Source organism: Haliotis rubra, unplaced genomic scaffold (assembly GCF_003918875.1).
Source record: "Haliotis rubra isolate DU_JTF1 unplaced genomic scaffold, ASM391887v1 Scf59, whole genome shotgun sequence".
NCBI lineage: Eukaryota > Metazoa > Mollusca > Gastropoda > Lepetellida > Haliotidae > Haliotis > Haliotis rubra.
The window spans coordinates 2,417,867-2,562,045 of NW_025767290.1; the positions used below are offsets into that span (position 1 = coordinate 2,417,867).

Below are 144,179 nucleotides of genomic sequence, written 5' to 3' on the forward strand. Positions count from 1 at the left end.
CAAGAAATGCCATTTTTTCAAACGGAAAGTCTCTTATGTTGGTCATATTGTGTCTGAGAGAGGAGTAGAACCTGATCCTGGGAAAGTTGAGGCTATTCGAATTGGCCGACACCATCATCGCCTGAGGAGGTAAGACGCTTCCTTGGTTTCGCAGGTTACTACCGTCGGTTTGTTCAATAATTTCTCTCAGATTTCCAGACCATTGTGTGATGTTCTTCCAAATCCCATTCCAAAGAAGAGACGAAAGAATTCTGCTAATACGGTATGGAAATGGGACACGGCACAAGAGCACGCATTTCAAGAATTGAAGCACAGATTAACATCACCTCCAATCCTTGGTTTCTGTGATTTTTCTTTGCCGTTTGAATTGCATATTGATGCTAGCACAAAAGGTCTCAGTGCTGTTCTTTATCAGTTTCAGGATGGAGAGAAACGGGTCATTAGTTACGCTAGTCGTGGTCTCAAGAAATCAGAACAACATTATTCTGCTCATAAGTTGGAGTTTTTGTGTCTCAAATGGTCAATAAGTGAAAAGTTTCATGATTACCTTTATGGGCACAACTTTGTGGTTTTCACAGATAACAACCCGTTATCCTATGTTTTGACAAGTGCTAAACTTGATGCGACTGGTCATAGGTGGCTTGCAACACTTGCAGTTTATGATTTCAGCATTAGGTATCGCCCTGGCAAGGCCAATGGGGATGCGGATGCATTATCGAGGGTTCCAGGACAGGTGGAAGAGTTGGGACAAGTTCACACAGAACGGATTTCGACAGAATCTGTACAGGCAATTTGTGGGATTGTGGATGCTCGGCCTTATGTTGAGTGTCTAAGCTCTTCAAATGTTGTCATTGACACATTGTGTGTTTCTGGTTCCAGTTTAAGTGATATGACCAAGCGGGACTGGCGGAAAGCACAGTCTGAGGATTGGGTTCTCCAATGGGTTATCAAACAGGTTCGGTCTGGTTCTAAACCAAAGGTGCAGAAGTTTCATGGTTCTTTGAGGAGATTGCTTTCTGTAAGACTTTTGATCACCTTCATTTGATTGACGGAGTGTTGTATAGGAAATGTGAGAAAGATGGAAAACCAATCAACCAACTTGTTCTACCAGCTTTGTATATCGGAGAAGTCTTTGGAGTATTTGCATAATGACATGGGGCATCTTGGTAGAAATCGCACTTTATCTCTTTTACAGGACAGGTTTTACTGGCCAGGCATGGTAAGGGATGTGCAGGATTGGATTGGTGGTTGTCCCAGGTGTTTGGCGCCGAAAAAACTCCTACTGGTTCTAAAACATCGCTGGTTAGTATACAGACTACACAGCCATTGGAGTTGGTTTGTTTGGATTTTCTGAGTCTTGAATCATCAAAAGGTGGTTTTCAGCATATTTTGGTCATTACGACCATTTCACGAAAGCATGCACAGGCCGCGCCGACGCCGAGAAATATGACAGCAAAACAACAGCTGAAGCTCTTTTCAATCAGTTCATTGTGCATTATGGCATTCCAGCCCGTATCCATAGCCACCAAGGAGCTTAATTTTGAGAGCAAGATCATTCGGGAATTGTGTTCTCTCACAGGTATGAACAAATCCCACACCACACCGTATCACCCCATGGGTAATGGTCTCACTGAACGCTTCAATCGCACTTTGTTGAATATGCTGGGTACCTTGCAACCGCCTCAAAAGTCTGATTGGAAATCTCATGTCAATCCACTCGCTCATGCATACAATTGCACACGCCATGAAACTACAGGTTATTCTCCACATTTTCTAATGTTTGGTCACCATCCTCATTTGCCAATAGATTTAAGCGCTCGGTTAGAAACTGGTGACAAACAGTGTTCGTTGTCAAAGTATGTTGAATCTTTGAGAGGTCGCTTGAAGGAATCTTATGAGTTAGCCGCCTAGTTCAACAAAGAAAGCTCAGGAGCCAAAAGCTTAAATTATGATGAAAAAGCTCGTTTAGCCACTCTTCATGTTGGAGATAGGGTTTTGGTTCGTGCTCTTGCCTTTGAGGGTAAACATAAGATCTCTGATAAATGGGAACAACAGGTGTATGTGGTGATTGATCAACCTAATGTTGGAATTCCAGTATTTCGGGTGCAACGGGAGGATGGAGTTGGTAGGGAAAGATGTCTTCACAGGAATCATCTGCTACCCATAGGGTTTCTTCCGTGTTTAGAGGAAAAGGTTGCACCAGTTCCAAAGCCAAGAACACGAACTTCGTTGCCACAGCATGCTCCTGAAGAGGTTCAAGAGGTTTCTGTTGAGGATGTAATTGATGGAGTTGTCGATGAGGTAGATGAGGTTGGTTCTGATGAGGTTGGTTCTGATGATGAGATTGTGGTTACAATGGACCCTCCGCGGTGTTGTATCACCTACTTTAGAGGATATCATAGATATTAGAACCAGTGATGCTGAATCAGCAACAACCGAGTCCTCAATGACAGATGATTCCTCTGCTCAGGAGGTTCAGGCAGAGCAGTTGCCTCGTCGTTCTGGTAGAATACGACGCCAACCAGATTGGTTAACATCAGGTCAGTTTATTTCAAGCAAAGTGTTTCAACGCCACAATGGCTTGAAAAAGCAATTGTTCTGTGTGATTTAGCACAATCTGATTTCTTTCAAACTGTTCCTTCTGAGGTCAAACAAACAATCTTGTCTGTAATAAAGATTGATGGAAATGACGAGGACGCCATTTTTCCCTGGGGAGGAAGTGTGTAACAAGTACAAAACAAGTGTGTAACAAATACAAGTATCTAACAAGTACAAAATATACAAATATTAAAATGTTCTGGAAAAGCAATCTATTTTAATATGTCTTGTCTTATGTTCCTGTTTGGAATCAATTAATAACACCTTAAATAATAATACAATTGTCAGTGAAAAGGTTTACATTTTCACAAGTCCATGATTTATTTATAGTCACCACTGGGTCATGGGTCAAAAGTAGTTCCTATGCAAATTAGCCAAGTCTTAATGAGGTCAGGTCTGCTGTCTTGTCCTTGGCTTTTATTGGCTGAAGATGTGCAGCATCTTGATTGGATGTTGAATTTAGTTGCATTTGGAAAGTGTGAAGTTTGTTCACTTGCTGTCTTTCTCCCAACCTGGCAAGGTGGTTTGAATGTCATGGGTGGTGGCCTGTGACTTTGGTGAATTACAGGTTAGTTACATTTGGTTTTATATAAAAGGAATAAACTACAAAAATATGTTTAATTGTTGAAAGGTTAACTCAGTATTTATTGTAACTGAATTTATGCATTTGGTGGAGGTATATTTTGACCTATGGTTAGAAATTGTTGGTGTCAATAATTTCACTTACAATTGATTCAGATTAATGTTTGAGTCCAAACAGTTTGTATGCGTTTACTTTGTTGGTGAGAATTAGCATTTCCATGCTAATTAAAACATACATATTTTAGGTTCTCCGTGTTTTGTTGGTGCCTCACAACATGTGGCCAGTTTGAAGCAAGTTGTCCCATAGATGGTAAGACACGTTGATGTTTCATTGTTTTGAAGATGCCAAAGGTGTTCCATAATTCCTAAGGATCTTAATATGAACCTGAACCATTAATTTTGTGATGTCAATTGGTTTTGAGTTATTTTTATATGTTCAATGGTAGAGCTGTGATTGTTAATTATCTGAACAATGTGCAATGAAATGAATGAATGTGATAAAATAGGTATTTTGATGGAGTGTTATATATTCATATACATTGTTTCAGACTTGTATTATTATATACAAACTACAGTAATAAAAAAGGAACTTGCAGCCTCAACGGAGTTGTGTCGTTGTAAAAGAGCCATCCCCGTTACATTTACATATGCAAATTACGTAAATATATTCATCGCTCTTGAAAAAGTCATTTATTTCATTGGAATGTCATGTCTAATCGTAGAAATATTAAAGCATTCATCTTTTCAGTAAGTTCTAGAACATTTTGAAACTAGAATGACCCCGACTGCCATTACATCTAGCATGAATCAAAACTTACTTTGTCAAGAGTAATCCTGCGACAACTATAAGGTCATTTGCATATTTTCCGTGCTAAAAATATAACAGGAAGTGACGTATTATGCAACTTCACTCTACACACAGCAGCAACTTGTATGGTACGTTTTAAGGCGGATAAACAATATTGTGTAACGTTATTGTTACCTTGTATCCAAATGAATAGAAGTTTCAGATGTTTGGGTTAAAAACATGATGTTATTACTAATGTGAATGAAATTCCTAAATATTTTTTAATGATCAAACTATTTAGATTCGTTACTTGTCTTAGTAAACGTTTCACAGTGTCATCTGCTTGTACAGCGTGCCATAGTAAGAAAATAGCAATACCGCGATAATAGAGAGTTGCTTCAATTTCCGGGTCAAACGAGACAATCGGAATTGCCGCAATGGTATTAAACGAGTTGCGACTATGTGTCACATTATTTGTGACAGAAATGAAGATTAAACATCAGTCAACTGAAAATATATATAACATGCTAAATGTCAGTAGCCGTTTATAATCCCGATGGCGACAACATTAACTACCGCGATAATAGAGGGTCCCATGATATTATTTGATATTCAGTATTTCCCTGTCATGAATTCTTTACAACATTTCTGTAGCCATATTACATTTTCTGGTTATATTGTGAGAAAACCAATACTTCTAGGGTATATTTTGGATTTTACACACAAAAAAAAAACAAAAAGGAAAAAAAACAGCTGTGCATTAAACAATGTCTCATTGACAACCAGTGGCAAATCATGCGTTTAGATGTTATATCATAAGTAAATATTGTCGATATTTGATATATTATTATAATTTTCATAATTATTAAGTCACTAAATCTAGACCCAAATTTATGAATGTATTTTTTCGCAGTTCAATATTTTCATAAAACATGTGTAGGTATTTCCGTGGTTGAAATATCACATTCTCAGTTCATAAATCAAGACCGTTAAAATGTAGAAAAATATATGCTATCGTCCACGTAATCGTTTCCTTCGAAGATTTCTTGGAATGTTTTTCATGAAAATTCGGCAAAGTGCGATTGAGGGAGGTATGTATTGTGTGCAGGGACCAGTATCACTCTCTATTTGCGCAGTATGCTATGCGCACTAGCAGACAACTGTAGATAGGAGTCGAGTTTAAGAAATTCGCACCTCCACCGTTGAAGAGTGCGATCTTAGCTAAGATCGCGATCTTAAATCCATGCGGTCTTACAATCGCGCTAAGATCGGCTTTGTGCAAGTGGATTAGGGCAATTGTATGGTGATTGTTAAGTTGATTGTAGGGGCCTAAGATTGATTGTAACTAAGATTGCTCTGTGCAAGTGGGCCCAGTTCTAAATACATGTAGGTAGGCTTATGTTGGTGAAACAGTAATAGTATGGATGAGTGAGGTTTTGGAGCCTGGGCCCACTTGCACAGAACGATCTTAGGGCTACAATTATTGTAAATCCTTAAGATCGCGATCTTAGGCTTCGGTTACAATCGCCATCTACTTGCACAAAGCAATTGTAGGCTAAGATTATTGTAAGTTACAATCGAAACTTACAATTGGTCCGGACCAATTGTAAGGAGCTAAGATCATTTTAGAAATGGCATTCAAATTAGTGTCTGTTTCACGCAAATAATCAGCTTTACGTTTGGAGATTGCATTTATATTGCATGAAACTGTGTGGTTCAGCCTCGACATTTCAACAACACGGAGAATGCACAACTGATTTAACGTCGGGTACATTTTTATTTACTGTAGTGAAACACATAACTATCGAAGTCGACATCACATAGTACTATTCCCACCGATTCAATGTTGGAATAAGTGTGAAACAACATACCTTCTTGATAATGATCAAGGAAAGGATAATAATTAATGGTGTCCGCAAGTATGACATTAACAATGGCGTGACCTTTTCATTAACTCAAGAGCAGATAATTTTACTTTATAATGCTAAGATGGGAGTGGTTTCCCTTGGCATATGCCGTTGCCGTACAGTCAACATACTGATATCTCTTTTCGGTCATGGAGTGATTTTGTCTTAGTTTATCATTAAAGTAATCTACAATTAGATACAAGTTAACGTGCAAAATCAAGTTTCTTTCTCATCCATAAATCTAAATTTGATTATGCAATTTAAATATATACAAGTAGTCATCAAATAGGGATATACACATGATGGGGTATTAAAATTTCTGTTTCAAAAAGAATTTCACTTTAAGAAAAATATTAATCAACTAATAGGGTTAAATAATTAATATACTGTGAATAACGTATTTAATAACTACTCTCTTGAAATATTATTTAATGCACGATTTCCCTGCTAAGCATTCTTTACAACACTTCTGTAGCCATTGTTTTATTGTATTTTATTCTAGGTTATATTTAGGATTTTCCCCTCCCCCTCCCCCAACAGCTGCGTGATTAAACAACGTCTCATTGACAACCATTGGCAAATCATACATTTAGGTGTTATATCATAAGGAAATACTGTTTATATTTGTTATTTTAAGTTCCATAATTAAGTCACTAAATCTAGATCCAAATTTATTCATGTATTTTCAGTATTTCAGTATTTTCATAAAACATGGGTAGGTATTTCTGTGGTTGCAATATCACATTCTCAGTTCATAAATCAAGACAGTTAGAATGTAGAAAAATATATGCTATCGTCCACGTAATCGGTTCCTTCTAAGATTTCTGGGACTTTTTCATGAAAATTATGCAAGGTGCGATTGAGGGAGGTATGTATTGTGTGCTGGGACCAGTATCACTTTTTATTTGCGCAGCCTGCTATGCTCACTTTCAGACAACTGTAGACGGGAGTCGAGTTTAAGAAATTCGTACCACCACCGTTGAAGAGTTCGATCTTAACTAAGATCGCGATCTTAAATCCATGCGGTCTTACAATCGCGCTAAGATCGGCTTTGTGCAAGTGGATTAGGGCAATTGTATGGTGATTGTTAAGTTGATTGTAGGGGCCTAAGATTGATTGTAACTAAGATTGCTCTGTGCAAGTGGGCCCTGGTCTAAATACATGTAGGTAGGCTTATGTTGGTGAAACAGTAATAGTATGGATGAGTGAGGTTTTGGAGCCTGGTCTAAATATATAAGCTATTGAGAGGTAGTGTGGTGGGGATTTGTTCTGAAAGTTCTAAATTTTATGGATTAGGTTTGAGTTTTGCAGGAAGGTGGCTATGGCGTGGAAGATAGTTGACGGGTTGAGGGGGATTTAAGAGTAGATGTATATTATTGTGATATTTAGGTGGTATACTGCTGTGTAGTTGTGTGATGTTTGTTTGTTGCAGGTGGCAGTGTGTAAATATGTGTTCAATTGTTTCTGGTTGTTTGCATTGTGTACATAGTCCATCTGGGTGTCTGTTTTGTTTGTATAATGCGTGGTTTAAGTTTGTTATGCCCGTGATTAGTCTAGTGATAAGTGTGTCCATGTGTTTATTATTTGAGTAGGTGAGGGTTTTGGTGATGGGTTTGGTTATGATGGCCTTAACCCAGGTGGATTTGTTTGTATTGAAGTTGTGTTGGTAGTTTTGGTTTAGTATGTGAGATTTGATGAGTTGTTTGATTTCTGTTTTGGATGTGTGGAATTGTATGGCTGGAGAGTTTTGTGTGGTGGCTAGTTTGGCTGCTATGTCTGCTGTATTATTTCCTTTGTTGTGAGTGTGAGCTGGTATCCACATTAATGTTATGTTTTTATTTAATTGTTGTAATGAGTGGATCTGTATAATTATGTTGTGTATTAGGTCGTTACTTGATTTTGAGTGCTTGTGTTGGAGTTGTTTGACGGCGCTGAGGGAATCTGTGAGTATTAAGAGGTTGGGGTGGGGCATAGTGGGGATGAGGTGTAGTGCAGTTAGGATGGCTGTTAATTCTGCTGTGTTAATGTTTGTGTGGTTTGTATAGTGGAGGTTTGTTGTTAAGGGGGGTGTTTGTTGTACATGGATGCCTATGCCTGTGCGACTGTTTATACCGATTGAAGCGTCTGTATATATTCGGGTGTGGTTGGGGTAATTTAGGTTGATGTGGGTTTGGATGAGGTTTGTTTTGGTTTGAATGTCAGTGTTTTTAGGGAGATTTTGAAGTGTTTCTGCTAGGGTAGTATCTGTAGAGGGTGGAGGTTTGTCATGAATGTAGCTTGTTATGGGAGGTGTGTGCTGGATGGTGTTTAGGTGTTGTGAGTGTAGCAGACTGTTGAGGTGAGTGAGTAGGGGGGCTTTGTTTGGGTTGTTTTAAAAATTTTTAATAGTGGATTTTTTAGTGTTGGTGTATTTAGTTGAGATGAGTTTGTATATTGGGTTGTGTTGGGCCCCAGCCCAGTAATTGAGTGCAGTTTGGTTTATTCGTGTTTTGATTGAAGGGATGCCTGTGAGTAGGAGAAGAGTGTTGTGGGAGGTGCCAGTCCTAGTGCCTAGGGCTTGCTTAAGGGCTTTGTACTGGATGGAGTTAAGGTTGGATGGGGAGAGGGAGTGGAGGACCGGAGCAGCGTAGTCCAGTCTAGACTGTATAAGAGTTTTGTATATATTAATAAGTGTTTGTTTGTCGGCTCCCCAGTTTGTTCCACTGATAGCACGCATGAGGTTTAAATCTTTTTGACATGAGTTGACCAGATTATTAATATGGGGTGTCCATGTCATGTGTTGGTCAAAGGTTACACCTAGAAATTTTGCCTCCTTTTCGAACTTGATTTCCTGGTTATTAAGATGGAGTTTGGGTGAATAATTTTGCATTCTTTGCTTTTTCAATAAGATGCCCACGGGTTTTTTGACGTTAATGTGGAACCCCCATTTATGGGCCCAGTTTTGGATGTGATTTAGCATTCTTTGGATTTTAATTGTGGCTTGGTTTACTGAAGTGGATGATGTCCAAAAAGAAATGTCATCAGCGAATTTTGCAGTAGAAATTTCTGGCCACTTGTCCGGGAATATGTCGTTGATCATGAAGTTGAATAGTGTTGGGGATATGATGCTCCCCTGGGGGGTTCCATTTTCTAGTGGAAAAGGATCCGAGACCGTGTATGGCATTTTCCTGTAATTTTTTAATAAGGCCGTTATGCCAAATCATGTCGAAAGCTTTGCTAAAATCGATGAAAATGGCCAGCGTGTATTGTTTTTGTGCTTGGGCTACCTTTATATCATGCTCCAAATGTAAAATGTGATCTAAAGTTTGCCTATTTGGAGTGAAGCCACTCTGGTCCTGTTTGATTAAGCTATGGGTTTGGATTTGATGTTTTAGTCTATTATTAACTATAGACTCAAGTGTTTTACATAAATGTGAGGTAAGTGATATAGGGCGAAATGAATCTGGGGAGTTGATGGGTTTCCCTGGCTTTAGGATTGGCACCACCTTAGCTGTTTTCCAAGAAGATGGTATGTTTCCTGTGGTCCAGATTTGGTTAAATAGTGTAAGTGTTAAGTTGAGCAAGTTTGAAGGTAATTTGTTAAGTATAGTGTATGTGATGTTATCTGGACCAGGGGCTGAGGCTGTTTTTTTATGTTTAAGAGCTGCCTTGAGTTCGTGTATATTAATGTTTTTGTTTATGGGTAGGTGTGAGTGGGGTGGTTCAGGTGATGGTCTAGAAGCCAGACCCCCCAAATGGTGAAAATGTGGTGCAGTTCTGGCGACCAAACGGGATGTGATTTTCCACAATCAGGAATGATTTAGCTTTGATTTAAAGCCGGTTGTCATCAGCTACTGTGCGTGACTACCGTACAGAGGCCCTTTTAAGGTGCAACATGTCATGTCAGTTATGGCAATATTTTAACCGATAACTGGGTGGTTTAATTTAATAACTTTGATTTGGAGTGACCGATTTTCATCAAAATTGTAGTTTTGGAATGCTCAGATCATGATTGAAAATTGTGGACAATAATATTACATATATGTTCATCGCAAAAATATTTTGGTAAGGTCAAAGGTCAATTTTAATAGAAAGGGCATTTGATGAGAAAATATGAGTTGAACTTTACAAATCAAAGGTAATTGTTTCCAACATAATGTTTTTCTAATTCAGCTATATCATTTGAAGATCATATATACCTTTGGTTTGCACTGTATGCATGAAAAAAACATTACAAGGAAACAAAAGTTGGTACTTTGTATCTAGATCAGCAAAATATAATATAATGTCTGTTCAACAGTAAAAGCTCCATGCTTTAGATAGCAAATATGTCGATGATACTGTCGGACTATCTCTAAAATCACACAACATAACAGAAAGCTCTTAAATGTAAAATTCTATTATTCCAGATGTCTTTCTTTGCTCATCAAAGAATGATGAGTCAGCCATGTCATCTTAACTCAAGCAACATTTCCTTCATATCAATTCGTGTCTATTGTTCCTAATAGTCATAGTGTATTCCTAGTTGACATGGTAGCCAATGTCAACAATGTCAAGATCACGGGAACATGTTTCAAGTCCACATCCACATGCCGAAGTACACAACAGGTTCAACCTCTTTGACACCTTCCTGTACATTGATTTTTACATGCACAGTTATGAAGTTAAAGAAGGTCCACGGAAACCATTTAGTCTTAACTTATTTGCAACTTTATCAATTTTACAAATTTAAGGTAATTTTACCAAAATTATGTTTTTATAATTCAGCTATATCATTTGAAGATCATACATATCTTTGGTTGGCACTGCATGCATGAAACACAACAATTCAACTGATGTCAGAAGGAGATATGTTTTGATAAGTGTCAATATTGTTTATATATGTGTCACTTCACGCTCCAGCTGCAATGACATGCCGTGAAACCCTTACAGTTGATGGATAATAGTATGACATCCTAATGAAAGGTTTACAAGTGACATTATGGTGTTCCATTTTTTCTGTTTACAATGTGAAATATTACGACTTTGGTTTTCTTTATTTATTTTACACCAGCAAAAGATATGACACACTGATCAGAAAGGCGTTATGGTATCTTACCACCAAATGTACACACCCGTCATATACCTCTGAAATACACAGTATTCCCAATGCATTCCTTTTGATTGTAATATAGGTGATGTAATTTCCGACTCTTTTCTAAGTTTACTTGGGTTCGAAAAATGAATATTTCTTTAGGTGGAAAAACATTTGTAAATTTGCAAGTTTTCATGGCTTAAAACCTTGTGCATCATTCCGGATATCAAGGGTATATATTTGAACACATTATATATGCTCATGTTACCAGTACTAAAACAAAATGGTCACAGAAAATCTGGGTTCAAATTGTGTTATTCACATTGAGGTTTGATAGTTGTTTAGGCTTTGCAATATGTTATTACCCTCTCCTGGTTTATTGGGAGTTCACTGACAACAACATTACAGTTTGCAACATGTTTCGCATCCATGCATTATACAGCGCTGTTCTTGATTAATGATTCATGCATTCAATCAAAAACAAAACATCTGTAAAAATACTTGTGATCGAAACCTGCTTAAAGCTGCATTAGTCACAGGTACTTTCACACAGTGTTGTTTTACTTTTCAAAGTTCTTTTAGGTAAGCTTTTTTTCAAATGCATTGATTTAGTATTTCAAGCAACGCTGCAGGTTATCTGGATGTCTGGACGTATCAACGCATTAACGCCTTGAACATATACCTCCCATCTTTCCTCTATCTCCACTACCCCATGGATAATTGAAGAAAATAATCATCCTGATTAAGAGATCGCACAAGCAGTCGTACATACAATGTACTTGGATTAACCTTTCCATATTCCATACAATATCAAACAAATATTCATTATCATGAATACACAACGTTTCTAGGCTACTAAGAAGCAGCCTAGAAACGTTGTGTTGTAAATAATAAAGAAGTTGTAAATCCATACCACACGTTGTTATGTTATCTTCCAACTTCTAAATGCCCATCAAGCATCCACATGTTGATCAGTTTACAGTGCAAACATTATGAAAATTTACCCATGAATAAATATAGTGATTACGATGTAGTTGTGTGGCATTTCACCAATCAGGACACACACACACACACACACACACACACACACACACACACACACTGACGTAACCAGGAAAAACTGGGAGCTGATGGTACAAACAAAAAGTAGGTGTCTTCATTCGATACTCACTGTATTAGTGAGAAAATAATCGATTAATCCTGCTTAGGTGGATTTCATCTTGAATAGCCCCAGCCCATACAAATACCATTATACCAAGCGGAAGCCTCTGCAAATAGGAAATTTTGATAGCAATATATAACTCCGTATATACTGAATTAGCCCCAGTGAGTTCGGAGACTCAGAACTAGGCTGGCTTCATTTTGGACTATTGCATTACAGAAGGGGCTGGGCCGAAAGTTTGGAGAATGAGACAGACTACTGGCATGTGTAAGGTACCAGCGATACAGAGCGAATGTGGCTCTTACAAGGAGGGAAACGCATTTAAAAACCTTAATCCTGGTAATATTAGCATTCGGAAACTAAATATATAGATCTGGGCAAGCATTTGAAACACACTCTGCTGATCACAGCTGTTGGAACAATGCAGTTGACTACAGCCGACTTGGTAATGTTCATCTGGGTGAGGTCTGTCAATATGTTAGAGCTGACGTTGTACTGTAACGTGCGTCAGCTGATGAATATAGTGATTGACGTGAGCCAATTCCATGATACGATAACTATTGTCAGTTCATTCACTCTCTGCTTGAAGGACAACGTAGTCATGCGACATATGGAAATCAGGAAAGGAACGACAGTTGGTCTTTTAGTATCCATCTAGACGAGGTCATTCAATACTGTCAATATGTATAGACGATTCAAGGTTTTCCGCGCAAAATATAATTCTAAAGCGTCTGTCAACGTATATACCAACTTCTGTGCGTTATTAATTAAATGCAGCTTGACAACTGTCTCTCTGAGGTACGACTTATGCAGAGACCAGAAAAGATATTGGCGACATACATTCTGTTGTCAGTAATAGCATTTGGAATGATCTACAATAGATATCATGAGACTGACTATGCATTTATTCATTAACCATTCTCACAGGTTCACAAATATGTTGGGCCAAAATTACTGTTCAGCAACCCATGTTGTAAGAGCAAACTAATATGATCGGGTGGTCGTTCTCACTTACTTGTTTGATGCATGCCATCGTATCCCACTTGTGAAGATCGATGCTCATAGTGTCAGGACCATGCTATGTGTAACTCTTTTGTGTATATCATTACATATTACTAAAACCAAGGTATGCATATTTTTATGAACGTTACAGTAGAAGCAAGATGTTTATATGAATATTGTCTAGGAATTTCTTTTTGAGTTGTCCACAAAACTAGGCACTTAATGTTTTGTATTTAAAGCAGTACGTTTCTCCCGTAATAGATCTTCATCAAATATTCCTCTGTTCCTCTGTTATAAGGTTGCAAATAAGTTAGGACTAAATCGTTTCCGTGGACCTTCTTCAACATATCTGTGCATATAAACGCCAATGTACAGGAAGGAGTAGCTGCAAGAGGTTGAACCTGTTGTGTGCTTCGGCATGTGGATGTGGACATGAAACATGTTCCCGTGATCTTGACAGTGTTGACATTGACTAACATGTCAACTGGGAATACACTATGACTATTAAGAACAATAAATACGAATTGATATGAAGGTAATGTTGCTTGTGTTATGATGGCATGACTGTGTGTAAGATACCAAAACGCCTTTCTGATGAGTGTGTCATATCTTTTACAATGTATCAATGATTGCTGGTGTGAAATAAAGAAAGAAAACCAAAGTCGTAATATTTCACATTGTAAACAGAAAAAATGGAACACCATAATGTCAATTGTAAACCTTCCATTAGGATGTCATATTATTATCCATCAGCTTTAAGGGTTTCACGGCATGTCAGTGCAATACTGACACTTATCTCCTTCTGACATCAGCTGAATTGTTGTTTCTGCTAGAATGTCAATAAACGCAAATTTGTATGATAGTTCAACAGTATCTTCGACATATTTAGTATTGTTGATACTTTGTAAAGCATGGAGCTGAAATTATCTTATGTTTTGCTGATCTAAATACAAAGTACCAACCTTTATTTCCTTGTAATGGTTTTTCATGAATACAACGCCAACCAAAGGTTTATATGATCTTCAAATGATATAGCTGAATCAAAAACATATAATTTTGGAAAAACTACCTTTAATTTGTAAAGTTCAACTCACATTTTCTCTTCAAATGCCCTTTCTATTAAAACTGACCTTTGACCTTACCAAAATATTTGTAATATTATTGTCCACAATTGTAAATCATGGTCTGATCATTCAAAAACTATTTTTGTTATGAAAATCGTTCAAACCAAACCAGAGTTATTAAATTAAACCACCCAGTTATCGGTTAAAAATTGCCATAACTGACATGACATGTTGCACCTTAAAAGGGCCTCTGTACCTTAGTCACGCACGGTAGCTGATGACAACCGGCTTTAAATCAAAGCCAAATCATTCCTGATTGTGAAAGATCACATTCCATTCCCTCGCCAGAACTGCATCACATTTTCACCATTTGGGGAGTCTGGCTTCTAGACCATGAGTGGGGTGGATGGTTTTTTAATGATGTTTTGGAAATTTGCTGTGTAGTTGGTGGAGCTACTAGTGTTCGAAAAGTGGGCAGCAACTGTATTAGCTTTTTCTTTATTTGTGGGGAGGTTCGGAAGGTTTGGTTGAATTATAGATTTGGAATTTCCCTGAATAGCTTTAAATTTTTTCCACATTTTTCTGGAGTTGTGTTGGTTTAGCCTCAGGGTCGAGCAAAATTTTCTCCAATGTTCCTTTTTTGCTGCCTTGATTAGTTGTTTTGTGTTGTTTCTGAGTTTTTTGGCCAAATGTAATTTCGAACGGTCCCTCTTTGATTTATTGAGGGCCTTTTTTCGTGCCTTTCTGGCATTGATAACGTCTGGGCTCCACCATGGGACTGTTTTCTGTGCTTGGGTGGTCCGAAAGGTGGGTATGCATGTATTTGTTGTATCAATGATGGTGTTGGTAAGCTGTGTGTTCAAGGTTTCTGTGTCAGTGTTAATAATGTTGGATGGGTCTACTTGTTTGCATAGTTTAGTGATTTATTCCAGTCTGCTTTGTGTACATTGTATTTGATTTCTGTGCTGGGGGTGGGGGTAGTGTTAGGATTTGTTTGTGGTTCTGGTGCAAGTAGTGTAGATATGGTAATTTTGATGGGGCAGTGGTGGGTGGGTGGGTGGGTGCGTGCGCGTGCGCGCGCGGCGCGGCGCGTCGCGCGCGTCGCGTTAACATTTGATGTCACTTTGGCAATTTTCAGCCATATCGTCACTCGATCAAGTTATAGATTAATACTGACTGACTGACTGAGTTTGGTTTTACGCCGCTTTTAGCAATAATCCAGCAACATCACGGCGGGGGACACCAGAAATGGGCTTCACACATTGTGCCCATGTGGGGATTCGAACCCGGGTCTTCGGCGTGACGAGCGAACGCTCTAACCTGTAGGCTACCCCACCGCCCCTATAGATTAATAAGAAGGAAGGGAAAATATTAATAAAAATTAAAAGAAAATCATAAAAACCTGTCAACGAAGGACAGTAAAACAACTAGATTATCACAGATAGAAATTGAAAACTAGTAACCAGTACTTACATAGTTTTGACAAAATAGAACTTTATGAAACAATGCATAAAGATAGTTCGCTCGTTCTCATGCTTTGCTTCTGAAGGCGATTAAAAACGTAGGGAGATTGCTGTATATATTCATCACTGAATTTCTGACCGTCTCACAAGGAATTATAACGCGTTGGCGAACCGTGTATTTTCCAATGTTTCACTGTCTACACGTAGCAAAACTATCAATATGGGATTTGTGTATATTTTACCGGAACATCCCCCATTACACAGCATCAACGCACAAGGCTTTATGTAGAGTGTAGGGATTCACATTGTTAACTGGTTGTAGCGAGGAATTTCTTGTTGACGACGAGTCTGATGTTGTCCTACTTCAGCTCGGTGGCATGTATGCGACTGACAACTTTCGTGAATCGCAAGACCGTGAAATAAATCGATTTGCTGTGTCTGTTGGACTTGTGAGTGTGAGGTATTCACATTGTTAACGGCCGTATTTCAGGGGATTTAACTGGAGCGTTCATATGTATTACTCATTACGGTACAAGTCTAATAGATTATACCATTGTATCTTCTAGTCTGTTTCAGTATATATCTGGTCGTAAGTCCCCAAACATTCAAGGTAAATTAAAAGTTTTCACTTTTTTAATCGTAGAATATGTGTGATTTTAATATATGGCTAGATTTGTCTATATTGCTAGATTTTGTAAATAATTACCCAAAGAACAGTGTCATACATTCCCCAATCAATGCGTGCACTGACAATGGTAAGTATGGTTTACTTACCAATATATCCAACTCCAAAACTCAGACAATTACCTGTTTCACAATATGCCGTGATTACAATGAATGTCTTCCGTTTGGATCAATAAACTGCCGTTTAACATGAACGTTGGGGTATACCCTCCTCCGAGAAAACACTTCATCAGTTGAATGAAATGTGGCATGAAAACATGTTAGGTTGATGATATGGTGTCGTCTCAGGACTCGATTTTCCACTAGTCTCAGGACACCGACCTGCGGTTTCCTTTGAAGGTTAGGTTCTGATTAGGCTTAATTAGCGTTGCGGATAATCTACTCTAGATGTTTTGATAAGGTGAACTCGTCGCACATATCACTTCCAATTGATTGAAAAGTTTACAATAACACTTAGCAGAGTGCCAATATTGAACACTGTTCATATCTTTGGTATAAATATCTATGGAATGGCCAAAGGATTCACATTCGATTTCGAAATGGCAAATGCACAGCTCGATCAGAGATTCATCCCAACAGCTCGCGGCAGTCGTTACTTGGTTGTTGGCGGGTTCATGTACAGAGTCAGCAAAGAAAACGAGACTGGATATCATGGATATGTACTGCAAAAGACTGATGAAGACCGCTGCCGACAACTTCGGAGACTACATGGCCAACTTCTGGGTGGAGGGAGATCTGCACATGACGCAATGGAACCACCACAACACAGATGGGCCAAGAACATACAACCACCTAGAAGGGTGGCATTCACGCCTGAAGAAATACGTCGGCAAGGCTCATCCAAACATTTTCGAGATTGTGTCGTTGCAGTCACGAGAACAGACCAACACCGAAAACAAGCTGGTCCAGTATGCGGCTGGCCAGAAGCGTCCGTCCAAGAAGAGGAAATACAGGGATTTGGAGCGACGACTGGATGACATTTGTCCCCAGCTTGAACAAGGAACACTGTCCGTGAGGCAGTTTGCTGATTCTGCATCCCACCTATTGCATTTAGGTTAAAATCTGTGAAAAAATGTATGCTATAGGAATTTACGATGTATTTATTAAAAATTAAATCTGTAATCTGTTGTCATCTTCTCATTAGGTGCGCTCTCATCCGCATAATCCGGATTACCCTCCTCTAACAACTCTTTAAACCTGCATTGTCCTCGTAATTCATTATTAATTGGCCAAATGAAACTAGTCTCAGGACGTCGACCTTTATATTGGTGGAGTCTACTAATGCCTACAGTGAATAATGCCTACAGTGTTAAATAAACAACTTTACGCACCAGTGCTGCTGATTGCACCTGCCTTCAACCTTTCAATAAAGTGGCATTGTCCTATTTCAAAGTGCACTAATGCCTACAGTATATAGAAAACAGTAACTTTCTATGTTGAGAGACATTTTATTTGGTCATTCATATACATATGTACATTCATATACATATCTTTCACATTGTTGTCATATTTTTATTCATATCTTTCACATAGTAGTTTGTTTTGAGATAAATAAATTTACATAAATAAACATAATCATTTATTTGGATTAAAATGTAATTAAAACTTAATTTGATTCATGATTATATATACATATATACATCTTTCACACAGTCAACTACCACATTCATTAATAAAGTCATTGTGGTAACCAAAAGTAATTTACATGTATACACACAGTTTCACACATTCATCAACATAGTCATTTGGTTTTCAAGCTAGCTTGATCAAATATCCTGCAGCAGTCAGGAATTCCAGGGGTGTCTTGATACCAGATGTCAGCTGGGCCTTCAGACGAGTGAGTCTCTGGTCAATTTCTGTGTACGTCCTCTTGCGGGGTGGGGACGAGCCATGAGCCATCTGCACCAGCTTATTTCTCTCCGCTTTCTCCAGCTTCTGCAGAACCTTCACAAGAGCGAAAATCTTCGGGTGGGCTCTCTGGACGGTCTTGTTGAGATGCGAATGCCAACCCTCGAGATGATTGTTCGTCCTGGGGCGCTGGTGTCGTGGTGATTCCATAGTCCGGCTCGAACCGTGCATGGTCGTCTACCCAGGTGCTGGTGATGTAGTCCTGGAACTCATCCTTCTGTCCAATGGCAGGGGCGTCGTCCATGACCTCTATCCAGGCATTTTGTACCATGGCCACTGGGAGGAGGGGGAGTGCTGCTGCTCGTCTGACCCATCTGTGGACCTCAGGATCCTGCTGGTAGGCTTCGCTGAAGCCGAGGTTCTGTACTTTCCTCCAGAGAGCCTGGCTGTAGTGGAAATAGCATCCACGGACGTCGCAGTTGGGGAAGACGGTCTCAACAGCGTTGATGGCAGCGATTTCGAAATCCGTCTGGATGACATCAGGCTGAAGGGGCGATCCCGTTGTCTGCTGGATCTTGTCATTCAGGAGACGTAGCAGGCGTTCATAGGTGCGGCGTTGACGATTCGGCAGTAGACAGAAGACCAACTGGGTCATCTTCCCTCCGACTAGGCCATGGATGACGTACAGCTGATCCCAGAGAGGAGGACAGGAGTAGAAGGTGCCGTCCATGTAGAGGGTGTCCACTTCTTGCAGGAGGGTAAGGCGGTCACTTGTGGCGAAGCAGAGAATCTTGTCATCATCACCGTCATCAATGCAGAGGAAGGGCAGTCCATCTGTAGTCTCCTTGAAGAAGTCGGGTAGATTCACCTCGCTGAGCGTCTGGGGAAGTGGCGGCATCATCTTCCGTCTCTGCTTGTAGAGTCCACTCTTCATAGAATGGAACGACTTGACTGTTGCTGCTTCACCTCGGTCAAGTCGGGAAATCTCCTCATCGTAGATCACCTGAACTGGCGTCGTCTCAGTCTGTACCCGCTGCCTCAGGGAACTGGCAATCTTCAGGGCTACCTGGTCTTCTTGTGGGTGGTTGTGTGGGGTCTGATTCCGAACAAACTGTCCGACTGTCGTACACTTGCCAAAGCAGCCACCTTGAACACACTTCCAGTGTACACACGTCTGTCGCCTGTTGTTGAGTCTGTAGCGGTATCCCTCCAAGAGTACCTGCTGTCCTCCTTTCTGTGATGTGAAGTATTCGACTTTCTTGGGATTTGCCATGAATTGCAATGAAGATTTGTATCGCAAGCATTTTAAAGCAATACATTTCCTTCTCCCTTTAATAATCTCTCATTTAATTACTCTATTCTTCAATTTTAAAGCAATACATTTCCTTCTCCCTTTAATAATCTCTCTATTAATTACTTTACTCTTCAATTTCCTTCTCGTGTGAGAACTAAATGCTTATGGAATTATCAAAACATAAGCTAGCTAACGATTTAATACTCTTGATCTTACTCTTTACTCTCCTTGCTGGCCTCCCCTAATCCCTTTGTAGGCAATAGTGCACACTAAGTGGAACAATCTACTTGTGTGCAGGTAAGCGTATCGCTGTCACTGCAAACGTTGTAGCTATTATTCCCTGTAGGCATTATTCACTGTAGGCATTATATTACCTTTATATTTCACTCAACCGTTTGGTCGAAAGGTCGGCTTTATGAGCCTGAACCGATGATATGTTGATGTGCTTTGTGCACTGGTGCATGCAAATGTTTTCGTGTGGATGTTATACAACTAAATTCACATGCACAACTGAACGAGAATTTGATCGAAACCTGTTTTAAATATAATATATTGTACTTGATTGCACTGTGACAAGAAGTTGTAGTTATAAAACATTATTCGTAACATATTTATGTTTGTCCCTGCATTACCCCTGTAGCACGTTATATCTCAGTAAACTACAGATCTTGTACTTTTGTTGGTTTGAGTCCCATCCGCGATGCGAACCCACACTCCTTGAGTCAGGCATCTAATCGCCAGCACACCAAGTCAACCATCTAACCCACTTTGCCACGGCAGGTTCCACAAAAATGGAAGTTGGGCAATTGGTAGTCTAGACCACGACCAAAAACTATGAATACACAATACTATTTACAAAGTGGTCAAATGTATATTTGGGATAATACTTTCTTTGTGTACGTATTGTTACTTATGTGCCCTCTCAAGTGTACAATAATTATGTATGTTCAACCCCGTATACAGCCACTAGCATCTCGGTTGCTAATTTAATCTACCGTTAATAAAATATAACTATCTATATACAGAACATATTAATCAAATTTGTGCACCAATCCAATTTTTTTTAAAAACAAGAATTACAAACGAACTCACGTTAACGGGCGTGGTGGGCAGCTGTCTGAGGTGTCAGGATAGTGATCCAGCGAACTTGAGATGCGGGATCGAGCTCACCTGTGACTGGGTGTAAAAACCTTGGAGTCAACTTTTTGTGCAGACTCTTTCGGTGTTGTACAGTACACAAGCCTTTGCACTTAAAAGAATCCACGAATCCGTTGGTAAATGACCAGATTGTGGCGACATGAATACGTACAAACACCTAGTTGCGGGTACAGCAACGTGCAGTAAACATGGACAAAGTACTGTGACAATGTGTCCCAGTCCAACCAGCTGTGAATGGGTACTTTGTAAGGATGGGAAAGCTACATTAACTCGGTGCGCCTAGTGGCTGCAAGAATTGTATGCTCAAGGGACTCACGCTATGATGCAACCGATCTGTTCTCCCGCGTAAACGCTCATCTGATAGTGAACTACCTGAGAGAAGTTGATCTGTATCATAAATTGTAACTGTGTAATGTGACTAGCAAATTGCCTGCCTTTAAATTTAGTGCTATGCCTTTTTCTGTCTTTAAATGACAATGTAATGAATATGTTTCTGCAATAACACTCAGGGGATTTGAGATTGGGATTTGAGATTGGCAATACGATGCGCCGTTTTAAATTGACATTCAATGATCGAGGGGAAAAAGCGCCTTTGATCAGCCGAGCTGGATATCGGCGCAATAATAATAATAATAAAGAGATCCTTTTATGGATTTTACACTGAAACATTTATTTAATATGATGGAAAACTCAACACAGTCAAGCAGGACATGCTTGACCGTGATTTATTCTGATGTGCTCCTTGACTATTAACCTCGTCAGTGACTGTTTCTTGAAACTAAAGCAGAGCATCAGACCAGATGCAAACTTTGATTACCATAAAGTCATGCTTGTAAGTGGTCACTGACAATGGACCTTGAGTTGTCTGTCAAGCATGCAATTTGTTGTCCTGTGTGAAGACTTGTTTCAGATACTGGAGTTCGGAGGTAAGATGTTGCTTGGCGGAGCAGAAGCATCATGACCCCTCCAAACCCGAGTAAAGGAGCATCCGACCTCAGTATTAAAACTTGATTCCACACCAGCCCTATCAGATCACATCCAAGACAATTCCGACAACAGGATCCAGTGGACAGAGCCTAAACCCTAACAGCCAACCTCAAAATCTTAAGCTCTGGACACTCCAAGAAGCTATCTACATCAAAAGACTCAAGCCATCAAACGACCGTGACAAAAGTTATTCCATACTTCATGCATACTACCAACTCATGAAAGACCCTCATGATCGATAATACCGCCAATACATGTCAAGCTGATTTACGCCTTATTTCCAAGCGTATGATAAACAAATTGCTGGTAATTGGATGTAGTCCCTTCCAATCCTGTTTGTCGTGAGATTATGGTCTCACAATTCTATCTTTGCCCCCGATACCTGACCTTATCAGCTAAAAATCCTTTTACCACTGGTCATATTCAACAGGAAGTCCTTCTTACTACTTACCTTGTGTGTGTCTCTTGCGATGAGGTTTTCACCATCAAGCATATTCTGCTTGACTGTGTGGACTTATCGTCTGCAAGGGACTCACGCTATGATGCAACCGATCTGTTCTCCCGCGTAAACGCTCATCTGATAGCGAACTACCTGAGGGAAGTTGATCTGTATCATAAATTGTAACTGTGTAATGTGACTAACAAATTGCCTGCCTTTAAATTTAGTGCTATGCCTTTTTCTGTCTTTAAATGACAATGTAATGAATATGTTTCTGCAATAACACTCATTTTGACTCTGTACCTACCATGTTTATTAAAGCAGACTTGTTCTCGTCACCATATGGCTGGAATAATGCCGATGTGACGTAAAGCCCAACTCAATATCAACTTACCTTGTGATTCTTTCGATTTGTAAGTCCACACCAAAACACAATTTATGCCATTCTTGAAAGATTTTTAACAGTTGGTTAAGATGGTCTCGACGTAGAGACTGTCAACAAGAGAAGTCCCCCCCCCCTAAAAAATACCCAACCCTACACGGGAAACGAATGGTATTTAACTTTAATAGTGATATAAAAAACCCATCATTGTTTCTATTATAGAAAGTAAAACGTTTGTTACACATTTATGTGTAATGTAACATGGTGAGGTCCATCTAACAAATTTAAATTCATACTATTCACACTTTCCTAAGAATCAAGTCATTGATTCAACAGAAAAATGTGATATGGGTTCTAATTTAGTTTTATATATCTAAGCTTATTGTAAGCATGGATCCTAGGTTTCAGTATGTCATTGCATCTTGTGGATCACATACTTGCTACTGACAGGTGTTGTGTACTTGTCAATGACTCCTTCCATGATTTGAATAATGGTTGATTGGCGCCATGAAAACCATTTTTATGGTTACTCATGTATCAAGTGCATAAGGTTAGATTAAAGTGGCTGTTTGGCTAAAGAGAGGTTACCATATCATTATTTATCTAGTTTAAAGGGATACAATTTCAAATTATATATCTATGTTTAAGTAAATTTGGGAATTTGATCCTTAGCAAAGTGTGAGAAGTATAGTTTCAATTGTTATCTGAATTCTTGACATAGTGCAAGTCTAATGCTGAATAAATCCATACGTGAGATGTAGCGTGAAAGGCACGTCAAACTATGCGTTAAGAGCACCTAATGTTCATAGCTTGTGTATGATGAGTAACCGTGAAGGTCCGGGTTAGGATTGGTCTTCAGTAACTCATGCTTGCCGTAAGAGGCGACTAACGGGATCGGGTGGTCAGGCTCGCTGACTTGGTTGACACATGTCATCGTTTCCCAATTGCGTAGATCGATGCTCATGCTGTTGATCACTGGACTTTCTTGTCCATACTATTTACAGACCATATAGCTGGGATATTACTGAGTGCAAGATAAAACTAAACTCACTCACTCACTTAAGTTTCATTGCTGAAGGATTGACATTAGACAACTGTTCGTTGTACAAATCTTTGTTTTACAACTGATAAATAATCCTCCCTATGTCACTGAATACATTTAATCTACAATACAATTCTTAACACCTGGAGGTCCTAACCTCTTCATTAGGGGTGTCGCGATACGCGAATGTATCGATACATCGATACATTTTTACTGACGATACGATACGCGATACATGCTTGCGTGTATCGATTCCTATTTTAAAACTTTATCGATTCAAATTTTTATGCTATATCCATCTCCGTCAAAGTCTTGATAGTAAAATTATACCAGATGGCTCCGATAAATAGATGTAGCTAGCTTTACTTAAAAAAATAAGTTGGAAACTAACAGCTTTTGTGATTGGCTAGACTATTTTGATGGACTAATCAGCGAGCGCGTACGTTGCCGGTAAGGTAATGCTATGAAAAGGCGCGATAATTATGTATCGCGATACGTATCGTATCGTGACCTTAAAATCGCGATACGTATCGTATCGTGAGATTGGTGTATCGTGACACCCCTACTCTTCATACCCCACAGAATACAGTCACAAGAAGCTTACACCAGTATTCCATTGTACTGTCTGTGGAATAAGAGCGGCTAACGGCATGTGTGTAACCTATGTGTCACATGATGTCAAATAAGTGGCATATATAGTATTCATGGACATAAGATGGTGTTTTTTTATGTTTGCAGCTCGAAAGTAAAGTTCAGCTTTAAAATGTTGAGTAAACACGAGAACACATGTAGGTTTTTTTTCTTATTCAGTAATATATATGACAAATGCTAAATCATTTCATCACTGTACAACCACTTGACACCCTACTTGAGATATTCAGTGACCATCAGTCCTCAACTGCTTACTATTTCCTGTCTTTAATTTCGGTCAGACACTTCTCTCCCTACATAACGGAAGCTGATCATTTGTGACTATACATTCAACATTATCAACAGCCATTCCATGTACACATGATTACAGTCTGACCTTGACTGGTCAACTTGAACCGGCTAACTTTGAGAGCACAGGAAGCCACACACAGGAAGCTGAACACATCAACCCTGCCAGGTCCGCACCAACTGTCACCTACTTGAATTTATTACCCACGTGGTCAACGTATGGGTAGTTGCATACTAATCTCGTACGTCACACGAGTGTCGTATCGCGTTGACCTGTGTCGTAACGACTTGACCTGAGATTCTAACGATTTGATTTGATAACCGATGACCTCTCAATTAGGTCACATTCTGACGTAACTATTTTTTCATTCATAACAAACACGTGAGTCCATTCATTCTACAACTTAAATGCATTGTGGGGAATGTAAACATCGCGAACGTTGCCGTGTCGCTGTTTAATTGTGAGTCCAACTGAGACATTATACCCGTCGAAAAACGTAAACGCAATGTTTCCACCAGTGATGTTTGCCGAATGAAGCAACTGGAAACCAAGAAGCGGGATGCTACGGAGTAGTTTACTGTAGGAGGCTGTACGAGGCGATGACAACTGACATGCATCGTGACGTCGGTTACCAAGGCAGTGACGTCATTACAGTGACGTCATGCAAATATTGTACTACAGTGCAAAACTCTTCCGCAACCTCTTTATGAAACCGGTTTCGGTTTGAAACCAAAATATTAACAAAAATACGCTCTTTTCTGAATTTAATGCATGTAAGACGTGGGTAATAAATAAAATACCACACTCGGTCTCATTACATACGATTTATACGAAACTCGTGACCTTCCTATGTTATCTGACCTCGCTTTCGCTCGGTCAGATACCATAGGAAGGACACTCGTTTGGTCAGTCGAAGTAAACTTAGCCTCAGTATTATTCGTTACCCTACTATACTGAGAGGAGTGTAACGAATAGTACTGAGACTAAGTTTACTTAGACTGCTCGTTTCGTATAATGCGTATGTAATGAGACCTCGTGTAGTATTCTCTATATATCTGTACACGCATAAGCATAAGTGATACAAATGACAGCATTAAATACTTAACATGGTTGTGAGTTTTAATGGCTGGATGAAGGTGTTTTTAACAAACATAACACCTTACACTATTTCATCCAATCACAGCTGTCACATGTCTCTTCAGTTACGGCCCGGCTCAGCGAGCAGGCGATTCTGCTGTTAGTGCACAGACAGCTCCCCATTCACGCAATAATCATATACGGGCAGACATGGCGCATGAATTTTAACAGCTACAACCGACTTGATTTAACAAAATGCGCTCTGATCTAAGTTTTGACCTAATAAATAGCTACATTCCCCCTCCTAGTGTGATATTAAATCTACGTTGAATCTAGATTTTGTTGTGTGAACACTCGAGTCGGCAAATTCATAAAATAATTGAAAATTAATCACAGACCACTAAGGTGAACCTGAAGGCCATACACACCTGGGCCGGAAAGGGGACTCCCGAAGGAGGGTGGTGTTCTACAATCGATTAGGTCACACAAAGGTCACACCTATGTGTGATTAAAAAAGAGAATGGCGGATATTCTGCTAAAAACACACACAGGGTAAAACGCTAACTGTAAATGCCGTTCGTGAGCTGGTGCTGGGCATTGAATGTTCCTGTCACAAACCAGAACAAGGATTACAAGAACAATTTATTTAAACCCCTCTATGTATATACCCTCATATTTGTCACAACAATCGCACCGCACTCGCACACACACACACCTATTTCATGACAAATATATTTTGATGCTTCCTTTTTAATAACTTATATAACTAACACAATTTTAGTTAATCATTAAGACGCAATTTCAGTTCACTGTCTGCAGCGGTCTCCAATTCACCAGCCCAGTGCAATAATCGTCGTGATAGCACAGCACTTCAGTAAAGCGACAGTCCATCATTTCCCCCTTTGACCACTCAGTTCATCCAATTGACCACCACCGTCATCTCAGTCCATCCGACTGGAGACCTCTACTGCACGTGTGGTCCCTGCAATCACCTGTGTGACCCCACCTAGCAGCAGCGGAGTGACTACAACACAAGTATATTCATATACTTTCTAAAATGTTCTTGAATTACATACTATAAAACTTTGTTCGGCATTACTAACGTTTTATTCACGTTAAAGTGGTGATATCCAGGTTTCTCTTATACAATAACAAACATGAGTGTTTCTGAACGTTAACTAGAAAGTGATTTTGTTCGTAAAAACAGATGTCTCCCCCTTCCCAAACATTCACAGTTTGGGACCTCAAACAATTCATTTGATTCCTTCAATTTCAAAATCTCTAAGTATGAAAATACGAATTATTGATAGTATGTAATAATGTTTGTTTAAGTCTTAAGTATACAACATTTGGTGAAGATGGGTGAAGTGGTTTTAGAGTTATGGTCCGAACACAAACCCTACCTTTCAAAAAGGCCAAGTCCAAATTTGTTGCCATTGAAACAGAAAAAATAAAATAAAATTGTAAGTTAAAACCCCCAAAAGGCACATAGAGATCTACATGATATGGAGGGGCAGTATAGCAAATTTGGTCAAATATTTTCCGAATTATGCTCCGGAAACGAACTTTAGTAGGTAATAAGTAATCAGCCATACACATACAATAGCATTCCTGAACCAAACAATAGCATTCCTGAACCAAACAATAGCATTCCAGAACCAAACAAAAGAAATTCCTACAGGCTCATCCTTAAAGAATGTAGGTTCATTACATTATAAATGACATTCCATAGGTTCAGTTGTTACAACAAAAGAAATTCCTACAGGCTCAGCCTTAAAGAATGTAGGTTCATTACATTATGAATGACATTCCATAGGTTCAGTTGTTACAACAAAAGAAATTTCTACAGGCTCAAAAGAAATTCCTTAAGGATCGCAAGACATTCCTTAAGGAGCGTAGAGCAGCACAAAAGACATTCCTTAAGGAACGTAGGAGTAACCATAGGGGTGAAAAGACATTCCTACAGCTACCACCCAGGTATATACAGGTGCGCTAACTCACATTCCATAGATACGGCATTTGTCAGTACACGTTCCTACTATTCAAATATCAAATTCTTATAGTTTTTCCTTGTTTTATGTAAAATATGCAATACAAGTTGTGTTACACTCCATTTAATCATGATCAATTCAAAATCAGTTTTACATGCGGTGATGAAAACTCCAGTTGGTTTTACATTTACATAAGAGATAATACAAACAATAGAAGCCACATAAAGTGAAGGTGTGAGTGTGGGTAAAGTATCTTTAGCATACACTCCCAAGACATGTCTCTGTAAGACTGAATCACACTGTATGGCACACTGCAATTCTGAGGGTTTCATGTTGATGATTACTTGATATACACGTTCCTTGCCTTATCAATTTCTATGATAGAGTTTCTTCACTCATGATGACACAACTCAAAGTTTTGGTGAGAGCAGATTTGAATTCAATTTAAAGTATCACATTTCCCGATTTCACCAGATTGAGATATTCAGTTCCTACTTCATCCTTTAAATCTATGTTTGACTGGTTTGTGTAAACTATAAGCACTTTCTTCATCAATTTGATGTAAGGAACTTTATATGGAATGACACTTATGTATCTCAATATATTTGTCACTACTTCAAATACTGTACACCTTCTTGTTTCAGTTGTCAATGATGCTATTGATGTATGTGGAACAAAAAAACATGGAAATGATGTTTTGTTGGGTATAAGAAAAATATACAAATGCAAATATCATTTTCAAAAATATCCTGCATAGTGAGAAAGTAGAATAATACTAAACTGAAGTAAGTAATTACTGGCATTTCACTCTTGACTGCTGACGGATAAGACGTCCTTTTTCAACATGAGGAGAGCTTCCGGGGATATATTTGGCCCTACACCCATGTTCACAAAGTTTGGCAAGAGCAAGTCAACAAAAACACGTCAGAGAAAAGCAATGGGATCGCTGAAAAGACAGGTTACATCTAACATGAAAAAAAGAAGGGCAACTGTGAAGGGCAAAAAGAAGACTGCACTGAAAATACAACCTGTGTCCAATATCATTATGAAACGGACTAAAGCTGCCTTGAAACGTAACATGGCTCAAAGGTATAAAAGAATGCTTCAGACTCTCTAATCACCCACTTGTGTTACATCAGTATGGAGCTTACTACCACCTGTCCAGACTGTGACAAGAGATTTACGCGAAAAGATAATTTACAAAGACATCAGAAGCAGATGCATATGCATGGATCAATTCAAGAGTTACATCCTCCTCTTCCTCAGGATAAACATCTTCCTTCTCCTCCTCCTCAGCATAAACAACTTCCTCCTCCTCCTCCTCCTCCTCCTCCTCCTCAGGATAAACAACTTTCTCCGCCTCAGGATAAACAACTTCCTCCTACTCCTCCTCAGGAGGAGCACAAGAAGCATGAACGATTCAAATTTCTGATTCCCTCCAATGGCATCATCGTTGGACCCAGTGGATGTGGAAAGTCGGTGTTTGTCTTCAACCTATTAAGACATGGATTCATTCAACCTCTACCTGACTGTATAGTCTGGTGTTATACCGTGTGGCAACCTCTTTATGATAGCATTCTTCAAACTTTACCCCAAGTACGTTTTGTGAAAGGAATACCTTACAATATGGAAGATGAAAACTACTTTGATGCCCACAACCAGAACATGATGGTGTTGGATGATTTTCTGTCTGAAGCAAAGAACGATAAGCGGATTTCCCGTCTGTTTACTCAAACCTCCCACCACAAAAATGTTATTATCTTTTTGCTATTGCAAAACCTCTTCCCAAGAGGTAAGGAATCTCGTGACATTGCTCTAAATTCACATTATGTAACACTTTTCAATTCACCAGTGGACAGACAGCAGGTGAAGTTATTTGCCAGAAGGATATTTCCTGACAACATTAGTAGATTTATGACTCTTTATGAAAAGGCTGTTGAAACACCTTATGGACACCTCACAGTGGATCTCAAACCTAGTACAAGTGAAAAGAATAGACTCCATGTCAATCTCTTGAAAACCAACCTCAATACATCTGATCAACAGAGTGGTTTGCAACAAAAACAGGTAAAAAAGGTTTCTCCAGTTTTAGACGTTCAGACAGCTTCCGACATTTGTGCTGATCACACATCCAAAGAAAGATCTCTTAGCTTTGACAACGACACTGAAGCAGCATCCATCTCGAGTGACGACACAGGACCTTTCACCATGGCCACTGCATGTACCGACTGTGGCGTATTGATAGACAATATGCATGATCTACAGCAACATATCAAAACATGGTGTCCAGCAAACACCAGTTTGAAATCCAAGAGGAAACGTCTTAGATATGATAGTGACGACAACAGTGAAGGCGATGAACAACTTCCTGTACAGAAAGGAGGAGGTTCTGCTGGAAAACAATGTCGTCGGAAGCCTTCAAGCACTGACATGGAGGAGTGGCAAAATGTGGGTTTACAACGCATCTGGAATCGTGTGTACAACATCAACCATGACGTGATGAAACTCAAAAGGAAAAAGTACAGAAAACAGGGTCGAACAGAAGATTGGATTGACAGAAAAATGAAACAGATATGGGGAAATGAATTGGCCAATAGCCTTAACAATGTCATAGAGTTCACTCAATACTTTAAACAGGCACCTCTATTTCAACCCAACCTAGACAGCCTGAGTGATATGGACCCTGGCACTGATCAATCTATCATCAAAAACAAGATAACCCGTTTCATGAAAACTATCATGAAACACATTCTGACTCGTATAGATATGCCCGAAGTAGAAAGTGACAGTGAATCTGTCATGGCTGCCGATGACGATACTGATGATGATGATGAGGATCAGCAAGAATAAAATCCTTGTCTTGCGTTACAACCCTTCAGTCGAGATTTTATCGTCCCATAATAATGACACAGAAGAATCTGTCACCAAGCCGACATAAAGGAAGGAAGAGATGTGGACTTATCCACATATTAAAAACACAACCTGCCAAGAAGACAAAACAGTTTTCTCGAAATGACACCAACAGCTCCCTATCAAAGAAACACTTGGTCCTTTACATCAGGAGAGCAGCCAAGTTGGGACCCCCAGGACACAAACATCTTTCTGTGGCATAAATGCCGCTAAACAATAGTCTTCTCTGTTTTATACTTGCTGTATCTGAGTTGTTTCATGTTTCATGTTAAGACTAAAACACAATACAAGCTTTAAAATCATTGAACCAAAAGATTGCTTTTTTTCTTGTGAATAATTCCTTGAATCCTACACTTGTGCAGAATGACACCTTATGTTGTTAATAAAAGGTCTGTTACAATGTTTGTTTCGTTGCTTTTTAATTCATGTTTCTATGGTGTCATACACATTGTAAATATGTTTCAGCAATCCTATTGTTCAAAACAATATGATCTTGAACAGGCTGTTCCAGCAACATCACCGCGGGGGAAACCAGAAATGGGATTCATACATTGTACCCATGTGGGGATTCGAACCCGGGTCTTTGGCGTGACGAGCCAACGCTTTAACCACTAGGCTACCCCACCGCCCCCCGGACCCCCGAATAAATATATATATTGCTGACGCCAGTGTAATTGTCTTTTCACAAGACCGCCCCCGCTCTGGATCGGGTGATCAAGTAGTAGCATAACATGTGAAAATTGTGTTTAAAGACCGAATGTTCAGTGAAACTGAAAAGACGAACACTGAAATTATTACAAAAAAAAAACCAAACAAGAAAGCATCTCTTACATGACAACAGCGGAGTGTGTATGCAAACACTCTTTTGTTCGACTTTATGTAAGTTTTATTTATTTATTTGCTTTACTTTGAGTAATATGTTTTAAACGCGAGGACAGAGTTTGCCGCCACACTTACGGGTGTTGAACTTTATTTATTTATTTATTTATGCAGTACAATTCCATGACATAGAGCATGAACCAGAATATTCTTGTTAGACAAGTGATACATTTCTGCATGTATGATTAAAAACGATAATTAACTTACCTTCATGGAAAATATCGGTTCGTTCGTTGGATCTCTCGCTCTGCATCTCCTCTAATAATCTTTGTCCAAATTCCGTTGACTTCACAATGCGTAAAATAAAATATTTTGTCTTCTACAGTTAATCTTATTCTTAATACATGTATACCCTGGTGGAGGTCTCCCTCAAACAGAGCGGGACACTCGTCGTCAGGACAAAGAGTAAATTGGAGAAATGACTCACTTATTGTGTTTGAAATTGGTTTCAATGATAAATAAAAATCATTGTGGACTTCCAAAAAGTAAATCAGTGCCTCCTTTAAACCAATTTTATCAAAATCGCACAGTTTAAATTCTTGTGAAGACTTATCCAAAAACATATAGTCAAATTTGTCTCCGTCTGACTTAACCTTATAAAACTCAGCCAATGGTAAATGGAGTGTAGTAGATGCAGAATGAAGTTTACATCTACACTTCGCTTATTTATCAAGGAACAAAACTGGTAAAACGCAATTTCGCAGCAAACCATATATGAATCATTTCAATAAAAATTTACAAGTCGTGCTAACTGCTTTATTGCAATTTCAAAATATATTTACTGATGACATACACCCATCATATGTTTTCAAAAAACATCACTAGTCATAGATAAATAAATGTAAAAAATTTTCGTCCGTCACGTTTTTAGTTGTGATATTTAAAAATCGTGATATGCTATTTTTTAACCTGCTTTGAAAAAGTTTAACCAGTCATGTTTTATTGATAAAAATCGTGATATACTGCTATTGATACTGTTAGTCAACCTCGAACATCAAATAGAGGCATCAACTGAAATAAATTTAGTCATTATTTACGCAACAACCAGACTTGAACAACTTGTGAGTATATTTAGCACAAGGCAAAGTTGAACGAACTATATCATATACGTTATGAAAGCATGTGATGACAGCATGAGGTGTGAATGCACCTGGCTGTGTTAAATAAGCAAGAGTAGGAGTGTAAAACAAACTGAATGATTAAAGCTGAATTTACCTCACTGTTGTAATAAACAAGTCTAAGTATGAGTATGCAAGACGAAACGTCCTACATTATGACTTGAATTCGACTCACTGTCCGAGTAGTGTACTTTGTGTTTGAATTTTATGCACTACTCGGGAGGGAGATTATAATATTGTGTATGAAACGCGAAGCGAGATAGGCGACCTACATTTTATCGTTTTGTAAACATGGTGTTTGAGCGTATACGGGAGAGTTTGCCGCATGTGGTGAATAAGTGCGATTAACCCTTTCACGGCATCGTTACATGACTCTTATACGCATGTAAAACTGATTTTGAATTGATCATGATTAAATGGAGTGTAACACAACTTGTATTGCATATTTTACATAAAAGAATGGAATCTTTTCAATTTAGTATAGAAGGAATGTGTATTGTGTAAATGTGGCACTTATGGAATGTAAGTTAGTGTACCTGTACACAGCTGAGTGCATCTGTGTGCATTCCTTTGCCCTGCACTATGCTCCATAGGAATTTCTTTTGATCCTTAAAGAATTTCTTTTGAGCCTGTAGGAATTTCTTTTGTTGTAACAACTGAACCTATGGAATGTCATTCATAATGTAATGAACCTACATTCTTTAAGGCTGAGCCTGTAGGAATTTCTTTTGTTTGGTTCAGGACTGCTATTGTTTGGTTCAGGAATGCTATTGTTTGGTTCAGGAATGCTATTGTTTGGTTCAGGAATGCTATTGTATGTGTATGGCTGATTACTTATTACCTACTAACTTTACCTTTCAAAAAGGGTGAATGAGTTAAGATTTTGATATTTCAGCCATATCTTGACTAAAAGCAAGTTATAATTTCATAATAAATATAGGTAAATTCTAAAACCCTGTCAACGAAGGACAGTAAAATAACTACTTTATCACAGATTTCAATTTAAAGCTAGTAATGAACTCTAAAATACAATATAAAAAACAATACAATATAAAAAACAGGCTATAGATTGCCCACATCTGAAGGTAGATCACCATACTAGGGACCATGGGAACTTACAATACATTTGCTTCCTGCATGGACTTTAGCTGGATTTATACCATCCCTTCAGCTATTAGCAATTTCAGAGCCACAAATTTAAATATAGTTTCTACAGAAGGGTATGCAATTAGTTTTTGACTTTGACTCCACAAAAAAGTGATCCACCGATTGAATCATTTAAAAACCTTGGATAAACTGTTGATCTTGATACTAAATAAGGTGACAGACAAAATACTGTCTAGTGGGACTCCCTGATCCTGAGTGTAATGGTCAGACAGGGTTGAACCTACTCGGACTTGAATTGACTGTCTGTTAAAAACTGTGAGATAAAAAGAGGTGAACGACCCCTCAAACCGAAGTCAAGAAAATCCTTCAAAATGCCATGCTTCCAGGTGGTATTGTATGCTTTCTCGAGATCAAAGAATGGTACTACAATTTTGTCTACTTAAAAACAGTATCCCACTTCTTCTGCATGAGATCACGAATGGTACGATCGAATGATAGCTTTGTAATCAGAGTAAGGAATGAGAAGTGGTGTCACAGATTTGTGTCACAGCTCAGTATATAACTCAATTAAACTGATTAAAAGTGGATGTTTGCAAGAGAGATTATTTATAGCCTGAAGGCAAGAAAGAGAGTCTGAAAATATTATTTATAGTTTATATTTAGGATGATGTTTAATATATTTAAGCGCTGTTAATATGGCATTTGCTTCTGCTGTGAAAATAAAACTATCGCCTGGTAGGATTCTAAACGTACCAAATGATCAATCGTACGATTTTCCTGAAACCGCATGGAATATTTGTTATAAGGTTATTTGTTTCAAGATACCTATAATCTATTGTTAACCACTCGTTTCATGGTTTTACAGACACAACTCGAGAGATTGGTAATTAGACTGGTCAGTATGATGCCGGCCAGGTTTTGGAATAGGGATTCCAGTGGCAATACGCCACGAAGTTGGGAAATTCCCTGAAGTCCATATTGTATCAAAAATATTTAGAAGTGTTTCCAAACATGATTCGGGTAAATGCTTCAAGAGCTGATAATGTATGTTATCAGCTCTTGTTGCTGTACCTTGAGCTTGCTCAAGGGTGGTATGTAGCTCATGTAACGAAAAAGATTCGTTACAGTCCTCACCATTGTGCGAGTTGAAATTAATTCATTTCTTCTCCGGTTGTTTGTGGTATTTCTGAAACTCAGGGACATAACTGGATGGTGACGAATGCTTGGCGGGGGTTTCACCATGTTTATTCGCAATGTCAGCTTTACCAGTCATGTTCTCATCATCCTTCGGATGGTGAACAGCAGATTTGGAACCTTTGTCCTTTATTCTTTGAACCATGCTCCACACCTTTGAAATCGGTGTCCGGGAATTTATCTTGGAAACATAGTTTCTCCAAGACTGACGCTTATTTTGTTTGAACGCACGTCGAGCCTTGGCATTTAAAATGTTAACTTTATCTAACTTGTGAACTATAGGATGTGGTCGAAAATATGTTTCAGCTTTCTTCCTTCACTTTCTGGCCTGTTTACATTCATTGTTAAACCATGGTTTAAATAAAACAGCTATTCAGTTCTAGAGTGTTCTATGTCACTAACTAATTGAAAGGCTCGATTTTGTCACGTGACATGGAGATAGGACACTTCGCACCTAAGACCTTATCTAGATGTCACATGGAAATGGTGAGTATTATAAGGGCTCCTTGCCTCTAGGCAGGATACCTATTGTAATCGTTCGGATTATTATTATTATTATTTATTAATCCGCCTATTTTTGTACCAAACATAACTCCTAAACCAATGCTCCGAATCGCTTACAAAAAATCACACAGATGCGCACCGAGGTGTAGATATTCCCCTTAAACATTTCTAGGCTCTGGCCCAATAGCAAAGGGGAGATAAATCAAAATTAATTCCAAAATTTCAACGTTTGACAGCAAATATCTTAAGAACTTATTGTTCCAACACTTCCAAATTTCTTGTACAGATGCACAATCGAATTCCCAACAATTCTGCCTGGACGGGTCAAGTCGGTGAAACGTACCGTTTGGCAGTTATTTTTGTTTTCAGTTTTTGGCCATGTTTTTCAGCACTTTTCTGAGTAGTTTGCTCCCAAAATGTGTAGTATGGTAGATGCTGTCCTGGTGATTCCAGGCCCTTAGATCTCGCCACCATTGTATAGACAACTTTTGAATCCCAGTTAACTTCCCGGCCCCACGTGACACAATAGTGTCACTATGGCCCGCGATCTCGCACTTTCCTGATCATGTGACATGTCGTGTTGATAGGATACCATTAAGATTACTCGACAAGGTAAGTGTTAAATATTTGGCTTGGGCGGCAACATTGTGCCGTACGGTATGACTAATAATTCCTCTCTAACGAAACCTCTCCCTGGCCCATCTCTCAAGTAGTACAAGTTTGGCTCGTCGGCTTTGATGTCTACTTTATCTATGTTGTAAGTTTTGACTGACCATATCGGATCAGTGGCTCGTTTCCAAGTGTCCCCTTCGTGTTCCCCGGGCTGGTAGAGGTACCTCACGAGGGCCCTATCGGGTATCTGTTTCTCCTTCCCACGCGATGGTGCAGCCGACTCAGCTACCACTGATTTCAGTTTGATAGCGTCGGCTGGTTTCTTGCCGGTGAGCCGAGTGGTTTCGTGGTTGATAGCTGACACCACTTGAGGTAGCTGCGCTACCCATTCCGTCGATCGTTTTCCCGGGTTGGCCATCTCTCTCGCATACTGGTGCCCGAATAAGCGCTCGGCCAAAGTCCGATTGAATCTCTCAACTATGGCTTGACTGCAATGAGCCCCGGCAGCGCCACGCCTGACCTATACGCCGTGCTTGTCTAGCAGTTGTGACACGGCACCCATGAACTGTAGCTCCGTGGGCCGCGTCAGCGGACTGCGTTTATACATGCGTTCGAATCCGCGGGCTACCTGGGCCGAGTCTTTCGCGGTTACGGGTTCGGCTTCTTTGTAGCGGCTGGCCACGTCCACGACGGTTAGGGCATACTTGTACATCAGGGATGTTGCCCCGAGTTAACCTTTTAAACTGCCGCGGTGAAAATGACTCGGTTCTACCATCGTTGTATTTTATCATTATTTTATCATTACATGTATTATTTTTTGCTCTTACGTAAACATTTTCCTGCAACATGTTTAGACATGTATATTAGTATTTTGGGAGTTTCATACCCTGAGACTACAACCCTTTTGGTGGTTGATGAATCTACTGGAGTCTTTTTTCCTCCTAAGAATATAAAGGGAGCTAACTCTTACATCTCAACTCAACTTGCAAGAGAGTGAGTGAGTGGGTTTATTTTCACGCTGCTTTTAGCAATATTCCAGCAATATCATGGCGGGGACAACAGAAATGGGCTTCACATATTGTACCCATGTGGGTATTCAAACCTGGGTCTTTGGTGTGACAAGAGTAGTATATACAATGATTGTCCGAGATCAAGTCCAACAAAAGCCTCTGTAAAGCTTTATTTCACAAATAAAGCTTTCGTCAGGCCCTTAGATCTCGCCACCATTGTATAGACAACTTTTGAATCCCAGTTAACTTCCCGTCCCCACGTGACACAATAGTGTCACTATGGCCCGCGATCTAGCACTTTCCTGATCATGTGACATGTCGTGTTCATAGGATTACTCGACAAGGTAAGTGTTAAATATTTTGCTTGGGCGGCAACATTGTGCCATACGGTATGACTAATAATTCCTCTCTAACGAAACCTCTCCCTGGCCCATCTCTCAAGTAGTACAAGTTTGGCTCATCGGCTTTGATGTCTACTTTATCTATGTTGTAAGTTTTGACTGACCATATCGGATCGGTGGCTCGTTTCCGAGTGTCCCCTTCGTGTTCCCCCGGGCTGGTAGAGGTACCTCACGAGGGCACTATCGGGTATCTGTTTCTCCTTCCCACGCGATGGTGCAGCCGACTCAGCTACCACTGATTTCAGTTTGATAGCGTCGGCTGGTTTCTTGCCGGTGAGCCGAAAGTGGTTTCGGTGGTGGTTGATAGCTGACACCACTTGAGGTAGCGCGCTACCCATTCCGCCAAAGTCCGATTGATCGTTTTCCGGTTGGCCATCTCTCTCGCATACTGGTGCCCGAATAACTGCGCCTGCGCCAAAGTCCGATTGAATCTCTCTCAACTATGGCTTGACTGCGATGAGCGCCCCGGCGGTTAGGGCATACTTTACACGCCTGACCTATACCGCCGTGCTTGTCTAGCAGTTGTGACACGGCACCCATGAACTCCATCTCAACTCAACTTGCAAGAGAGTGAGTGAGTGGGTTTATTTTCACGCTGCTTTTAGCAATATTCCAGCAATATCATGGCGGGGACAACAGAAATGGGCTTCACATATTGTACCCATGTGGGTATTCAAACCTGGGTCTTTGGTGTGACAAGAGTAGTATATACAATGATTGTCCGAGATCAAGTCCAACAAAGCTCTGTAAAGCTTTATTTCACAAATAAAGCTTCGGCCAGGCCCTTAGATCTCGCCACCATTGTATAGACAACTTTGAATCCAGTTAACTTCCGTCCCCACGTGACACAATAGTGTCACTATGGCCCTTGATCTAGCACTTTCTGATCATGTGACATGTCGTGTTCATAGGATTACTCGACAAGGTAAGTGTTAAATATTTTGCTTAGGCGGCAACATTGTGCCATACGGTATGACTAATAATTCCTCTCTAACTTGAAACCTCTCCCTGGCCCATCTCTCAAGTAGTACAAGTTTGGCTCATCGGCTTTGATGTCTACTTTATCTATGTTGTAAGTTTTGACTGACCATATCGGATCGGTGGCTCGTTTCCAGTGTCCCCTTCGTGTTCCCCGGCTGGTAGAGGTACCTCACGAGGGCACTATCGGTATCTGTTTCTCCTTCCCACGCTGATGGTGCAGCCGATTTCAGCTACCACTGATTTCAGTTTGATAGCGTCGGCTGGTTTCTTGCCGGTGAGCCGAGTGGTTTCGTGGTTGATAGCTGACACCACTTGAGGTAGCCGCGCTACCCATTCCGTCGATCGTTTTCCCGGGTTGGCCATCTCTCTCGCATACTGGTGCCCGAATAAGCGCTCGGCCAAAGTCCGATTGAATCTCTCAACTATGGCTTGACTGCGATGAGCCCCGGCAGCGCCACGCCTGACCTATACGCCGTGCTTGTCTAGCAGTTGTGACACGGCACCCATGAACTCCCGCCCGGGTCGTCAGTCCGTATATCCTGTGCCCGTCGCTTCTAAGCGTGTTCATTTGATGCCTGAAGGTGCGGGTCTTGAACAGGGCTTCCTTGAATCTGGCGTGTTTGATGTGTTGTTTAACCACGTACTTCTTAACACCCTTCGCCTTTCGGATCTCACCATTGTCGGCCTTCAGGGTGGAGTACATCTTGGGCCTTAAGCCTATGTACTCTGCTATGGGCTTGCCAGCACACTCGTCCTTCATCTTACCGAGGACCTTTTTATTTACCGTGCTGTGTATGGCATGGTCCTTGGGGTAGTCGCTGGTGTCATACAAATCGAGGCGTTTCTTCATGTCCTCGTAAACGTCCTCGCTTCGAATCTCCATCAGCAGGGAATCAGTGTCCGTGTACAGCACTTCGCACCTGTCGCCATACTGTTTCTTCAGTTCGTTGTAGTAAAAGTCGTACATCAGGTGTTTGGATAAATCGAGGATGCTCATCCCCACGTAAACAGGCCAGTTGAATTTGATGTGGCTTTTCTTCATGTGTAGGGCCACCAGGTCGTCGGTGAATATCTTGCTCCGGTTGAATGCCGGGCTGGCTATCAGTTTCCTCAGCTTGTCTTCCTCATTCGACCGAACCAGCTTCATGGTCACGCATTTCCTCAGGTTCTCAATTGTCTTACCGAACACCGAGTTGTTCATGAGTTTGTAGAGGTTTTTCTCAAAGTCACTGGTGGCCAGCTTTCGCAGGTCCGTGTTCATTCTGATGTAGGGCTCCATCCAGGGGCTGTGGTTGAACACAAGCACCCCTGTGTATTTTGGTCAGCCTCATGTCCAACGACAGGTACAGCTGTAGGTTGCGATAGTGCACGATGTACTTGGTCTTATTCATTAAGTTGGGCACGAGTTTTTCAACATCTTAACCCTCAAACGTTCGGGGGCCAGGGGGTAGCTGTTGTGTGATGTGTGCAATGCCTTGGGGTATTCCAAGTCCACTTCGAGGATATAGCCTTTTTTCGAATCCAGCACGATGCTCATAACATCGATCTCGGGTGATACCCATTCGAACCCCCCTGTGGGTAGATACTGGCTCATGGCCCAACCGTACAGGTTGTTGGCATCGAGGTAGAGGATGTGATTGGTTGGCTTGTTCGAGTCGTAGCCCTTCACGTATTGATTATTGGCTTTTGCGTAGCGTTTGGTAGCCATGGAGATCCCACCTCACAAGCCTTTCTCAATGAACAGGTGCATGTCGTAATCGGTGAGCAATTCCAGCTTAACTCCGTTTTTCTTCAGCAAGGCATCCCAAGATAGACCTGGGCTGGTGTAGTACCATGCGGGGTCGAGTTGATACTGCTTAAAACATGTCCTCCTAAACGTCTCGAACACGTCAGCTAGCAGGAGTACGTCTGTTCTCAAGTACACGTCGTGGTAGTCACCCAGGTTCTTACAGCCCAGTTTATTCCATACGCGTGCAAGTAATCGTCTTGGGTGATTGTCGAGTCGGTCTGGTTGCTGTAAAATCGGTTGATGGGGGGTAGTCGGGTCTTGGCGAACTTGGCCCAGCCATCCATGTACTCATAGGGGTACACGCCCTTCCTCATCAGCAGGGGTCGAGTCTCGGCATCGGTGTATCGATCAGTGATGGGGAAGGTATCGTTGGCCTTGACCAGACAGTCAAGTGACGACAGGAGGAACTGAACCGAGTCGATGAACCTCAGGCCATTCAAGCTGAAGGAGATGTATCTCTCCATGTTGTTGGGGATGCACGTCAGGTTGCCGTCGACTTTCGCGATGGCCTGCATGATCAAGTGAGAGTCTTACCCTCTCAAGTTGTGGAAGACCACGGGGATGTTTATTGTCTTGGGGTTGATTCTGAGCTTGAAGTTGCACGCGTTGTGAGTGGCGCCTCTATACTTACCGGTGACATGGCAGTGATCTCTCACCGCGCCATTCAGCCGGTTATCACCGCCGTTCAGCGGTTTATCATACACATGACAGTGAGTGCTGCAGCCGTGAGCTAGCCGGTCGGCTTGAGTCATACGCATGGGAGCGACTGTGTATAGTGCATTCCTAATACTTTTCTCTTCCTCCTGCAAACACTTTAGAAACTTTTCAGCCGCGTCGAGACCCCTGTACACTACGGGAGCTTTCGTTTCCCCATCACATCGGACGACCACATATCCAAACCCACAGGCCTCGTGCTCCTGTGTTTTTTGTGTGTTGGGGGTACCCCCAGCAGCCTCAACGGGTTTGACCAAGGCTTCGAAGTCGGCGTAGATGATGTAAGGTACAGGCATCTGGTTCTTGTGGTTGTCGAATTTTAGTATATTGTCGCCTTCCTTGGGCATGTCGACTCGTATGGCCGTCTGCCCCACACCTTGGCAATCCTCCCGGTGGGATTCCAGCAGGGTGGGTTGGCTGAAACCGTGCAGGCATCGTACGCAAAAGTGTTTTTTCCCCAACGTGTTTCGACTGGTCATGCAACAGCCTGCTGAGGTGTTTTATCCACGTGTAGTGATACTTATCACCTCGGTGGATGATGAATATATTGATCACGTGGCGACCCTACATTGGACTGACCCTGTGCACGACCGTTGTGTTGCCTTTGTGCCCTAAGACGTTTATGGCTATGTCATTCTGTTTTTCTATTTTAGTGATCTGAGATATGGGGGTGGGTTCGGTTATACCATCCCAGTTGAGCCCATCATCTTGGGGATAACTAGAAGGCCTGTTCGAATTAGTGTCAGCTGGAAACAAGGCTGACCTGATAGCTAACCTCATGCAATCGTCTCCTCTATTCTTGATGTTGACTATGGCCTGTTTTGCTTTGTAGTAGGGGGGCAAGTCTAGGTATGACCCCCCTCTGAATGGCACGTAGTTAGCTATGTCTAGATAGACATTATCGATTTTATCCACGACCCACCCGGAACCCATGTGTGTGTAGCATTCTAGGTATTCTTGTATCTGCTGAAAACTGATATCGATTGACTCGTCTATAGTCTCGGTATGAGTCACGACTTCTTGTTTACCTCGGAAGTAAGGCTGAACGTACTCAATGACCCCAGTGGGGGTTCCCCCCTGCTGTTTATCGAGTGACATTTTCACTGTGATTTGAAACTTTATACTTCCCAAATTGTTTAGTTCCTCATTGACTTTATCAGCGACTAGAGGCTTGATGTCGGCGATGTCTATGTTCTTATCAACATGCATGCGCCAGCCTCTCAGATATTTACCTACAGCGTGCTCAGTGCGCACGAACTGTAGATCAATAGCTTTATTCTGACGTAATAGTTCGACTAGCTGGGGTTTACTCATACGGGAATAACCAACTAACCCCAGCCCGCGGGCTTCCTGTTTGAGTTGTTTCACAGTGTGGGGCTTTACTACGGGGTCGTGAAATAATGCGGCTAACCCGGCTTTCCCCAGGCGGGAATAACCCGTCAACCCCAACTCTTTCGCTCGGAGTTTTAGTTGTTTTACCGTGGGAAGGGCTTGTATGTTGAGTAATCTCAACAACGCTGGTTTCTTCATTCGGGAGTAACCCACTACACCTCGTTCTCTCGCAATCTGCTTGAGCTCTCGGACAGTAGTCATTGTTATACCAAGGTGTATACAATCTCTAATTGGGACGCCAACAAGGGAGGTAACTCCTCTCACCATGAATCTAGTCCCCCACCCAGCGCTATATTTAGAATAACAGTATCGATTCTGGGCTCAGGATAGCTTTCCTGTTTTATTATTTCCAGAACGTCGGGGATACACGTATATATATTAGCTGATTCAGACAATACTTGTTCTCTGAATACATCCAGCTTTGTAGTAACAATCATTTGAAAGTTGATGTGTCCCAATTCGTTTATTTCCTCTTCGAGTTTGCTAATGACAAGAGGTCTGATGTTGTCAATACTACATTTACCCGGAAACATCAACCAGCTTCTCAGGCCAAAAGCCGGGGATGGAATTCGTATGAACGCAGGCATTATTATACCTAGGTGTACACAGGCTCTAATTGGGTAATCATTAAAAAATTACACCTCCATACTAAGGAGGCGTCTACATTCGTTTATGTAGTCTTTTTTCTTCTCTTAGATAAGCTGGTGCCTGACTACGTTTGCCCCGTGGGCTTTACATAAACAGTAGTGACATTTTACTCCAATACCACACACGGAACACATGCAGTTCGCAAAACATCGCCTATGAAAACAGCAGTACCCCTCCATCCTACATTTGATACCACAGGTATCGGTCTTCCCCCTAAGTATGTACTGGCATCGGTACGGGGCAGGTCGAGAGAAGAGGAAATTAATCCCGGAACCATCATGGCGATCGTAGCCATGCTATATATAGTTACATTTACTTCAAAATATTTTCCGGTAGGATCCCTTGTTTTATGAGGATGTCCGTGGTGGCCATCGCCATACCCAGGTTCACTATGAGCATGCCCATATCCTGCAGGTTGAAATCTAGCTTGATAGTGGGTTGTTTAAGCACCATTTTGGTCAACCGAGCGTACCCTACGGCTAGACTGGAGACCACGGTGGCATCGAACGTTTTACCCTCAGACATTATGTATATGATATATATATTTATAACATGATATGTGGGTTGACCTCTAATTGTGGGGGAGGGACCCCCTCCCGGGATGGTTGTTTATTATATAACAATAATGAGAGAGCCGCGGCAGCAGTTGCGCCTGCAATCCACAGGAGTGGAGTGTAGTTACTCTTATGTTGGCTAGACCACCTTTTTCTACCGGCGGCGACTCTCTTAGGGTTCTTCTTCCTGGTGACTGTAGGATTCTCCTCCGGGGGATGGAAACCCTCCCGGGGTGGATTCTCCTCCGGGGGATGGAAACCCCCCTTGGGGGTCTCCCCCAGTTTGGGTTCCCCCAACATTGGGGTTTCCTCTATTGGGGCCGGAGTCACTTCTTGATCCATCTTGTATACCATTACTATTATTTTTTCCCTCCTTAAATTGGCAATGCTTTGCTGTGATAATCGCCGCCGTCACCGGGGCTAAAAACATACCATATTTGTGGTACAGCATGCAGCCGATAGAGCTCAAGGCGTGTTCAATAAACGGGTCTTTCTCAAGGTCCTCCCACAGGTAAAGGCGACGTTCCTGGGGAATGGGAAGGAAGTACGACGCAATACCAGTGTAGATCTGGGTCATAGCCGATCCTATAGTCTTTGTCATCTCAGCCCCGAGTCTAGCCTTGTATCTCGCGTACAGCTTATCGATTTCTTCGGCTGACATTTTGTGAATTTTATCGGGAGTGTAGTCCCCAAAGTATTGTTTGGCTTTACCACCGACTGCCAGCGCCACCAGTCTCTCAAGTCTTGTCATCGCCCTCCCGTTTATCCCCCTCCACCAACAGTTGTTCTAGCAGTTCATCACACTCCATCTTATAATGTAATAAGCAAGTTTTAGTTTTAATAATATAATACCCGATACAGACGTGTCCCCGGGTCGACTCTGTGTACGTCCAGGTCCGTCATCACCCAAGATTTTTCTGTGTACGTTCTATTCATGTGCAAAGTAGGGCACATGATAACGATGTTATCGAACACATCCTGGTAGTACCCCTCCAGCATATCCAACACGAAAACGGTCTTCCCACAGCCCGTCTGCCCTCACACTATGGCGCAGTGCGGGTCGCGGGGTAGATCAATAGATGGCTTGCTGCCATTAGTAGATGGCTTGCACGAATCTCCCATTCTCTATATTAAGTTGCGCGTCCATAATCACTTACAGATATAATTTCAACTTGCCCGCGGGTTGAGCCTTCTTGGTAATCTGGATTGTTATCCCCTCGCTGCCGTTGTCGATGCGGCGACCGCTGCCATGCAATTTATCATCATCTGTGGATCGCATGTCCAACCATAGCGCGTACTTGGTGGTCAGGTATTCACCGATCTGCACGGAGGATAGGTCCAGGTCCTTGAGGACGTGTTGGTGCCGGGTCGGTAGCTTCGTTATCTCGTCCCACTGCTGGTGTGCCCTCATACCGGCACTGAACAGCTGGTTTGGCACGCCCTCGATGGTCACTTCCACCTTTTCAATTGCGGGGTTGAAAAACTTCTCGCTGTCCCTTCGGAACGGCTCGTAATCCTCCACGGGGACGATCAGGATACCTTTCATCGATCACGCCGGCACGTTTAGGTTGATGTTCCACAGCGTGTCGCTCTTATCCCGCACGGCCGCTCTATGCCTCAGCATGCGGTATGCCACCTTCCCCGAGTACTGGCTTCGAACCTGCCTCGCCAGCTCCGGGCTAGTGACCATGTCAAACTCCAGAGAGATGTTGTCGATGGTGTAACTGGCCTCATCACCGTTCGGCGTACGCACTACTTTGCTGTAGTCGTTAAACGTGAACTCGTATTCAATCCTATCACCCAGCGCTGCCTGGTAAAATGGCGTGTCTCCCGTGAGCAACTCGAAGTTGAGCGGCACGCAGAACCTGTTCCCGTACGCTTGGGCGATGGCCTTGTCTAGCTGGTCTTGCGTGAAGCTGTACCCCACGCGCAACCGAGTCGATTTGCTGATGCCTTGGTACACGTCATTGACGAGTTCTCCCTCGCTTTTGCAGAGGTCCCCGTAGCAGTGAAACACGTGCCTGGTACAATGAGGTCATTCTCCCCCTGGTTTGGGAACCTAACCAGCAGCGTTTGGTTCTGGTCTATCTTGCTGGGATTGTTGGTGATGGTCACCGACTGGCGCACGGCTCTGACGCCTAGAGGCTCTCTTGATCTTCTGAAAGGATCTAGTTTCCTACCATACATTGTTATATAGATAAAATATAAAAGTTTAATATAAATAATGGCTGAAGGCGGCTATGAGGACATCCCGATGGATGATATGGGTGCTGATGGGGATTACGATGACACCACATTCACGAACAACCCCTTAAGTGCTGAACTTGTACAGCCGGCTGTCGACGATTATTACGACAAAGTTGAAAAGAGAGACAACATCAAGCCGTTGGTACGAGACTATGCCAAGTTTACCATCGATAAGAAGGGCACGCTGCGATTGAAGGCTCACCCGGGGGTCGATATCATGAAAAAAGACGGGAAAGGACCGTATGCTTTGTCAACACTCACCAGTCGCCCTGGTGGGAGTCAACTGATCCGTTATGAACTAGGCTTCATAGATTACGGTGGCGCACGGCCTAAGCTTCCCCAGAAGGTCGTCCAAGATCTGCAAGCAGCCAGGGTCGAACTCAGCGGTGAAGGTGATATGCCCCAAAGTGCTAAAGAAACATCAGACAGTATCGAAAAATCATTGGCTGCGTACCATGACAAACCCTTGCCTGGGTTCGAATATCCTGTTCGAGAACTGCGAGGCCTAGACGAAGCCTTGAAACGTGTACGCGGAGAACTCGCGAACAACATGGGGAAACTGAACGACCACGATAAGCACATCGCTCTCGAGAAAAGAAAACTCAACGAAACGGACGACGAGGATATGAAACGCCGTATCGAAAAACGATTGCGCAACTTGCAAGATGAGAGACGGACTTGGTTGGAATCTGCTTCCTCGAACCGGGAACAGCTTCGATCCAAGATCAGCCGCGTGCGGGAAACCATCGATCGAGTCCTAAATGAAGACACCAGGTTGGCCAACAGGATCCGAATCCTCTTCCAAGAGCAAGGGATTACTATCGCCAGCATTCTGACTGCATTGGGCTTCATCATATCAACCCTGGTCATGTCGCTGACGCCTGCCGGCGGCCTCGGGGGTGATGGTACACCAAGTTGGGGTACACCCACTGGTGACGTCAGAGACTGGATAAAAAAACATCTGAAATCCCTCGGGGAGGCCCTGGTTAAACTCGCTGGTAAGGCCGCCGCTGCCCTGCCTGGCATCCTGGGTAGCATTGCCTCGTGGCTGCTCAGCACGCTGGCTAAAACCGTCACGTGGCTCGGTCAAAACCTGTGGGCAGCTATTGTCGCCGTGGTGGGTCTGGTGTACGTAGCGGCTAAGGAATTTTTAATCAAATGAGACCCAACCCGGCCGCGACCCCGCCAACCACCAGCGCTGTTTTACGATCGATGTGTTCCTTGTTTTCAGCCACCCGGTGTGGTGGCAGGGGCTGTGGTGGTGTGGGTTGAACCCGGGGCTTCGGGGGTGGTACGACTATACCCGTTTTTACCTGTGGGAGGTGGGACGTGACTCACGTTGATGCCTGCATTGACACCCAACTTCTGGTCAGCCGTGTCTATGACTATTTCGTTGTTGTAACCCACCACTTTTTTTACTCTCAGTTGCATATCGCTCGGAGCCATGTACAATCCCACGTCGAAGACGTAGTCGACTTTCGACCAGGAGTATTCCAACACGTCTTGGTAGCGTCGGATAGCACTCGGTAGATCAACTGGAGCATTGATAGCATCCTCGACGTTGGACACAAACTGTTTCTGCGCGTCTAAAGCAGTACCCATACCGATTGCTGGAACGCGTTAGCGTCTGCGCACCTAACAGCGCCCACACATACGTTCGAATCGAGTCGTTCAAGCGTTCGGTGCCGGCACGAGTGAACCCTTTCGACGTGGGAAGCATGAACATTTTCCAATCGTCCGCGGGCCCCTGCTCGAACCTCCAGACTCGGTAATCCTTGCTGGTGTCGAAAGCCATGTAACGGTCATCCCACTCGTTTGTTGTGATATGATACGACTTGTACCCCCATTTTTTCACCAGCAGTTTGCTGGCTTCCATGATGTGCATATTGTGAGCGATGGGGATACCCAACCCATGGTTCGGGCCCGGCAAACGCCAATCCGTCTTCGGGTCTAGCTTGAATTCATTGCAAACGCGTTCTAGGCTCGTCAATCGTACTGGTTGTTTACTGCGTCTCATACTTTGTCCTGTGGGAGCGGAGCGCAGATCTCTTTGAGGATACGCCTGACCTGGTAGTACACGTGAAACGTGAACACAGACTGACTCAGCGGTCCCCGCCGAGTGTCGGTTAATGTCAAGCCACATCCCGTTGTAGAGCACCACACGGCGAAGTTGAGTTGGTTCTGCCAGAACTGCATCGGGTTGTTGAACCAAGCGTGGACTACCTTAACGTTAGTCACCGAAAACCTATACCTGGCAAATACATCTATAAACTGGGCGCCGAAATACAGCCCATCAGCGACCACGATCTTCATATGTGGGAAATCTATATCCAGTTTAGGGTAAAACACTCCTGTGGATGATTCTCCTGGCTTGTACATTTTTAAAGTATTATATAATGAGTATATATACTCTAACATGTACGTAACACTTCCAGGAATAACGAGCGGTGAGGCCGTTCAGCTGATGCACGCGATCGATAACACGTCGGGCCAACTCGAAGTCGCACTCTGCGATATCACCTACCTACCGCGATGGACTAACATCAACGCCAACAACAACAAGCTGTTCGTCAGTGGCTCCCGCAACCAGATAACTGACGGCTACTACAGCGTGTGCTCGCTAAGCGACGAGGTCTTCAAACCCTTGGGAGCCGAACTCAAGATGAACGACTTTTAAACGGAACAGTGGTGTTAATCAACAAACGAATAAACCCCTTGAGGCTCGGTCGACTATTGGCGAGGACACTCGGGGTGTTGCCGGACGAGATAAAACCAACAACAACCGTCACAGGCACGAAGTTACCCGACCTAGTACCGTACCGAGAGCTGTGCATTCATCTCGGTCAGTTGAGCACAACGGACAACATTCAAGCTCGTCACCCTTCCACGATACTGAGAGCCGTACCGGTGAAAACGGAGAAATACGACGATGGTAGAACCGAGTCGTTTTCACAGCGGCAGTATAAAAGGTTAACTCGGGGCAACATCCCTGATGTACAAGTATGCCCTAACCGTCGTGGACGTGGCCAGCCGCTACAAAGAAGCCGAACCCTTAACCACGAAAGACTCGGCCCAGGTAGCCCACGGATTGGAAAGCATGTACAAACGCAGTCCGCTGATGCGGCCCACAGAGCTGCAAGTCGACCCCGGGCCGGAGTTCATGGGTGCCGTGTCACAACTGCTAGACAAGCACGGCATCCAGGTCAGGCGTGGCGCTGCCGGGGCTCATCGCAGTCAAGCCATAGTTGAGAGATTCAATCGGACTTTGGCCGAGCGCTTATTTGGGCACCAGTATGCGAGAGAGATGGCCAACCCGGGAAAACGATCGACGGAATGGGTAGCGCGGCTACCTTAAGTGGTGTCAGCTATCAACCACGAAACCACTCGGCTCACCGGCAAGAAACCAGCCGACGCTATCAAACTGAAATCAGTGGTAGCTGAGTTGGCTGCATCATCGCGTGGGAAGGAGAAACAGATACCCGATAGGGCCCTCGTGAGGTACCTCTACCAGCCGGAGGAACACGAAGGGGACACTCGGAAATGAGCCACTGATCCGATATGGTCAGTCAAAACTTACAACATAGATAAAATAGACATCAAAGCCGACGAGCCAAACTTGTACTACTTGAGAGATGGGCCAGGGAGAGGTTTCGTTAGAGAGGAATTATTAGTCATACCGTACGGCACAATGTTGCCGCCCAAGCAAAATATTTAACACTTACCTTGTCGAGTAATCTAAATGGTATCCTATGAACACGACATGTCACATGATCAGGAAAGTGCTAGATCGCGGCCATAGTGACACTATTGTGTCACGTGGGGCCGGGAAGTTAACTGGGATTCAAAAGTAGTCTATACAATGGTGGCGAGATCTAAGGGCCCCACAAAAGCTTTATTTGTGAAATAAAGCTTTACAGAGGCTTTTGTTGGACTTGATCTCGGACAATCATTGTATATACTACTACAAGCGAACGCTTTCACCACTAGGCTACCCCACGGCCCAAGTTGCAAGAAGACAGGCATTGAATGTGATGATCATTGGTGAGTGAGTTCAGTTTTACGCCGCTTTTAGCAATATTCCAGCAATATCATGGTTGGGGACACCAGAAATGGGCATCACACATTGTACCCATGTGGGGATTCGAACATGAGAACGTTTTAACCACTAGGCTACCCCAGCGCCCAGTGATAATCATTACCAGTTTGGTAGTCAAGCCTTTCTAGCAAGCTGGATTCCAGTTACTGAGAGGTGAAATATACCATCACTGTCTTTATTGCTATAGCCACTGCTCTTATTATATCACCTTTGATGTAGTACTCCCACACAATTCTGTATTGCCATAGGGATCCATTTGTATTGATTTGTGAACTTTGTTAATTTTAGAATACAATTGTTTCCTCACATAGTTTTGGTTGTTTCTAGGTTTCACAGCTAATTCTTTCATGGACAGATTCCCAGTTAACTTTTTAGTTTCAACTTTGGACTCCACACTTAACACTATTTGTACTGGTCCAAATGTTTTCCAGTTTACAAGCCTGCATCCAGTTTAACATGGACACCCCACTCAGGCAGAATTAGCCCGTGAAGATCCAGGATAGAACTTCTCTTCAGTAACCCATGCTTGTGGTAAGAGGTAACGGATCGGGTGGTCAGGCTCGCTGAATTAGTTGACACATGTCATCGGTTCCCAAATGTGCAGATTGATGCTCATGCTGTTGATCACTGGATTGTCTCGTCCAGACTCGATTATTTATAGACCGACGCCATATAGCTGGAATATTGCTGAGTGCAGCATAACACTAAACTCACTCACTCACTCACTCACACAGAATTAGGTTGGTTGGTTTGTTGTTTAAGGCTGCCATAATCCAGCTGTATGGCAGCGGTCTGTAAATAATCCAACCTGGACCAGACACTCCAGTGATCAACATCATGAGCACAGAATTAGGTATGGTTTCTCATCTTCAACCTTCAGTTCTGGGGCTTGATCCAATGTACCATGCTGGTAGTCTTGCGAAATGAGTGACTTATTTTTCAAAATCAGGAAAAAGAACCTTCAATATTAACACAACATTTGGTTTATTTACACAACCCACCCCATAATATTATTGACAATATCATAAACAAACGTTTATATAACAACCCCTTGTAATAGGCAGAAGCAGCAAGCCAACCGAGGTCAAGTAATTTGTATCTCGCATAAACATTCTAGACACACAAGTATATGATGTTAAACATTCTAGACACACAAGTATATGATGTTAAACATTCTAGACACACAAGTATATGATGTTAACCTCATCATGACATTGTATCCTGGAACCAGATCATTGTGAGGTGATTATAAACTTTGCACGAAGCTTTACATTACCAAAATCTGAATAGATGTCATTTAAATATTTATAAATCCTCTGACAACACAGATTTTACTTTATGATGAAAATATATCAACAGTGTATAAGAAATTCTTGCGCAAAGACTGTAAGGCATTTTGGCAAACAACCCTTTATAACAAATGTTATTTGGAATTACAATTTCTTAGTGACGTACAAATGCTAAAGTACTGTCGGAAATAGAAAAAAACCTGTTTTTAGGCTGTTACTCTGTATCCCTAAAATTGACAAATTAACGAATAGCATATATCGAAATAACCCACATTGGCCTAACTGGGCATTCAGTGGGATGCGTAAAATTATATCCAGAAAAGCATGTTTACTCATGAAATCTGGCAAAACTTAGCAAAAAATACGAATAGCTGCTCAAAACAATAGATCGGACTATATAGTCTGTTTGCAGTGAAAACGTACCGATGAATTTCACTTTAAACAAGAAAGTAAATCGAATAAAGTGAAATTAAGATTGCGAATCCTCATAACGTTACCTTGCCAATTGAACATTCAAATCTCAGAATTTTATTAAACTTAGGATAAAAGTTGTTTAACAAACGATCATCGTTTCAAATCGTTATTATTGGTTTGTATTACTTAGACTGACAAAATGCTTAGCATGCAGAACACAGGTAGAAAATATATTGTGTGAAATGTAGATGTATTTGCGTGAAATACGCAGGTTTTTGCGTTAACGCGAACACTGGGATACACAAAGTATGTGAACTAGACTACCAGTTGTGAGACTTCCATTTGTGGAAGTATCGGTGACAGAGTGGGTTAGATCGCTGACTTTGTGTGCTGGCAAGTTGGTCCCTTACTCTGAGTATGTGGGATGGAATCCTGGATACGACTCCATCGCCAAAAGGACTGGAATATATACTTTATTGAGAAAGTGTAATCCCAGATATTACATTTGTTACATGTGACACTTTTTAAAAGGCATCATGTTTTCGAAAGACCCTTTGTATTGAGCTATTCATTGTAAATCAACAATATTAAAATTACAAGTTCAGGCTGAAAATATTAGGTTCTGGCTGGCATAACAATATAACCTTGCCTGACCTCATCGACAGGGTATGAAATTGAATTAAAACTCAACTTCAGTATTAGGGTCTAACAGTATCACAGTCTCAGACATTCATTCATACACTTGCATCACTTTGTCCCACTCTCCCTTGGGCCACACCCCCGTTGTCCTTCACATTGGCAGGGCTCTTCATCCAGTCCCACTGCTTCACGGGGGAGTTCCAGTTCTGGCCGTAGTTGGCCGTCACGTAGGGCAAAGTGGGGCAGGGGACGCGAACACGCAGACCGAGAAACTCTGTCCAGCACACATCAAACTTGGGGAAAAAATACCTGAAACAAAACATTCTTTTGTCATTTCATTGATTCCTGCTCCTTGACAACTCAGAAATGACAGTTTATGTAGGGGATTTCAGCCATGGGTTTGTCGAAGTGTATTGTTGGTGTGAAAGTCATTTTTTCAACTGTAGTATCATCAAAGATGTCATTCATAGATGTAAATGTACAAACATATACAAACCCAAACACAGACCACAAAATCATTTTACTTTATTTATTCCATTCACTTCCATCCACCCCCAAATATTTTTAACATAAATCCATGACAACAGGCTTCACACATTGAACTCATGTGGGGAATCGAACCCAGACCTTTAGCGTGACAAGTGAATGCTTTAACCAGTAGACTACCCCATCGCCCCTACTTCTGTCAAGACTTACTTACAAACTCATTAATGCTTTAAGTAGTCATGTAATCCCAGATAGGATAACATATGTGACAATACACTTCCTGCTACCTACAACAAGTCACCTGCAGCCCCTAGACGCTGGGATTATCCAGTCACCTGCAGCTCCTAGACGCTGGGATTATCCAGTCATTCAAGGCTCATTACAGGAGACATCAGCTCAGTCATCTTGTTGATTGCACAGGTCCTCTAACTGTCCTACCTGGTTATAATGCCACCCTGGATATAATGCCATATTTTCTCCTGGTAAAACGGTGGCATTATAACCAGGGTATACTGTATATTTCTGTCAAGACTTACTTATATATCTGTCAAGACTTACTTATATTTTTGTCAAGACTTACTTATATTTCTGTCAAGACTTACTTATATATGTCAAGACTTACTTATATTTCTGTCAAGGCTTACTTGTATTTCTGTCAAGACTTACTTATATTTCTGTCAAGACTTACTTATATTTCTGTCAAGACCTACTTATATTTCTGTCAAGACTTACTTATATTTCTGTCAAGACTTACTTATATTTCTGTCAAGACTTACTTATATTTTCTGTCAAGACTTACTTATATTTCTGTCAAGACTTACTTATATTTCTGGCCAGTCAAGACATCTGTCCCACCATTCCACATGTACTTAGCTTCCTCATAGAAGAAGAACAGATCGATCTTGATGTCTCCAGCTTTGAAAGACAGCTCATAGCTGTCAGATTCCTGAAGTGCACAGAGTCAAATATCAATACTTTTTCTGGCAGTGTAGGTATATGCCGATAGGTAACTGCAGTTTATAACAATATCATGTATTGACATAAGTATGTGTTTAGGTGGTAAAAAAACCTAAAACATACAAGCCATCCAAAACAGGAAGCACGAGTCTAACAGACTGAAGGAGGGGAATTTTATTACTCTTCACAAGGCCTGGTTGGAAGTACATACAAATCTCTCCCATAAACTGACTGACTGACTTAGTTTTGGTTTTACGCCACTTTTAGCAATATTCCAGCAACATCCGGCGAGGGACATCAGAAATGGGCTTCTCACATTGTGCCCATGTGGGGATTCGAACCCGGTCTTCGGCGTGACGAGCCAACGCTTTAACCATTAGGCTACCCCACCGCCCCTCTCCCATATACAAATATTTTAGTTGAATATTATTTGTAAAAACTGACATGGCCAATTTTAGGCCAATGCTTTCTTCTCTTGCACCAAAGGACTGTTAATATCTTGCACCCATTCCTGTTGTTTTAAAGGTGCATTTGTGATCAAGCACAAACTACCTTACTGACCACAACTGACCGATTTGGAGCAAAACCTACAGATACATGTACCTTCACCCATGCTAACTGGCTCAAACAATATCTCAATATTTCAGACCAGACAATAAAGTGGGTGGTTGGTTGTTTAATGCTGCAATCAGCAATATTCCAGCAATATGGCAGTGGTCTGTAAATATTCAAGTCTGAACCAGACAATCCAGTGATCAACACATTGAGCATTGATCTACACAATTGGGATACAAAGATATGACTGTGTCACCCAAGTCAGCAAGCCTGACCACCTGACCCCTTAGTTGACTCTTACGACAAGCATGGGTTGCTGAAGATCAATTCTAACCCGGATCTTCACGGGTAGACAATACAGTGATTGAGATCATGAGCATCAATCCGGGATATGATGATGATGTGCATCATGGTGAGCCTGATCACATGATCACGGAAGTCACCTCTTATGATAAGCATGGGCTGCTGAAGACCAATTTTAAATATTCTAAATAACCATAATAACTATAATCTGTTTGCAGTGAAAACGTACCGATGAATGTCAATTTAAACAAAAAAGTAAATCGAATAAGATGAAATTAAGATTGTGAATCCTCATAATTTTACCTTGCCAAGTGACCATTTAAATCTCAGAATTTTATTCAACTTAGGATAAAAGTTGTTTAACAAACGATTATAGTTTCAAATCGCTATTATTGGTTTGTATTATAAGGGTGTATGCACATTAAATGAAACACCGAGAACAAGTATGGTTGGTCTAAGTTAACGCTCATCACGCACGTGCATTTGTTTCACTGTTCCATCTACTGTGCTCACCCCCTTGTAACACAAACCAATAATAGCGATTTGAATGTATGATCGTTTGTTAAACAACTTTTGTCCTACAATGAATAACATTCTGAGATTTAAATGTTCAGTTGGCAAGGCAAATTTATGAGGATTCGCAGTCTTAATTTCACTTTATTTGATTTACTTTTTTTGTTTAAAGTGAAATTCATCGGTACGTTTTCACTGCAAACAGACTATGGAAGAATCTTCCTGTGTTCTCATTGTTAGACAGCAACCAGGAAAAGGGTCTAAAGGTCAAAGAGATAGAAACCCATTACAGAGTTGCGTCCCTTACTTATGTCAGGATCTGCTGCGTTTGAATCTTGATTTGGCTCTGAATATGATTCTTCAGCATTGTTTAACATACCCCCGGGTTACCAAGACAAACATTATTAATTGAACACCACTCTGAACAGTATATAAGTTACTTCCAGGCCAAGGAAGCCACAGTTCGTTTGTTGTTTAATGCCGCACTCAGCAATATTCCAGCGGTCTGTAAAAAATCGAGTCTGGACCAGACAATCCAGTGATCACCAGTATGAACATCGATCTGCGCAATTTGGATACGATAACATGTATTCAACCAAGTCAGCGAGCCTAACCACCTGATCCCTCGATAACGATAACATTAAACTCCTCTTACGACAAGCATGGGCCACTGAAGACCAATTCTAACCCGGATCTTCACGGGACACTACCCCATGTAGCATACACTGGTACAGTTTGCATAGACAAACCTGGGCCATCTTTACCGTGTCACATCAAATGATGAAATCCATGATCTGATTATTTTAAACTGACAATAACCATAATGCTTGGGGATTTTAGGGCATCGTTAAGTCACCTTTGCTGGGGTCACAGTCAGTAGACTGTCTCACATATGCAAGGGATGGTAGGCCCTCTCGTATAACAGAGATGGTATACACCTCACATACACACTATGTCTCTGACTGCTCACCTTTCCAAAGACATGTTTCAGAGAAAACCCTCTTCCTTCAAAAGCCGTCACAATATCCTCTTGGTAGTTCTTGATCCACACTCCAAAGTCTATGTCCTTACTATAGGTGATTATTCCACACTGTCGGTACCAGCCTGCAAAGTGTCAGAGCGTCAGTGAATTTTCAAGACGAAACATGTTTTGTGAGTGAGGATGATATTTTTACGTCACCATGGTCAGTATTCAAGTTTGCCCTAAAGTCTTAATGAAGAATCAAGTCCAGAAGGCCAGGGGTGGAAATAACCCATTGCCCGACGTCCCAGTCCAGTGTTTTTTTCTGTCGGGCAAGCAAATTTGTATATCACACTGTACCGGTGTCCAGTTGACTTTCCAATGTTAATTATGTTGTTTATTTAAAATATCAACAAGAAAATCGGCCGGTATAGTGGAAAAATTATCAGGGCAAGTGATTTTACATGTGCCACTGTTCCGGAGTACACTAGCAATGTTAAAAATATTTCCACCCCTGAAGGCCTGAGAGATACCCACTTAGTGAGTGAGTGAGTTAAGTTTAACGCAGCACTCAGCAATATTTCAGCTATATGGCGGTGGTCAAGGATTAAAAACCATGAACATCAGATCCAGAGAATACCAAGGGATGCAACTCTGTTTAGCAAACTGTAGTGCCTTTGCCAGATCAATATCATATAACTAGTACTATAAGTGATTATTCCACACTGTCAGTACCAGCCTGCAAAGTGTCAAAGCGTCAGTGAATTTACAAGATGAAACATGTTTTGTGAGTGAGGATGATATTTGTATCAGTTCCAACACTGTTGGAGCCTCTTGCCATGATTTCTGATTGTCCTCCTGAGAGGATATGTAAGTCCACAAACATTCAAAGTACATTGAAACTCTCCGCTGTTTATAATCGTAGAATATGTGTGTTTTTAAATGTATGGCTAGATTTGTCTACGCTGCTAACGGCTGAGGGGATGGTGTAAATCCAGCTAGGGTCCATGCAGGAAGCAAATGTACTGTAAGTCCCCATGGTCCCTAGTATGGTGATCTACCTTCAGTCGTTGGCAATCAATAGCCTGTTTTTAATTTTATATTGTATTGTCATTTATAGTTCCAATATGTTAGATTTAATTGCTAGTTTTAAATGGATATATGTGATACACTAGTAGTTTTACTGTTCTTCGTCAACAGGTTTTTTAATTTCTACCTTTAGTGATCTTTAGTATAATTATAAAATGTTCTCGTCACGATATGGCTGAAATATTGCCGATGTGCTGATAAATCTTAACTCACTCACTCACTCACTCATGATTTCCGACTTCATTAGCAACTGGTCAATAATCAATAAAATTGTTCCAACATAATCATATTGTCATAAATGTTATTTGTTTACTGCAAACAAATTTTTTGTTGTGGCAAAAATAATGTGCGCACTACTTTGTGTAGTTTTTTACTGTTGTAACCAAGGTAACAACAACTCACCAAGACATGTGCCACTGCTGAGCCAGAACTCTACACCAAGGTCATCAAGAATTTCTTTTCCTCGGGACAAGAGTTGTCTCCCTTTTCGCAGGAACTGTTTGGCATCTTCACTACTGTCCTGGGGATATTTACTGAGGAATGTGTGAGCTCTGTAATAGTCACACTCAATAAACTTGGCGTGTGGAATCTGTGCCAGGAACTCTTTGATTGTGTGTGGGAAGTGGAGCCATATACCATCAACCCTGTTGCCATGAACAGGGAATCTGAAAGAGAGAGTGAGTGAGTGAGTGAGTTTAGTTTTACGCCGCTTTTAGCAAATATTCAAGCAATAACACAGCGGAGACACCAGAAATGGGCTTCACAAAATGTACCAATGTGGGGAATCGAACCTGGGTGTTCGGCGTGATGAGCTAACGCTTTAATCACTAGGCTACCCCATTGTCCTGAATCTGAAAGAGGCAACCAGTCGATAGATTTTAAGCTTCATAATTTATTATTACAGATTTACACTTAACTGAAGATGAAAAAGTGAAGTGACATGAAGTTTAACATCTCATTCTACATATTTTAGCTGACTGGATTTGTGTTTTGTTTTTTTTTCCGTTTGTTGTTCAATGCCACACTCCGCAGACAATCCAGTGATCAACAGCATCGATCTATGCAACTGGGATATGATGACATGTGTCAACCAAGTCAGCGAGCATGACTACTCGATCTTGTTAGTCGTCATTTATGACAAGCGTGCTGAAGACCAGTTCTAATCCGGATCTTCACAGGTTATGGGATTCATAAAGTGACATGCATGCATGTGTGGCTGATTATACTAGCCCAGTATAATGCCAGTTTTTATTGTGTTAGCCCATTGATATACTATACCACAGTTTAACATGGATATCCCACTCAGACACAGCATACAAACTCCAAGCAGACAGTCTTAGTTTTATTCCCTTAATGCCAAGCCCAAAGATGAGGAGCAAGTGCAATTCTTTTATCTTTTATTGATCTAAGAAACAATTTACCTGGACCAACTGCCCATGAGACAGACACACACTGCCCACAGACACGGGCTAAACATCGAGCTGTAACAGTTTGTTTGTGTCAAGTTCTACGTATGTCTCTCTTAATATGCTGAATCAGCTTCTGTGTAGCCTTGATCTCTACCAAACCACTGTCAGTATTTGTATATATTGTAAACCCTAAATACTCCACACATTGAGAAGGATCTAAAACACTTTTGTCATAACTGACCTTTATACCCAAACCTTCAAGAGTATGCAACAATAAGTCTTTATGATCTGAAATTTGCCTACTATCTGACATAAGTATAAAATCATCTACATAAATAACAACTCTAAGGCCAACAGAGCGAAGATACTTGACTACAGGCCTGAGGAATTTGGAGAAATAATATGGGCTACAACTTAACCCAAATGGTAAAACATCTAAAACTCTTCCATCCCATCTAAAAGCCAAATAGTCACGGTCATCAGGGTGAACAGGGACATGATGAAAACCATTTTTTAACGTCAAGAATAACCATGTAATCTTTTGGTTTAATAACATCTGCAAGGTCTCTGATATCTTCATTTCTAAAAGTTGAAACACTACAAAAAGAATTAAGATACCTCAACTTATGTATAAGTCTAAGTTTACCGTTTTTCTTTGGCACACAACCAATAGCACTGACACAAAGTCAGTGTTAGTACCTGGTTCAATAGCTCCACTGGCGAGCAAGTCTTTTACCTCGCAATCAATAAATGAACACTCTTTTACTGACAAGGTAGGATTATTAAAGTCAAATTTAGATGGAATGTTCAGAAAAGGTATGCTTATTCCATCACGGATCCAGTCAATAACAGTGCTTGGAGAATCAATCTGTTCCCATGCTGAAAACGATGTAAACAGTTCACCATGCCAAGGGAGGTAACTCTAACGACTATAACTAGTTGCCTCTTTCGTTATTAATATTATGCTGGCCACTCGAGTTGTGAGATCGAGTCTCGGGAAAGGAACGACTCGAAAATTGTGAATAAATATCATGACCACCACGACCTCTAGCGAATCTGCGTCGGTGTTGAAGGTTATTGTGATGTCTATTCTGCTGTCCAGTAATAGCGGCGATTGAAGCTGCACTCCTCAACGATTCCAAAGCACTTGGCGAAAAGTCCCTAGTATTGTTCTGTTAGGTGCGAAAAAAATCTGGATGTGCTGGGATCGAACTGTCCTTGTACTAGTAAGGCAGCATGCTCATCTTGAAGAGAACACATATGAGCCTTAAGAATACTAAACAGCGAAGCAATCTGGTCAAGACTCGGTGTTCTGCCCTCATCAAAAGAAGCTAATAGCTTGAGTGACATCTCCACATACCGGGCCGAACGGGTTAGCGTGTTGAAGTGGGCTTTGTCGTTAGAGCGCTCACCTTGTCTGGATTCGTTGAGTCGAAGTTCTGGAGGTAGTCTGATCCTCTTAAGGCTGTCCCTTATAGCTTGAAACTGGCCTTGCAAGTCCTGATCCACGAAGTCACCATCAGACGACTGAGCAGATCGATGCCAGTCACTAGTAACTGTAGTATTAGGCCTAACATCCGTCAAGCCACCATTAACGCGTGGGTCACACTCCGGCACTGAAATTGATGGGCCGCAAGCATTGAAATTCTGATCAAACCGGCGTTCCAGGTCTTCCTGACGCTGGAGAAATCTCCTCAACTGAGCTGAAATATCTTCTAAGTGAAATGAGCTTCCCTTTTCTTCACACATGCTCAATTTAGCAACGTTCAAACACACGGTTCAAACATTTGTCTGCTCGTGGGGAGTACACTGAGCAAGACTGAAGGTAGCGACCCCTGTCGCTACAAAGTCACATGACTGGTCACATGATTACACTTGATACGACACAGACATGGCTTAAACCACCAACCTTACATTCTCACACAGACAACTATCACTCCACAACGGAGGCTCAGTAATGGAATTCTTGAATAGATTGCAATGCAAAGATTAAACTGTGCCAGGAACATGAAAAGTTCTAAAACCATTCTCATTCAAATCTTCCAACCCCAAGAGAAAAAAGCTTGAGATGCCGGGGTCTAACTGCCGCCCACTCGGTCTAGTCCTGAAGCCAACTAATATTTGCAAATACCCTTCTCAGAAAAGTCACTGAAAACGATGTATTCAGACCTTAACGTGTGATTTGTATCAGATTTTTATGTTTGTTCTTCATATGAAGCCTGTTTGGCATGAGAGTTATCAGTTTTGTCGTGAGAGCTGGACACGAGTAATAAAAGCGTGAGAGTTGGCAGGTATGTCTCATTAAGAGCCCATCTATTTACTTAGATGGTTAACCATTCACCAAGTCCACCACAGACAAGTCAGGAGAACACAAACAAACTGCCCAATTACCCTCCATCATCACCCTGCATGTAATCATGGTGTGGATCACCACTCAAGCACTAGTGGACGTTTACCTGTCATATCCTCCAGCACTCTTTCCAAATGTTAATCTTTGGCTGTCAAGAAGGAGAGCATTGGTCTTATTTGAGAGATTCAGGTGGCTATGCCATAAGAAGTTGTCTGCCCTTTTGTAGAACACCACCAGGTGAATCAGCGGTCGAATTCTACCTGACGGGTGGATGAGGTAATGTGTTGGAATGCTGGGTACCGTTAATCTCTCCAAGGACAGTAGACGGGGGTCAGGAGAGGTCACCTCAATTAGGTCAAGGTCATGGTCACGGAGTTCTCGCAAAAGGGAACCCTACAATGAAAGTTGATTGAGTTGGATATATCGAAACGCAATGTATAAATGGATTTTAAAGATTAGGTTTTCAGGTTCTTTTGTAAACTTATTTGTCAGACCATTTAACAAATTCATCATGAAGGACAGTCATACCCTTCTCTCCCATTCATCCCCAAAGCGTCCCGAGTGAGATGACATCTCCGGCTGAGCAAAGATGGACGCAGAGAAGCTGAGACTCCGACTCACTGACAGTCAACAGGGATCTGAGCACCTCCGGCTCGATGACGAATATTGGAACATCTCTGTGGTGGCACCTGCTGGTGAATGTGTTGACCAGGTCCTGTTTAAATTAAACAAAACTTAATGCAAACATTTGTTCACCACAAACTATGTATGAAATTTAAGACCAAATGCATATGATATAAGGTTGTCACTAGTGTTGGGAATTGGTTGAAATCTCACAATTGATGATTGGTTTGATACCAACGACCAATCATTGAAAAAAATTGGTTAGCGTCATTTTTTTAGATTTTCCTATTAAGGTTGTAGTTGTATAAGGAAAAAACATTTGGTTCTCTGTTGTTTTTTTGTTTTATTTAGAAACTGCAAAATTACATTTGCAAATTTCACATCCAGTGGAAAATGATTCAGTTCCAGTGTAACATAAACTTCCCAGGTCCTTCAAGAAATATTCAGTCATGACTTTTCAGAAAGTGAAGTGAGTTTTCTAAGAATTAAACACGTTTTCCGGCCCTGACAATGTCCTAGATATGTTCCATCATCAAGTATTTCAAACTCTATTACAGCGGTTCCAAAATCGTTTGTGTTCGATTATGAGAAAATGTGATCGATTGCTTGGTCGTTTGGCCACTGCGACCAATCTTCGATTATTTCAATTAATCGGAACACCACTAGTTGTCACTATGTTTTGTGTGATCTAATCTCCTGCTGGAAGCAGATGACTATGTTGTGCAAACAATAATACAAAAAGAATGCACAATGTTTTTAATTGGGATTTTAGAAGCTGTTTTATCATGGATCTTACTCTCTTTTTTTCTGGCAATAATTTACTTTTTTACTAAACTTGCATTGGTTTAGTATGTATATTGATATATAATTTTCAAAAACAAAAAGACATGTACACTTTATTTATGCCACCCCCTACTTCCCTGTCCTTCATACTGTTATCGTGCTGCCATTATGTCATATGCCACACCCCACTTCCCTGTCCTTCATACTGTTATTGTGCTGCCATTGTGTCATATGCCGCACTCCACTTCCCTGTCCTTTATACTGTTATTGTGCTGCCATTGTGTCATATGCCACACCCACTTCCCTGTCCTTCATACTGTTATTGTGCTGCCATTGTGTCATATGCCACACCCCACTTCCCTGTCCTTCATACTGTTATTGTGCTGCCATTGTGTCATATGCCACACTCCACTTCCCTGTCCTTCATACTGTTACTGTGCTGCCATTGTGTCATATGCCACTCCACTTCCCTGTCCTTCATACTGTTATTGTGCTGCCATTGTGTCATATGCCACACCCCACTTCCCTGTCCTTCATACTGTTATTGTGCTGCCATTGTGTCATATGCCACACTTCCCTTCCACTTCCCTGTCCTTCATACTGTTATTGTGCTGCCATTGTGTCATATGCCACACCCCACTTCCCTGTCCTTCATACTGTTATTGTGCTGCCATTGTGTCATATGCCACACCCACTTCCCTGTCCTTCATACTGTTATTGTGCTGCCATTGTGTCATATGCCACACCCCACTTCCCTTGTCCTTCATACTGTTATTGTGCTTGTCATATGCCACCTCAACTTCCTTGTCCTTCCATTGTGCTGCCACTGTGGACAAATTTTGCTGACTTACTCTTTCACTCAATGTCCCTGTCCTTAGTCATGACAAAGGTATTCATTTAGACCTGCTCATAGGTCGATATTCCATCCCAAATAGACAGCAAGTGTCAGAACGTAGTACCATGGTAACTCTCAATATTATCTTGATTATAGTTGTAACTAATAACGTGGCTTTGCAGATGTGACTTGTATTCCACTGACAACAATAAACAATGACCAACTGACCACCAGTGAAAGGGGACAGAAATTAGAAAAGGAAAAATAAAATGCACCTCATTTAGAATCCAAGATAAATCAGTACAAACATCACAGTGGGCTTACCAGTATTGCTGCAGACTGTATGCCAGAGTACCTTCCATTCTTCCCTGTTGATCCCTGGATGATAAACAGACATACCATGCGTACAGACACTGAGACAGGATGTTACCATGGTAAAACATTTACTGATTTTTATCAATATCACATTTTGATACAAATTCTAAAAAATAATGTACAAAAGTACTGGTTGATTGAAATTGATATTTATTAAGATCACCAAGATTAAGATAGGCTTTACACACATTTAGTCCATGTGTGGAATCAGACCCAGTCTTCAGCGCAACAAGCAAACCAAACCAGTGTTTTAGCAACTAGGTTGACTTACCACGCTGTAGATGCTTTTAAAGCTGAAATATTGCAGGAAGATGAAAACAAGGGAAAGCAACAGCAGAGATTTGATAAATGTTGATTTTCGCATCACATGGTATCAGCTCTTGCGATCATATCTGGAGAGAGAAAAGACATGTATCATTACAATGTGGTATCTATAATCATAAAACACACAGTTTAAGTATGTTATGAAAGACCACATCTAAAAACAATGATCTATTACCACAAAAATGTGGAAGACCTGGCACGTGTCGAGATCTAATAACTTGCGAATAAGTAAACATCGATATCAGGGTACACTTCAAGCTTCTTGGAGGCTGACATCTTGTAGGCCCGGGCTGAATTTTGTACTTTTAAATTGAATTTTTAAATTACTCGCGTATAATATGACGTTATATATACTTTTATAAGGAAAACATGTATTATCATTGGGTTATGTATAGAGTCCATAATAAAATGTCCCTTATTTCATAAACCGGTAAATGTCCATTTGCCGCGGAATTATTGACAGCGCCACCTAGGACGCAACGTGTACTTGCCGGAATGAAAACATATGTGTTAGAAATGTCAGCGAGATGACAGAGACGCTCCAGGCTGAAATGATTACATAACATTTAGGAAGTTCATCGATCAAGTTGGGGGATCTAGTCAAAATGAAGGAGGTTCACAAGGCCAGTGTGTATTATGACGCTGCCAAAATTGTGGTAGTGTGCATTTTATGGTATTTGTGCAGCACCACTGACAATATTATTGGAAAAATAATATTATCAGAATTCCCGTATCCTATGACAATCACTATGGTGCAACTAGCAACTGCCGCTATTCTCCTAGGACCAATCATCTCAACAATGGATGTACCAAGTGTGACAGAAATATCAAGACGTTATTACTTCACAATGATTTTGCCACTGGCCATGGGCAAATTTCTGTCATCAGTGTCTTCATATGTCAGTATATGGAAAAGTTCAGTATCTTATGCACATACAGGTAAATATGATGACTGCATCTTCATCATTAAGCACCCAAAACATATTCCCATATTCCATAGAATTCCAGTGGATGGTCTGTCTGCCAACATGATGAAAAATGTTTATCCGTTACCAGCTGAGAGACTTAATGGGGTCATGCAGTTTAGACGTGACTGTAGGACCCCATTGGACTCGCAGCTAAACCTTTATATTTATGAATGTTTCGTGTTTTGAGCACCACACTTAACAGCTTTTGACTTGTATTTTCGGTCTGTAAATAATCATGTCTTGATAAGATATTCCAGTGGTCGATGTCATGAGCACCGACAGAATGTTTGGAATGTTTATATGATGAGGTGAATTTACTAAGTCAGCAAGCCTGTGGACTAAGAAAGTAAGATATTTTATGGATGACAACTTCTTTTTTATATATGATGCGACGTTTTGGTGTAGATTCCTATACCGTTGTCAAGCAAGAGTGAAGTATTACAGCACAGAACAGACTTATACGTCAACAAGGATTAAGTGAAAACAACATGTAGGTATGCATCAAGGGGATTAACAACAATAACAATGGATGGTGGTCATAAACATGATAATGCGGTGATAATAGAAGGAAGCCAGTTGTCAATGAAGCAGAACAAAATATACATAGATCATTAGATGATAAGATTAATTGGTTGGGGTGCTCTGCTCAGTTGTTTTTATAAGTATGCAGATGGGATGAAACCGAAACCGAAATGTCGTGATCATATAGAATAAAAAGTTGTCATCCATAACGTATCTTACTTTCTCATTACATACCAACTTCTAAAATGCCAATCAAACAGGTCAAGCCTGTGCACCCAATCTATTATATGAATGTGATCGGCCAATGATCAGTTATCAAGTTATCCTTTTTGCAAGCATATCAGTTTTAAGTGCAGGTTATTGTATGCATGCACATAAAGTGGTGATGTCATTTATACTCTTTTGGAAGCATTGTTGTCTGTGCTTTTAAAGTTTAATGTAAAAAATACAGACTAAGAGTAGCTTTAGGTAGATTATAGTGTGTTTATAAAATCAAGTGATTTACTTGCTGGGCCTAAGTAAGTGTTTGGTCTGTCTATTTTTGTCAATGTCACTGTTAGTTTTAGCATGTTTAAAATGTGTGTTTTTTTCTCTCTCTTTTATGTTACAATTTTGAAACATTCAGTTATCAAATGTGGATATATAAAATTCAATACAAGCAGTAAAATATGAATATCAGTCCCGATTTTGACTTAAACTATTTTTTTGAAGATAAGCATGTTTCTTATACTGTAGAATGAATGCTTCTGGATGAACATAAAGTGACAGCATAAACATGATAAAGTTAACAATTCAGATTTTATCATGCATGTTTTACTTAACATTCCATAGAAGCAAGTGTGGTGTTAACTCCATTGAGACATGGAGGATATTGGGTAAAGTTAGGTGGACAGTTGCTGATTAACACTAAAATCTGACTACATTTCTCTGACAGATTTCATGGAGTAGATCATTGTGATTTCAGTCACTGGATTGTCTAGACCAGACTTGATAATTCCCTGACAAAGCTGGAATATTGCTGCTGCATAAAATGACATTCAGTAACTAAAATTGTTGCCTAAGACCTGGGTTCGATTCCCCACATGGGTACAATGTGTGAAGCAGATTTCTGGTATCTCCCACCGTGATATTGCTGGAATATTGCTAAAAGCGGCGAAAAATCAAACTCACTCACTCACTCACTCACTCACTCTCACATTGCTTATACTTATGAATCAAATCTTAACAAAGACCTGAAGAAATCCAATGACAGATTGTGTCAAAACAACCTTTCATCTTTAAATCAGAGTGTCACATACCAGATACGTAAAGAAGCGATCGAAATGTTCTTTTCCCAGAGAAACTCCGAAAACCCCCGAAAACCCCATTTCAACAAACCTGTCATCTTGCTTCTTCCACATCACATCTTTTTTCTTCCACAAGCATCACAGAACAAGCACTAGTCTATCTCACAGTCCCTGAACCACATTAATTTCCCTACTGCCAAGCCCTCTCTGCTAAAGCCCTAAATAAAGCAAGTCTAGATTTCCTCAGGTTCAGGAATCTCTGGTCTCCCTAGGGCTCCTTTTCAATATAAATGGGCTTGTTTGTTACTATCATATATTCAGAGACTAAGCCTTAGTCTAGGAGACTGAGGGAGTCCCAATTGCCAGTTACCATGGTTACAGGGTGTGAAACTCATTCCATAAAAATTCTCCATCTCTTGCTCCAGTCATGTCAGTGGGATAACACTTGAAATGGAAGAGACTTTTAAAAACCACTGGGAAGTCCTGTCATTCAGTATCAGCCTTCTTTTTCTTTTCTTTTGTTCATCTTTCAAATTTTTGAATTAATATTTTTCAAAGCATAGTCTGGGATATGTCACCAGTTTGAAACTTGTATCGTAAACCCCCAGAAAGCTGCTCTGTGTATTCGTTCTGATTGGCTCAAGTTCTTTGTCATTTCATTGGTTGGTCAAAGATCCCAGGTTGTGACGCTATGTGACTAATGAGATCTCCTGATAACTTTGATTATTTGCTCCGATCTGATTTTTAAGTGGTTCATGTTTATCTGATTCTTATATCTTCTCATATTCAGCTACTGTCCTTGGTTTGTTTGTTGTTTAATGCTGTAGCTTAGCAACATTCCAGCTATATGAAAAATGAACAACGTTTTTGTAAACTTTTAAATCACTAAAATATAGTAGTGTTGAATGTGATGCTCTGAATACTTTATTTACAAAACTGAAGAGAAACTGCAGCATGGCATGTTGACAAGAAATCCCATTCGGTCGAACGAGGGACCACATTGTGTAGAATTGCAAGCCTGACACTGAGGTTTGAAGCTTACTACAATAGGGGGTTTATGCACTACATCCCGATATCAAATTTTCAAGATTAGACTCATAGTGACGAAAAACAATGATGTACCAAAGCCTATTCGTCTCCCCTTGCCGCCATCTTTGACGATTTGTATGCCGTTTCGGGATGCTATGACTGCCGTGTTGGGATGCTATGAATGCTGTTTTGTACGCTCGGCGACCGTTCTTGCGCGCTCTAGTAGCTGATACGCGAGTTTTGTTTCCATTTCAAAAGATTCGTCTTCCATTACAGATTTATTGTTTCGGTTTTAGAGGATATTGTTGCAGTTTTGGTGATTTTTGGTGATTTTTGTTCTGTTTTGGTGTATATGAGTTCAGTTTTGATGATTTGTTCACCATTTGTATGGTAGGCCTGACTGTCCTTGGTAAACTGTCCAGGTGAACCATGTGAATATATTGGCCACCACCCATAATCTCTTGTTCCCACTGTTTTACTTGTGGTGTGAGAGTGATGTCAAACACACCAGGCAGAATGATGTATTAGGGAAGTACCTGCTAAGTACCAACAGCTGTGGCCATGTGCCCAGTGTGTATGCTTCTTCCTCAGTTCATTACAGTTAGACATGGCAGCTGTTCACCGAGTCTATTATATTCTGTTATTTAGTCATTAGCCTGGGACTTTACAATAATATGCTATTAATCAAAATAGCCTGTTCTCATGATATTGATAGTTTGAGAGTTTGAAGTCAGTTATATTTGCACATTTTTAATTTTCATGAAAATAAGATCTTTTATCATGTGTGTACTCTGCTGCTGCTTCTCTGCATGACGAGGGGCTGCGGGGTAGCCTAGTGGTTAAAGCGTTCACTCGCCACGCTCAAGACCCAGGTTCTATTGTCCACATGGGTACACTGTGTGAAACCCGTTTCCAGTGTCCCCTGTGGTGATATTGCTACGATATTGCTAAAGCAAAAGCGGCGTAAAACCAAACTCACTAACTCTGCGTGACGATCAGAAAACGCATCATGTCAACGGGACGTCAGGTCATGTCAAGGTCTGACCCACATCTTCATGGGGTCACGGTTTAAATGAACTAATGAGTGGCAAAATTTTATATATTTTTAACTTTTTGTAAGACCTATTCTAAACATTTGTGTACCATTCAATAGATGTCATTCAGATATAACCATTATATGCAATATAAGCATTACAAATATGTTTTATTTCATCAAGTTTTATTTCATCATGGATTTTCTTTTGCCTGATTTTGAGACAATACTATGTTGTAAGTAGGGATGGCTCAATAAGAAATTTGGAAAAATTGTTGATGGGAAGAATTATTATTGATTATCGATATGAAATCTGTGTCATTGATGATATCGTACATACACTATTGTGATGAAATATAGTGCTTATTCACTGACACAATACACAAAGCTGCATCTTTATTACCGGACTGCACCTAATTTATGTTTATGTTTTTTTCCTAATCCATATATAAGATATGTCACCACTCACCAGAGATGTGAAATTATGCCTTCAAATATGATTTCTTTGAGACTTTATTGGCATTTTTGGCAAAGTTACTTCTCTGATATTTATCGATAATCAATCGATATTTAGTAAACAATTATCACTCTTTTATATCTCTGGCAACACATTTTGCGGGGGGTATTAAAATGGACTCCATCCGTCCGTCCGTCCATGCACATTTGCTTTTCCGGAGCAGAACAAAAAATCGTTCAATATTTCTTCACCAAACTTGGCACATAGATAGGTCTGGTGGTGAACTGGTGCCTTTTGGTAGTTTTGGATTTCTGAATAAGATATTTTTTGCGTTTCCATGGCAACAGCTTTAACTCAGACTGAATTTGGTGGGAGTGCTCCTTTCTGGAGCAGAACTTAAAATCCTTTCAATACTCTTCTTCCACTTAGCTATGTACACGCCAAAACATTTGACATAATAATCATATCTAGTAAACATATTCATGAAGTGATCAACAGCATGAGCATCGGTCTACACAATTGGGATACGATGACACGTGTCAACCAAGTCAGCGAACCTGACCACCCGATCCCGTTAGTCGCCTCTTATGACAAGCATGGGTTGCTGAAGACCAATTTTATCCCGGATCTTCACGGGCCTGAATAAGACAATAAGCCATGTCAGGACATCAAGGACTTGTCATTGAAATCTGGATGTTGAATATGTGTTAGGAATATGTAGATGCTGATGCTGATCATCACAGCTGTGGCAACATTGGAATAACAACAACAAGGTTGGATCAAGTAGGATTGTACTTGCAGTTACTGAGAGAACTACAGTATTTGTCTTGTGGACCTTGGTTATAAAATGGTGATTCCATGCAAGAAAATGAGGGTCCCAGAGAAGTGGAAAAATTGAACCTGGCACTGTTGCAAGTGGTGTTTGATTGCATACTTTCAGATATTTTTGGTTGAAATAGTTACATGGACCCTAACAGAAACGTACCTTTGTATTGTAGGTTTTTAATCATTATGTATAGAAATTAATTTCAAATGGTACCAAAGTTTAAAAAGTATAGGTATTTATTTCGCTAAACATGCAAATATATGTTCCTGAATCACCAAGTGTCTGTTGTGAATCTGTATCCATATTAAATAGAGGATTCACATCTAGCTAAGCTCTGTAGATGTATATAAATTGTCTTAATTACTATCCAGACATATGCATGGTATATATACAGTCAAATCCCGATGAGTCGAATCGCTGGGGACCAAGTAATAAATTCGACTTATCGATGTATTCGAGACATAGGTATGTCTATGAGGGTAGAAAAAAAGATGATCCAGTCCTAATTCCTCCGCCTAAGCATTTGTTTATCTAATGATTTCCCTATCACTAATAGGGGCACCTTATCAGTTCCAGTCTGATTAGCACAGACAGTGATTTCCGTAAAATCACTAATCTGCCTTTTGAACTCACCCATCAATGACGGAAAGGTGTGAGCCGCGCTGGTTTGTTAATTGGATCAGTTTGCTACACCAATCAACTTCTCATTGACTGACTTCGGCTTATGTATACAAGATTGCTGTTGTTTGAATCTCATGGGACCAAATTTCCTTCTCGAGTCATCGTGTGTATTTATGAGACGAATTCGTGTAACCGGAAATCAAATGATGACAACTATAACAGGGAATGGTCGGGACCGACAGGTACTTCGAGTTATGCATAATATTCGAGACAGTGGCATTCGACTCATCGGGATTTGACTGAATATCAGTTTCAGATGGGTTTTTTCATTCAGAAGTTGTCAGTGATAGATCAATATTAATTTGTGAAGTATCAAGACAAGCTGTCACTTGAATGAATAGTCGGAATATCAACATGATCAATATGAAAATGAATATGATGATTGGCAGATGCAATAAAAAGCCTTGCATTGCACAGCTTGTGAAGTAACCTGGAAAAAAAAATAAAGGAACACTTGTGCTTTCATGTGATCCCTTATTTTTTTCCCTCAGTATTTCATCAGCTCGATATTTTCAGTCATATTTGTTGATGTATTTTTAAACCAGTTTCTGATGTACTTATCATTTGCATATTATTCTGATTATTTAAAGGTGCTGCACATTGAGAATGACAAGGTTTGCTTGTGGTTTTGTAGCAATACTGACAGAGTATAATTATCATCTCAAAAATAGTTATGACAGTATTATTCTCAGTGTGCTTCATGGTTCTTAGTCTGCTTGTCAAATACTGCAGTATTCCTGGACAACATTGTATGACTCTTTCTTGTAGCAAAAATAGGTTGTTTGTGACAGAAAGATGGGGAGTATCATACAGTTAACATGGCAGTGTATTGTACAGTTAACATGGGGAGTATCATACAGTTAACATGGCAGTGTATTGTACAGTTAACATGGGGAGTATCATACAGTTAACATGGCAGTGTATTGTATAGTTAACATGGGGAGTATCATACAGTTAACATGGCAGTGTATCGTATAGTTAACATGGGGAGTATCATACAGTTAACATGGCAGTGTATTGTACAGTTAACATGGGGAGTATCATACAGTTAACATGGCAGTGTATCGTATAGTTAACATGGGGAGTATCATACAGTTAACATGGCAGTGTATTGTACAGTTAACATGGGGAGTATCATACAGTTAACATGGCGGTGTATCTTACAGTTAACATGGGGAGTGTATCATACAGTTAACATGGCAGTGTATTGTACAGTTAACATGGGGGAGTATCATACAGTTAACATGGCAGTAACATGGGGTGTATGACAGTTAACATGGGAGAGTATCATACAGTTAACATGGCAGTGTATTGTACAGTTAACATGGGAGTATCATACAGTTAACATGGCAGTGTATCATATAGTTAACATGGGGAGTATCATGACAGTTAACATGGGGAGTATCATACAGTTAACATGGGGAGTATCATACAGTTAGCATCGAGTATTTTCAGTTAACATGGGGAGTATCATACAGTTAGCATGGGAGTGTTATACAGTTAATATGGGGAGTATCATACCATTAATGTGGAGTGTACCGTACAGTTTACTGAGTTAACATGCGTAGTGTCATACCGTTAATGTGGAGTGTATCGTACAGTTAACATGGAGAGCATATCATACAGTTGACTTGGTTGGCGTATCCTACGGTTAACATGGAGAGTGTCTTATGCAGTTAGCATGGGGAGTATCATACAGTTAACTTGGGGAGTATCATACAGTTAGCATGGGGAGTATCATACAGTTAACTTGGGGAGTATCATACAGTTAGCATGGGGAGTATCATACAGTTAGCATGGGGAGTATCATACAGTTAACATGGGGAGTATCATACAGTTAACTTGGGGAGTATCATACAGTTAGCATGGGGAGTATCATACAGTTAACTTGGGGAGTATCATACAGTTAGCATGGGAGTATCATACAGTTAACATGGGGAGTATCATACAGTTAAGCATGGGGAGTATCATACAGTTAGCATGGGGAGTATCATACAGTTAACATGGGGAGTATCATACAGTTAACATGGGGGTATGGGGAGTATCATACAGTTAACATGGGGAGTATCAGTTACAGTTATACAGTTAGCATGGGGAGTATCATACAGTTAACATGGGGAGTATCATACAGTTAACATGGGAGAGTATCATACAGTTAGCATGGGGAGTATCATACAGTTAGCATGAGGGAGTATCATACAGTTAGCATGGGGGGAGTATCATACAGTTAGCATGGGGAGTATCATACAGTTAACATGGGAGTATCATACAGTTAACATGGGGAGTATCATACAGTTAGTTATGGGGAGTATCATACAGTTAACATGGGGAGGGGAGTATCATACAGTTAACATGGGGAGTATCATACAGTTAGCATGGGGAGTATCATACAGTTAACATGGGGAGTATCATACAGTTAACATGGGGAGTATCATCAGTTAACATTTAGCATGGGAGTATCATACAGTTAACATGGGGAGTATATCATACAGTTAGCATGGGGAGTATCATACAGTTAACTTGGGGAGTATCATACAGTTAGCATGGGGAGTATCATACATTTAACTTGGGGAGTATCATACAGTTAGCATGGGGAGTATCATACAGTTAGCATGGGGAGTATCATACAGTTAGCATGGGGAGTATCATACAGTTAGCATGGGGAGTATCATACAGTTAGCATGGGGAGTATCATACAGTTAACTTGGGGAGTATCATACAGTTAACTTGGGGAGAATCATACAGTTAACTTGGTGAGTATCATACAGTTAACTTGGGGAACACGACCTTCAGTAAACATTACCTTTGTAATGGTTCAGGTTTTCATGGTGAGCCAATTTTATACCTCTATTCTTGAAGAGCTGACATTGCCGATACAGAGAATCCTTAGTCATCCCCATTGTGCGTTCAGGTCATGGTCACAGGGAGATTACTTAGTGCTTTACTCTATCTATTAACATTTGATAACATGTCTCCGATCTAACCCACTCAGCCTCCACATCTTTGTTTGCTGGTTATCAGGTAGCTGACTCTAAAGGTTTGGGTTCGAATCCTGGATAGGACTCAACCCAACCAAAGTATTTGTGTCTGTATGTTAATGAGAAAGTGTAATCCCAAATATAACATGTTACAGCTAACCACTTTCTAAATGTCATTGTGTACTCATATATGAATATATGTATGATAAGGAACTATGTACAGCTTGCATTACAGCAATGTTGTTATTTGAGTTGATAACCCCAGACATACATTAACAGGCAATAATGAGATTGGTAATCATGGTAATACAGGATGAATAGATGTTTGTTGTCACCTTGCCTTGTTTCCAGAGTCAATATTCTGGTAGTCAGTACCTTGTATGTCAGACAGGGTAATGTCATTCATCCTCTTTCTGTTGAAAACCCCCTTTGGATTCCAGGTTTTAATAGGTCCATGGCTACTTGTACTTACTGAAAGAGACGCGACATAGTGAACAGCTGGTCAGCCTTGTGATGTTGTAATACTATCAATCACTGGTTTGTCTGGCCCAGACTTGAATGTTTGCAAGCAACCATGATGGACCTGAGTGTGGCATTAAACAATGCATATATCTGTTACTTGAACCACTGAGTGATGTACAGATGGTTTGGTTGATAGTGATGATAATCATGGTTACCTCCCCTTGCTGTTTCAGTTAAAGCTACACTTCCAATGTTCACTGTGATATTATCAAGACTTATTCTGGGGGAAACACAGACAATGCTTGTAAGTATTTAACACAACCTCAACATATATCACTTTATCATGATGAATTTATTGCATCTAACTTTTATAAATATTTTCAATAGCTAGAATCAAAACTTACAAACATTTTTAAAATAATTGTCGAAAATAATGGACGTCACTACGCAGCCTCTATTCCTTCTCACCCAACCTCAATGAACTTCTACTTTACCTCACCCAACCTCAACATCTTCTCACCCAACCTCAACCTCGCCCAACCTCAACACCTCACTCAACCTCAACCTCACCCAACCTCAACACCTTCTCTCCCCCAACCTCAACACCTTCTCACCCAACCTCAACCTCACCCAACCTCAACACCTCACCTTCACCAATTGAGAAATGATGTGGATGCACTATTTGGATTGACCGATATGACAGAACAATGTATCAATGTATCATGAGTGAGGCTATTCAAGAGACATGTGAGCCAATAATTGTGTTACCCAACTGAAAATGGTATTTTATCTTGGGATACTGCATGCTACTTTGATATTTGGGCAAGGCATCTTCTTGTTCAATTTTATGTTCAGTAATAACAAATCCCACCTGGCATAAACAAACATGGATACTTAATTCGGGATTATGTTCTATTGATAAGAATCTGGGCCCCGTTTCTACAAAGCGATCATAGCGATAAGATGATCGTAACTCCCATACTTTAACATAGACTTACGACTGTCGTAGCGCTACAATCGCTTTGAGGAACGGGCCCCAGGACTTTTCTTGCCATTCTAAAGTGTTTGATTGACTGAGTGATTTGGTGTCCCCCGCCATGATATCGCTGGAATATTGCTAAAAGCAGCAACTCACTCACTCACTCTAATGTAAATAGTGGACCAACCTATACTATCTCATTAATGATGATGTTTTGACTTTGTTGATGACTTGTATGTCTGGTCCCTCTCATCTGTTCCCAGTTTTTGTCGTTAAATCAGAACAGCGCTATGAACATACTAAGCCCTCGTGTAACCATCTAATCCCTACACCACAAGCACGTCATTTCAGGGACATTTTGAAAGGAGAAGAATATAATCTACTTTTAAACACATGTCAATACTTGAAGTGGGGGTGTTACCATGGTAACCAAATTGTGATCTGTTCATGGATGGTTACTGATATATTTATGGTTTTTAAATCATTTTTAGCAGTTGTTGCTAACAATGAGATTATGCCTATCTGTTTCTGGTATTGATTTAGTCCTGTAATTTAAGCTACCATAAACTGTCTATATATTCAGTCTCATTGCAGCTGTTGCCAAGTCAACAGGATGTGATTTTACTTCGTCATGGTGATTTTATTTCATGAATTGGCAATGAAATATAAAATATTGTGTCACCTATTTCCTGTTTTTTGAAGGGGTGTCATTTTAAGTTGGTAAAGTGTAAATTATATTAGATAACTGTAGCTATTCTAACTTGTAGCTGACATAACTCACTTTTTGAAAATACTTGATGAAAACGTCATGCATTTTGTGACGATTTATTGAATACTTCCGTTCATGACAGGCTAATGATGATATCTGAACTCAATTACAAAATGAAAGTAAAGTATTTGGTAGAAGTATTTGGTAGGTACATTCCATTAAGCAAAGAAACATGATAACAGAGATATGGATTTCTTCAGAATTATATTATTACTAGCTTCTTGAAATATATAATCAATGTGATGGTTGAGCTAATCTTCTTGTTTACTGAAACTGTTTGTATATGTAAGAAATGCTTAGACAAAAGATGTGACTACTGTTGAAATAACCATTAAACAGTGAAGTTATGCTAATTAAGAAGTAATGTAATAATTTTGAAACTAACACTTATACCGAACACAGCGGCAGCATATCAAGTTTACAACACACTGATTTAAGTACACACAGCTTGTAGCTAGGTGTTGGTTCTTAGTCGCTAAACACACAGCCCAGATCAGTGTGCCGCCTCACAGACAGCATATCAAGTTTACAACACACTGATTTAAGTACACACAGCTCGTAGCTAGGTATTGGTTCTCAGTCGCTAAACACACAGCCCAGATCAGTGTGCCGCCTCACAGACAGCATATCAAGTTTACAACACACTGATTTAAGTACACACAGCTTGTAGCTAGGTGTTGGTTCTTAGTCGCTAAACACACAGCCCAGATCAGTGTGCCGCCTCACAGACAGCATATCAAGTTTACAACACACTGATTTAAGTACACACAGCTCGTAGCTAGGTATTGGTTCTCAGTCGCTAAACACACAGCCCAGATCAGTGTGCCGCCTCACAGACAGCATATCAAGTTTACAACACACTGATTTAAGTACACACAGCTCGTAGCTAGGTATTGGTTCTCAGTCGCTAAACACACAGCCCAGATCAATGTGCCGCCTCACAGACAGCATATCAAGTTTACAACACACTGATTTAAGTACACACAGCTTGTAACTAGGTGCTGGTTCTCAGTCGCTAAACACACAGCCCAGATCAATGTGTCTCCTCACAGACAGCAATAAAAGCTGGTAATCAATGAAGATTCAAAGTCATTTTAAGAATGCTTCAGTGACTTTGTCCTTTATGTGAAAAGACTGTGGTTTGTAGTAGCAATTGAAACTGCATGTTTGTAGGAGGCCTTGACTACTGTTCAATTCAGTATTCAGAGGTGCTTCCCTTAGGCATGGCAGAAAGCTATGAATGTCGGTCCATGCCCTGCTTTGCCAAGATTTTGTTTCTGGACTTTGTTTTATCAGTTCCATATCTGTGTTTACCGTTTCACCACCCTACCCCACCCAGCCACGCCCAGCCACTCCACACTCCACACTCCACACCCACACCACACACCACATCACACCGCACTCAAACCCACAACACCACACAACACAACACACACCACACACACTCCACACTGCACCCCACCACACCCCACCACACCACACCACACCACTCATACCACAACAAACCCACACCACTCACACCACACAGGGCTCGATTTAGTGCTTTGTTACTTGCACTGGTGCAACACAATATTACAAAGTGCAACCTAGTTATTAGTCTTACTAGCACCAGGTGCAAGTTAATTGTTGAGAAATAAATCAGCAATAAGTCTAACATTACATGAGCAGTGTACATCTGTCAGCTCATTTTTCTTCTAAACTTTGAATAAGTCAATAGCATATTTCTTTCTTTACATATTGCAAAAATGCGCACAATTTGGCTGGGGCACCTGGGTTTTTATCTCAGGTTGCACCTGGTGCGAGTAGGTTAACATCTCTTAAATCGTTCCCTGCCACGTCACACTCACACACAACAACACCACATCACACCACACTCACACACAGCACTCACACAACAAACTCACACACCACACTCACACACCACCCTCACACAACCACCCCACTCACACACCACATCACACCACACTCACATCACACCCAACCACACACACACCACACCAACACAACCACACCACACTCACACAACCACACCACACTCACACACCACACTCACACAACCACACCACACTCGCACACCACACCACACACACACCACACTCACATACCACCCCACACTCACACAACCACACACACACACCACACTCACACCACACCACACTCACACTGCACTCACATCACACCCCACCACACACCACACACACACCACACCACACCACACTCACACACCACACCACAATCACACATCACACCACAAACACACTCACCCGCTCTCACACCCGTACCCACACCGTGCTCCTTCACCCACACCCGCACCCACACCCACTCCCGCTCCCTCAGTCATACCCATTCCCCCAACCACAATGCACCCGCTCCTTCACCCTCACCTTCACCCACACCCACACCCACACTCACACCCTCACCCACACTCAAACCCACACACCCACACCCACACCCTCACCCACACTCAAACCCACACACACACACATACACACCCTCACCCACACCCACACTGCACCCGCTTCCACACCCTCAACCACACCGCACCCGTTCCCTCACCCACACCCACACTCTCAACCACACCGCACCCGTTCCCTCACCCGTTCCCTCACCCCTCCCACTCCCACTCCCTCACTGCACCCACAACCACAACCATTCCCACACCTTCCAGTCAGCTAAAACGGCATAAAACTTAACTCACTCACAACTCCACAGATCCCACACTGCCTCACATCGTCCAACACTACCCATCACAACCATCCAATGAGAGACTAAAATTTCTGTCATCTTTATTGCAGGTATATTTATCCCTGCTTCCAATCATGGGCGGCGTTGTCATAGCAACAGTCACAGAGCTGGCTTTTGATTATATTGGGCTCGGAAGCGCCTTATTTGCAACACTCTGCTTCTCATTGCAAACAATTTTTTCCAAAATGGTAAGTACAGAATGGTCTATGTTAACAATTACAGAAAAATGATTACTGAAAAAAGACTTCCTGTGATAGCCATTAGTTGTGCTTTCTTATATGTCATTGTCAAGGAGTCCAGATTTGGATCCTGAATTAGGGTGTGTCATGCAAAAAAGTCACTGTAATTTAGTGTAAATGAGGGGAGATAGGGGTGCAGGGAGGGGTATGTCACCCAAATGTATCTCAGCTCTATCAGGAAGTCATGAAACTGTTTTTTTCAAATACAATAGAATGTTAATTTGAACAGTATTTAGAGACCAGGTTTTTGTTGTTGGGGCTAGTTCATGAATACATTTTACATAACATACAGACCCTAGACAATTACCAAAATCCTCCCATTTATAATAAATGGATAGCTTGTTATGCTTGATATTTATATGAACATTTAATGTGTCAGTGGGAGGTGGAAATGCTGCATAGCATGATGTCACGGAAATATCATTCAGATGTACCATGACCTCATAAAAAAAATGTACGTTTGCTCGTCATGGCAAAGACCTGGGTTCGATTCCAAACATGGGTACAATGTGTGAAGCCCATTTCTGGTGTCCCCCGCCATGATATTGCTGGAATATTGCTAAAAGCGGCATAAAACCATACTCACTCACTCAAAAATGTAAACTGTGATTCTATGTCATTTGATTGGCTAACCAATCTATTTATGTTTCCGTAAACCCAAAAAACAATAGGCCATGTCCCCCCAACAGACAACTGTTTTATGATTGGTTGATAAGAACCTGGGTTAATAGGAACCCATACTTGCTAGAGGCGACTAATGGACTTCAGAGGTCAGACTTGTTGACATAGGTCATCGTATCCCAATTTCATTCATTTCAGGATGTCAATCAAAGGATTGTCTGGTCCAGACTTGATTATTAACCGAATATAGTTACATATGTATTTAACTGGAATATTGCAGAGTACGGCATTAAACAACAAGAATTTGGTTTAAATACTGTAGTAGTTTACGCTTCATTTTTCTATCCAATAAGATATTGGAGTTGGCAAACATGAACAACTTTAAACAAGATAAATCATTACTGATTTTGATTTGGTGCTAACGGCTCAAGCCTAAATGTTATGAACCGTTGCCCGGTTGAGCATATTGAGTGCTTGTGTGTCTCTGTGTGTAGTGTTTGAAGGATACCGGTCTTCATCACATGCGTCTTCTCGTTGTCATCACCCGCATCTCAACCGTCTGCTTCCTCCCTCTCTGGGTGCTCTTTGACCTGCGCAGGATCTTACATGATGAACAATTTGTAAGTATTTAAGGCCCTTCTTTTTTCTTGTGGCCGATAAGGTAACATTTCCAGTGAACAGTACAGTCAAATATTCAAGTGCCACAAATATCACATCATATGTTGGAAATAGCCCACACAAATGGTACTCTTAACTTTCCATTCAGGAGAACATGCATGATGCACATTGAGTATGATCATATATCTCTGCCTTAGTTCTAATGTCTAGTGATGTCTAGCAGTCTTTGGTTAACTGGCTTGGAGATCCGAAGTTTGAGATTTAAGTGTGCTTTTTGTCTATTCCAGTTCAATAGCAACAGCAAGTTGTACATGATAACGATGTTGATGTTGTCTATTCCAGTTAAACAGCAACAACAAGTTGTACATGATAACGATGTTGATGTTGTCTATTCCAGTTAAACAGCAACAACAAGTTGTACATGATAACGATGTTGATGTTGTCTATTCCAGTTAAACAGCAACAACAAGTTGTACATGATAACGATGTTGATGTTGTCTATTCCAGTTAAACAGCAACAACAAGTTGTACATGATAACGATGTTGATGTTGTCTATTCCAGTTAAACAGCAACAACAAGTTGTACCTGATAACGATGTTGATGTTCGACGGACTCTGCAACATGGGCCACAACATCTTCGCCTTCACCCTCCTCTCCATGGTGACGTCACTCAGCTATGCTGTCGCCAATGCCACCAAAAGAATATTTATCATAAGTGGATCATTAATGGTGTTGAAAAATCCAGTCACCCCAACAAATATATTAGGAATGCTTGTGGCAATATTCGGGGTGTTGTCTTATAATAAGGTGGGTATGCATGTTAACTAGGACTTGTTTATAACATGGAAAATTCTTAGTCTTCAATGTTTTCCAAGTAAATGTGAATAAATTATTTTGTTTTTGAAGATACACTTCTCCTTTTGAAAACAGGGGGATATAGCGATAGTCTTGTCTGTCTCAGGGTATATTTCCTAAAGCACTGAATATTTCTTATGGAAATTTGCTGTAAAGATGCCTTGTGGTGAATTGGTGCCTTTTGATGCTTTGGTATTTTTGCTAGTTTAATTATATTTTTTCCCTTGAAGACAAGTTGGGCTTAAAATGAGGAGCATAACTCCAAAACCATTGGCTTTTTCTTTATATAACTAGCTAGAAAGATTAACCTTATGGTAAACCGGTGCCTTTTGATGACTTAGGTTATTGAAATAAACTGAACAGCAATACATTGTATGTTTTTTCACTGCACTGAGGTATCCAATCCCCATTTGTAAATTGTATCTTGTCAGGGGAGATGACGTATCATCATGTGATAAAAACCAATTTCATCAATGGTTACGTTTTCAAAATTATTTTTGTTGTTGTTATTTTAACTCTTGTCAATTATGGGTCCATTTCTCTTCACAAACTGGGTTTGGTGCTCACAAGAAATCACATACTATGTTCAGATGCAGAGTTAGATCCCTTGTAATGACAGGATCAGCTTATGAAGGTCAGATTCCAAGTGTCCCGAAACTGATCCCACTCGACAGTGTGATAATAGTGTCTTCGTGTTTCACTAATGTTTGATAGGGACCATGGCTGTAAATACACTTTTAATATAAAATGTGAAATATTTTTGTATGTGATTTGGTTTTGGTGTTTATCATCTTCACACAACACAATATCACTTGGTATTTCTTTATAATATTTGACTCTTGAAATTAACGCTCAGTATGACTGTAAGCTTATTTTCATTCTGTAAATTAATTATGGTCAAAAATAGAGGTAATCATCAAGTGTTATTAAGGGCTTCCAGAACTGAAGTAAGGAATGTCCTGTAGGACCATTACACCTCAGATTATGACTATCTGTTAAGACATTTTTGTTTGCATATATTAGATACTAAACTATATTTCTATATAATGAAGTTTTGTAAATTTATTTTGTAAGTAAAGGTTGACATGCTATTTGATTTGTGCTGCCTTCATTGCTCATGTCAGGATGATAGTCCTTTCAAACCAGCTGACGCCACACATGCAACTTGATTGAGTGAATGATATGAAAAACCGCATTGAATTAAGCAGCTAATTACATAAAACCATAAGAAATGCAACATTTTGTGAATTCCAGCCTCCTTTATGGCTCACATTTTGGTGAACTGCCATAAATCCCATCTATCAATTACATGGTTTATCATGATCTCAAATTATCTGCCCTTTGTTTTCAGTCTTCTCCCAGTTTCTGGTTTTCCTCCCACACTGGTCTGAGATGACATGCAATAACTAAAGTCTGATCTGACAGCGTTGGGGGTGGTGGGGCAGCGTAGTGGTTAAAGCATTCGCTTCTCATGCCTTAGACCCGGGTTCGAATCCCCACATGGGTACAATATGTGAATCCCATTTCTGGTGTCCCCCCGCCGTGATATTGCTGGAATATTGCTAAAAGCAGCATAAAAATATACTCACTCACTCACCCGAACAGCTTGGAACCCATTCCAGTGTCTCAGTTTTCTTGTTGTCTTTCAGGCGAAGTACGACCAGAACCAGGCCATCAAGAGAGCACAAACCTTGCCCTATGTCCGCAGTGAACCAGATTTCCTCAAGCACAACACCGGACTTCCACACTCCAAGAGTGACGTCAACCTTTATAACAGTCAAACACAACAAAATGGCCACATCTTGTTACGAGAATGGCACAACAATGATCACGTGACTATCATACCTATAGCTGAAAAGACGCCAGAAAAAGAGAACTATTCCCTGCGACCGACAAAGTCAGCAACAACACAAGCTCACGCTCGAGTGGTACATCATGTTTGATAGGGACCATGGCTGTAAATACACTTTTAATATAAAATGTGAAATATTTTTGTATGTGATTTGGTTTTGGTGTTTATCATCTTCACACAACACAATATCACTTGGTATTTCTTTATAATATTTGACTCTTGAAATTAACGCTCAGTATGACTGTAAGCTTATTTTCATTCTGTAAATTAATTATGGTCAAAAATAGAGGTAATCATCAAGTGTTATTAAGGGCTTCCAGAACTGAAGTAAGGGATGTCCTGTAGGACCATTACACCTCAGATTATGACTATCTGTTCAGACATTTTTGTTTGCAGATGAGATACTAAACTATATTTCTATATAATGAAGTTTTGTAAATTTATTTTGTAAGTAAGGGTTGATTTGTGCTGCCTTCATTGCTCATGTCAGGATGATAGTCCTGTCACACCAGCTGGCACCACACATGCAACTTGATTGAGTGAATGATATGAAAAACCGCATTGATTTAAGCCGCTAATTACATAAAAACATAAGATATGCAACACTTTTTGTGAATTCCAGCCTCCTTTATGGCTCACATTTTGGTGAACTGCCATAAATCCCATCTATCAATTACATGGTTCTCATGATCTCAAATTATCTGCCCTTGGTTCTCATTAGCCAACAAATTTGCTTCACTACTCAGTCTAAAGGAACAGTAACAATTCGAATTAGAAAGCAGCTTCACTGTTGGGTTGTCAGCACCATTGCACCTGTTCCGTTGAATACAACAGTTATATAGATAAAATATTGACTTATTAATTATCTCTATTTACTGATCATGTGTTGATAATTTACTCATCTAGAAAACACGACAGCATCAGGTACTAAGATTAACGTCTTCAATCATTCAAGACAGTTTATATGCTACAAGCTTGTACACCAGACTGTCTAGACCACCACATAGATTCTTAGTGAAAGTAGTGAGTGACTGAGTGAGGTTAGTTTTACTTCGCTTTTACCAATATTCCAGCAATATTTCGGCAGGAGACACCAGAAAGAGCTTCACACATAGTACCCACATGAGGAACTGAACCCAGATCTTCTGAGTGACGATCGAAAGCTTTAACCATACCCCACCGTCCCTTCATGAAAGTACTTCAGGCTTCCTGCATCTCACAATGAGTTTTATGAACAGTAAATTGGACAGGACATTATACATCAGCCTTGATTCTGTTCATTTAGGTACAAATACAGCAGAGTGGAGAAATTGTAGAAACAAAATTCTATAACATTTCAGAATGTTAGATTTAGTTTGCATAAACAGTGCAGGAAAATCAAAACTACCCAAAGATATCAATCTACAGAATGTATTTGAAAACACAACAGAGTAGATAATTGTTTTAAAGAGTAGTGTACTGTACTGAGTACGCAGGTGATATTTTCGATCTAGACTTGGGTACTCTATGTATTTGTGTGCTACGTAAGACCGATTTGTGTTCACATCGCTGCAACACCCAAGACACAGCACAACTAGATCAGACAGAAATTAACATCACACATTTACTAACCTGAATACTGATGTTGAAATGGTAGAATTATCCTATAAATGGCCACACACCTTCCAGCCTTAAAGATGCCTTTCACACCAGTGAAACTGACCTGGGCCCCATTTCACAAAGCGATCGTAGTGCTAAGATGATCGTAGCGCAAAGATGATCGTAGCGCTAAGTTGATCATAGCGCTAAGGCTAAGATGATCGTAGCGCTAAGATGATCGTAGCGCTTAGATGATCGTAGCGCAAAGATGATTGTAGCGCTAAGTTGATCATAGCGCTAAGGCTAAGATGATCGTAGTGCTAAGATGATCATAACTCCCATATTTTAACATAGACTTACGAGAGTCGGGGCTATGATCACTTTGTGAAACGGGCCCCTGGACTAGCAAACTTACGATAATTCCTAGCCCAGAACTCAAGCCTCAGTTTGGGAAATATTTCCTTATTTACACATTGCAGTAATATTTACACAATCACAAACCAATACACAACGTGCAACACATATCTTGTCACAATGAGTATCAGTAGAAATGTTTAAGGATGATGTACTTATCCTGTAGGGTGTCCACTGATATAGTTGACATGTTTTTCCTCAAATGAATATTTCTAAAATGTAAGTGATATAATCTCACTGGAACAATAAATGTGTTTGTTTTATTGTATGAGGTGCACTCACTTACTAACCGCTGCTAAATCCTCACTTTTCTGTAGAAACATTCACTGTTATCTGTTTCACGACAAGTATAATTATTTGTGTCCAATTTTATTAATATTGCAACAACATAGGGATATGATGTTTATCTACAAGAAAACACCATGATATCAATGTCTGAGTGTACTATTTCTTTTGCCAATCACTGTGGGTAGCCTAATGGTTAAAGTGTTCACTTGTCGCACTGAAGTCAAGGGTTTGATTCTCACACATGGGTACAATGTGTGAAGCCCATCGTAACTTGATTATTTACATACCTCACACATCATGTCCCTTTGCTCAAATTTAACATACATTGTTCCTTGTAACCTGTTAGCATCTCATTTCACTGAAAATTGATTTAAAGGATATTTATATATTTAATAAAATACTTACATATATTTGATAATTTGACTTTTACTCAATCTCGGCAACGCCCATACATTAGTATACAGGGACCAACCATTTGATATTTTGGAAGGGGTTGGAGAACCTTTATCCTGACTCATTCTTTGATAGGGCAGTTGAATTTGAAATAGGTACCTTTACTTTGGATATCTGATTTTAACTAGCTGAATTAATTTGTGATGTCTTGTTTGGGCATAAACAGTTTTTCAAATATGATTTTATGGAATGTCTGTGGATGATATTGCGGTCCTCTGAAACAACAAAGACAGGGTTCATTCCTGATTCACCCTGATTATGTTACTAGGTTTCAGATCTCCATAACAGTGCTTGTGGTAGATGTCTAAGGTCTTTATTACTCTGGAGTTTCCTCCCACATCAAGCAGGCCCACTGTAATATAATTGAAATACTGTTCAAAACACCAACTCACTCGGACACTCCCAACAAAGATTTTAGGGTAAATAAAACTGCCTATTCTTGACTTCTGATAACACAACTTGGAACGTGTGCAGAAATCATCACGAAAATGTCTGCAGTGTCCAAGTGGTTGATATTCATTTCATTTAAAAGAATTTCAATTGTATTTTTATGGAACTGAAATTTGAAAGTAATGAAAGCAGGGTCCAGTATTTGCTTGATCCTAACTAGCAGGACTAAATGTGTTTTTCGATATTCAATACATGTTAATAATAATCATATACATTCTGAAGTGATATATAGCATGGACTTTGGGAATTTTACATAAATAGATATATTACTAGTGATTCTGTGACTTTTGATTGGCTTTCAAGTCATGATCTTAAGGATTACTGATATTTGAGTAGGTGGGGCATAAATTGTATTAGAGAGCTATTCCATATCCCTGATTATGTATTGTGTTTAATATTTTTATGTAATATCAAATAATCAGTCTATATTTAAACTGTGCACACATGTTTTTATGTTGATGACTCTATACATGCAAAAATATTGAAGTCAGTTTTTGAGGATTATGTAATGTTTACCACTTCAAAGTTTACTGATGTCTGGATTTGCTGAATTCCTAGCACAGCCGTCTTGGGCATTATAATTTGCTGTGCAGAGTTACATCCCTTTTCGTGCAGCATCCCTGGTGATGTTTCTGGGTATGTCAGCATGACAAGTTGGTCCTGGGTTTCAGGAAAGTGGAAGATTCGTGAGACCTGTATCACTCCAGGCATGTCTGTGATATAACTTGAATACCATACCATACTCAAAGCAGCATTAAACTCACTTACTCAGTCACTGCCAAGTCAGTGTGGTTTACTAGATTTGGTTACCATGGTTATGTTACATGATTAGGCTGCTCTCAGAATTTTCTATTATTTTACCACGAAATAGTGTTTTGCTTCATTCTGTTACCATGGTTACTCTTACTTAGTGAGGATGTTCTCGGAATTGTCCAATTTTACCAGGAAATAGTGTTTTGCTTGATTCTGTTTCCGTGGTTACTCTTACTTGATTGGGTTGATTTTAGCATTCTCCTTTACTTTACCAGGCCACAGAAAGGAAACTTTATACTTGTTAATAACAATAACAACATCTACATGTTATTGGTCTACTCCCAGACAACACACCCAGCAACTTGTAGATAATTTGAACATGTGAAAAAATCCATTCTCTGTTGGGGGTTTTCAATTTTAACCAGCTTGATATTACTGTAAAATTTCAAGGAAGTATGGAATGAGCTGACACCAAGACTATGGTATAGTAGAGGTGTTAAGGGAATAATGAAGATGATGAATAGAAGCAGTGTTCCTACTCCAGGGCATCATCTCCTTGAACTGATGTACTGAAACATTCATGAAATGTAAAATGTGTTTGATATGCTGACTCATCTCAATCCAATATATACTGTTCAAAAGAAGTTAAAGACCAGATGTTTTTATGTGATACAGTGAAACTGTCATGATGTGTGGGCATGATACAGTGAAACTGTCATGCTGTGTGGGCATGATACAGTGAAACTGTCATGATGTGTGGGCATGATACAGTGAAACTGTCATGCTGTGTGGGCATTATAACAGACAGCCTTCCAATTGTGGTGTTCTTTAACTGTTTTGAGGAGTATATTAAGTTAGCAAAATAAACCTTGTGATTCCTAATGTATACTATATTGTTGATCATGAAACATGTTTATCAAACATAGGAAGTTATTTTTACATATGTGTACATACTATGTCAGAATATAAAACGTTCTTCACATATCATAATGGATTTTGTTTTCTGTGTTTGACTTCATAGTGTTTGCCATTTCCATTAGATTTTTATCATATTTTGGTTTAACACCATCCTTTACATTATCCTTCTATATGACAGTTGTCAATGAGTAATTAGATCTGGACCAGACAGTCCAGTGATTGGGGTGATGAACATGGATCTGGGCGAATGACGTGGTGCAAGACCACCTCTTCTGATGTCAAACATAGGTTACCCAATACCAGGTCGAAGGTGGTTTAGAGAATCTAAGACCACCTCTTCTGATGTCAAACATGGGTTACCCAATACCAGGTCGAAAGTGGTTTAGAGAATTTACGACCACCTCTTCTGATGTCAAACATGGGTTACCCAGGTCGAAGGTGGTTTAGTGAATCTAAGACCACCTCTTCTGATGTCAAACATGGGTTACCCAATACCAGGTTGAAAGTGGTTTAGAGAATCTAAGACCACCTTTTCTGATGTCAAACATGGGTTACCCAATACCAGGTCGAAAGTGGTTTAGAGAATCTACCACCACCTCTTCTGATGTCAAACATGGGTTACCCAGGTTGAAGGTGGTTTAGAGAATTTAAGACCACCTCTTCTGATATCAAACATGGGTTACCCAATACCAGGTCGAAAGTGGTTTAGAGAATCTAAGACCACCTCTTCTGATGTCCAACATGGGTTACCCAATACCAGGTCGAAGGTGGTTTAGAGAATCTAAGACCACCTTTTCTGATGTCCAACATGGGTTACCCAATACCAGGTCGAAAGTGGTTTAGAGAATCTAAGACCACCTTTTCTGATGTCAAACATGGGTTACCCAATACCAGGTCGAAAGTGGTTTAGAGAATCTACCACCACCTCTTCTGATGTCAAACATGGGTTACCCAGGTTGAAGGTGGTTTAGAGAATTTAAGACCACCTCTTCTGATATCAAACATGGGTTACCCAATACCAGGTCGAAGGTGGTTTAGAGAATCTAAGACCACCTCTTCTGATGTCCAACATGGGTTACCCAATACCAGGTCGAAGGTGGTTTAGAGAATCTAAGACCACCTTTTCTGATGTCCAACATGGGTTACCCAATACCAGGTCGAAAGTGGTTTAGAGAATCTAAGACCACCTTTTCTGATGTCAAACATGGGTTACCCAATACCAGGTCGAAGGTGGTTTAGAGAATCTACGACCACCTCTTCTGATGTCAAACATGGGTTACCCAATACCAGGTCGAAGGTGGTTTAGAGAATCTAAGACCACCTTTTCTGATGTCAAACATGGGTTACCCAATACCAGGTCGAAAGTGGTTTAGAGAATCTAAGAATAGTTTTGCTTCTCTTTTCACAGAAGTAAAATGTCTTTTAGCTGATGATGGGACACCCTAAATGATATGTTCGCCTCAAACTGTACCCTAAACCCAGAGCCCCTATATGATATCGTCGCCCCTAAATGAACCCTAACACTGGGTGCAAACAGATTCCATAGTTACACCATATGATGACCCGGCTCTAAGGACTGTTTTAGTATTCACAGATTTGTCAATGATTCCACTACTATTGTAAAAATGTAAAACTGTCATTTTTATCAAATGTTTGTCACTACCGCTCAACTTTAGAATAAAAAATTAAGATTCTAGAATCTGGTACCGACTTTGCCATCAAAACTGTCTATTTTACATAACAGCTTCTGTTTTCATTTACTTTATCTGATAAACTGTTGACATTAAGGGGAAGTAACTCGGAACATAACCGGGTACCTTGCCTTGCCTCTGATTTCCGCACTTTGGAACTAGAACTGTATTTATTTTTTATCTTAAAAAATCCATAAACCAACTTTCAAAAAAGTGCAAGTCTAGACTCGTGAACGAGATGGTGAATAGATGGTAAAAATGGCAGTCGAGGTTGGCACTGACACTGTATTAAACCAGCCAGTAACAAGCCGACTTGGTCAGCGTTGCATCAGCTTGAGACTAGATGTACCGATCGAACCAAGGATAGAAAAACTTCACTGCCGTGTCAAATGTTCGTTCAGTTAGCCGTTCTCTAATTGCTTACCAGGTTATTTAAGTGTTGAGGGTGATAAGTGCAGACTCACGTGCTAGTACATAGATGAAAAGCCACAGGTAGAGCGTTTGTAATTAGTAAAGCAGGTCCCAGGTAAGGTGATTCCACTGGCAGCTACGCCGCACCTCTGTGCTATACCGCTGTCGAGAGCTGATTAATCCGGCACTAGGGTTGCCTGCCGAAATCATTACCGTATATACTTTCACTAAAAGGAATGTAACTATGCTTCCTGGGAAGTGGTGTGAATTATATATTGTTGAAAATGACACAAGATTTGATCGTTTGTCTCATCAAGGTTTTTTAATTATAAATTCATGGAGCCAGTGACAAGAACTGAAAGGGTTATTGCGCAGTATCGGGTGTGATTGTCATTTGAAAACAACGTGATTGAGTAGCGTGCTCCGAACCAACACGCAAACATCACATGTCATTCGAAAAACCTCAACCTTAAAGTCGCGGAGATGTCTTCATGAATATGTGTTGAAAGAAGCTTTGTTCAATTTCAGGATATATATATTTTCACTACATTTTATATAAAGCGCAATTGGGGCGGTGGGGTAGCCTAGTGGTTAAAGCGTTGGCTCGTTACGCCTAAGACCCGGGTTCGAATCCCCACATGGGTACAATGTGTGAAGCCCATTTCTGGTGTCCCCCGCCGTGATGTTGTTGGAATATTGCTAAAAGCGGCGTAAAACCAAACTCAGTCAGTCAGTATAAAGCGCAATTACTTTGCCGTAGGAATATATCATTTTGTAGAAGTGAGGAAAACAAACACCATTTTACCATTCACAATGCATCTATGTAAGATTTAACTACCTTCCAAGTAAAGTTCTTGTTCTTAGTGTTATTCAACGAAGACATTCTCCAGGACATGATTGTGGTAGATTCTCTCCAGTAGGTGTCGGATGTGTTCTATGGTGGAAATGGTGAGGGTTGCGGTGTCTTCAACAACTTTTCTCAGTATCTCCCACTACTGTTTTATCGAACAAATTAGTTATATAAAAAGTTAACTGAACTGCGTTTCGCCACTCCTGTCTTTTCGTGCGTTTCCACGCGAAAGACCTGATTTTAATGACTTTGAGATCCATCTCTACTTCATTTCTCACTTCGAATTCCCTTCTTCGACTGACTTGGAACGATGTCAGACAGCCAGATTTTCAGTGAATCTGAACTGAAGACCTGCCTCGAAGATGGCACAATAAACTTTCCAGCTCCTGAGTCATTGCCGAATGATAACCGTGACATACCATTCTTCCCATTCGGGGATGATGTATTTGCCCTCAGAATCTACATGATTAAGCCATATTCAATCAGGGCACTCACCAAGGAGCAACCGATCTTCAACTATCGTATCTCTCGTGGAAGAAGAGTAGTTGAAAATGCGTTTGGCATTTTGGCTCAGCGATTTCAAGTTCTACTTTCAACGATGCAGCTGATGCCTAATTCAGTCCAGGATGTGATTGAAGCATGCATTTGTCTTCACAATACAATGCGCAACCGATATCCAACGCTACAGAATGCTGCACTTGACACTGAAGACGATAACCACAACCTCATACCTGGAGAATGGAGACAACAAGAAAATATGCACGATATTGCACAAGTAGTTGGACCAAACCGAGACACATGAGCAGGACAACTGTTGCGAGAGTAGAGTATCTGAAGTTGTACTTCAACAATGCAGCTGGATCAGTTCCATGGCAGGACCGTATGATTTGAAGTGTTGTGTATGGAACTGAATTGCTATGCGGATGGAATTGTTTGATGATGTTCATATTGCTATCATTACTCTACATTAGTCTTATGAGTTCATTATGGATATCTGGATTTCCAAATAAAATATCAATATGTGCATATTGTGTGTCTTCAATTTTGTTCATATCTTAAAAAAAACATTGTCAGCAGTAACATTTTCCTGTTGACCAATGTTTTCGGTAATGTTTTTAGGCCTTTCGTCTAGTAGCATACCTTCTTGGAGGCATGGTGAGACGTCTGATCGCAAGCTCGACAGTTCTCAAATACCATGGAAATCGGCAGTACAAGACCTATTTATATGTAATCTGGAAAGGCAGAGGGCAGGCAGAGTAAACGCAGAGCAAACGCCGTGGTTGTTATGTGGCGTCGTTTCGCCGACCGTTGTGCCTTCACTCTGCGACCTCGGCGATGGCTCTGCCTTCGCTCTGCCTTCCCTCTGCGTCATGTTGTCAATCCACAATGACGGCGACCCCTCTGCGCTTGTTTTGAACCTGTTCAATACAGTCGCCACCACAGTGGCGTTCTGAGCCGTTCTTCTTTCTGCCTTCATGGCGATTACACTGCCTTCTCTCTGCGTTCGTCGTGCCTCCTTTGAGTGTTCAGTGGCGTTCTGAATTGTTTTAGAACGCAGAGAGAAGGCAGAGCGGTCGCCGTCCTGTATAAATGGGGCTTAAGTTTAAGGTGCCACATATAGACGAGATAGGTGGACACCCTAACCGTACCAGTAATTGCAGTGAGATGGTGTTACGTCATTTGAGCTAATATAGACGAAATATTGATGGTTTTGCAGGATAGACAATGCACTCACTATGCTGAACAATACCTTATATACTCGTGGAAAAGAGGGAACACATGAAAGTACAAGTGTTCCTTTATTTTTTTTCAGGTTTCCTCACAAGCTTTGTATTACGGGTTAGAATATTGATCTTCAGTAACCCATGATTGTGGTAAGAGGCGACTAACGGGATCGGGTGGTCAGGCTCGCTGACTTGGTTGACACATGTCATCGGTTCCCAGTTGCGCAGATCGATGCTCATGCTGTTGATCACTGGATTGTCTGGTCCACAGAGAGAGAGAGAGAGAGAGAGAGAGAGAGAATTATCTTCAAAGTTCATTAATGTTAACAATATTAGTTTCAATATTCAGGTCGATATCCCTCAGGTCTTTTAGCATAAGCAGACTTTCATACGCTACGAAACCCTACTTCAATGTATTACGTGACTGGAAGTCCATGTTTGAAAGAGCCAGTTTAATGTTTTCAGGAAACAATATTCATCGATACCTCCAATACCCACATAAATACTACAGTCTAACCGTGTAGTGCAGGGGTATTGATTTCTCCTGACATCACTGTTGAAGGAATAATCCGCTTACTGGCGGGTTTTCCTTAATACAATCACCGATAATTGTATGACCCGTTTCCGTCTCCAATACATGCCATGTAGGGTGTTTACAGTGTGTTTGATTTCATTTGAGACCGATGAATTGCTGACTATCACAAAACCTAATTATTGCAACAAAACCAAATTTTGCACAGTCACATGAAATCGACAGACCAACTCTGATGATTTGTCTCATAATTTTTGGACACCCGAATAAAAAAGTTGTTTAACAAACGATCATTAATTTGTTGTCACTTTTCGCTATTTTATACGAGGGGGGACTACTTGCTGGTAGAACAGCCAGGTGTCGGAGTTGCACGTGTGACGTTGAAATTACACAACACACGCTTGTTGACTACCTGGCTGTTCTATCAGCAATTGAATCATTTAAAAGAAAACAAGGCCATTTATAACAGTTAGAACTTTTGATGTGTTTTAACAAAAGTAAGTTATTAGCCAATTATATAACAATCTAGTCAGAAAACTTGATCCAAGTTGACAAAGTCATACGTCTGTTGTGCCCTAAAACCTACAATGATTCAGCAGAAGTAAAGACACTTCCGTGTTCAAGAAAGAAGTAGTGCGTACGAAACACGTATGACGTGGTCACATAAGCTCCGCCCACTCATGTTTATTTATGATTACTGTGCACTTAAGACCATTGTAGGTTTTAGGGCACCACATACGTCACATGATCGGAAGTTTCGTTCCCAACTTCGCAATATTCTTTTGTTAATATTTTTGTAATACAATATCTAATATGTCTGAAAATATCACATACTTAACTATTAATGTCAGAGCTACATTTCAGCACGTTTCAGTCGTTCAAGCAGTACATTATATATTAAAAATGTCATATCTCGTAACGCGATTGTCATTTCCATATCTTTTAACATTCGCGTCAGTATCGACCTTGTCAGTCTGTAAGTAAAAACAAGATGGAAGTTGATGAGGTATCTCCCGATATTGATATCTGAGTTTTGTTCCAATATTGTACATACAAATTATTTTGAAATGGAACGCTATAAATAGAAGCAACAAAAAACGCTTTCCACATTCATGCCAATTGCGACTAAAGCAGAGCAGATATTTGTTTCAGCAGTATTAACATGTATAAAACCTGTTGTGACATTTCAAAATACTGGCAAATAGACATTGGCTTATAGATATCCACACGATTCTAACAATTAATTTTTCATAGTCTTTATGTATATGATACCGCACACAGGGACAAGTACGTTTTCAAAGTCTATATACTGTTTCAAAAGGTGACTGCTTGCGTCATTAGCCTTTCTGTTATATACTCGGAATAACATAGAACCGCAAAAGTCGGTTATGCTTTATGTATTATATAAACAAACAACAGATCATAAGACTGACTGACTGACTGAGTGAGTTTGGATTTACGCCGCCTTTGGCAATATTCCAGCTACATCACGGCGGGGGACACCAGAAATGGGCTTCACACATTGTACCCATGTGGGGATTCGAACCCGGGTCTTCGGCGTGACGAGCCAACGCTTTAACCACTAGGCTACCCCACCGCCCCAGATCATAAGACATTGTTCAGATATGGTACAGGTCATTGTCAGTGAACGAGGTTCATTATGGCAGACATGAAACAATCGTATATTAAGGTGAAGGTCATCTGTGTCAATATCTTGTATGGCCCCATGAGAGTCCAGAACTGCCTGGTATCGTCGCCCCATGGAACCAATCAGATTACGAATTGTGACCTGGGGAATTGTTATCCACTCTTCCTGCAGTGCTGGGAGGTTCTGTGGCTGTTGCTGGCATGATCAAGAGCATCCCATTAATGTCCGATGGGGCTTAGATCCTGAGATTTTGAGGACAAGAAAAGTACATGCCTGCTCTGGTTCCCGAAGAAGGCTGTTGTCTGTCTTGCCGTGTGAGGTCGGGCGTTGGCTTGTTGTATGATGGGAAGAAGGTGTGGCTGAAGAATTTCGTCTGTGTAACGTTGTCCCGTTAAACTGCCCTGAACGTGTACCAAGTCTGTTCTACGGGTATGGAAGATGGCGGCCCACATCATCACACCTGCGCCATGATCTGTGTCCTTGACACCAACGACGTCGCAGCAGACGATACTGTTGAGTCAGAAATGGTCGTTGGGGCAGACGGTTCCCCACTGTCTTGGAATGCCTATGCAACCCTGGTATATCTGTAGTTGCAGAGTTGGCCGTTGTGATCTATCACGTAGCTGACGAATCCGCTTGAGCCAGTCCTGCAGATGCCCCGAACGGTCGACCGGATATTGGTGGGTCACGTCTTGACCCTTGTGTCTGATAACGGTTTCATGGTCTTGCTGAACAATGCGTGGAAAACCTGGCTACGAGTCGCCTGTCTGCAGTTGGCCGATGGCGTTGTTGAGCTGAGCTTCTGTAATTTGTTTCAGGTTTTCACTTTTCATTTGCTGTACAATTGTGATGACGGCAAATGAAATCCATCGTTTTCATAGCCCAACAATTCATGCTGCAGTCTTTGTCTTTGAATCGGTCTCACGGTGAAGCTATGATTTGTTTGTTTGCGTGTTTGTTGTTCAACGCCGCACTCAGCAATATCCCAGCTATATGCGGTGGTCAGTAAGTAGAGGCATCAGGACCAGAGAATCCAGTGATCAACATCATGAGGATCGATCTACGCAATTGGGATACGATGACATGTGTCAACCAAGTCAGCGAGCTTGAGCACCCGATCCCGTTAGTGGTCTCTTGCGACCAGCATGGGTTACTGCAGATCAATTCTAACCCGAATCTTCACGGGGAGACACGCATGGGTTACTGAAGATCAATTCTAACCCGGATGTTCACGGGGAGACACGCATTGGTTACTGAAGATCAATTCTAACCCGAATCTTCACGGGGAGACAAGCATGGGTTACTGAAGATCAATTCTAACCCGGATCTTCACGGGGAGACAACATGGGTTACTGAAGATCAATTCTAACCCGGATCTTCACGGGGAGATAACATGGGTTACTGAAGATCAATTCTAACCCGGATCTTCACGGGGAGACAGCATGGGTTACTGAAGATCAATTCTTACCGGACCTTCACGGGGAGACAGCATGGGTTACTGAAGATCAATTCTAACCCGGATCTTCACGGGGAGACAACATGGGTTACTGAAGATCAATTCTAACCCGGATCTTCACGGGGAGATAACATGGGTTACTGAAGATCAATTCTAACCCGGATCTTCACGGGGAGACAGCATGGGTTACTGAAGATCAATTCTTACCGGACCTTCACGGGGAGACAGCATGGGTTACTGAAGATCAATTCTAACCCGGATCTTCACGGGGAGACAACATTGGTTACTGAAGATCAATTCTTACCGGACCTTCACGGGGAGACAGCATGGGTTACTGAAGATCAATTCTAACCCGGACCTTCACGGGGAGACAAGCATGGGTTACTGAAGATCAATTCTAACCCGGATCTTCACGGGGAGACAGCATGGGTTACTGAAGATCAATTCTAACCCGGACCTTCACGGGGAGACAAGCATGGGTTACTGAAGATCAATCACGGGTTGATAGTTATGAAATAGTTGCGAAACAAACTTGCCACGAATCAATGAGGTAAGTGTTACCTTATTACCACCTGCTGTAGAACACGTCATTGCAAGTCATATCAGAACGTCCTCACATTCGACCAATCACAGCGTCGCCAACAAGACTGGGAATGTAAAAGTACGGATGTATTATCATAACATACAAAAAGGTTAACGAGGGGGCATTCCGAATAACAGTTACGGGTTGTACGACTAATTCTGAATAGTAGACACAATCTATATTTCGCTTCATTTGGATAAACAATTCCCAATGGCACTCGATACTACCTTCTACTTCGGAAAATATCTCGGAAACTATTACACAGAATTGCCTCTCGTCCTCAATAATGTGGGGCTTTTCTTAATTGGGAAGTCAAGATTTAGAAACTAGACACAAAAGAGAAAGGTCGCCCGGACGTGGCCTGTGACCTGTAATGGATACCCTCAGATCTTTGGTGTTGACGTAGTGAGCAGTAAGATCTCATTTTGATAAGATGATGACAATCGAGACAATGAAAAATCATGTTTGGTATTTTCTACCAATAATAATGAGTGAGTGAGTTTAGTTACGCCGCTTTTAGCAATATTACAGCAATATCACGGCGGGGGACACCAGAAATGAGCTTCACACACTGTACCCACGTGGGGAATCGAACCCGGGTCTTCGGCGTGACAAGCGAACACCTTAACCACTATAGTGCGTTTGGCTCAAAAGCGGACCGATGAATTGCAATCTAACTCAAAAACTAATAAACATATAATACTCAATGAAACGCTGATCATAATCAAAATATCAGACCAACTCTGTGATTTGTTTGCAGAATTTATGTCCTAAAATTTAAAAAGTTGTTTAACAAACTATCATTAAAATATTGACACAGTTCACTATTTGTTACGAGGGAGGAGTGCAGAGAAAGGGACAGCCAGGTGTTAGAGAAGCACCTGCACAAGTGCCGACAAAGTTATTGATTCATTAACCTGTGCTGTGCCGTCTCCATCCTTTCTCGCACATCTGGCTGTCCCTTTCTCTGCACTCCTCCCTCGTGCAAAATAGTGAACTGTGTCAATATTGTAATGATAGTTTGTTAAAGAACTTTTTTATTCTGCAAACACCTCTCAGAGTTGGTCTGACGTTTTTATTATGATCAGTGTTTCATTGAGTATTTTATGTTTATTAGTTTTCGAGTGAGATTGCAATTCATCGGTCCGCTTTTGAGCCAAACGGACTATAGGCTACCAAACCGCCGACAATAACAACGAAGGTTGCATGTGAAAAACAAACACAAACGTGAAAAGCAGGTTAAAACACAGATAACATTTACTCTGGCCAATGTAACAAGAAATATCACAGAAATATAAAAACATATCCCGCCTTCAAGGCGATCGTGATTCAAGTGTGGGAGGAAACAGGTGATCGATAACAACCGACTGATCCTGTGTTTGATCGTTATTACACGTTGAGATCCAATCGTGTTCACACAAAATAGTTCGATCGTTGGAACAAATAAACGGATAAGTTGGGTTAGTGTCCAAGGACGCCCTAATCTCAGCGCCGATGTCGATATTCTTTTTCAGCGGCAGTCTCCATATCACGACCAACGAAAACTTTATTGAACTGTTTATGCCACCACCAATACCAAACCAAACACGGTTTGTTGGTGCAAGCTGTTTATGGTCAAGGTCACCCTTAAAAGTCATGCAATAAACACGCGGTGGTAACAATTAGGTTACATGTTCAAGAGAATAGAATTAATTGAAATCTTTGGTTAAATGGGCTCATAAATAAAGCATAAAATGTTTCAGTCACAATCCATCCTTGAATAATACATTCAAAGTGTGATCCAAAGCATGCATTCCCGTAACACAGTGAGTTTTAAGCGCCCACGCGGTAATTACTGTGTTGTTTTACCAAAGCGCCCGTCATGGTGGAGACGCTAAATAATACAATAGATACTCCTCCCTAAAACGGCCAAACATTCCCCAAATGGGAGAGATGAATTCGAAGTATAAAAAGTAAAAAATAACAACAAAAGAATCTGTTTCACACATCCATAATCTCCTCCTCCCCCTCCTCCTTCCCCCTGTCTGAGCACGACCCTTCTACGGAATCTTCTTTTTCCGGACCGGGCCCCCCGGGCTCTTTGATATGCACATGTCTGTGGACCACCTGCCGGAGCCTCCCTCCATCTCGGACAGGCGGGAGACACCCGGTGCTGCGATGTATCCCGGGCAACGGGTCTCCATAAGAAGAGAACTGATCCCGAACCATCATTGTGGCTTTGGATGGTCGCTCCCTCGAGCTGGTTTCTCGAGGAGGGGGGTCTCCACCCCATATAACCTTGGAATTATTCAGTCGACAGAATACCTTGTCGAGGATATGCTTTTCTTGAAGAAGAGTTTTGTCATGGAACTCGCCGCTGGGCTGCATCCCAGTGGGGGATGGTGATCTATTCCCTGTATCCTCCCTGTTCAATGATGTGTTGGAGGCAGAGAGTCGGACATTCAGAGAGGAGAGACTCCTCTTGGGCCAGGTCTGGTTTAGGGCCACGTCAGTATCCAGTTCAGGCTGATTTCTGTCTTTGCTTGGAAACCCAGGCCCCGATGCTCGTCTCCGCTTCAGATCAGCGTTGTCAACATCAGCCATTTTGAATTTTTCACTTTTTACCTTCTTACCGACCCCTTTTTCTTTTTTGGACTGCTTTGCTTTCTCATCTTTGTCAGGGTGATGACAAATCTCTCTGATCTCCCTCGCACACTCTCTTACAGTTGTAACCAGCTCTCCCAGACTTGCTAGACTAAGTTCCGTCTCTTCATCACTGAGCTGTTCCGCGGTTCTTCTGACGGCAGACTTCAGACGACGATTGACAGAAGGCGATCTTGGTGACGTCAACGGCGCAACAGGGTGATTGGTTGGCCGCTTGCTGTTCTCTTCCGAAAGTTTGTTAGCTGCATTCTGAACATATTCCTCGCCAGTGATGATGACATCAGGGGGAGGTAATCCAGCGCACGGTGACGGCGTGATCTTGTCGGACGATTCTTCCACCGATGCATCTTGAACTTCCTGTATAAACTGGTGCATCTTTTCATTCATTGACTGCCATTTGTGATTGGTAGGGGTCGGATTTGGTGCTTGTTCTTCAGCCCATTCGAAATCGGTCGCCATGTTGGAAGTTTCCTGATTGGAATCTGGGTCCTTTGTACAACCAGAGATTATTTTCACTACGTCAAGATGGCCTCCTTGAGCTGCATGTTCCAATGCCCCCATTCCATCATAGTTCTTCTTCAAAAGGTCAAGGCTGATGTGACCTTTTTTGTGATAATCAATGATGACCTTGACAATGTCAATATGGCCAAGCGCGCATGCGTACATCAGACCTGTATTCCCATCGGCATCCGTAAGATCCGCTCGGAGGCTGTTCTGAAAATATAAAACATGCATACATTCATAAACTATTAATCACAACCTTTCGTTTTCTGATTTTAGAGAGTATAATTGATTTTCAATCATAGCAGTACCAGTGGATTTGATCAATGTTGTTGCAACCCCACCCAACCAGTTTAGCTTCCCACAGCAGTTGTTGAACGAACCTTCATTAAAGTGTAGTGGAACGTTGTACAAGCTTAGTTAAGACACCATTGTAGTCAGTACATCATTTGAAGTCCAGTAAATATCAATGATAATTCACAACTTAAACCAGCTGTTTTTCTGAAATCTAGTCAGTGATTATTACTGATTAAATTTAGTAACTTTTACTAATGTACGATAGGCCACCTATGAGATTTATAAGTAAAGATTTATCAATTTGAAGGTAAATTTAAAGTCTCTCAACACACACACACACACACACACACGCACGCACACACACGCACGCGCGCGCGCACACACACACACACACACACACCTCTTCATACTCTTCCTGTCATTGCATTATTAACAACGACTATGTCTTAGTTGGAAATAAACATCTGAACTTTATGGAATCATCATTGAATGTCGAGTCTGAGTCTCGATTATACCCATCCAATAGCTCATACCCCTTTAAAGGTCTTGAACTACGCCTGTTCAACTTCTCCTGAACATTCCTTCATAAACCGTTCAGCATCTCCTGCCTCTACTCATCCAACATTTCAGGAATCTACTCATTCAACATTTCAGGAATCTACTCATTCAACATTTCAGGAATCTACTCATTCAACATTTCAGGAATCTACTCATCCAACATTTCAGGAATCTACTCATCCAACATTTCAGGAATCTACTCATTCAACATTTCAGGAATCTACTCATTCAACATTTCAGGAATCTACTCATTCAACATTTCAGGAATCTACTCATTCAACATTTCAGGAATCTACTCATTCAACATTTCATTCAACATTTCAGGAATCTACTCATCCAACATTTCAGGAATCTACTCATTCAACATTTCAGGAATCTACTCATTCAACATTTCATTTAACATTTCAGGAATCTACTCATCCAACATTTCAGGAATCTACTCATTCAACATTTCAGGAATCTACTCATTCAACATTTCAGGAATCTACTCATTCAACATTTCAGGAATCTACTCATTCAACATTTCAGGAATCTACTCATTCAACATTTCAGGAATCTACTCATTCAACATTTCAGGAATCTACTCATTCAACATTTCATTCAACATTTCAGGAATCTACTCATCCAACATTTCAGGAATCTACTCATTCAACATTTCAGGAATCTGCTCATTCAACATTTCAGGAATCTACTCATTCAACATTTCATTCAACATTTCAGGAATCTACTCATTCAACATTTCAGGAATCTACTCATTCAACACTTCAGGAATCTACTCATTCAACATTTCAGGAATCTGCTCATTCAACATTTCAGGAATCTACTCATCCAACACTTCAGGAATCTACTCATTCAACATTTCATTCAACATTTCAGGAATCTACTCATTCAACATTTCATTCAACATTTCAGGAATCTACTCATTCAACATTTCAGGAATTTACTCATTCAACACTTCAGGAATCTACTCATTCAACATTTCAGGAATCTACTCATTCAACATTTCAGGAATCTACTCATTCAACATTTCAGGAATCTACTCATCCAACATTTCAGGAATCTACTCATTCAACATTTCATTCAACATTTCAGGAATCTACTCATTCAACATTTCAGGAATCTACTCATTCAACATTTCAGGATTCTGCTCATTCAACATTTCAGGAATCTACTCATCCAACATTTCAGGAATCTACTCATTCAACATTTCATTCAACATTTCAGGAATCTACTCATTCAACATTTCAGGAATCTACTCATTCAACACTTCAGGAATCTACTCATTCAACATTTCAGGAATCTACTCATTCAACATTTCAGGAATCTACTCATTCAACATTTCAGGAATTTACTCATTCAACATTTCAGGAATCTACTCATCCAACATTTCAGGAATCTTTACTTCAGGAATCTACTCATTCAACATTTCAGGAATCTACTCATTCAACATTTCAGGAATCTACTCATCCAACATTTCAGGAATCTACTCATTCAACATTTCAGGAATCTACTCATTCAACATTTCAGGAATTTACTCATTCAACATTTCAGGAATCTACTCATTCAACATTTCAGGAATTTACTCATTCAACATTTCAGGAATCTACTCATTCAACATTTCAGGAATCTACTCATTCACCATTTCAGGAATCTACTCATTCAACATTTCAGGAATCTACTCATTCAACATTTCAGGAATTTACTCATTCAACATTTCAGGAATCTACTCATTCACCATTTCAGGAATCTACTCATTTAACATTTCAGGAATCTACTCATTTAACATTTCAGGAATCTACTCATTCAACATTTCAGGAATCTACTCATTCAACATTTCAGGAATCTACTCATTCAACATTTCAGGAATTTACTCATTCAACATTTCAGGAATCTACTCATTCAACATTTCAGGAATCTACTCATTCAACATTTCAGGAATCTACTCATTCAACATTTCAGGAATTTACTCATTCAACATTTCAGGAATCTACTCATTCAACATTTCATTCAACATTTCATGAATCTACTCATTCACCATTTCAGGAATCTACTCATTCAACACTTCAGGAATCTACTCATTTAACATTTCATTCAACATTTCAGGAATCTACTCATTCAACACTTCAGGAATCTACTCATTCACCATTTCATTCACCATTTCATGAATCTACTCATTCAACATTTCATTTCATTCAACATTTTCATGAATCTACTCATTCAACATTTCATTCAACATTTCATGAATCTACTCATTCAACATTTCAGGAATCTACTCATTCAACATTTCATTCAACATTTCATGAATCTACTCATTCAACACTTCAGGAATCTACTCATTCAACACTTCAGGAATCTACTCATTCAACATTTCAGGAATCTACTCATTCAACATTTCAGGAATCTGCTCATTCAACATTTCAGGAATCTACTCATTCAACATTTCAGGAATCTGCTCATTCAACATTTCAGGAATCTACTCATTCAACATTTCAGGAATCTACTCATTCAACATTTCAGGAATCTACTCATTCAACATTTCAGGAATCTACTCATTCAACACTTCAGGAATCTACTCATTCAACATTTCAGGAATTTACTCATTCAACATTTCAGGAATCTACTCATTCAACATTTCAGGAATCTACTCATTCAACATTTCAGGAATCTACTCATTCAACATTTCAGGAATCTACTCATTCAACACTTCAGGAATTTACTCATTCAACATTTCAGGAATCTACTCATTCAACATTTCAGGAATCTACTCATTCAACATTTCAGGAATCTACTCATCCAACATTTCAGGAATCTACTCATTCAACATTTCATTCAACATTTCAGGAATCTACTCATTCAACATTTCAGGAATCTACTCATTCAACATTTCAGGAATCTACTCATTCAACATTTGAGGAATTTACTCATTCAACATTTCAGGAATCTACTCATTCACCATTTCAGGAATCTACTCATTTAACATTTCAGGAATCTACTCATTTAACATTTCAGGAATCTACTCATTCAACATTTCAGGAATTTACTCATTCAACATTTCAGGAATCTACTCATTCAACATTTCAGGAATCTACTCATTCAACATTTCAGGAATCTACTCATTCAACATTTCAGGAATCTACTCATTCAACATTTCAGGAATCTACTCATTCAACATTTCATTCAACATTTCAGGAATCTACTCATTCAACATTTCAGGAATCTACTCATTCAACATTTCAGGAATCTACTCATTCAACATTTCAGGAATTTACTCATTCAACATTTCAGGAATCTACTCATCCAACATTTCAGGAATCTACTCATTCAACATTTCAGGAATCTACTCATTCAACATTTCAGGAATTTACTCATTCAACATTTCAGGAATCTACTCATTCAACATTTCAGGAATTTACTCATTCAACATTTCAGGAATCTACTCATTCAACATTTCAGGAATCTACTCATTCACCATTTCAGGAATCTACTCATTCAACATTTCAGGAATCTACTCATTCAACATTTCAGGAATCTACTCATTCAACATTTCAGGAATTTACTCATTCAACATTTCAGGAATCTACTCATCCAACATTTCAGGAATCTTTACTTCAGGAATCTACTCATTCAACATTTCAGGAATCTACTCATTCAACATTTCAGGAATCTACTCATCCAACATTTCAGGAATCTACTCATTCAACATTTCAGGAATCTACTCATTCAACATTTCAGGAATTTACTCATTCAACATTTCAGGAATCTACTCATTCAACATTTCAGGAATTTACTCATTCAACATTTCAGGAATCTACTCATTCAACATTTCAGGAATCTACTCATTCACCATTTCAGGAATCTACTCATTCAACATTTCAGGAATCTACTCATTCAACATTTCAGGAATTTACTCATTCAACATTTCAGGAATCTACTCATTCACCATTTCAGGAATCTACTCATTTAACATTTCAGGAATCTACTCATTTAACATTTCAGGAATCTACTCATTCAACATTTCAGGAATCTACTCATTCAACATTTCAGGAATCTACTCATTCAACATTTCAGGAATTTACTCATTCAACATTTCAGGAATCTACTCATTCAACATTTCAGGAATCTACTCATTCAACATTTCAGGAATCTACTCATTCAACATTTCAGGAATTTACTCATTCAACATTTCAGGAATCTACTCATTCAACATTTCATTCAACATTTCATGAATCTACTCATTCACCATTTCAGGAATCTACTCATTCAACACTTCAGGAATCTACTCATTTAACATTTCATTCAACATTTCAGGAATCTACTCATTCAACACTTCAGGAATCTACTCATTCACCATTTCATTCACCATTTCATGAATCTACTCATTCAACATTTCATTCAACATTTCATGAATCTACTCATTCAACATTTCATTCAACATTTCATGAATCTACTCATTCAACATTTCAGGAATCTACTCATTCAACATTTCATTCAACATTTCATGAATCTACTCATTCAACACTTCAGGAATCTACTCATTCAACACTTCAGGAATCTACTCATTCAACATTTCAGGAATCTACTCATTCAACATTTCAGGAATCTGCTCATTCAACATTTCAGGAATCTACTCATTCAACATTTCAGGAATCTGCTCATTCAACATTTCAGGAATCTACTCATTCAACATTTCAGGAATCTACTCATTCAACATTTCAGGAATCTACTCATTCAACATTTCAGGAATCTACTCATTCAACACTTCAGGAATCTACTCATTCAACATTTCAGGAATTTACTCATTCAACATTTCAGGAATCTACTCATTCAACATTTCAGGAATCTACTCATTCAACATTTCAGGAATCTACTCATTCAACATTTCAGGAATCTACTCATTCAACACTTCAGGAATTTACTCATTCAACATTTCAGGAATCTACTCATTCAACATTTCAGGAATCTACTCATTCAACATTTCAGGAATCTACTCATTCAACATTTCAGGAATCTACTCATTCAACATTTCATTCAACATTTCAGGAATCTACTCATTCAACATTTCAGGAATCTACTCATTCAACATTTCAGGAATCTACTCATTCAACATTTGAGGAATTTACTCATTCAACATTTCAGGAATCTACTCATTCACCATTTCAGGAATCTACTCATTTAACATTTCAGGAATCTACTCATTTTAACATTTCAGGAATCTACTCATTCAACATTTCAGGAATTTACTCATTCAACATTTCAGGAATCTACTCATTCAACATTTCAGGAATCTACTCATTCAACATTTCAGGAATCTACTCATTCAACATTTCAGGAATCTACTCATTCAACATTTCAGGAATCTACTCATTCAACATTTCATTCAACATTTCAGGAATCTACTCATTCAACATTTCAGGAATTTACTCATTCAACATTTCAGGAATCTACTCATTCAACATTTCAGGAATTTACTCATTCAACATTTCAGGAATTTACTCATTCAACATTTCAGGAATCTACTCATTCACCATTTCAGGAATCTACTCATTTAACATTTCAGGAATCTTTACTTCAGGAATCTACTCATTCAACATTTCAGGAATCTACTCTTTCAACATTTCAGGAATCTACTCATTTAACATTTCAGGAATCTACTCATTTAACATTTCAGGAATCTTTACTTCAGGAATCTACTCATTCAACATTTCAGGAATCTACTCATTCAACATTTCAGGAATCTACTCATTTAACATTTCAGGAATCTTTACTTCAGGAATCTACTCATTCACCATTTCAGGAATCTACTCATTCAACATTTCAGGAATCTACTCATTCAACACTTCAGGAATCTACTCATTCAACATTTCAGGAATCTACTCATTCACCATTTCAGGAATCTACTCATTTAACATTTCAGGAATCTACTCATTCAACACTTCAGGAGTCTACTCATCCAACATTTCAGGAATCTACTCGTTCACCATTTCAGGAATCTACTCATTTAACATTTCAGGAATCTACGCATTCAACATTTCAGGAATGTTTACTTCAGGAATCTACTCATTCAACATTTCAGGAATCTACTCATTCAACACTTCAGGAATCTACTCATTCAACATTTCAGGAATCTACGCATTCAACAATTCAGGAATCTACTCATTCAACATTTCAGGAGTCTACCCATTCAACACTTCAGGAATCTACTCATTCAACATTTCAGGAATCTACGCATTCAACAATTCAGGAATCTACTCATTTAACATTTCAGGAATCTACTCATTCAACACTTCAGGAATCTACTCATCCAACATTTCAGGAATCTACTCATTCAACATTTCAGGAATCTACTCATTTAACATTTCAGGAATCTACGCATTCAACATTTCAGGAATGTTTACTTCAGGAATCTACTCATTCAACATTTCAGGAATCTACTCATTCAACATTTCAGGAATCTACTCATTCAACATTTCAGGAATCTACTCATTCAACACTTCAGGAATCTACTCATTCAACATTTCAGGAATCTACTCATTTAACATTTCAGGAATCTACTCATTTAACATTTCAGGAATCTACTCATTCAACATTTCAGGAATCTACTCATTCAACATTTCAGGAATCTACTCATTCAACACTTCAGGAATCTACTCATTCAACATTTCAGGAATTTACGCATTCAACACTTCAGGAATCTACTCATTCAACACTTCAGGAATCTACTCATTCAACAATTCAGGAATCTACTCATTCAACACTTCCTGCGGGATATACCCGTTCAATGTCTGCACGTTCATAACTTCCTGGACCCTTGAAGATCTGGGTAAGAATTGATCTTCAGTAGCCCACGCTTGTCGTAAAAGGCGACTAACGGGATCGGGTGGTCAGGCTCGCTGACTTGGTTGACACGTGTCATTTGTTTGTCATTTTAAGTGATGTTAATGCAAAACGGTTTCCATGGGTTCAAGTGATTTGAAACGTTGATTCTAAACAATCTTTTAGATGAATAGTTTCTAAATATTTAAAGCACAAGATAAGGGCTCGAGTTCAAGTGTATATTTACTGTCCATTTGATGTTTATCAGTGTCAGTGCATCTTCCATTATCCTGAGTATTATGTTTCCATTCGCTTGAAAACAGACCCGTGAAGACCCGGGTTAGAATTGATCTTCAGTAACCCACGCTTGTCGTAAGAGGCCACTAACTGGATCGGGTGGTCAGGCTCGCTGACTTGGTTGACACATGTCATAGTTCCCAATTGGGTAGATCGATGCCCATGCTGTTGATCACTGGGTTGCCTGGTCCAGACTTGATTATTTACAGACCGCCGCCATATAGCTGGAATATTGCTGAGTGCGGCGTTAAACAACAAACCAATTAACCTGCCAACCATAATGTCCTGAATCGTTCCGTTCAACATCTCAAAATACCCGTTTGCAACATCAACTACCCCTTCAAATTTCCCAAACCTAAAAATTCCAAACATCGATACACCCGAAACTGAACCATCCCGCTAAAATGCCCTGAATTTACCCGTTCAACGCATCAATATACCCGTTTACAACATAAGCCACCCCGTTCAGTATCACCGCGATCATCACCAACATGTGACTCACACCAACATAAATAAACAGAAAAGAGAAACTTTAAATAAACCCGACATTCATAGACCGTTAAAAGGTCGGTATATGTTTGATTTATTCATGCTTCCACTTTATGGACTATGAACAGATTCATATAAGGTAGATGTAAATTTACTGAACCGCAAAAGAAACGCCACACCGACAGAGGTTTCTTAAAGCACACATTTTTATTCGCTCTGATTAACAATCAAAACGGAGGACTGAGTTCAAACTTGACAGTTATGGTCAACACATTTTCGGGAATCACATTTTACACAAACAAAATCACCAGAAATGATATCATTAGGATACCTCATAGTCAGTATCGTGTGTCACCTCCATGGGCATCGATCACGACGTTGCATCGCCTGTACATGGACGGAATTAGACGGTTGATGAAGGCCATAGGCGCTTGGGGCTATACTCTGCGAAATGCTTGATCGGATCCAGCCGCAGTTGTCGCCCTCGGTTGCAGGTCATTCAGTATCCTTGGAATCTCGACCGCCTCCGTTGTGTAGTGGTTAGAGCGTCCGCCCGGAGAGCGGAAGGTCGCGGGTTCGATCCCCGACCGCGTCATACCAAAAGACGTTAAAATATGGTACTTGTTGGTCCCTGCCTGGCGTTCGGCATTAATGGGTACAACAAGGACTGGTTGGCTCGGAGTCAGTATAATGTGTCTGAGTGGGGTATTCATGCTTCACTGCGGCTTGGTATCTCAGTGGGCTAGCTTCAGTCTGGGCTAGTACAAGCAGCCGCACCTACACATACACACGCATGCACGTCATATGAGCGACATATTCTCCAGCGCGACGTTAAACCCAATTTCACCTCACCTCACCTTTGAATCTCGTCCCAAAGGTGTTCTATTTGGCTTAAATCAGGACTGAGTGCAGGCCATTGTAGGGTTTGGATGCCATGATGTCTTAGGAAGTCCAGTGTTGCTCTGGCTGGTGGGCACGGGTGTCGTTTTGCTGGAAGATGTGACTTCTGTGACGTCCAAAATGTGGTACAATGTTGGGTCTTATGATTTGGTCAATATAGCGAGAAGCTGTCACGCCATTTCCTCGTCCTGGACCGAGATTCTGGAATACCACGGGTCCAACTCTCTGGTTTAGACAGATTGCACCCCACAGCATGATGCTTGGACCAACCGATGTCTGTTTCAACAATACACTAATTGGAAAACAGTTCCCCACGCCTTCGCCATACTCTCACTCTGCCATCGGCTGTCGAAACACAATATCGGCTTTCATCAAAATAAAAGCACAGTTCTGAAAATATCAATAGCGCCAATTTCGATGGTGAGTTACTCATTGCAGTCGGTTTGGGCGGTAACGAGCGGTGAGGACAGGACCACGATATGGTCTGTGACAGCAGAGTTTTTTTCCGCGCAAATATCGACACACTGTATCCTCACTTATGGGTCTGTTGTGAGTCCCAATGGTCTGTCGTGCTGGGCCCGCCGCTCTGGTGAAGTGATCCTGCAGATGGTTGCACACAATTTGTCGGTCATGACGTTGTGATGTAACGGAAGGTCGTGGACGGTCTTACATGCTGTTACTGGCCTGATACCGCTCCTGTAGTCTGTAGATTGTCCTAACATGAACATTACAATGATTGGCTACCCTCCGCGGAGTCTGGCATGGCGATTGTGGCAAAACAAGAATAATTTCAGTTTCGGACTCGCTTTCATTGGTAGGGTTGTCACGATATGCACGTGAATTTTCATTTTCACGAATGTACACGGAACCTTTCACCACGTCTGTCTTTTTAAGTGTGCTTTTTAGGCATGCTTTTTCATCAGAAAGCACACTAATGTTGGCAATAACTGTCAATTTGGACTGAAAAACGTTAACAACGCGGTAAAATCATAATAAAAACGCCACCTTGTAAGAACAAAATTTTGTATTTAGTTTTGAAAGGTGACGTTTCTTTTGCGGTTCAGTATATATCTCAGTTGATTTCCTGAACGGGACCAACTATATATTTACCTTATAGTTACTTTTCTGTGCAATTGTAATGACAAAATACTCACTATCGGTTCAAACATGGAGATTGGCTTCTTCGAAATGCACGAAATTTGCAAGAAGCATGCTATAGTGGAGAAAACACACCACCAGACGCTTATCATTTCAACTCAATGTTTAGAAGTGCAGAAGTTAGAAAAACACCCCTATTGTGGAACATATTCCACATGCCAAGCCTCGGGGGAAATGACAGATAGATATGCTTCAGTCTGGTGCCACACGGCGTGACGTGAGTGAGTGAGTTTAGTTTTACGCCGCTTTTAGCAATATTCCAGCAATATCACGGCGGGGGACACCAGAAATGGGCTTACAACATTGTTCCCATGTGGGGAATCGAATCCAGGTCTTCGGCGTAACGAGCGAACGCTTAAACCACTAGTCTACCCCACCGCCCCTCAATTCAAAGTACATAGAAACACCATTTGGTACTTATGGCGATTGACCTTTCAAGTATGGAACAAACTTCCTCCTACTTTAAAGTCTGCACGCTCTGTACAGGCTTTCCGCCGCCACCTCAATACACATCTATTCTCCTCAGACATTAAACTGGCATTACGAGACTACTTGAAGCGTCTGTGAGCAGCCTAGCTAGTACTCGGCCCTATATAAATAGATTATTATTATTATGGCGACGTCTTCAGTAAAACAATGCAGTTTTAAACCGTTCCCGTAATGGCAGCCCATCAATAACGACACGGGTTCAAACTATCAATGCCTACATCCCGCACCATACCTGGCAACAGAGGTGTGTCTGCCAGAACAGTTTGACGACGTCACCCGCCCCAGACGCTCATTCCGACGGCGAATTCTGACGCCATCACGTCGACGTGTCCAGTGGAGTAGACTTGCGATGGGGATCATGTGAGTAGCAAAGAGTTCTCTTCACTTATAATTCACGTTTCATTCTTCACCGATCTGACGGCAGAACACGTGTCCACAGGGGAACTTTACATAAGGTCACGTGTCCTGGAAGGGGTTGTTTCGGGACGGCAGCAAGAACACCAGTGATGTTGATTGAGGAAACTTGAATGCTGTGAGGTCCCGAGATTTTGGATTTTCAAATAGCCGCTTTACCATTTTTTTTACCATATTCAGCCTCAGAAGAATTCCAGTCAACAAATCTGATCTTGTCCTTTGTGATAAGGCCAATGAATCTGTTTATATCCTTGCGTTTTCTGTCCCTTCTGACAGCAATGTGATTGGCAAGATTCAGGAAAAGCATGATAAATATGCGGACCTCGCCTTTAAAATATCTGGCCTGCGTCCCAAGTACACTATCGTCAGGCTCCCCATTTTTCTCGGTGCCCTTGGTTTGGTACCTCCTGATCTCTTGTCGCAGATCAGGAGAGTGACGGGGTTCTTCACCGGGAGCACAGCCCTTCTGACACTCTGGGTAATGCAGAAGGCTGCAGTGTTGGGGAGTCTTCATATTCTCCGGAAAGTTCTTGGTGGGTTCGACTAGGCAGTGTTTCCTGGGAGAAGTCCAATTCGCTGTCTGGTCTGCGTGTAGAGTGGGCTAGGGCCCTGAGCTGATGATGAGCCTTACCAGCCTGACTGTGCCAGGATCACCCGAACCCTCTCTGCTGCATTTTTATCTTAATCTGTAACACATAATTACCAACTGTATTGGTATCTCAAACTGTTTGTCGTTGAAAATAAATAAATATGCTGTTTTCGGCACAAATTCACACCATTTGAAAGACAGTTGGGGTCATTTCCCCCAAAACCAACCAATAAAGGCCTTCACTTAACCAAACTATTTGTATGAAAACAAATCACAGCCACAGACTTCTTGCTTTCAAACTGTTTCGGAAATGAGTGATGGTTGAATGGATACAATCAAATTTAACAAGTTCTTTCAATCTTTAATTACATAAAAAATACCTCGGTGTATGTTCTTTCATCCCTCATTTTTGTAAGATGTGTGTGGTATTCAACCAAAGACAAATCTAGATTGCCAGTGCCACGTGGCAATGTATACAGATAAGAGGAATGTGTCTATATAAATCTAATTGTAGAGCTACTTTGGAGGAATGATTCCAATGTACACATTTGTTTTTGTTTTTTTATAAACAAATCGACTTAAGTTGAATGTAAGCTATATCTTAGTCATATATGGACCTGGATCCCCAAACGAAGTTCAGTGCAACATACCTTGTATACTGTACCAAGACCAGTGTGCGAAATAGCCACGGGCCAGCGGGACCGTGGCTAGTAAAAATCCAATCGGGACAGTAAATCCCCAGTCACTGGCCCGACTGGCTAGTGAATTTTCATGGGGTCATTGGTTATTTATGGTAATTTACCTTTTTTGTAAACTTTTGCTTAGTTTCTACATTCAAATTTCGGGCTCGTGAAATATTTTGTGGGCTAGTAACTTTCCAGCATAGCTAGCCCGACTGGCTAGCAAAATTTGGAAACTATTTCGCACACTGACCAAGACAAATAAAATAGTTCCCTGATCACTAATTAAAACAAATATATCTATACCTATAAAACTGTCATTATGTTATATTGTGTTGCTGGCAGTTTAGTCCATTTGCGATATCAAAAAAATTTCATGTTTCACCACAATACACGTAACGACATAACACAGGCATGAGTAATTTCATACTGATTAATACAAAATAGAGTTTTTAAAATCAGAATTTTAAAGTGGACATACTAATTATTATTTATGTATATCTTTCATGGTATTCATGGAACATGTCAAAGAGCAAGACTACAATCAGCTTCGACATGTCTACCAAATAATAGGAGGAGTTTTTAAAGAAAATAATAGCAAAGACGATGTTGCTTCTAGTACATAATCAAGCCTTGAAATGCACACCAGGTATATATTTCAGAAACCTCTTTAAATGACAGATACGAAATCCCTTACTAATTTTATTGAAATTCATACTGTACTGTTTGTTAATGTTACCTATTAAACGACAAATATAGTCAAGAGGTGAATGACTTTCCAAAGATTTCATTTGTAGGTGAGTGAGTGAGTTTAGTTTTACGCCGCACTCAGCAATATTCCAGCCAAATGGCGGCGGTCTGTAAATAATTGAGTCAGGACCAGACAATCCAGTGATCAACAGCATGAGGATCGGTCTGCGCAATTGGGAACCGATGACATGTGTCAACCAAGTCAGCGAGTCTGACCACCCGATCGCGCTAGTCGCCTCGTACGACAAGCATGGGTTACTGAAGATCAATATTCTAACCTGGATCTTCACGGATTCATTTGTAGGTAAAGTATTGTCCAAATTGGGTATGTCTGAGAAATTCATTGTTAAAGTTATTTCAAACCGAAATCTACCTTCGTCTTGTCAGTTTGCTTCATCACATTTTAATATCTTATCTGAAAATCAGCAAGCTGCAACTGAAGGATAACGGACCGTTCATAATTTATTACTGTGGGGGTGGGGATGGGTGGGGGCACCCATTTTCTTCTGGGGATGTGGGTGTGTGTGTGTGTGTGTGTGTGTGTGTGTGCGTGCGTGGGTGATTGTATACACATGTACTAGAGGGGATCAGCAAGTTTGTACATTAAAATATTAAAAATTATGCTTGGAAATATGGGATGGAGGGAGGGGATAATTGATTTGGTACATGACATGCGGGGGGATCACTTACTTTGCTCTAACAGCTCTACCTGCAAAAAGGCACTGACAACTTAATTGCACGTGCAGAAAGTCACGTGATCAGTGGTAATACCGGGCACGTGGCATGTTCACGATCTTATGGTTGAATGGGAAAGTTGACAAGATGTCAGACATTTCTGATGACGTGTTTTGTGACGAAGACAATAAATTAAGTCGATGATTCAGGGCGTCAGCTGCTACTCGTCTGTTTCAAGGCAACGTTGAAGAACAGCTTATTTCTTTGCACACACGTAAGATGCAGAGTACGCAAAGTCAACCATCTAACCCACTCAGCCGTCGCAGGTTCCACATGGAGTGATATAGATGGCTGACCTTGTGTGCTGGCGATTAGGAGCCTAGATCTAGATCTGAGAGTGTTTGAATGCCAGATGGGACCCAACAAAGGTACTGGAATCTGTACTTTACTGAGAAAGTGTAGCCTAATCCTAAATATAACACGTATTTCTTTGTGGCATTGTGTATTCGCATTCAGATCAATTTGTGTGATTTTATACGGAGTTTTACTTTTTTTTATATATGACCCCAGTTTGGCGTGAGTTTTATCAGTTTTGTCCTGAAAACGTGACATGAGTAATATAGTGTGAGTCTCAAGCTAAATGCCTGAGAGCATAGGCGGATCCAGAGTGGGGGTGCAGGGGTGTGCTAACACCAAAGCCACCACCCCATCCCCCTTTGCCCTGAAAGTATATTAAATGACCATTGAAACTCGGGTGAAAATGAAGTGTGCACCCCTCGTTTTCTCAATAGTGTGCACACCCCCTTTCTCAAAAAGCTGTATCCGCCCCTGGAGAGTTGGAGAAGTTGAATGAAATCAGTTCTAATAATGTCGGACTGACTGACTGACTGAGTTTGGTTTTACGCCGCTTTTAGCAATATTCCAGCAATATCACAGCGGGGGACACCAGAAATGGGCTTCACTCATTGTACCCATGTGGGGATTCGAACCCGGGTCTTCGGCGTGACGAGCCAACGCTTTAACCACTAGACTACCCCACCGCCCCTAATAATATCGGATGTGTAATGTAACAGAAGCGTGTTATAATACCAGTGAGTGTTCGTTTAACAATAATAAATCTAAAATTTTAATTCAAAATTGTAAATTGTTGGTCTCTTTTGCATTTTATTTTTATCGTGACACCTTAGTTTTGTTCTTAAAATATGATGCAAGTAATCAGACCAGACCATTTCTTTTCTTTGGCATTAAAGCGATACTGTGCGGTCAGGTGATGCACAGAAGGCTGCAGTGTTTTGAAAACCTGGGGTTTTCAAGTGATAGTTGATTTTTTGTGAACCGTTGTTCTGTACACCTGGACAATGCGTGGGTATTCTAGTATTGTTACCGTAACGAATAATCAGTTATATAGTTCGTTCGTTATTGGGTAAGAAATATTTGACATCACAACTTACGAATTGGAGAAGCTGCATAACTGAATCCAGCTGGTTCAGAATACAACCGTACATGATCACCGACTGGCCGCGGCCGTTTTGAAGGTTTATGTCGGCGCCGGACGCCAATAGTAGCTTAATGACGCCAAATCTGCAGTCTTGGTCGTGGACATACATCACACATGCCATAAGAGGCGTCTCCATGCGCTCGTTGCGGGCGTTGACGTCATATCCGGCCTCCAAAAGCAGCTTCACCTGGGGGAAAGAAAATCATATAGCTTCGGAAGTGACTAGTCAGACACTGTTGCGTGGCAGTTAAAGGGACCTACGTAAATAGTTCGTCTTATCCGAAATTCGACACAGTCGTAAAATAAGTGAACAAGGACTACGAAGTGAACAAGCAGTTACTTCGAGAGAACCGTACGTTTGACACAATAATGCTGAAAGAGGAATAGAATAACTTTTCAAACGAGTGAGTAAGTTTAGTTTTACTCCGCACAATAATTCAGCTATATAGCGGCGGTCTGTAAATAATTGAGTCTAGACCAGACAGTCCAGTCATCAACAGTATGAACATTGATCTACGCAATTGGGAACTATGACATGTGTCAACCAAGTCAGCGAGCCTGACCACCCGATCCAGTTAGTGGCCTCTTACGACAAGCGTGGGTTACTGAAGATCAATTCTAACCCGGGTCTTCACGGGTCTGTTTTCAAGCGAATGGAAACATAATACTCAGGATAATGGAAGATGCACTGACACTGATAAACATCAAATGGACAGTAAATATACACTTGAACTCGAGCCCTTATCTTGTGCTTTAAATATTTAGAAACTATTCATCTAAACGATTGTTTAGAATCAACGTTTCAAATCACTTGAATCCATAGAAACCGTTTTGCATTTACATCACTTAAAATTACAAACACAAAGAGAATTTTACCACTGAAATTATTTAAATACATTTAATGGATAAATGTGGGGCTTTTTTAAAAAATTTAAATGTATGTATTTTTTAGACATTTCAGTATCCCTTGAAACAGTAATCCACGAAAACAGTTTTGGATTGACACACGTCAGCTGACTGAATAGAAACCCGTTATCATTGAAACTTTTTAATATATTTTATTTAAAGACAGTATCAGTTGTATGCCACGGTATTATTAAAATATTAAACTAAGCAGTGGATAGGTCTATATTAATGTCACGTCAAATATGAATATATCATTCAGTCATTCATTCATTGGTACAGGTAATTCTCTACCATGGAGGACGTGGAAACAACGTTCATACCCAGCAGTGATAGCGTGAATGATTGGAATGATGAAATTGATGATATTACACTTTCCCAAGTTGGTGAGGCGATGGAGTTGGATTTAAAGTTTGAGGACCTAACTTTATCCCAGTCTTTGAACCTTTACGAAGTGAGTGGGAGCGACCAAATTGACCAGGTGTTGGATTATTTGTTCCTTAATTCGACCCATTTTCTGAAGAAAGTAGGCCTGATGACATTACCAATCCTGTTGATCCACCCGCTCAAACTGAACGATTTGCGAAAATCGTATCAGAAGACGATATTTTGCAACGCATAGCTGATGCTGAAAGTAAGAACACTCGAAATAACACGAAGTGGGCGATGCGTGTTTTCGACCAAAGGCGAGGATCCCGACAAGATATTTGTGTGCCAGAGATCAAAGACTTTACATCCGCCGATGTAAACAACTATCTGTCCAGGTTTGTGTTGGAAGTGCGAAAGGTAGATGGTTCAGAATATCCACCCAAAACCCTCTATCTCTTAGGTGCCGGTTTGCTACGTCGCATGCGGGAAATGGGAAACATCGGCGTTAACTTTTTGGATTCGCAAAAACTAGCGTTTCCGACAAGTTCTGAGTGCCGAGATGCGAAGATTAACAGCAAAAGGTATCAGCACGACTGTTAAACAAGATGAACCCATCAGCGAAGAAACCGATAAAACTTTATGGGATAAGGAATTGCTTGGGGATAAAACCAGCCAAAGTCTCCAGAACACAGTGTTCTTCTACAACTGTAAACGTTTCGGACTCCGAGCCTGTGATGAACATAGAAGCCTACAAGCTATTCAAATTTTGGTCGGGACTGATCAGATGGGACCATATTATATGTTGTCAGGCATCGAAAACAAACTGGATCCACCTCTTGCACCTAAACCAATGAAAACGGAGCCCTCTGCCACTGTAAGTCACGGAGACGGCGGCGTCCACACCATCTATTGTGTATCAAAACTGCATCTTTAACTTTTAATTCCAGATTGAAAACAATCTAATTTCTTTGCTCTTTTTGTAGTTTATTACAATTGTTTTAAAATGATATTCATTTTTTCCTAAATAAATTTGTCAACATTGTACTTGTTTTTATGTTCTACAGTGTATCTCAACTTCCTTCTGGCGAAACCTGTTTACAATGACGTCATAGTTTCGGCACACGAGAGAATCAGTAGGGCGAAACCATGTAGTAACTAGCGATTACAACATGGGCAACATCAAAGAGCCCGCCGCTTATCTAAATCAAATCAACATTCAATCTAAATCTCGTCGAAAATTCCTTATACGATTCCGACTTGGTCTCAGTGGATCGGAAGTGAACAAAGGAAGACACCACGGCATCGAGAAATCAGCCCGACTTTGCAAAATATGTAATAATGGAGCCAAAAACGAGTACCATTTCATCTACGTCTGTCCCATCTATGGTCAACTAAGCTCTAAGTATTTACCTCCATATAACTTCATGTCTATATATAATTTTAAGAATTTGTTATCTTGCAATAACCCTACTACCCAATTTTAAAAACATTTTGCTCTGTTTATACACCATGCTTTAAAATTACGCCAAGCTTCCCATTGTTAACCATATTGTATGTTGTTGTATTGAAATATATGTAACTCGACAGTCTGTGGGCCTGTGGCCTTTTGAACAATAAAGCGTTGAATGTAATTGAATTGACAACAACCGCTGTATTCTCGAGCCCTGTTCCTGTTTTTGAGTGTCCACTTCAATGCAGTGGGCATACCACTGGACAGGTAAATTATATTCGTCATGTTTCGATTTATCGATGTCACGGGATCAGTTAAAGGTTTGGTGGAATGTCGAGTTTGAAGAAGATTAATAATGAATCAAGCTGGTTAACCTTCTGTTGTTATCGATTATCTATTTATACCCCAACGCCATTCAAACAGACAGGCGACCCACTACAGGTATGGGTGAGAATGTGAAAATTGCGTTTTCACTTCACGTGGAGAGCTGAGGTGAAATTGCGTTTTATATCGCGTGCAGGATTGCTACACATATACATATCGCACAAGCGTGGGTGCGTGTGCGTTTTCTGGGTTAATGCTGGTTATGTAGAGCTCGACCAGGCTGAGATACCAACCCGCAGTTTAAACATGGATACCCCGCTCAGATTAGGTATACAGACTCCAAACCGATCAATCCTTGTCTTATCCCTTTCATGCCAAGCGCTGACCCGTGAAGATCCGGGTTAGAATTGATCTTCAGTTACCCATGATTTTCGTAGGAGGCGACTAACGGGATCGGGTAGTCAGACTCGCTGACTTGGTTGACACATGCCAATTGCATAGATCGATGCTTATGATGTTGGTCACTGGATTGTCTGGTCCCGACTTCATTATATAAAAACCGATTATTTACAGACCGCCGCCATATAGCTGGAATATTGCTGAGTGTGGCGTAAAACTAAACTCACTCACTCGTGCCAAGTATCTTTTAACGCAATTTGGCATGGGGCCGCCAAAGATCGAACCCCCGCTCTCCGTGCAGACGTTTTACCCTCTTCACCCCGGAGGCGATCCCCATGAGTCCCTAGCACAGGGTTGAGGTGAAAATCTAATCATCCACTATCCCATTGTAGAGCTTACCAGGGACCCGTTGAAGAAAGCACCTTTAGCGCTATGACAATCACAATCCCATGTTAAGGTATGGGAGTTACGATGACATTAGGGCTAAGATAGCTTTGTGCAGCCGGACCAAAAATAATTGCGTTTTGTAAAAGTGTAGGTTTTGCCTTGATTTAAACCATTGATTTATTAACATATTGTCCTTGTTTTGTATCACTTCGGATATTTATTTCCTCAACAATTGTTTCAAATATACTAGTAAACAATTATTTGGGAATACCTGACTCATATTTTCCCAGTATACACATATTTTCAAATCCGATGGCAGTAGTGGAAATAACTTTAAAATTGCTAGTGTACTCCAGTACAGTGGCACATGTAAAATCACTTGCCCTGATAATTTTTCAACTATACCGGCCGTTTTCTTGTTGATTTTTTAAATAAACAACATAATTAATATTGGAAAGTCAACTGAACACCGGTACAGTGTGATATACAAATTTGCTTGCCCGACAGAAAAAAAACACTGGACTGGGGCGTCGGGCAATGGGTTATTTCCACCCCTGGAAGGCCCTATCAAGTCTTGACCAGGCAAATAGTGATCGATATTATGGACAGCGAACTGCAACCAGGGAGCTGAGAATATATATTCCATATTTTACTGGGTGACATTACAGTCTTCGCCGAACTACCGCGACGTTTAGTCTAAATCAATATCACCACGACGTGAAAATTACACAAGCAATGAAACATTTGCCTTTTGTGAAATATCATGTCTATTGTGTCTCGTGAAAAGGTTGACAATTGAACTCGTAGGTGGGAACGTATCAGGCTGCTGATGTTTGACAAGAACAACCAATACTCTCTTTACTACAATGTGGCGACACTGTGCTGCCCGGCAAGGTTTGTTTTGTGCCACGGACAAAATGCCATAGAAGTAAAAATCCACTTCAGACCTGGGCGTTTTGGGGGGAAAAGGCCATCTTGGGCAACACTACTGTGCTAATATCTGATAATTTCACACATTTGTACTAAAGGGTCGTTTGTTTCTCCAGACAAATCCTATGACTAGAAATAGATCAAGAACTGCACTGTACTACCGAAACAAATAGTAAGAATAAATAGTGATGGTTATTTCAAAGGTACTTTAGTTGTCTCACGTTACCTGTTTCTGATTGTAGAGACAGTTACATATTTTCCCTACCCCGTCCAAACGAGATGTTTACCAAATATGGACACGCTTACCTTATCACAGAATCTTACCTGCCGAAAGCTATTTCTCTTGACCACCTCGAACAAATCTGTCATATCCAGGAACTTGTTTATCCCGATCCAGATGAGTTAGAAGTCATTGCCTACTGCCAAGCACAGCAGACGACCCTCTGCACGCCTGCCAATGTAAACATATTGACAGTGTGGCCGGTGCAGTCTCGATCAGTACATGATTCCGTCCTCGGGAACAATGGTGTGACGTCACGTACACCCATAGAACAATCCCATTTGACGTCACTATTGTACTTCCGGTTCAACGCGTAATCCATGATCTGTGTGATTGACATCGTGTTCGTTCCTCAAAATGGAGACGCAGTTCCCTCATTAATCCGCGTTTATCGACAGTGTTGCAGGCCGTTGAATTATTTAGTGTCTTCTATACACGACACACAGTGAGTCCTAGTTTCTGCGGTTGTGCCCATTACAACCATTAATGACTACTTTTATTGACAGCCATTACTCGTTATATATCATCTCTGTTGATGTGTTAATGTGACATTTTGTTGGAATATATCACAGAAACTACTTACCTCGCCAAACAAAACGATGATACATGTGTCCCTTATTATAAAAATATGCTCTGAACGGTATATAGTTTTGCGTCGACAGGGGCGGTGGGGTAGCCTAGTGGTTAAAGTGTTTGCTCGTCACATGGAAGACCCAGGTTCGATTCCCCACATGGGTGCAATGTGTGAAGCCCATTTCTGGTGTCCCCGCCGTGATATTGCTGGAATATTGCTAAAAGCGGCGTAAAACCATGCTCACTCACTCACTGAGTTGACATAACAGAAAAAATAGCTCTTTACAGTGCTTTGACAGATAATGCTTGGTGACACATATTTAAAGATTTCCTTGTTGTACTGATGAATTCTCACCCTACAGTATACGTAATCTTTACGCATGGATTATCCCATTCTCCATTCTCTCCCCACAGGGGAACGTGGGAAGATATGACTTGAGTAACCTCTGTGGGAAGAGAATGCCCATTCTCAAGCAATGATGTTACTGTTCCTCACTCCGCCCTGGTACTGCGGAAGAATATATTGTAATACGTCTATAATTTGGTGATGTTATTTTTTCATATACATTTTTCGCCATGACAGAGGGGACCATTAAAGGAAATGTATGACATATGTTTGCATCATAAATGTTAATTTCTTTAATTAGTTGGCGATATGGGTTTAACGCCGCTTTAAGTATTCAGTGAGGTCACGGTGTCTAATCTTAATGGGAAAGAAAAACCAGAGGTGATGCAGGTCTTAGATATTGTATAATTGAGGTGATGTGAAATGGGGTTTAACGTCGCATTTCAGAATATTTCGCTCATATGACGACATGCATACGTGTGTATGTGTGGCTGCTTGTACTAGTCCAGACTTAAGCTGGCTTAATAGTGCTTGATCACTTCAGTCCGGCTTTGTCCCTAAATTTGAAAGTCGTATATGGTCGCCCTCACAGTCTCTTGAGTGGTTAGACCCGTGAAGATCCGGGGTAGAATAGGTCTTCAGCAACCCATACTTGCCACAAAAGGCGACTATGCTTGTCGTAAGAGGCGACTAACGGGATCGGGTGGTCAGGCTCGCTGACTTGGTTGACACATGTCCCAACTGCGCAGATCGATGCTCATGCTGTTGATCACTGGATTGTCTGGTCCAGACTCGATTATTTACAGACCGCCGCCATATAGCTTGAATATTGCTGCGTGTGGCGTAAAACTAAACTCACTCACTCACTCTTGAGTGGTTAGGATTCCACATTAACACTGTTTCCATGGTATTGTCTATTTGTCAGTATCTACTTGTGCATAAGCATAGATATCAGAGTGTCAGGTCACTGGCCTCAGTCGTTGAGCAGTTAGTATCAATGAAGATGGTGACAGGCCCAATTGCTCAACTTATGACTTGATCTCTCAGTATGGATACCATATCTGTGTCATCTTAAAACAGTAAAGTTCAGCTATCATCTCAAAGTGTTGATCAATTGAGATTTTGGTTGACACATATTAATGCTTTACGCAAGTACTGAGCTAAAGACCCAATCTATTGCAACGCGAGTTCTTTACACTGATGCGAATGGTTCTGGTTTTGGGGGCTATTCATTCGTCACCACTCGCCCCTTTCCGCAACCTCCAAGAAGACTGGTTCCCGTCTCGATGCTTGTCATGTGCAAACATACGACGACAAACCAATCAGAACACGCGTAATGAAGGCGGTGCTTTGATAAAAATAATCCCGAGTACTTTAACCGTTTATGGCATTATGCCATTGTTTAAAAAATCGCACGTGCGTTTCTTTATAAAACGGCTCTCATGGGTCCAATGGAGTGTATTTCTGACCATCTCGAGGGCTTCTTTTGGAGATTGTACGTGCGCTTTCTAACATGTTTAGGAAATATAATCATAAATCGCTACGAGTTTTAAAACAATAATATTATATCTACATAAGACTAATCCGCTTTAATCTTTAACATTGGGCTTATATCTCACATCTCTGGGGATAATTTAGTCTGACTTTTTGGGGGTCATTCATATATTTTTTAGCGTATTCATTTTATAATTCCACCAGAGTTTTGGCGGAAGGGTTACATGGATGTTCAGTTTGAGAAATATTTTGAAGTCATTTTTGAGTATCTGCTTTGCGATTTAATGTATTTGTATATCTTATAAAACAAATACCATTTGTGATTCTTAAGCCCTATTTATAAAAAAAACAAAACATTGGAAATATAAGGTGAACAGCTGGTAATAATTACTTTAGAATGTGTTTTAAACAAATATTTTACCCTTCTTGTAGTTCAAGTTGTTTTAGAGGTTTCATTATTTAAAATAACTAAATGAATAAAAACGAAAAAAATAAACAGCAATACAATATACAAGGGCTTCGGTGATGTGAAGTACCATTGGAATCAAACAGGAATAGAGTTATCGTTCTTGTTAATGTAGTTCTGATGAATTCGTAACTACTCGTGTCATTCCATGGCCTACAAGAAGACTCGTACCTGCATAGTCCGCAATTATTGGCAAGAATCGTGGCAAACCAATCAAATCGTGCGTAGTAAAACACATTTTGAAGCATGAAAACGGTGGCACTGTCGAACTTTGACTGACTGTGACTGATCCTGAGGTGCCCTAGAATGTAATGCTAAGGGCACCCTTATCGTGCTACAGTGGCACTCGGCATGTTTTTGGCTTCTTATTACTCCATAATCACTGTACCTAAGGTGATGCTGGTAACGCACGCTACCAGCATCCAACATGGCGGCAGGTAAGATCGCTTGGCGATTATTCCCCTCGAATTAGCAGTCTTCCACGTGTATACAATCAACATTATTCAGCACACTGATAAACTTTGATGGTGGAAATACTTTGAATGTACTGAATGGCTTATTAATGCCTATGTGTTGAAGAATAAGCATTTTTAAAATCGCGCGAGGATGTCGGTAACTCAAAGTCTGGATGTCGGTAACGTGCAATGAATGATGCTGGTAACGCATACTGTCTTGCTTTAGTCGGTAAACAAAAATTGTCGAGTTATGTTTAAACACAAAGGAGATACAAATATCAATTCGTATGTTTTACACAGATGTGTACTGCTGCTTCATGTACATTAACAGTATGGGCGACCTTTTCTGTGCGCCGGAGAGTTGTTGCTTGTCTTGAAGCAAGGTGTGTTTAATCATACTATATCTCTGGAGTTTCATCAAACTTGAACGGATTTAGATGTGTGTGCCCATTGTCTATTACGCTGAAAGCTTTTTCTCTGTCTCTCCCCAATTTGGACATTTGACATGTTGATTTCGTTGCAATGTAGACATTTAAAGTACATTTTACATCGTGCATTTATAGGGTAGGGCTGAATTTATAAGATAAATAGTCTGTCAACTTAACTTTAGGGACTTAACTTCAACACATAGGCATTAATAAGCCGATTCAGTGGAGTGAATGTATTTCCACCATCAAATTTTATCAGTGTGCTAAATAATGTTGATTGTATACATGTGGAAGGCTGCTAATTCGAGGGGAATAATCGCCAAGCGATCTTACCTGCCGCCATGTTGGCTACCAGCATCACCTTAGGTACAGTGGTAACTGTGAGATTATTCCCCAAGTGAAGGATGTGATGTACCTTTTCAGGTCTAACCGAGCCTATGTTGCATCTTGTTATGAAGATGGGTTGGAGAGTTTGCCAGCTGACGAGTTGTCGTTTCACTGTAGAGCGGATTCTACGACACGGAAATACCTTTATGGTATTGCAGCATGGAAACGGTAGACTGTTTAATGTGATACGTCTGATCCATAGGCTATTACACCATTACATTGCGCAATATATGTTGTCGCTGTTGTTTAGAGATGTGAATCATCCGCCCCAGTGCAAGCTGCGTTTTGCTGCATATTGTATGCTCATGGAATTGTAGGTCTACCTTGTCCTACTGAGAATAGTTTGGTAAGAAACGTGTTAGAGGCGGCTAAAAGAAAATTGCCAGGGCGTGTTTCTAAAAAAGAACCAATTACTATTGATTTGTCAGAAAAATTGTGTGACTCTTGTTTTGTTTCACCAACTCTTAGTGGTATAAGAGTGATTTGTATTGTATGTGCCTTAATGCAGGCTTCCTGAGATCAGCTGAATTTTGGCATGTTGCAAGACAAGATGTTTTTTATGATACTCACATCATGATTTTCATTGAACAGTCCAAGACTGACGTTTATAGGGACGGTTCGAGGTTGGTGATTAGTAGGACTAATTCCAAGTTATGTGTCTGGAGAAGTATCTGGAAGCAGCTAATATTGTTTCTGAATCTTCTAAAAATATTTTCAGGAGTTTAACAGACCAATTCTGGCTATACACTGAGGGGCAAAAGAAACGATACCTTATTATTGAGGCTAATTAATAAAAGATGACAAAAGATACACAGAAAATCAATGTTGTAATCAGAAGAAAAATAGGTGAGGAGCATGGAAAATCAAATTCATTAATCGAGGCCAATAATTGTTTGAGATTATTGAAAAAAACCCCATAATATTCATATGTCCTGTATTCGATCACTCCGGTAAGATGAGATACGTCAATGTCTGTGACACAGAGACACTCCTGCGAGTCAATATCGAGTGTGGTCACCACCGGCATCGATGCAGGCTCTTACACGACGTCGAACAGATGAGGTCAGTCGTCTGATCACGTGAGGAGGTATCCTGTTCCACTCCTCCCTCAAAGCTTGGATAAGGGTTTGTCTGTTCACTGGGGCGAGATGTCTGGGACGAATCTGTCTCCCAAGATGGTCCCACAAATGCTCAATGGGTGAAAGATCCGGAGAGTGTGATGGCCATGGCAGGACAACAACGTTGTTGGCGTTGAGAAAGCCTTGAACACGTTGAGCTGTGTGACATGGGGCGTTGTCCTGTTGAAATACGGTTCTTGGATTCTGTTGTAGGAAGGGTAGGACAACTGGCCGAAGGACTTAGTCGATATAACGCTGCCAATTCAAATTCCCATCGACAATAACCAGATCTGTCTTTCTGTCACCACATATCCCTCCCCACATCATAACGCCACCACCGCCAAACGGATCAACCTCCTGCACGCAGCAACGTGCCGTCCACTCTCCTCTGCACGCGTGTCCTGCCGTCATGTCTGTTCAGGAGGATTTTGCTCTTATCAGTAAACAAGACTCTGTCCCATTGTCTGCGCTGCCAACCTTGAACGATACGTGCCCATCTCACACGTCGACGTCATTGAGGCGCCTCAGTGCTACACCACGGTTGGGTCTGTAGGCTAGGATACCATGCTGACGAAGTCTCCTGGACACCGTCCTTCGGCTGATACGATGACCCAGCGCAGTCGATGCTGATGATGTCACAGTGAGGAATCGGTTGCGCAAATGCAGGGTACGCAAGTACCGGTCTTGAGCTGGGGTCGTGACCCGTGGTCTGCCACCCCTCGGCCTGTCCTGTGTCCTGCTTGTCTGTCTGTAACGGGCCATCAGCCTGGTTATTGTAAGTCGGCTACAACCGAAGATCCTGGCGACGTGATTGTGGGTAGCGCCAAGCTGGATCATGCCAATTGCCCTTTCTCTCTCTTCTTGCGATAATCTCGGCATGGTCGCAAATGTAATCGTAAAATGTGGATGTCCATAAACATTTTCACGTGCTTTTATACCGAATATTTGTCACATGTGTCATGTGTGCACGTGCACGAAACTATCGTGAATAAGTTCATTTTTCTGGGTTCTTACTTTGCACGTGCATCGCTGTTTCATTGAGTCAGCTTTGCTGTGTTCGGTTGAATGTTTCTAGCCATAGATACTCAAAACATCAAAGTCCAAACACAAATTATCATTTTAAAAAAGTTTGGTATCGTTTCTTTTGCCCCTGAGTGTAGGTTAAAAGATCATGATCGATCTGTTGAACCATTTGTTTCCAATATCAAAGTGTATGGTTTACATAGTCTTACTGTGTAGGGGCTTCGGCAGCAGCGAGTAATGGTGTTCCGGATAGAATGTTTAAGAGACATTGTAGATAAAGGAGTGAAAAGATGATCTTTGATGTGTCAAAGAGCGGCCGTTCCAACGTTCTGAATGTTCTTGTGCTTTAATTTGGAATAAATTCTGTTGGGAAGAAGAAATATTGTTTCTTTCAGTTGAATGAAATGAATTAGATAGAAATCTACCAAGTGAGGCAATTTTCCGGTAGGTGGCCCTGTTTAAGGTATAAATTAAGAGGGATTTTGAAATGTCGTCTCGATTTATACACAGTGTTCACTTCATTTGACCTTTATTTCATGCATATATCTGTATATTTTAATTTTGTATTATTTTGTTTTGTTGTTGCAGGTGGTGGTTGTATTTGACTGTGATGATTGTGAATTAAGCACAGTGTGGTGCTTGTGAGCATTGTTTGATTTTCGGAGTCATGCACACTCGATGAATTTTGTAATCAGGTTTAATTCCCGTATGATCTTATGTGTCTGACTGACTGACTGAGTTTAGTTTTACGCCGCTTTTAGCAATATTCCAGCAATATCACGGCGGGGGACACCAGAAATGGGCTTAACACATTGTGCCAATGTGGGGAATCGAACCCGGGTCTTCGGCGTGACGAGCCAACGCTTTAACCACTAGGCTACCCCACCGCCCCTCTTATGTGTAGTTACATAGTTTGGTATGTATAGCTGATGTGCCCATATATACTACCGTTTATGGTTAGGTTGCTTTTATGACACTATGAGTGAATTTGACTTATTCACATGCCATGCTGCTGAGCCTTTATAATACCTTGTTATACACCGAATGTATTATAATGTTTATTATATAACGAGCAGCAATGTTTTGTAAAGTAGGCTGCAGAGCCTTGAGAATACTGTCATGACATTGTTGGCCTGTGGTGAGACAATGTTTGTTTCATCTTGCATCATGTTATAAATACTATAAACTTCCTAGTAAGAATTTTAGCATTCGTCGGGAGGGCACAGCTCGAGGGATTTTTCTCATGTATATGAGTTGTCATATCTGGCATATGTGGCGGGCTAGTTCTACTCGACATGACGATGTTGTATTGCATGTTATGTGATGTACTTATCTTTATATAAGTGCTAAGTTTTGCAGGAAATGTGGTTGTATGATGGTTTTGTAAAACGGATTAAATCTGTCATGTGTCGCAGGTCGTTCCAATGTCCTGAGTGTGTAGTGCTCTATTTCTGCTTCCACAGACGTACAACGGTGTAAGGAACCGTTAAGAATTCATGGCTAGGGGGTGATGATTTTAGGGGGGTCACCCATTTATTCTGGGGAGGTGTGTGCGTGGCGTGGTGTGTGTGGGTGTGTGTGTGTGTGTGTGGGGGGGCATCAATTTTGTACACATGTACATAAATATCTTTTATAAATTATGCTTAAATGGAAGACCCCCCTAAATTGAAAGGGGCTCATTCACATTGTACATGCTTCTCCAAAAAAATCATCACATCCCTAGCCATAAATTATGAACGGTCCCTATGGCCACCGAATGTGACACATTTTTAGCATGAATCATTTCCAGTTATTTCGCCGTTTTGTTTATAATAGTGGATTTGTATTGCGCTTTTCCATACTTGGATATTATGCTCAAAGCGCAGTTTACGTCTGATATCCTACAGACAGCAGAAATTTAGTACATCAGAATTCTTCATCTGAACATCTATTCTTTATGTCCAGTTGACGGAACGTTTGAAACTACTTTGTGTTGGCCTTCACCTAAGGTATCGGGCTAAGTAACTGGGCTAGTAACAATGTTTATGTAACGCTGCGGCCGTGCGAGCGACGTAAATAAGGTGGTTCTAAACGCCGGGACTTCCCCCCACCCATACAATAAATTAACAAGAACACAGGCTGTTTCCGGAAGTGACTAACACGTGTGTTGTTCTGCGGAAGATACTGTGCCGTGTATGTGACGTAGTGACATAAGCTCCGCCCACTCATGTTTATTTATGATTTCTGTGCACTTAAGACCATTGTGCGTTTAAGGGCACAACACACGTCCGAGGACAATAACTACGGGTAGGAAAACTAAGAAATGAAAACAGCAAGAAACATTTGCACACTGTTTAATATACTCAACCAAAACTATACAGAGAAACCCCCAAAAATGCGACAATATGTATCACGGACGCTAAAGTTCAATTGCACATGCAGTCTTTAAGGATACAAGTTCACAAATTCTTAAAGGAGAATACGAGTGAATTGCAATAATTTCTGGGTGAAACATAAAGTCATCAGGAACATATTCCCAAATTTCCAATTAAAAGAATATGTATAATTATGTTTTAATCGCGAAAACAGTTTCTGTAAATCTCAGCTTCGGCCATTATGCATATTTTATAGTTAAAATTCCCCAATTTATTTTTAATGATTAAATATAGGCCATAAATGCATAGTTTTTTCAACTCTTAAATTATGTTCTTCATATAAAAGTATATACATTATTATGAGTTTACTGATGGAACATTTATCAGAAATATTACTTCTTTATAACCTTTATTTGAATTACATTATATCAAAGTTGATAACGCCTCCGTGGTGTAGTGGTTAGAGCGTCCGCCCGGAGAGCGGAAGGTCGCGGGTCCGATCCCCGACCGCGTCATACCAAAAGACGTTAAAATATGGTACTTGTTGGTACCTGCCTGGCGCTCAGCATTAATGGGTACAACAAGGACTGGTTGGCTCGGAGTCAGTATAATGTGTCTGAGTAGGGTATTCATGCTTCACTGCGGCATGGTATCTCAGTGGGCTAGCACTATAAAAACAGCTTCAGTCTGGGCTAGTACAAGCAGCCGCACATACACATACACACGCATGCACGTCGTCATATGAGCGAAATATTCTCAAGCACGACGTTAAACCCAATTTCACCTCACCTCAAAGTTGACAAAAAGTATGCATTTACGGCATATATTTAATCATTATAAAATAAATTTGACCAAATTAGAATGAATGACTAAATTTGCTGGGGCATTTTATAGCTGGGGCAGTTCCACTGGTACCCATGAGATATATATTATCAAAATCAGTAAGAGATTTCACATGAGCTTGAAAATGTTTCGCTATGACGTTCTTTTCGGTTTGGAGCCCTAAATGCTGCAAACTACCCGAAACATTGCCGAATACAACGGCAAATCATGAAGTACTTGTTGCTTTCATTGTTTTCCATTTTGTCCAGTTATGCATGTCGGCATCAGACTCGCTATTTGTCAGTAGTGTGTGCCGTGAAAGTTGTTCTGTGTTCACATTGGCTGACAAGATGCCATTCTAAGGCTATGGCCGAGTTCAATAACTATTTCCATAACCAAACACTGGGGAAACATACATTGTCCTGACAAGTATTTTATAATTCACCAGTTTTCGGGGAATAACTTATCTGCGTCGCGAATAATATCTCTGCTCGACCAGGCTGGGATTTTGTGTGGAGACTTGATACGTTATTAATGAGAACTAGGATCCTATAGTTCTTTCTGTTCAATTTTAATCACGGAAGGTGACTTTTAGAATATCCTTTACAATATATCAAAAGTTTTGTTTTCGTTCGGATTCTCCTTTAAAGTCAATAGCGTGCAAAATCTAACAGAATCAAATAATATACACTGTCAAATACAACCGTACTCGTGAGCAAATACTTCCTACAATACTATAACGTACCAAAGCCTCATAATTTAATACAACAAAGTAAACTGAACCAGCTACGGGTGGCAACAGCACACCGACACACCCCAGCAACCCCGACATGATGCTTCTGTTTCCTGTCTCCCCTCGAGGCTCTTTGGAAACTCGCTCTGCGCATGCAAAATCATGCTTTTTATAAGAGCACAACAATGCGTTCACCAATGAGCATCGCTGACACATACGAGCCAATCACCAACGTTCATGTAACGGCTCGGAAACACTCAAGTAATCACTCTTCAATCTTGTGACATTCGTAACATTTATTCGCTGGCAGCTTTTAACGTTGGAATTCGACAAAGTCAATGTAAAGCGTGAGGGAAGTGTTTTTGTAATATTCAGTTCAGAGGAACGAAGAAAGAGCCAACTGGGTTGACAATAACGTTCGCGTCCTTGAGATGTATGGTGTCACTCTCCTACCCAGAGTTCCATGCGGCCAGCCAGCATAGTACCTCTGCCACAGGCCAGAAAGATGTGACGATTCATCACATCTTGCACCGTCCATTCAATATAATCTACATATTTCTTAACTCATTTATTTTTGACGAGTCTACACATCTAATTAAAACATCTTTGATAAAAATTGTTTAGTTTTCCTGAGAAAATATCCTAAAACACATAACACTATTTCGATTTGCGTAGCGATCCTTTGTTTACCTAGGTTGTACGGCTCCACGTGCTGTCATCGAAGCAAACACAGAGCAAACGATGCAGGCAGTTTTATATCTAAATATGTCCTGTCATAAATGTTACTGTCGCAGTTGTGGACGAATATATATGTAACAATGTAAAACATTGTGAAGAGCGTGTCGAGAAGCTTGCGTAAGGCCAGTCTCTTTTTATTATGAATATGCGTGCTTGTTTACAAACGACAAACGAGAAAAGTCCGGTCACGTGATAGCCTGTGGCAGTGATGTTATGCTAAGTCATCACTGCGCCGGAGTGTGGTATCGTGTTGATAGTCTCGCAACTACCTCCGGTACTAAGTGGTTCCCAGCTCGCTTTGCGCGCGCCAACTTGCGATATGCGGCCCACTGTACTTCCGGTACTCTATTTCTTGTGACAGGCGTTTATTCAAGAACCAGTTCTGGTTCCAAATTGCACGACCGCCAAATGTGAATTTACTAGACCGGACCAAGTGTATAACCATTCTTGGCTGTGACAGTTGTTGACAGTCGTAATAGTTGGCCAATTTGAGGATGGTTAGATCGGAAATGTGTTAATCCTGCAAGGATTATCTGTTTCTTACTGTCAGCTGACAAGAATGAGACCATTCGAACGTTTATGAAGGTCTCGCGAATTGCTGTGACCTAGTTACGGGCCCTATTGCCTCAGCCAGGTTTTGTGCATATGTTGGTTATGTGTAGGATAAAAGACTCCTCCTCGGTTTCGGTTGAGAATGTAAAACCTCAGGGGAAGGAAATCCCGAGGGCGCGTTACCGCCCGATGGATTTCCTTCCCCTGAGGTTTTACATTCTCAACCGAAACCGAGGAGGAGTCTTTTATCAAACTTATAAACCGTCTAAGACAACAAAAATTACTCAAACAAGCTCTGAAAATTAAACACATACAGTCTGAAACGATTACACTGCGGTATAACGAAGATCATCGGGATACACACCGCGGTAAAATGAAGAGCATTGGGATCACGTGAATCTGCACATGCAGCATGCCGTGTCATGCTCAACATCCGGGTACCTCGGCCGCATGGTCTCATCAGTTGACTGAAAGATACGGTAACGAACATGTCTGACGGCCGATCCTATCTGTGTTACACAGAAGATGTGTCTAAAACTAACCAGGGAGGAATGACCCAGAGGAAGCTTAAACCTAAAGTAGTTCCAGCCTACGAAAATGATGATTCAACGAGATGTTACGTCCGACTTTACCAAAAGTACAAGTCGCTGTGGTAAGTGTAAATAATAATAATAATTATAATAATAACGAATACATAAATGAATACAAAAATAAGGGTAAATATAAATACATGAATATATGATACATTTAGAAATACAATTAATGTATATTTCTGAAAATGTTACAGTCTCCCTTCCAAAAAGGATGCGTTCTATTTCACGCCGGTGAAGAGGCCGAAGAATGATAGTGTGGTACCTGGATGTTCCGGTGGGACATAATACTTTGCAGAACACTATGAAAAGAATATGCAGTGAGGGAGGCATAGAAGGTCGTAAGACGAACCATTCTCTTAGAGCAACTGCAGCGACGAGGTTGTTTCAGACAAATGTTGAACAACTTATTTGTGAACACACTGGTAAAGTTTAATGAATTTTTAAATTTAGAATTTTTGCAAATACCATTAAGTTCTGTTTACAGTAAGTAGTACGTACGATGTGTTTTGCAGGAATAAATCGTCAGTTTTGTATTACTTTACACAGATGGCAAATATCTTTTCTTCAGGTCATATGAGCAAAGCTGTACAGCGAACCTACAAAAGAAGCAATGACGCCAAGAAGGCCCTTGTTTCCGACATAGTTGCAAAGAATCCCAGAATTTCTGCTGATCCCCAAAACTGCACCACCACCACCACCACGAAAACTGAGAAGTTGACTGCATCGGAATCTGCTACCAAACCCACTGCAGAGAGAATACAACAGGGTTGGATGCTCATCTCGAGCGTGGAAACATTTCCGTTACCTTCAATTTTCACTAAATTACGTGTTCAATGACTATTCAGAAATAAAGTGGCCAAGTTTGTTGGGTGTTTTATTTCCATTGGTACGTCTGCATAGACTTGCACAGCAAAATGTTTCATTTAGTCGTGTCTATAACATGTAATACATAATCACTCGCCTGTCACAGATTTATTTAATGACAGTTTTGACACTACCAAAACAAACATTTTGCTGTGTGAAAAATTCTCAGGGTATGGGGTTTTACAACGGTCATTGTAAAACTTCGTTACCTCAGGGTATGGGGTTTTACAACGGTCATTGTAAAACCTCCCGCAATCGTAAAACCTCTACCGAGGTTATTCCATAATGCGAAGCAACTGCAAGAACAATAGACAACATTGGCCATAGGTTTATAAGTGACGTCTCTGACTGGATCATTTAGCATTATGACGGATAATACCCAGTAAGGTGTTGGAAATGCTCCATCCTAACCTTTGGGATAGACAGGTGTTTGATAATGGGTCTACACGAGTATCAAACATCATTAGGGATCATTTTAGGCCTGCATTTGAATCGGGATGTCAGCGTTGCAGTGAGTTGAATTTTATGCCACTCTTAGCAATATTCCAGCAATATCACGGCGGGGCAGAAATGTATGGAAGCCTATTGGGGCCACGCACGCTATTATTCAGCATCATTTATCTTGAAAATTCCTTGCTATCCTGAAAATTCAACTTAGGATCTTGAAAATTCAACATCCTTTCATAAAAATTCAACATCCCATCTTGAAAATTCAACATCCCATCTTGAAAATTCAACATCCTTTCTTAAAACTTCAACATCCCATCTTGAAAATTCAACATCCTTTCTTGAAAATTCAACATCCTTTCTTGAAAATTCAACATCCTTTCTTAAAATTTCAACATCCCATCTTGAAAATTCAACATCCTTTCTTAAAACTTCAACATCCCATCTTGAAAATTCAACATCCTTTCTAAAATTCAACATCCCATCTTGAAAATTCAACATCCCATCTTGAAAATTCAACATCCTTTCTTGAAAATTCAACATCCTTTCTTAAAAATTCAACATCCCATCTTGAAAATTCAACATCCCATCTTGAAAATTCAACATCCTTTCTTAAAACTTCAACATCCCATCTTGAAAATTCAACACCGAATAGCAGAGCGAGTCTCTGATTGGATAGCGTCTTCTATTATTCCCACCTCTTTTAACGTGCAACTATATTATCCAATCAGAGACTCGCTCTGCTATTCGGTGCATATCTGTAGCCTGAGATTTGTTTCCTTCCGGGCATATGTCCTGACTTTGGGCGAGAATGGACGGCAAAATTATTGAAAGCTTTAAATGAGAATAAAATCACCAGGTTTGTGATACGCAAGGTACTTTACAGAGGTCAACTGAGCATAAATTGTGCAGTTTATTCAACGGTCAAAGCGATGGAAGCGTTTGTCAGACCGAAACCCAGCCGAGCCGAGCCGGGCCGCCATTTTGTTTCGATTTACTGACACACCTTTCTTATATCTTATATATATAGGTCATACTTATAAACATATCAGAGTCAAGCGCCTATGCATATACATTTCATCCTTTTTTAACACACCTCCATTTCTGAACACAATATCAGTTTTCTCAATTTTAACACTCAACCCCCAAGTAATACAAAATTGATGCAAAACATTATGTTGTTGCTGTAAACCAATGACTGTAGGAAAACATAGTTACATCGTCAGCAAATAGTGACATCATAATATCATCAATGTCTTGAGATATGAACACACCACATTTACAGGATGTATATTTCTCTCATCCAAAACACATGCGAGAAATCTGTTGGTAGGTGATCGCAATTAGCACAGAGGTTCTCGTGCTTGTTTTGTTGCTTGACGGGACGGCTGTATTTGCTATGGCATGTTTCGAATCGGACGAAGCTACGGCCGAAAATGGCTCCAGGTTATTTAACATCCAAATATGAACATGTAATACTGGACCTGTCGAGGATGTAACGTCACTGTTAAACCACCAAATACCAAAATCTAATTCTTAATAATAAATAATAATATGTACATCTATAGCGCCAGATTCCATACACCAAGTGCATGTTCGAAGCGCATACAAACAGACAGTTAATTATTACCCCGGATAACCCAAGCGCTAGAAGGTTATAGCCACATAACTTATCCCACCGGGTACCCATTTCTTCATTTAAAGTGTTTGTCACACAGGAAGGGCATGGTATAGATGCAGTCTCTAGCTGCCCAACCCACATTACCTCTCTTGAAATATAAAGCCAAGCAGTCACGAAACCCACTTCTCCATTTAGCGTCCATGTTTCTCCCGATGGATCTGTACCGGGAGCCATCTGACCAGAAGAATGTGTTGTTGCCATACACATCCCTCAGTCCGATCCAGTGTGGAACTGCAGTAAATGAATGATTGAGTCCGATAGTTAGTATTTGGTTTGTTTGTTTGTTAATTAACGCCGCACTCCAGTAAATAATCCAGTTTGGACCAGACAATCCAGTGATTGAGATAATCAATCTGCGCAATTAGGATACGATGACATGTGTCAAGCAAGTCTTACCACCCGAACCCGTTAGTCGCCTCTTACGACAAGCATTGGGTGCTGAAGACCGGATTCCAAACCGGATTCCAAACCGGATATTCACGGGTCGTCTTTGTTTTCTATTTTTTTGGTCAAGTGAAGTCTGTGATAACTTTCTTTTGCCCCGTAGTTCATGAGACAACTATTCCGTTTGAGGTCGCATCAGGAGAACTTTCTATTCAGCACGACCCGTGAAGGTCCGGGTTAGAATATTGATCTGCAGTAACCCATGCTTGTCGTAAGAGGCGACTAATGGGATCGGGTGGTCAGGCTCGCTGACTTGGTTGACACATGTCATCGGTTCCCAATTTTGCGCATATTGATACTCATGCTGTTGATCACTGGATTGTCTGGTCCAGACTCGATTATTTACAGACTGCTGCCATATAGCTGGAATATTGCTGAGTGTGGCGTAAAACTCAACTCACTCACTCACTCTATTCAGCACAATCTCATTTAGACTGATAGAGAGAAGCTTTAAGAACTGCATATATGATTCCTGTATCGGTGGCACGACCTTTTCAGGATGCAGAAAATTAAGACCGCGCAATTACATACACCTTGCGTGAGCATATTTTGACGCCGCTTTTAGCAATTTCCCAGCAATATCACATCGAGGGATACCAGAAATGGGTTTCACACAGAGTACCCAGTTGGGGAATCGAACCCAGACCTTCTGCGTGACGAACGTACGCTTTACCATTAGGCTACCCCAAAAACCCCATACACCCGGGGATGGTTCATGTCACTGGGCCGCACATAAGTCACTCACAAGACCCACACCTATTCTTTGTGTTGACTGAGACGTATTGACTATGATCAAAGAATCCCGTGAAGATCCGAGATTATTGTACAGAGCCCCGCCGTATAGCTGGAATATTGCTGAGCGTGGCGTTAAACAACACACCAGCAACCAGCCCAAATATGACATATATTACACTACATATGCTAAATTATATACCGATCCATAAAGTATTCATAGCGGTACAACATTCGTAAGCCTATGATAAACTATAGAGTTACGACAGGTCGTAATGTTACGGACGCTTTGTGGATCGGGACCCTGTATGTTAAAAAGTTACGAGCGCCTTAAAAGTGCAATGATGACTCTGAGACGTTAGGCCCCTGGACTTTAAAGAACAAGATTTAAACAATCTCATTATGGATGAACTCTATAATAAAACCAACAAATGGTGCATTCGCTGCGTGGAGACTTACGGCCATATCTTCTAATGATTTCCAATTTCTCCATTGTGTCCAGTACAGCAAGCCTCGCCCCATCAAAGCGACACTGTTGAGCAGCTCTATCCCACGTCTTCTGTGCAGTATACTCCTTGACATAGATCGTCTCATTCCCAGCTTTGTACTCCTTATAACCTTGTCATAAAACGTTAGAATTAATCTCGCATAGTTCCACAATAACCAGATCACCTGGATGTTTTCTCAGTCGTTTGTTACTAGGCAACGGTTTAGATTCAACATGGGTTCACCTGGTTCATGCCGTTTAATTCATTTACATATATACTCTCCAAAAAATAGAAACGTATGGGTGTATTTTAACGAATTTAATCTGCTAACTTTAAAGCGAGATAACACGTGCATTTCGAGGTCTACCACCTCGAGGCAGATCTTGCGTAGAATTAGTGTGATGATATCGGTCTCATAAACAACTGGTGGTACTCTGGTGAACATTAAGGTGAGGTGCTAACTGCAGATTGAGACTCCCCCGCCTCCAGACGTCTAATGGCAATGTTTCGATTTACAGCAGTGAGTCACGGCATAACGTTATTTTTTAATTTTTTGTAGCTAAAATTGCCAATGACCGTCTACAAGCAAAACGACATTATAAAGGCAATCTCCCTGCTCATAATTCCTCAGAACTGCACGTGCATATAACTAACCACTTTTTCTCCATGGTATTTTCACGCATGTTGACACTTTCGAACGTAAACGTGCATTAACGTCTCCGAAGATGCGTTTTGGCGCTGTGTTTTCCTTCCATGTACACAAACCAGCATTGTTATGGCGAAATTATAACAATCAAACACTAATTTTGAAAAATATTTGAAATTTCATATACCATTATCATCTATGCGTTTCCTTTTGGGGTAAAGTATACATACAATTGGTAGGGAAGATAACTCTTCCGTAAAAAATCGGAAGATATGGACAAGTTTAAAAACTGACCAAAGTCCCGGATTTTCTACCGAAGAAGTCGCCATGGTGACAAAACGTTAAACGATGATAGAAAGAACCCGTGTCAATGCTAATTCTTTATACATACCATCGCCTACACTTCTGTGACTTCCTCGAGCCTTCCCTCGGATACATGTTGGTTTTCCGTGATTATCTCCCCTTGTACAGTTATAAACCTTATCGGCGGCATCTCGCAGCTCCCATGGTGGAGGTCGACACTCAGAAGCCAGCCTTGGTCCCACGAAGAGTGTACATAGGTCTGTAAAGATATATAAATCTGACCATTGAAATATACTCCAGGACAGATCAAACATTGTTTGGTCTTTGATAGGAATGTATAAGACCACGAAAACATGGAACCTTTCATTGACAACTTTACTGTTTGATGGCTACTTCCTGCCCCTCATCCCGGGAATGACCTGATGGAAACACTTGACACTGACATGAAACAAAGGATGACAAGACCAGATGGTACACATCTACCTATGAAGACTCGAGTTAGAATTTATCTTCAGGAAAAACCCATACTTCCCGTAAGGGGCGAGGAAGGGGACCCAGAGCTACAGATAACGTTTTGGGTCATTGAGTTATGTACTCGCTTGTGTTAATCTCAATGTGTATCCTAATTTTCCTTTGAGTAACCAAATAAATTGTACCCACCTCACTCAAACATAATTGGGTATTTTGCTATTTTCCATTACTTGTAAAAATATATTTAAATTTAAATGCTGGTTTACGTGTTTGATCGAGCGTACTTGTACGCAATAGACTTAATAGGTATTGAGTATTCACATAAATATTACGTGGCTTATCTGCACCTCTGGGATCGGGTGGTCAGACTCGCTGACTTGATCAATGCTCATGTTGTCAATCACTTGTCCCGTCATATAGCTAGAATATTGCTATGGCAACAACATTTAACAACCAAAAAATCAAACTCAGCCACTCACGGGTTTGACTGGCTCCCCATGGTCGTACTTAAAACCCCCCCAAATCCTGCATTTGTTAAGAAACAATCACTTTCGCATACCATATAAACAGCGGGAGGCCACGTCCGTAGCTGACTGTACACAGGCGATCTTCTTTACCTCCGCAGAGTCGGCATGCTCCTGTGTTAAAAATGTCAGCCGTTAGTTTACAATATTATCTTTCCACGGTAAGGGGAATAACTGATCCTAAAAAGCCATGTCATTAGAAATTTAGCGTCCTCGTACTTTAACTATAATAGTTCAGGGCGAAAGTGTGCTTTATTACACTATACATGGTGGTAGAGCGAACTGTATTTCTTAAACAGAGAGCCTTAGTATTTGCTTAAAGAATTTATCATGAACATGAAGAATAGTTGGCGAAGGGTGGAAGCTCCAAACTTCCGCTCCACACAGCAAAACAGGTAGAATTTTTGCTTAATAATATGCAACAAAACCTTCAATGGTAAACTGTAGAAATTATTGATCGGTGATGTAGCCAGTGACACAACCTTCCATGCTCGTTCCTCTTGTATTTTCTGCGTGATATAATAACTACCTGAACTCGAAAAGTGAACGCCCAAATATTTATAAGATGAAACAATTTCTAAGTTTTCAACATTTTAATAGAATTTCTCATATTTCCTAAATCTAACAAATACAATGATTTTACTTTTGTCAATATTAGTTTGTTTTAGCTTCCATTTTTGACAATATGAATTCAATTTGTTTATTCTCTTTTGCAATCCAAGAGTAGTAATGTCCAACAAAACAATATCATCAAGAACTGTACCATATGAGGATAATATTCTTGGGCGTTCTTAACCAATTCTATCCTAATACCACTGAAACCTGGGGCCTGGCCAGACTGCATTCCCGATATAGCATCGATAACCTCCCGAAGGGATATTTCCCTATGCAGTAAATCTCCATCAACAACAGATAAGTTGTTCACTGGTCAGGAGGGAGGCATGGGTTGATGTACCCTTTAGGGCGAGGGGATCATAAACAAACATATAGAGAGTACATCAACCCATGGGCCCCGAGGGACCAGTGAACAACGTATTTATCTTACAGAACACCTAATGTTAATTTTAAACTGTTTGAAGCACGGGTATGGGATGATAAAGCGTACCAGAGTTAGGCAATTGGCCAATACTATATATATGACATAGAATCTAGCAGACGACCTTCCATCGATCTGCATTCGCAAAACATCGGTAATTTATGGTTCATCATATGTGACTCAATTATTCGAGATAAGGAAAGTAGTGTACAGTGTCTCCCTGGCGCCTTTTTCAAAATGGCGGCACATCCGGTCCCCGTGGGCGGCCCCATGGGGACCGGATGTGCCGCCATCAGGGGGAGATCACTCGGGTTCCGGTTCCGGTGTGTGCGCACCCATCGCGATGACGTCACGTCCGGTTCCGGTGGGTGCGCGCGCATGACGATGACCTCACCTCCGGGCCAAGATGGCGGACGCGTTTCAAGATGGCGTCCCATCCGGTGGGATCGCGTGAGATCTCGCGGGATCTCGTGGATTCTCGCGGGATCTCGCGAGCGTAGACGCATTTCAAGATGGCGGAACGGACGAGCGGCGGACGGGAAGGAGAGGAAGGAAAGGAGAGGGAGGGAGGGAGGGAGGGAGAGTGGCGTGGTGACAATGATGAAGTCCTAAAGTGTGTTTATTGTGGTACCAGCCTCAAAGATACCTATATTTACTGGTTGACGCATGGATGCAAGTGTGTAGTGAAACGAATGCTGGGCATTCACCCATGCCACTGTATGACCCAGCTGTGGTCCCCGTGAGTGAGGTACACACCACAAAACGGTCCTTTTCAGGGCCACCCATCTCTCTCAAAAGAATGGTACATTCTATGCAAACAACAATAATAACAACGATAGACTGGCATTTTTTTCAAACGTTTATTTCCCCCGCTAACAAGAACACTTTGACAAAAGATGCAGGATTAGGGGCGTCCCTGATCTTTTGTTTACAAACGGTATGAACTGTAACATCATAATTGTAACATATCACAATATATTCACCTAATGATCTTAGCAACGTTGTGATTTCATTGTATCTACTATTATATGGTTCAAGTGGCTGTAAAGTTTGCAACACAATGCCCAGTAACAGTACCTACTCACACATGTTGTTTTCATTCAATGGGCTTTCCTGTCCACCATACTCTTGATCCATTTGTTTGGGGGAATTGTTTGCAATCCTTCGTAACCCCGTGTCACGATCGTGACTATCACTAAGGCGATCCCGAGATTTAACTGTGAATAGTGGGCATAAGACCATTCTTTTGAAAGTGACGGTCCCATGGCAAATGGCTACCGCTGTTGTGTTTACGTTAGACAGTGCATAACTGTGACGTCATCGATGACTTCACAGCTCATGTGGAATTCCTAGAACTGGGTATTTTCCGAGAACGGCTCATTCTCATTTCTTTAACGTAGGAGCCCTGCGTTGCCATTCTGGCCGATAACATTAAAGTCATCTATGTTTTTCCAGTTCCATCTGTATACCATCCTGGGCACTGGATATACGTCCTTTTGGCTGCCTCCACATAACTTAGTCACGTTTTCAAATAGGCTCGGTAGGATAGGTTCCCATAGAGGGAGTAATTTCCAACTGATTGTGTCCCACAGGCACACACACACCTCTCGTAAGAGGGAATGCATCATGTCGTTCACCGTGAACATGAGTGGCCCAATGTCATCATGAGTCGCATCCGTGCCATCTGTATTCTTGATTTAAGCCAGATGCGGAGCTAACACTGACTAAAATCTATGTAAGCACTGACAGGGTTAGCAATGTTAAATTGGAGGGGATCCGTGACGTAAGATGGCGCAGGTCTCCCTGTCTACGCCAATGGTACAACAGACTATCATGCCACATTTCAGTGTATCTATTGTGCTACATTATTGAAGGACACTCACACCAGGCGTTTGAGTGAGTGGGTGATTGGGTTTAGTTTTACACCACGCTCAGCAATATACCAGCTGATATATGGTGGCAGGCTGTAAATAATCGAGTCTGGACCAGACAATCCAGTGATCAACAGCATGAGCATCCATCTACATAACTGGGATACGATGGAATGTTTCAATCAATTCAGCGAGTCTGATCACCCGATCCCATGAGTCGCCTCTTACGACAAGCATGGGTTGCTGAAGACCAATACTAACTCGGATCTTCATGGGAATCAGGCCTTTGGACGCAAGTGCCTTGCAAGTCCCTCAAGTGTCCCTCTGTGTCCCTCAAGTGTCCCTCGAGTGTCCCTCAAGTGTCCCTCAAGTGTCCCTCAATCCCCACACGGTTTAGTTGCCCTCAAGGGTCCCTCATGTGTCTCTCAAGTGTCCCTCTGTGTCCCTCAAGTGTCCCTCTGTGCCCCTACGTGCCCCATGGTTATAAAAGTGCACTTAGTTGCCCTCAAGTGTCCCTCGAGTGTCCCTCAATCCCCACACGGTTTAATTGCCCTCAAGTGTCCCTCTTTGCCCCTCCGTGCCCCTCGGTAATAAAAGTGCACTTCTACGTTGTTTTATCAGATGAGCTGGAACCGCTGAGGTGCCAAAACATGGGTCGTGTCAAGAAAGATTGCCCTGTGCCTGGCTGTACTGCAAAACAACTTTCAAAACTATCCAATCATTTATCACAAGTACACAAGACGGATTCTGATGGAAAGAAACCCTGGTTGAAAATGAAGAACAGAATGACTGAAGGCAAACCTACTCTTCCCAAGTCGGATCTATCACATCTCCCTCCTCCTCCTGACCCTGCTCCTTCGTCAGCATTGAAGCATGCACGGAAGATGCTGATGGTCCCAGAAGAGGTATGGCAAAGTCTGCAAGAAGAACAACGTCAACGGCATTTGTTCAAGTCCAACCTGTTGGAACAGAAACGCGTGCACACGCTTCACGATATGGATACCCTCGTCCATGATGACACGGTTCCCTTTAGAGACCGAAAGCAGCAGTATAACACCTTGTTGCAACACACCTTGGCGTTTCAAGACCAAGCAGCGGTCAAACCACGACCTTTAGAGGCAGCTGGCACCACCAGGACTGGAACCCCCAGGGATGGGGTACCCAGGGAGGGAACTCCCCTAGCTCACTGTAAGTACGGTTGACTTACTGAGTCACACGCATGTTCCAGTGGCGTAGAGGTCGCATTCCTAAGAATGAGTCCGCGAAGCACATGGTAGAGCAGTGGTTCATGGTTTGTTCTTTGTTTCAGAACCCAATGTCGAAGCCATTCTGAATGAAGTCGTGCAAACAGTTCCCAAAATGCTACAAGCCAAGGCCAAGCAGTTGATAGCACGTATTCGTGCTCACCCCGACTTGGGTTGGAATGAGACGGGTCAATTTGTGGTGGAAGGGGAACCCATGCCTGGGACTCACATGGTGGATCTCATCAATGATCTTGTTCGACAACGTACCAAATCAGACCCTCCACGGGGTTGGAATATTCTGGGTCAGTATCTTGCTTCCAGCAACGTACCCCATGAACTGATTGGCAACCCTGTACGTTGGTCCTGGATGATGAAAACCAAAGGGTCATCCACCCAGCCCCCTGACACCCCCGTGAATCGTCAACACCCCCCAGCTGACTGGTTTTTGACACCACCCCCATCCAACCTTCCTCTGGAACCCAAAAAGAAGAAGAAGGCAGCAGAGACCCCCTCCTCCTCCTCCCCTCTCAACCGGGTTCGTCAGTGGATTCACTTTTAATAAAAGGGAGCAGAGGGTGATGTCAACGACAGTGTCAACATGAGACGTCCAAAGAGAAACAACAACAGAGAGTCGTCGTCTATGTCTCCTGCATGGCTCCACCACACCTGCTACGATCCTAAACATCCTGCAGGCTATGGAGGGTGGCTTGCCCTTAGGCAGGCAGCAGCAGGACGTCAAAGCTGGGTCAAGACCCACATGGGACGTTCAGCACTTTACATCCTCAAGATGGTGGGAAAATCAGCTCTCAAAACAGGCGTCAAGATGCTGCCGGGATTAATGCAAGATATCAGTTCTGGACACCGAAGTGTGGGGAACAGTTTGTAACATCATGGGAAACAAGTCTTACTCGTCACCTTGCGACAACACCCACCAGGATCACGAACGCAGAAAGAAAACGAAAACAGGCAGTGGAATTCACCAAGAAACATAAAGCATTGTTTTGAGAGAAGGCGTCATTTGGCTTCAAGTCGTCGGACAGTGCAGACGTATCAGCATGGGTGCATTCGATGTCCCCGATACGGAATGGGTGTCTCAAAAGATTAGGCACAAGAAGTTGTATGTGGATATATCCCCATGGAGACCCTCTGGGGATATTCCTTCTTCTCCTCTGTCATCATCCTCAGAGGATATTCCTTCTCCTCTGTCATCCTCGTGGACACTACCTGGATACAGCTTGAAGAATCCTACTCACCCCGAGTATGCCAAGTTTTATCAACGTGCGAGGTCGTTTCGAACATGGCCTATACAGATGGCCCAGTGTCCTTATGACTTGGCCATGGCTGGCTATTTCTATCATGGA

The 144,179-nt window shown here is 41.0% G+C and overlaps 4 protein-coding genes and 1 long non-coding RNA gene across 7 annotated transcripts; 2 read left to right on the forward strand and 3 right to left on the reverse strand.

Annotated features, from left to right (window-relative positions):
• Positions 1-19,030: 19,030 nt before the first annotated feature.
• Positions 19,031-20,681, reverse strand: LOC124255011. The gene is made up of 3 exons (XR_006892608.1): positions 20,537-20,681; positions 19,568-19,573; positions 19,031-19,060 (listed from the first exon to the last, which is right to left on the reverse strand). It is a non-coding gene; the product is annotated as an uncharacterized LOC124255011 (long non-coding RNA).
• A 30,713-nt stretch (positions 20,682-51,394) lies between these two features.
• Positions 51,395-63,810, reverse strand: LOC124255030 (fukutin-like). Its single transcript, XM_046688865.1, is given in 10 exon segments — positions 51,395-52,100; positions 52,102-52,267; positions 53,266-53,390; positions 55,743-55,876; positions 57,225-57,487; positions 60,688-60,974; positions 61,153-61,296; positions 63,148-63,201; positions 63,470-63,590; positions 63,698-63,810. Coding segments are annotated over 9 exon segments (1,317 nt in total). The 5' UTR covers positions 63,563-63,590; positions 63,698-63,810; the 3' UTR covers positions 51,395-52,049.
• Positions 63,811-63,993: 183 nt separating this feature from the next.
• LOC124255005 (solute carrier family 35 member E1 homolog) lies at positions 63,994-83,832 on the forward strand. The gene is made up of 6 exons (XM_046688844.1): positions 63,994-64,461; positions 73,998-74,068; positions 78,308-78,445; positions 79,612-79,737; positions 80,298-80,543; positions 82,241-83,832. The coding sequence occupies exons 1-6, from the start codon at positions 64,128-64,130 to the stop codon at positions 82,532-82,534; spliced, it is 1,209 nt and encodes a 402-aa protein (XP_046544800.1). The 5' UTR covers positions 63,994-64,127; the 3' UTR covers positions 82,535-83,832.
• A 13,588-nt stretch (positions 83,833-97,420) lies between these two features.
• On the reverse strand, positions 97,421-120,213 carry LOC124255004. The gene is made up of 3 exons (XM_046688843.1): positions 120,030-120,213; positions 114,897-115,130; positions 97,421-99,549 (listed from the first exon to the last, which is right to left on the reverse strand). Exons 1-3 carry the CDS (start codon positions 120,072-120,074, stop codon positions 98,173-98,175), a joined length of 1,656 nt encoding a protein of 551 aa, XP_046544799.1. The 5' UTR covers positions 120,075-120,213; the 3' UTR covers positions 97,421-98,172.
• Positions 120,214-131,738: 11,525 nt separating this feature from the next.
• Positions 131,739-132,932, forward strand: LOC124255007. 3 transcript variants are annotated; one of them, XM_046688846.1, is made up of 3 exons: positions 131,754-132,126; positions 132,262-132,341; positions 132,636-132,932. In XM_046688846.1, the coding sequence occupies exons 1-3, from the start codon at positions 131,963-131,965 to the stop codon at positions 132,902-132,904; spliced, it is 513 nt and encodes a 170-aa protein (XP_046544802.1). In that variant the 5' UTR covers positions 131,754-131,962; the 3' UTR covers positions 132,905-132,932. The 3 variants fall into 3 exon arrangements, 1 of the variants encoding a protein (XP_046544802.1); XR_006892606.1 differs by having other exon boundaries at positions 131,780-132,126; positions 132,262-132,489; XR_006892607.1 differs by lacking the exon at positions 132,262-132,341 and having other exon boundaries at positions 131,739-132,126.
• The last annotated feature ends 11,247 nt before the right edge of the window (positions 132,933-144,179 follow it).

What these genes read in the sequence shown, in the direction of transcription:
- LOC124255007 (XM_046688846.1), top strand. Translation starts at nt 131,963, where the DNA reads ATGTCTGACGGCCGATCCTATCTGTGTTACACAGAAGATGTGTCTAAA. An exon ending in CAAAAGTACAAGTCGCTGTG is followed by an intron (nt 132,127 to 132,261) that starts GTAAGTGTAAAT and finishes AAAATGTTACAG; the next exon opens with TCTCCCTTCCAAAAAGGATG. An exon ending in TGTGGTACCTGGATGTTCCG is followed by an intron (nt 132,342 to 132,635) that starts GTGGGACATAAT and finishes TCTTTTCTTCAG; the next exon opens with GTCATATGAGCAAAGCTGTA.
- LOC124255004 (XM_046688843.1), bottom strand. Translation starts at nt 120,074, where the DNA reads ATGACAGATTTGTTCGAGGTGGTCAAGAGAAATAGCTTTCGGCAG. An exon ending in AGAGAAATAGCTTTCGGCAG is followed by an intron (nt 115,131 to 120,029) that starts GTAAGATTCTGT and finishes TCTTTCCCCCAG; the next exon opens with GTGAAGCTGCTTTTGGAGGC. An exon ending in TTATGCAGCTTCTCCAATTC is followed by an intron (nt 99,550 to 114,896) that starts GTAAGTTGTGAT and finishes TTATATTTTCAG; the next exon opens with AACAGCCTCCGAGCGGATCT.
- LOC124255005 (XM_046688844.1), top strand. Translation starts at nt 64,128, where the DNA reads ATGAAGGAGGTTCACAAGGCCAGTGTGTATTATGACGCTGCCAAAATT. An exon ending in AGTATCTTATGCACATACAG is followed by an intron (nt 64,462 to 73,997) that starts GTAAATATGATG and finishes TTGCTGTTTCAG; the next exon opens with TTAAAGCTACACTTCCAATG. An exon ending in GGGTGTTGTCTTATAATAAG is followed by an intron (nt 80,544 to 82,240) that starts GTGGGTATGCAT and finishes GTTGTCTTTCAG; the next exon opens with GCGAAGTACGACCAGAACCA.